The following is a 144,179-nucleotide window of genomic DNA, read 5'->3' on the forward strand; positions in this document are numbered from 1 at the left end:
TCTGTAAGGTAGGAAGCTGGGGACTTGTTGCTTGAAATAATGCCTTTTTGTAAGAATAAAACTTTCACCAAAAAATCCCGCTGCACTTAAAATGTCCCATGCTTTCATGTTCTAAACGTTTTGAAATACTTGTACTTTCTTGAAAACCATTCTTGATCATAAAGAAAAATGTTTCAAACACTGTTAAAGAAGTTTGATAAAGTCTGTGAGCATTTTTTGTAAGAAACAAAATGATAATCTGATTGCTTGAAAAATCAGTGAAATGGAAGCAAGCTAGTTCTCTTCAATAAAGGTCTTTCCTTATTTTGGCCATGTTTAATGTCCAAAAAATCATACTGTTGTGAATCGCCAGATAAAACAAACTTCCTGAGAGCAGCAAGGATAAAACAAATACAAATTAACATTGAAGTGAAATTCATTTTAGCTAAGACTACATTACCTCATACATTACATCATACATTACATCACTATTGTAACCAGTAACATCCATCTCCTCAACAAGCACAGTGCTTAGCTCTTATGCAAAAGTAATTAGGAAACCCCAGTACTTTGGCATAGAACTTTGAGTGCTCTGAACACTGTTTGATGTAAACGTTCTTACCTTCACAAGGACTTTGTCCCTACCGAATTTTGCTGCAATTAACTAAGACTAAAGAGACTGATTATTTTACGTTTACTTTCAGAGCTTGAGACATCCTTTGTTTAGATCATCTGAAAACAAACACCACCCTAATTCAAACAGGCTACTGCAGTTTAATAACCTTTAACTCAGTACAAATCCAAGTTTATTAGGGATGAATTTATACGCTTTGATATTTAACTTGGGAAACTGAATCATTTGTTTAAAACAGCAGTTTAAATAGGATTATTTTCTCAGCCTTCCTGAATTCCCATCTGAGAAAGGACAGGTTAAAGACCATAAATGCAGAGCTATCTTTACAAAGGGGACTGAAATACAAGTCAAATATGACTTGCATGGTTTGTCCTCTGTAAGTAAGCTATTCTTATGCCTTCTAGCAGACCAGTGGCACATTACCTTTCTGAGAGAATTACAGAGAAGACTACCAGTTCTTAAAACTATGCACAAGAAACTAATGTGAAATTACAGATGAAAATAAGAAAACATTCCATCTTTTCTTTATAGATTAGATTTTTTTATGGAATAGCATTTCTATAGTATCAGCAGAACCTTCAGTTTGGTAAGACTAGTGCTGATGAGGTATCCAGCACTCAGTCGTACTAAAGCAGACTGGGTGCTGCCCTGCCTGTGCTGCTGCCATGGGCCTTGGCACAGAGTGCACTACTTCTATCAAAATGTGACTACTTTCCATATACTGAACGTATTTTTCTGGCAAATAGCAATCACTAAACTGAAGCAGTTTAATCTCCTTTAAAGCTGTTGCAGAAAATAAAATTGGTCTGACAATTTTGTCAGCATTAAAGCTGCTTGGATAAACCAAGTGCAATCAAAGACTGATAGCATGTGCATAACACCTCACACTTAAAAATAGCCTTTTACACTTCATTAATCTCAATGTTTAAGCAGATGATGAAGGTTTATGAGTAAATGAGTACTAGCTTTCAAGCAGATATGTTCTAAATAATTTATAGTTAAAATACATGTCAATGCTGCTACACAGACATGAAAGTTGCAAAAATCATACAGCTGAAGTGAATATAGCTAGAGATTACAGGGAGATTGCAACAGCTATAGGGCAGGGATCATCTTCTGTCTGTACTCTGAAATACCTGCCAGGCTTTTAGGTGGTGTGAAAACAGAGTATAAAGTAACATTTTCATGAGGCGTGTGTAGCATAAAGGTCAAGCAATCACATTTTTCAAACTATGTCTCTTTGTTACAACATAAATGTTTCTATTCCACAAGAGTATTTAAAAACAGCTGTTATTTTAAAAAGCCAGTGTTGTATTCTCGTCAAATCAATAAAAAGCCAGGAAATCCCTGGAATTAGAAAACCTATATACAGCTGTCCTCCTTACCTCTTATCCGTGTGACATAGAAATGCAGATTGTGACTGCATTGTGCAGATCTTAGCAGTGAATGCAGCTTTACAAGGTGCTTAGATTGAGTCTATTTCTTCTTCTCACTTAAAGTTACATTATGCTAGACTTAAGGCATGCTTTATTTACATGCATTCAATCTCTAGTGGGAGTTTATATACTGTGCACTGGATAATTCTCTAAGTGAACAACAGGCCAGCATCAAGAAGAGTTTCATGCAGAATACAAATAGAAAGCATTAGACAACTACCTCCCAGGGACAGTGAGTTCCCTGGGTTTACGTTGGGGATGAGGATTGGTCGATCTGTTCACCCTCTGGGGCTGTCTGGAATTATAGATCAGGGACCTTATTGTCATACCCCAGCTGCTGCACAAAGCCACTAGAAGAAAGGAGATTTACGAGTATTTCAGCAGCACTGAACAAGGGATACAGAAGCTATACAACTGGGAGTACAGTGGCTCTAAATCTGTAGGCATTATGCAAAAAGAAAATGCAGAGTTCGGCATCAAGGGAGCTCTCCCAGAGCAATAGGACATCTTTGTAAATTCTCTAAAGAATAAATTTAACAGTTATTAAAGAACAACACCCTGTTATTGCAGTCACTGAACTTTACAACACAAGGAAAGATGCAAGGGATTTTCAGAAAGACATCTGTCATTTAACAGTGACAGTGACCTCAGCACAGACAAGGAATTCAAATCCCCAGTGATGGAAACAAATTAACCCCTTGTACACAGTGGGTTGAGAACTCCAGCATTAGGACTGCTGTGCACTCTAACAGTAACAGGCTGCACAAGGTTTTACCCTCAGCCAAGCAATAGAGGGAATGAGGGCTATTCTTGAAATTATAATTGCTGTACACAAAAGCCACTTATGACATTATTTAACATCATGTCACCAACAATCATTGAATCATACAATCATTTAGGTTGGAAAAGACCTCTCAGATCATTAAATCCAATCGTTAACCTAACACTGCCAAGTCCACTACTAAACCATGTCCCTAAGTGCCACATCTACACGTCTTTTAAATACCTCCAGGGATGGTGACTCAGCCACCTCCCTGGGCAGCCTGTTCCAAAGCTTGATTAAACACTTCAGTGACAAAATTTTCCTGAATATCCAATCTAAACTTTCCCTGACGCAATTTGAGGCCTTTTCCTCTTGCTTGTCCTACTGCTTGTGACCTGGGAGAAGAGACTGACCCCCCTCATTACAACCTCCATTCAGATAGTTGTTGACAGTGATAAGGTTCCCCCTCAAGCCTCCTTTACTCCAGACTAAACACCCCCAGCTCCCTCAGCAGCTCATAGGACTTGTGCTCCAGACCCCTCACCAGCTCTGTTGCCCATCTCTGGACATGCTCCAGCACCTCAATGTCCTCTTTGTAGTGAGGGGCCCAGAACTGGACACAGTATTCAAGGTGTGGCTTCACCAGTGCTAAGTACAGGGAGACAACTACTGCCCTGCTCCTGCTGGCCACAATATTGATGATACAGGCCAGGATGCCATTGGCCTTCTTGGCTACCTGGGCACAGCTGGCTCATGTTCAGCCACTGTCAACCAGCACCCCCAGGCTCCTTTTCCTGTGGGCATCTTCCACCCATGCTTCCCCAAGCCTACAGCACTGCATGAAGTCACTGTGACCCGAGGGCAGGACCTGGCACCTCATCTGGTTGAACGTCATACCACTGGCCTCAGCACACCAGCCTGTCAAGATTCCTCTGCAGAGCCTTCCTATCCTCCAGGAGAAACACCCCTGCTCAATTTAGGCAGAAAGTATGCAAAATAAGCGTGTACTCAATCCCCTCATCCAGATCACTGATAATGACATTAAACAGAACTGGTCCCAATATGCCCTGGGGAGCACCACTTGTGACCAGGTGCCAACTGGATTTAACTCCATTCACCACCACTTTCTGGGCCCAGCCATCCAGCCAGTTTAGTTTTTACCCAGCAAAGACTGAACCTGTCCAAGTCATGAAGAGCCAGTTTTTTCTCAAGGAAAATGTTGTGGGAGACAGTGTCAAAGGCCTTACTGAAGTTTAGACAGGTAACATCCAATCTTTCCCTCATTCACTAAACAGGTCACTTTGTCATAGGACACCAGGTTGGTCAAGCAGGACCCGTGTTTCCTAAACCCCTGCTGGCTGGTGCAGATGACCTGGCTGTCCTGCATGTGCTGTGTGATTGCACTCAAGATCTGCTCCATAACCTTCCCCAGCACTGAGGTCAAGCTGACAGGCCTGTGGTTTCTCACATCTTCCTTCTGCCTGTTCTTGTAGATGGCAAATGTGACACCTAACTTCCAACCATCTGGGACCTCCCTGCCAGCCAGGGCTGCTGGTAAGTGATGGAAAGTGGTGATAAGCACTTCTGCCACCTCTCTCAGTACCCTTTGGTAGATCCCACCTAGCCTCATAGACTTGCGTGTGTCTAAGCAGTGTAGAAAGTTGCTGATCCTTTACTCACCATTTACCCTTGGATTATGGGGGCTTCATCCTGCTGCCTGTCCCTGTCTTCCAGCTCAGGAGGCTGGCTAACCGGACAATAACTGGTCTTACTACTACACTGAGGTAAAGAAGGCATTAAGTACCTCAGCCTTTCCCTCATAATTTGTTACTGTTTCTTCCTGCATCCAACAGAAGATGGAGATTCTCCTTATCCCTCCTTTTGTTGCTAATGTATTTATCGAAGCATTTATATAGAAATACATAGAAATCTTCATACTTCAAAAAGTGCAAATTTCAGTTGCAGAAATAAACCCTTCACTGAAACACATTTATAATGCAGTATTTAGGGACTGGACACAAAAGTAGGAAGGCACCATCCTTCCTATATACCCATTTCACACAGCACTTGTGTTTTTACCAGGAGGGTGTTCAGTCAGTCAGATTCAGAACTGGGTTACCCTAGGGATCCTGCATAGTCTTTCTCTTACGAAATGCTACAACACTGGCCTGCAACCTGGCCTGACCCAAAATCCTACACATTGTATTATGGAAAGTCAGGGAGAAATACAAAATCTGACCAGAAATACAAAATCCACTCAGCAGACATCTGCAGGGTGAGAAGAGGGACAGGCCATAGACTTTACTTCATCCCAATGACTCTAGTATCCCCATGATACCTATGGAGAACAGGCCCAGATAAGAAGCTCTAAGGAGTAATATTGTAGGACATTCAGCACTGCTTGACCCCAACTCTGATGTTAAGGCAACTGTTAAATGTCCACTCCCACATATATAGTAGCTAATTAGCTTATCTTAGCTATGTTCTAAGAAATTCAAACAGGCTCCAATGTGTTTCAGTGTGAAAAGAGGAAGACTGATTTACAGGTACATTTGGAGGAACTTTCCTTGAGAAAAAACTGGCTCTTCATGACTTGGACAGGTTCAGTCTTTGCTGGGTAAAAACTGGCTGGATGGCTGGGCCCAGAAAGTGGTGGTGAATGGAGTTAAATCCAGTTGGCACCTGGTCACAAGTGGTGCTCCCCAGTATTGGAGTCCAGGGCATATTGGGACCAGTTCTGTTTAATGTCATTATCAGTGATCTGGATGAGGGGATGAAGGACATCTATCTTAGGACCTGTCTGAAGTGAGAAGATTGAAAAGGACTATACATTAAATAAGAAGTTCTTTTTTAAGTGGGGCATGTTAACACTTGTGGCTCTTTTCCCAAGTCCATACAGCTGTTCTGCTCTTCAAAATCTTCGACAAATATTCACTTATGTACACAGTAGGTTGTGTTTATTCACAATACACACATTGCTCCTGCCACCATGTTATCCATCCTTAGCTTTTTTGATGACCCACAAAAACTCCCAACATTGTTGACTTACCTTCACAGCTTTGCGTATATAAAGAACTCTACAAACACAGCAACAGTTTAGAACACATGTTCTAGAGTCCATAAGGAAGATGTCCAGGGTAAATAGGAATGAAGATGGTAAGTCTCCATAAAAAGAACAGGCACACTGGTTGCAAATACCCAAATGTTTCACCTGCAGGGGACCAGAAAGGCAAGCATGTTACTTACTCCTTGTTCTCCCATAACACTTGGTAATCTTCAAATCATGAAAAAAAAACTTCAAACCCACAAAAAAACCTCAACCACACTTCTGCATACAGAGAGGACTTTGTTTTAAATCAGAATCACTGGATAGTAAGGGGTTGTGGGGTCTTGTTAAGAAGTCTTCTCTTTTGTTTTTGCCTCAGATTTTGATACTCAACTTTACCCTCTGGGTATTTACTCCTTTTCCTGTCAGCATTAGCTTTGAAGTACCAAAGGATGAGATGAGGAAAGCTTAGATTTGGAGAGTAAGATCGGAAGCTCTTTTGTGCTAGATGTTGGACTTCAGTTTATACACCTTTTAATTTATACAGAAAGGCTTATTCGTCAGCTGTCTGTACTTTAAACCAGGCAAATGTTTGAATTGAGCTGCAGGACTTAATTTTAAAGGGAAGTACACTATTGTAAACCTAAAGACTTGACACAATTTTAGAAATTAACTTAAAAAATTGAACAGATGGTATGTTACTCATTTTTATACTTAACTCAGAAAAAACTTCACTGCTAACAAACTCAATGTAAAATTCTAATACTCTCACATGATTTGAGGGACTGCACTGCAGGCTTTTGACTCAAGAGGATGTGAGATTTACCAAGGCTAGGAGAGATCCAAGTCCCAGATGGCTAGGGGCATTCCTTACAATAAAGTTTCTCCCTACAATCTTAAAAGCTGAGTCGGTGAGGACTTCTGTTAGTAGAAGGATAACCAATTGAAGAAAAACTCTGGATCCTCCATTTCTGGGCTACTTAGAAAGAGTAGAAGACATTCTAAAAGCAGAAAAATACATTTAAAGAAAAGCTTCTTTTTTTTTGTAAAAGTCTGATAGACAACAACAAGAAAATGTAAAGCTACTATTCAGCAAGCTGAAAACTGATTTCACACATTCTTAACTTTAAGAAAACTGGAAAAGCCAAAGCAAGAGAATCTACAGGCTTGTTTCAAGATTTCAATCCTTCACATAGCATGAAAACAAGCAAAGTACTACACAAGTATGATACTAATCATCCTACAGTTATACTGTGTGGCAAAAAAAAAATCATATATAAAAAGCCCAGTGAATTTGGGCTGCAATACACCTAAGACTGTGCATATATGGCAGTTATTCCCTGTGTGTAAATTGGAAGGATTAGTACCAGTATTTCTTACTACTCTACTGGCTACCTGGCAATTTCAACCCTAAACAAAACAAAAACACAAACAAAACTCCACATAGTATTTGTCAACATTTCTCAGAGCAAAAAGATTTAAGTTCTAGCTCCAGAGATAGGTAGAATGTGAGAGAAGTTGTATGTATTCTTCAGCACAACTATAAACCAAGAACATCATTCAGTCCCATAAAAGATTAAAAACACACCAGGATGTTTCCAGCAGAAATAAAAATAGCATTAGTATCATTGAGCAAGTCAAAACCTTGTGACTCTTGTGCAATGTCAATCATCACCTGAAACATTCCATGCCATTTTGACTACTCAAAAAGGAGGCACTAAACCTCTATTGATTCCACTCAAAACACTAAAAAGTTATACAGTTCATGCACTGAAAGAAGATTAGAGAGAGATCTTGCCTATCATGTAGAACAGCCTTTATTCACAAAAGATGTTTTTAAACACCCTGGAATACTTTTCACCTGATGTCACTTTACCATCCTCAAAGTTTTTTCAAACTTCTCAATATTAGTTTCAGAACAGGACTTATCTGCCTAAACTCCAACTGCTTTTCCTTAATCAACTGACTCTCCAACACCATTAGTAACCAGTTATCATCTGGACTGTGGAACATCAACTACATTTCAAGTCCAGGCTTTCACTGATCTTTCATTTAAAGTGGTCTGTCTTTAAGGATGAGGGATAATTTTTTTGTCTTTTTATAAACTGTATCAATCACCACAGTCAACATTTCAAGAAGGTTCTTAGAAATAGGGAAAGACATACGCTACTGCAATCAAGTACTTGTGAACAGTAGGCAGCACACTGCTGGTGAATGTAAAGCAAATGTAAAGGTCTCTGAGCAGGGATGTGTAAATCAGGAGGCATCTTTCTCCAGAACTGCCTAAAGCCGTGGTCTTCGTTTCTGAGATTCTGAAACAAACCAATGCAATCTCCACTCAGTTTGGAATGAGTCTGTGTGTGTGCGTCACCAGGGATGGGCAGCCATCAGAACCTCTGCAGTTATTTCCATACTTCACTGATCTAGGAAAATTAATTTGATGAAACATTAGCTACAAAGGGGACCCAAAGACTCACTCCATTTGAAGTTCCTCCTAAGCCTATGGAATAGAGTAATTTTGTCCATTCTAATCAACAGTTGTCACCCCACTCCCTCAAATCCATCATCCAACTTTAAGGTATCACTTAACACACTTTACAGTTGAGAACTGTTAGTATAAAGTAGCAAATTATGTATTTTAGGTATCAGTCAAGTAATGAATGCTTCAAATTCAAAGATCCTGAAGTCATCTTGGATGAAATCAGTGCAGCAATGGAAATAAAGTATTGAGATCCTAAGTGGAAGGGCTTATATCTTAGCTGAGTAGAAGCAACTTAATTCTCTCCAAAAAAGGAGGCATAGACAAAGAGAAAAAAAACTCACCACTTGCAGAAATTTGGGTAGCATCTCAATTTTCTTAACTACTGCAAGCAAAGTCTCATGCTAAAACTCTCGCCAGTTTCTAGAACACTGATACAGTTACTGTTAAATTGTCTGGGAAGAGATTACAAGATGCATCTTTCTTTTGTAAGGCAAGAGACCTACAAGTAGAAAACAAATAGATGAATGACCAGCTTGTAAGGCACAAGGGGAGATTACACCTTAAAAGCAATGCAAGTATGAATCTTGATCCTAGCCTTAACATGGCGGAGTATTTAGAGATCTAGTTAAGCTTCCATAGCTAGGAGAGACGCTGCTCAAACAGCTGCAGGCTTAACACATTTTTCAACCAACCCATGCTAACTTCTGGATCCAAGCTGATACTTACAGGTACAATAATCTAGTTTACATCATGCTGATTTTTTAAATGTAGAATAAAATTGTAAAGCCATAAAGAAGAGGTCAAGACACCAAACTCAAGTTTCCCCTCTTTCCTCGCCATGTTGTCATATTTTCTACTCTCCTACACAAAAGGCTACACAAAAGGCAACAGCTAAATGACTGCAATACCCAGCACTCTTCAGAGTTGACTGCTATTAGGATTTCAGGTGGCCTAATATCTAAATCAAGTATTCCGCCATAATACTTGCACACTCTTCACAATTCAAAAACAGATCACTGAAAAAGCAAATTGGCTTGCAGGTGAGGTTACAAATATTTATATATATAAGTATTATAAGTATTTACCACCTCTACACAGTGATGACTTAACACAAGGGCTCTCCAAAAGAAATGTGCAGCATTACATTTATGGTGAGATTTTGAAAAAAAAAAATTCCCCGTAAGCACCACAGGAGATTGTAGTTACTTGTGTCAAGTTACCTTATTTAGGGAAAAATGGTGTGAGTTACTTTGCTGCACTTAGAAATAGTCAAATCAGACATTTTCATTTCTCATTAGTCAAAAACTACATTAGCAGGAACTGTAGAAAAAACACGGGTGTACTCATATGTAATTTCTAAGACAGACAAGAGTACACCACATGTAAAAATACAGAAAGCATGCTTCCCCCAGGCACACTCTGAGGCTTAAGTACTTACCTGTCCTGGTAGGTGGAGTCTGAGCACATCAAAACCCAGCAATAAATAACATGGGTCACTTAAGATGCAACTAAAAATTTCAATGGTAGTATCAATCAAGATTTAATTTGAAATCAGTTTAGTAGTCAGCATGGGGAAATTTCTGAAATACTTAAACTACAGACACTTTAAACAGTAATATTTCTTAAGTATTTTATTGCTACAAACTGGTACATCTTTATCACAAAAAGCTACAAGGCATATTATAAACACATACTCTATTATACAGAGTGCAATGCAGTCCCCCAAATAGCCACACTCAACAGTACAATTTTTGAAGTTACTCATTCTGTACTATGAGGTAAATATTTATAAGCTTACATAATAAAGCTTTTAAAGTATTTACTCCATAGATGTGCCTTCCTTTTCAATTGATTAGACCAAAAGTTATTATATCCAACTTTCAATACACACACCAAAAAAATAGGATGCTTAAAAAAATATACAACACAATGTTTGATCAGCTTTAACAGTCAGTTTTCTATAAAAAGCCCAACTAAAATAGTCTTAATTTCATTTTAAACAAAATCAGAAACACAGAGGAATTATATAAACAAGTTCTCCATGGAATGGAATGCATGCATATGGTGGGGAATCTTCAGCTCCATTTGAGACTATTAAAAAGTCCCAGCCACTTTAGAGCAGAAATAAAAAGCTGGTTTGCCCCCACTAATGTGTTTTTATTTTCTTGCACTTAGTTATCTTCAGTGTGGTCTAAAGTGAAGTCAGTTTGTTCTTCAGTTTCTTCCTCTTCTTCTTCCTCCTCTTCCTCACCCTCAGCCGGCTCATCAGCTTTGTCTTCTTCTTCTGTTTGCTGCTCCTGAGCCTGATCATTAATTTCAAAAGGATTTTCACCCTGAAGTAGAAGATTGAAAACAAACACTTTGATATTTATTTCAAATATAAAATAATACTCATCGTTTCAGTGAATGAAAGGAGCAGCCACTAAGAAATGCTACATTATTTTATACAGCTTTTTAATAGTGTGGGTTTTTTGCAAGAAAATCAAAACAAGTTGGATTTAAAACTAGCAACACCACATCTTTATGGACATGGGAAACTGGGACCCCCAATAAACTCTTTCAATGAAAGTGGAAATGGCACTGAGAAAAATCCAAGTATGCTAAACACAGATTTCACTACAACATTCAGAAATTAAAATGACATGGTTAATTTTCAACATGTTTTAATTGAGAACTTCAGCTGCTTCCTTTTTCTCCCCAATTAAAACCAAATTGAAACAGAAGAGTTTTGTTCTGCTTTTCCTTACTTACAGTCTTTATTCACTCTGAATAATTCTATGAAAAAAGGTAAACTCTTCAAAAAATGAAAAAGAAATCTAGAATTTATTACATTGACTAGCCTGAAATTCATTCCATTGTTGACCTAGAAAAATTAACAGTTTTCTTAGTACTTTAAACACATTGGCCTTCTGGGTTTATATTTTCTCCATTTCATACAATAGTTCACCATGGCATTACCTCAGCCTTCCCCTGTTCATATAATTAAGAACTCTGAACAATCAATGAATAATAACAACGTGAACTATTAGTAGTTTCTTGGCTAAAGCTCGTTTCGTGTTCATACATCTGATAAAGCAAGTCTGATGTGAACATGACACCAACCACCAACTGCACCAGGACTAGGACTTTAAGAGTATTATTTAAAAGAAGATACAGAAGAAAAATTGAATGCTAGGCCCCTTATCCTTTTTTGCCCTTTTTTTCCACTTCAGTTACATTTCTCAAGTAGAATCTTCCAGGTGGCTACTGAAAAATTAGAGGACTATAAAAATATTCAGTAAATGCCATGAAACAAAAATTTGGATTCAGTATTATGCTAAAAATTGAGAGAAATCCTAAATTCAGATTCAAATTCAGATTAAACCCAAAGAAAGCGGAATTGAGACCATGTTATAACAAAGATTCCCTACTCTCCTGAAAGACTGCACACCCCAAATGCATGAGTGCTCTGCTCCATCACATGCTGTATATGAAAACTGAACTACTTCAGTCTGCAGTTCATTATACATTTGGATAAGTATGAAAGGAATTTGCATAACCAGAAGCCACATACATCTCATTGAGCAGGTCCCAGTGAATGTGCATTAATTTCAGCCCACCACAGAAAACTCCAGTGCTAGTCATTCTGAAAACATCAGTGGTCTCCTTGTGAAGGCAATTTTGCAAGTTTTACTTTGCTCAGTTTTCGAACTGATCAATGGCAAATTTCCATGCTCCCTTCTACCAGTCTCCCGCTAGGGGGCTGTATTGGACAATGCATACCAGGCATAAGGAACATGGAAAAGGTGGCCAGAAATACAGGCAGGTATTCCAGGCTCTGGCACCTGGCCATTTGCAACCTTTACTTGACAGATACAGAACAGTTGTCGGAAACTGATTCACACACCCATCCATACATAATTTTTCAGGACATGACTAATTTGACATTTTAAATCACTATTAACTTGGGCACTGGCTCATACCTTACCATATTTCCAAAAGACAGTATTGCTTTGTCTGAAAAACTGATTTATGATTTTGCCTGTCTATTGTTAGGGCACAGGCAAAATCATAAGTCAATTAAAAGTAATCCAGAAACAGCTAACAACAGTATTACAGAGTCACTTAGCAAAGTAAGTGGCCCAGCAGAAAAATACCCTCCATTTTGCTAAAATGGATTCACCTGTTTCTGGGGCCATGTATCTACAACATAGGTTACCATGCCTTTTAAATTCTCTGATCTCATCAACTACTGTTGTAAACTTTTGTTTCTGTCATGAACCCTAAAAATACTATGGAATAAAAAGTAGTTGAGGAGTGTGCACACTGTACTTCAGTACAAACCCACATGCTGGAGCTTTTGCTTCTAAATGTAAAGATGGAGTAATTTGTTAAGTGTTTTGTGCCCTGCAGTTAACATTACATACAGAGTTAAAGACACCGCTGATGTTTGCCTGAAGTTTGTTTTGGGATTTTTTTTTTATAACAGCATCCAATTAAAAACTGCCTAGATATAAGTTGTAAATGAAAACCAAAAGCTGGTGAATCTGAAGGCAGTAATTTTTCCTGCAAATTAATTTATCTGAGACAATGATTTATGACTGGCAGAATACATTAAAAGTATATTCAATCTCTGAGCTATCTAAAAGACAGAGCACTGAGGTTAAACTCTATCAACACGGAGAAATGGAAAACATTAATTATTTTCTTTCCATGTGCATCTTACCTTCACATACAGCTCATATCGTGCCTTGACTATAGGATTATTCAAGATGCTGGTAGCAGTAAGAACACTCTCCCTTTTTATTTGTTCTCTGTAGGCCTAGGAAACAAATTTGACAGTGAATAATTATCACGTTCATGTAACAACTGTCACGCAAATTTGAATTCACGGTCAGTTTCTGTAAACAAAATAATGAACATATTACAGCATGAACTGCTTGTTCTTAGTACTTAAGTCCAAACCACGTAAGTTCAATTAGGTTTGGTAGTGTTTATAGCATGTTGCTTTAGCATGATCAAAAGATGTATCTTGCTTATATAATGAACTACAACCAGTTATCTGTTCTCACCTACAGACAACATTCAGGCCTTTCCATCACAGCCTAACATATTGTCGAAGATGATCCTGCTCAGTTTCAGGGTCCCTTCCAACCCAAAATATTCTATGACATTCTACAGTCACACAGGCTCATACATAAACAAAACATAACTTCGGCAATCTTGCTTACTCTCATGCTCATACTCCTCTTTCAACCCTTCTACCAGCCTTAGAGAGTATTATTAAAAATTGTAACAGGGACAAATACAACATGACTGCTAATTCTAAACTGCTCTCAGTTGTCTTCAAATTAAAAAGATAATCACCAAGATAGGAGACACTATGTTGTAACTATAAATGCTAGAAATGCATGTGTTTTGTTTTTCAATCTGAATAACAAAATTTTTCCAATACTTAAACTCCGTAAAATGAATCTCATAAAATAAACATGTCATTTCTAGTAACTTTCTCATGATTTTCTACTGGCAGCTATTAAGCATACCAGCATTTCATTAGCTGGGGTGCTTAAGTGCTGGCTACTTCCTGAGGTGTTAAACTTAAAAAGTGTAGTAAGGACATTACAGCTTTCTAGTGAACAAAACACATCAACAAGAACTTAGAAATTACTTGCACCAAGAACTGTAACACTTTTCACCTACTATTACATTATGCTTGCCTTTTTTAAAAAATAATATGTCATCTCTTACTTGTTTTCCTTTTGTGTGATCAGGAGATTTTAAGTGTTGCTGAACAGAACTGTGCAATGCAGGAACATAGACACTGCAAGCACTGCAGTGAACAGTCTCAACTTTCATCATATGGTCATCAGCTGTAACCCCTGCCAAGGAAGATACAACAAATCATTAACACAAAATGTGGTATTTCAGGCAACTGGAAAAGCAGCTTGTTTGTTTTATACCCAAAAATTAAGGGCTCTCAGTTGTTGAACATGTCAAACTGAACCACTGAGGAATATTTGCCTAAATTCAGGCATCAAAATTAGGCTCTCTGAGGGCAATACTGGAAGAGGAAGTTTTTCAATACTCCACCTCTCCACAGACTACACATGAGATCCAGGCAATGCACAAAAATGGCATCTATTTTCGATCAACAATAGCCAATATCCTTAAACATAGACATTTTGATACAGCAAACAAAGCTTCACCAAAGTAATTGCACTTACTTTACGCCTTATAAAAGCTAATTTATTTCCTTGCCCTCCCTCACCATCAGGAAGAAGCACATGAATCCAACTCCTCTTGCAATTTTAAATATTAGCTTGATAACAGAACATTCTCAGCACAAAGGAAAACAGGCCTTCCAGTACTTATGGAAAATAGAAAAGAATTTGTGAGACTGTTAAGATGTTGCCTATATCCATTTTTAAGTAGCTTTTAGCATATAAGTTCAAATTAAGTAATACTGAAATAGTTATTGCCTAAAACAAAGGGACTCAAAGATGTCTCCTCTGGCTGTAGCCCATTCTGAAGTCCCTCAAGCAAAGAATGGGAGGATATGGCAGAGCAATGCAGAGACACATGAAATGCTCTAGAAAACTGCCTGTAGGGCAGCCAAGGGGAAAAAAATTCAGGCCGAGATGCATCTTGGCTAACCAAAAAATGCTCAAACTCCTCCTTTTGTCACTCTTCCTCCAAACCACAGAAACTCTCCTATTTACATTCTTCCAAATCCTTGCCATCATATTTGACCACTATCACCTTACTGCTTTATTACACTCTTTCAATCTACTGCATCCACCTGTTGTCACTCCTCATGCCTTATCCTGAACGAGACTGTGGCAAAGCCCACATAATTGTTTGTCAAGTACCTAGCACGTTATCTCCCCTTGTGACAAGGCTACCTGGATAGAAAACAAACAAGGTTTGCTATCTCCTGCTGTGCTTACATTCCACATTTTACCAGAAATGAAGCAAGGAATCCCAACCAGGTACAGAAAACATGTGAAAACTAACTGTTTCAATCCATTTTATCAAATTCAAAGAAGAATGAAAGGAGAAAAAGACCAGGAGAGCTCCACATTACTCACCTTCCATTATATCTTTCTCAGCAGCTTGGGAATTTTCCGTTTGGTTACTTGTCTGCTGCTTACGCATCGCTGTCTTCTTGAATTTATTCACCATACACTCCTACAGAGGGAAAAAAATTGTAAATACCTGTGATGTACAACTGTTTATATTCCAATATTAACCCATATTTTAAAAATTCAACATAGTTTGCAACAAACAGTAAATAATTGCTATTACTTCTTAAAACACTACTTTCAGCTATTAAAGCAACAGTACTTTACAGACTTAGAATTTGCTTCAACTTTTGGTATTATGTGCTGCACCAAAATTCATCTACAAAAGAATTAACAGTAAGTTAAGCATATTTTGAAAATAAATCATAAATTGTAACTACATTCTCATGTAAAAGTATTATACAGATCAGAACCAGCTGTCTTACATGAAGAAATTCCATCACTACTTTGTCAAATTTGGTTTGCTTCTGGATGTGATCCAATGTCTCCTGGTGAGCTGCACTCTCCAGATGTGACTCAATTTCTTTTTCTTCAAATGTTCGAAACTTGCAAAATGAGCAAGTAAATGCCATTCTATCAAGAGAAATACATTAAATATTACTATTAAAACTCCTCAAAACTATGACACTTGACAAACCAAATCAGAAAGAGAAGAGGAAAAGCATTCTTTAAAGAAGCCTAAGTGAAAAAGAAGTTTTAAAAATCTCAAGTTTTTTCCATTATAAAGGATAAGTGCTACAAGAATCAAACATAAATCAGGCCAGTGTCAGAATAATGAATTATCTATGCAGGAGACAAACTGCTGAAATCAGAAGCCAGGCATTTAAAAGCCACATTATTCTGTGAGTCAATCTATTGCAGCTCTCTACTTCCTGTCACCTTTTGTAGTACTTCTTGTGGGCACAGAAACATAGCCTGGCCAGGCCACAAATTCCTAACCATAAGTAATCAGAAGAATTCATTTAAAGCTCATTTTCCATACAAAAACTATATAATCTTTATAAGGAAATATAACCTCCTCAGTACAATGAAGAAAAGTCACCAATGCCACGATCATATACTGCACTGACACGGAACAGTTTTGTACAGCGCAGCCACTGGGCAAGACTAAGAAAGTTACAAACCTATGTACTTACTTTTGCTACAAAACAGTTGACCACATATATATATATATACACACACACACAAATAAAACCAGAATAAAATCATTTTCTAACAGCTTTTTAAGTCAACACGAACATATAGTTCAAAAGCAGTACCATTCTAAGCTGCTTCTCAAGTGTGCACTGATGCATTTGTGGGGGATAAGGGGTGAGTAAATTGTGCATTTTCTGATACAACAGTGGTCTGATGAAACATCCAGCCTTCTAAGCCACCGAATTTGGGTGCCAGGTTTTGGCTTGAGTTTTTTTCTTTATTTGGGTTAGCTTTTTGCTTTTGCTGGGAAGTGGGGGAAATTGAGGGGTGCGGAAGGAGGTGGGTTTTTTCCCTCATTTCTTTGTTGCATTTTATTTTCCTAAAATCAGTTCAAAGGAAAAAAGATGTGTTCTTAGAGAGGCATTAAGGGCAAGAAAAACACTGTACACAACATAGAAGTTACAGCACAAACCTGTATCCATCGCCATATTTTTCACTGTTTTTCTCCCTTCTACGCCTTTGCTTCTCTCTTCTGGCCTCAATGCGCCGCTTTTCTTCTTCCTCACTTTTAACTTCTCCTTTGCCATCTTAACATACAATTGAAGGATTAAAAACCAAATCCAAAACAACCAACCAACAGCAGAAGTACCTGTCTTCCCTGTCTCCTCCACAAACACTTCAAAATGCAGAGAAAGACCCTGTACCAACACGGTTCAATGGCTTCCTTAAACATGCTGAAAGTTTTGCTTTGTTTTCTTCCTCTGAAGACAACCAATTTAAACACTTGCTTTCAACTTAGTAGCTAAGGGTTTACACTCTAGTTTACAGTCATAAAAGAAATTCACAGTTAAAACAAATCCTTCACTGTTGTGCCTAGTAATTAAAGGCCTCTTCAAATAAGTGACCAGAAAAGAGTAACTGGAAATGCATGGGGAAAAACACATTGTTTATACGTTTTTAGAGCACCACTGCTACAATTCCCTCACATAAAAAGAAACTATCTAGAGGCCATCTCTTCTGCTGAGAAGGCAGTTTCCAAAACCAAAAGCAAAAGTTCTCATAAAGGAGACAAGACAGTGTTGCTTTAAGGTATGGTACCCAAACTGAACTTCAACAACTTTATTATTTTTTCCCACTAGACTTCACCTGATTTCACAGAAAAATATTCCAAAGATTTTCAGCCAAAAAGATAAGCCAGTTAATGGGGGCGGGGGCGAGAGAGACAAGGACAGACAGGTTCACCCCACAACAAAAAACTCAACCAAACCTCCAGAGAAGAACTTGATTAAATTACCACCTGGCATGTAAGTAAAAGTGTGAATGAATAAATGAAAAGAATGTAGTTCTACAACATTTAAGACTTCCAAGGACACTGCGTTTTTGCGTAAGTGCACTTATGTTTGTCTTTCCTATGTCTGCTTTAATAGTCCATGGACAAAGAGAACAATTAGAATATTCAGTGGGTAGTTTTAGACCAGAAAAAAAGAGGATCACTTTGTTTTCTTCTACAGTTCAACCTTAGAAGAGAGGTCAGCCTCCAGGAAATCTATGTCCATCCAAACAGCAACAGAAAGGAACATACAACAGCATCATGCACAAACACCAAGACTGCAAAACACTCTGTGGCTCGAGAAGTGTCACTGAGTACTGAAAACTTCTCCATGACCAACAGTTCCTGATTATCCCAAGGTTTATCATTTTGTAGCAAAGAGTTTCAAAATTTACTGTGATCCAGAGAGGAGAAAAACTCCTGTCCGTAAGACTACTTTTTTAAAAAATCAAGTTGAAAACAAAAAACCACCTACCTACCCACAGAGGCAATTCCCATACTGATCTCAGCATTTAAATTTCATTTAGTGCATTACCACCAACCCTGGAAATATGCAAAGGAGCACTTGCTTTACTGCTGTAAAAATCATCTGGTATGGTAATTCTGTGGAGTGAAATGGCCTCTTTTTGACTCTCAAGCTCACAAACCGAAGTGCCTGTCCTGTTAGAATCTGGGGAATGAAGACCTGAACCTATATATAAACTAAAAGCTCCCTCTTTCTTCAGTGCACTTATACAAACTTTTTAAAAAAAAAGAAACCCACACAATTTAAAAATAAGCTCAAAATATTTACTATTACTTCAAGAAAAGAAACACCGATTTGGCTGCAAATTTCAAGCCCTCCTTGCCATCAAATGAGTCTAAGCAATATGTAATAGGGCAGCACACAAGGAAAGGGGGACTAAAAATAAATTCAGCCTTATCACTGGATTTCTTTGTCTATGCGTCTGGAATCACTACAGTTAATGTGCACTTTAAATGATTTTATGCAAACTAATAATAAATCTGTTTCATTAAGACTGTACATGAAATAAACCCCGCATTCCTGACAACAGCTCACCAAGATAACTGAATCCACTTTTATAAAAGTGACTCACCTAGGGTTTAAGGGTGAGGTTGATCAGCTAGTGGGATAAATAATAGGATATGGGTGAGGAACCAGTGGGATGAACAACATTCAAGCAATGGAATGGAAGCAAGTATAGAAGACCACAAATTTTTTTCACAAAAAAAAAAAAAAAGGCAAACAACAACATATTGAAATGATCAGAGAGCAGAGACACTGTAAGCATGAAAAAACAAACCAAGTAATGGATGGATGTTACAAACAACCATTTTTCCACAGCTTAAATTTTTTAACTTAAAAAAAAAAACCAAAAACAAAGCCATGCTACCAGATAACTACTAGAGGTCATACATACAAGATTACTAAATCTATTCTCTCAGTCTCACAAACAGAATACCTACAATACCTTACCTGACAAAGCAAACTGACTTACCTCCAAAAGTCTGATATCCAAGATCATAAGCATCTCTTGTAAAGTCTTCATATATAACAACTGCACCACTTGTATCAACTTCAATTTCCTAATAAAGTCAAATCCATAAATTAAAAAAAAAGCCATTCTAAATCCAGAAAGGCAGCGTAATTTACATTATTTCCAATAATCTGTTACTTGCTATTTTTTAAATATGACAATGAAAGAAATGAATTGAGTATCTTGCTGAACTCAGTGTACAAACACTTCTAGCTCTCCATTTCTCTCTAATGCCTTGAAACCTTAGTGAATTATTTTCACAATCAAAATTGTTTTCTATATAAATATTTTGACTTCCAATCCAGACTTTTACTTAGTTGAGAAGGTGTTAATACCGTCACTCAAAAAGAAGGGAAGTGCCATTCCAGTCTTGCAACATTAAACCAGGATATATATACACACATGCTTAGCTTACTAGCAACATTCTTACATAGTTGCAACTGAGCTGTCTGAGGGCAGGGACTAATCTTCCTACCCTATCAGAGAACACCTTTTAACACTGATTCTTTTTTTATTTACCCTCTCTCCTTGATGTGTTTATGTGTTATCCATTCCTCCTCACTGCTGTTCAGTACCTTTGTACCCACCCAAGCAGGTCATAGGTGCATGAGTTCAAGCTGTCTACCTGTGGCAACATGAGAAGTGTTCATATGAGAGCTCTCTTGTGCATTACAAGAACACGTAGGGTCCACAAATACACTTCAAAATTCATTTTCCAGGCTATCTGCACTAGCTACATCTTTCACTGAACATCAACTGCCACCAAAATAAGACAGTATTAGATAAAATAAAAAAAACCTGAAACCATGTTTAGAAAAACTTACATAGTTTAATGCTCAATTTTATAACTCTAGCTTAAGAATTATTTGTCTTAACGTATACTATGCAAACTTCTCAAAGAATCAAAACATTTTCCAGTTCTGGGAATCTTTACCTCTATGGTAGAATCCTGGTAAGATGTCTTCATGTCTATTAACATAAAATGAGAAACAATACAAAAGTGCTGTCACTGATAATTCATTTTAAGACAATAAGATATTTAGAAAAAAAATCAGCTTCTTATGCAGGAAAGATTGTCTACATTTACAATTTATCATAGTTTAGTAATACTATTAAATGTAAAATCAGTTAGCCTTATAAATATAAACAAAACACTTTTAGAAGCAATCATCTATACCTAACTCCAAAACAAGAATTTCAAGGTTGAAAGGACAATATAATTTTGAGATATATTTTCATTCATACGATATATACCAACTGCATCAAAATTTCTGTTAGTTGTCACCCACTTTTTAGTTTTCAACTACATGATACTGCTTAGGTCTCTCAGTTTAAGTTTCAGAAACTGTGTTAAACTACTCAACATTTTCTTCTCCCTAATCTCAGAGCCACAGGACAGGCTGCATTCTCATAGGCACCATCTATTCCACTTCCTAAAGTAACATCAGTATTATGTAGTACATTGGTCTTTGGATTGTGGAAATCAGTGAGGGGGATCAGATAATAAATTAGAAGCCTTCTGTCTGACCGTAGTTTAGAAAGGAGAATGTACAAAAGTACTGAAAGAACTTGGATGTGCATTTTACAGACCCTTTTCATCACAACAAAGCCGGTGAGATCACCAATAAAGCTCCCTATACAAACAGCAGAGGAGTGTGTTCTATACACCCAGTTCCCAGGATCTGTACAGTACTCCTGATGATACAGTTAAGGGAACACTTATGTAATACACAGTAATGTAACCAGAACAACAAAATCAAAACCAGAATTTACGTGTCAAAGTTTCTGCCACGTCTGTGCATTTACCTTGCAAGCTATGAGCGACAGCAACTTTAAACAATTATCAGGTGTGATTTGAAACCAAATGACATAAAACACTGATCTAAATTACTAGGAAATGACAAGCATAAAAAACTAAAATCTGACTGCTGTACACACTGTTCATAATATATATCACTCAAATTTACATTCCCTCAAAGCAAGTAATTTATTCAAACCTCACTACTGACTTTTTTTCTCCAACTTTGACTGCAATAGAAAAATTTAGTATTAGAGTTGTAGAATATCTTTATGGAAGTTAAAGAAACCAAGCATCACTACTACAATTTGCAGTTTGTATTTATAGTTTATCCATCACATTTACAGTTCTTCTTGTCATTACAGCATTTCATTTACAAGTGGGAGCAATCTCTTTCTGCCTCTCATGAATTATTCTGTAACAGTTTTTGCCATTTTTGCAGTTTCCCTCCTTTTCCCTCTCCTCTTCACCCACGCCTTGTATTTAACTGCATTGCAGCTGGTGCACTACTTTTTATATCCAAAGAACTTGGACAGCAGGGCCCAGGCTCATGCAAGAGCACATTTTAGTATTTGTCAGGCATTGTCTCTTCAGACAACCTGAGCTCTGACATTATTTTTAGTGGTGAAAATTTTCCTCCACAGAACTATCATCATAAAGTCTTAGTGAGATAGCCTTCAATGATACATATCTGAACACATCAAAATATTCAATAACATTTAGCAAATTACCTTTGCAGTAGAAAAGTTAGACATGTAAATTCATAAAATCCACTGAGGACTACTTCTAAGGTAGAAAATGAAGAATTACAAGACAGCATACAGAGCCCTCTTCCTGAATATTAAAACTAAGTAATTTCTATTTAATAAAAAAATCAGTAATTTTAACTTAAAAATTCTGACACTTGCTACTTACTAGGTGATTTTTTCTGGCTCAGCTTCAAAATAGGCTTTGTCATTTTGGGTTTCTTGATAAATGTCCCACCAGGTTTGTTATATGGCTGTGGTATCATTTTTCTTTTTATTCCTCTTGCAGCAACTGCTGCAGGACTGGGTTTATTATGATAGTCAACGACAATCCCAGGTCTGTGCATTCCGCCAAAGTCTCCCATATGCTGAAAATTTGCAAAATCAAGAGGAAGGTATTAGTATATGAAATCAATATAAATAAAACAACTACTTGGTACAATATGGCTGTGAACTTAACTAAAATCTGTGTTCTAGAGCAAAATGCAGGAGAAACTTAAGCTCCTGGTCTGACGTTCTGTTGTGCAATGGCTTTGTGGGTGTTTGTCCAGTAGAAGGAATATTTATGTATAAACTGTGTTTCTGCTTATTCAGAACCATTGTCCAGGCAACGAACATATCTCAGCCTAACATCTCAGCCTAACATCTTGGCTCCTCTCTTCAGATTCTCTAGATAATGAATTCCACCTCCATCTGGGAAAAAAACCAGAGCTTAGCAACTCAGTTTTTAACACAAAAAAAAAAAAAAATTAAAAAAACCACACACACACAAAAAAAAAAAAAAAAAAAAAAGCCACCACCAGATAAAAAAAGCTTCCTTGCTTTGCATCTTATGCAAAATGATATAGTAATGATTTGAAAATTGAGTAAAGAAGGTTGCCCAGTGTGGAACAGTGATTAACTGGAGGAAGCCCCCTCTTTCTTTTACTTATCTTTCCACTGAATTCAATAAAATCAGAATTTTTAAGTTGGGCTTGGAGAGAGTGATACAAAAACAATGCAGCGATAGGAATGAAAATTCCATTGAAAGACTAAACCTTTCCATTATTTCTAGAATTATGTAGTCATTTGTGGACACTTGTATATGAAAGCTACCTCTCTGAGGACACAGAATAAATGAGTAATCTGAGGAGGGGAATTTAGGTAGCTGGAATATTTTCGAAAGCGCTAACATACTTCTTAATATTAACTTAATTACTTGATTAATAAAGGGCAGAAGAGAGCCCACAGACTGGATGAGTGACTTGGATAAGCAGAAATATATGTATTTCCATGAGAAGATAATTAATATTACACTGTCAAAATTAAAAGAACATAAAAATTTCAAAATACTTAGGAAAAGTATGACTTTTTTTAAAGCACATTTTAAATGACAGACAGAATGTACCAAAACAGGCACTTTCCATAATCAGAAGTCCATGCACAAGATCTCCATGTTAATTTATTTAGTTGAGAAAGCTATAGACTGCCTAGCATGTACATTTACATCAGACACATACAAATTTGACATGAAGTACACACTTTATAATTTCAAGTTTGTTTTTTTTTTAAAAGGCAATCTACCTATTAAAGGTGCAATGCATTTTACATATAGTAAGTAGTCTAGTCTTTACATTCTCCTTTACTACATAAAAGACTAAAAGGATAAATTTCTAAAGCAAAGTAAAAAAGAACTCGGTTGTAACTGCACAAAGCTTTCAGATCTAAATGAGTTCTGAAAGGATGGCATAAAGGCTTAAGAATGTAACATTTTCAGCTTCACAAGCAGAGAAATGAAGATTAGAATCTTTTTCTCGTACCATGCTACATGCTAGCTAACAGCCATGTGCAAATCTTAGCTAAAAGTTGAATATGGCAACTACAATACTCGAGAATGCTGCAAAGTAGACTTTCTGGAACAAAACCACCACGCAAGTTAAGCACATAAAAGACCCAGTAAAAAATAATCTTCCTCTACACTTCAAGCTACAACAAGCTGTATAGTTTAAAGAATCACTTCCCAAAGAAATACAGCATGTTCAGGAATTTTAAAAGGTAAGTTACACCTAGAGGCACAGGCAGAAAGGTGTTCACTGAATATTTCGTGCTTAAAAACATCAAACTGGGATTATAAAACCAAGACAAAGGGACACCATCAACTTAAAGTTAGTACTTCTGTCAGGTTTGGGGTTTTTTACTCTCTTCTGCTGTATTTTTTCCCCTAGCTCACTTAACATGAAGCATTACTTCCTCAAACTGGAATCCACTATTTTGCATACAGTTAATCATGCTGTTTCTTGGACATATACTTTTTAAACCCTATACTGGAAAGGAATCCACTGAAAAGCACTTAGAACTTAAGCCTTCAAAACTAATACAAGTAAGAGGACTATGTGGAAATTAATTTCAATTCTGTGAAAGGACCCGATTTCAAGTTGATGATGCCCCTTTAACTATGCTTTAATTCTGAGAAAGAATCACTGTAACTGCTAATCACTCACCTTTCCCATTTCCTCCCCATCACCCTTCCAGTAAACAAGTCAGAATAAGAATTAAGTTTAGAAGAAGAGTTAATGTTTGATAAAACATGTATTCAACATACTAAAGAATTAGCTGAACTTTTCCCTTTACAGGAACCAAAAACTGCTCTAGCATTCACAACCTGGGTTTTATTTTTTGCTTATACATTGCACCTTTAACCTACTCAAAACTTCAAAAGACTTTGAATTCAACTTTTACAATATTCAAAAATTTCCCCACCAGCAGCAGAGATGCTAGTGTTTACAAGGAAAAATGAAAGTCCTTTTAATCCCTTTTAGACCAAACCTACTACTTTTATCTTCACCTTTAAAACAAAAGGAGAGATTTAACAAACCTTATCAACTAGTCTATTACTCATTACTTTCAGCAGAAAGAGGGACCGGGTTCTACTTGAAGACAGCTTCAAGGGGATAAACAACATTGTCAACCATGATAGTTTGCTTGGACAAAACCCCCACACTGTACTGAACAGTGCATTCATTTTAAAGCAGTGGTCTTGAAAGGGTTTAAAAGAGTGTCTAGTGAAAAGAATCTGAAAAGATTCTGTACTTACTCCTCGGCCTCGGCCTCTGCCTGTTGATGGTCCTCCAAAAGCATCATAGTTTCTGCTTCCAAATCCACTTTCAGGATAAGCAGGCGTTCCTCTCCCCCGAGAGCCTACAGGTGCAGGCTTCATATGGGGTGAAGAAAAACTGCTGTAGGAAGAGTAACTCTCTCTTCCTCTGTCCTCCATAAACCCAGGCCTCAATTTTGAACGGGAGTAAGGTGCTTCCCAGCTAGACCCGCCCTGGTTTCTACCTCCGAAAGAGTCAAGGCTATTCCGGTAGGAGTTGTCAAATCGACCACCATAACTACCTCCGAAGCGGCTTTGTTCGGGTTCATTATAACCATAGCCAGATCTGTACAGATCTCGCCCACCCAGAGAAGACCCGGAGTCGTAAGACTCATAAGGTCCAAACCTGGAAAAGTTGCACAGTGAGGAGAAAAAAAAGTAAGCTTACTAATGTTACACATTTCAAAAGACAAGTTATCAGTTGACATTTATCAACTAAAATCAATTTATTACTATACTGGTCTGTACAGTTGTGTTATTGGTTAATCTTGATTAGGGCTGGGCAATTCATACTATGACCAGATAGAAAGCTATCTGAGCCATTTTTGCTACAAACAATTCTAAAGTTCAGTATACCTGAACTTTGTTTACTTAAAATTTTCAGCAACATTTATTTACTAAAATATTATTAGAGCCCAGCCCTAGTCTCACAAAAATAATCACCTGCAGACATTCAAAGCCTAGTCAAACTCCCCTTTCTTCAAAATCATACCCTCACAGTCTAACAGATAAACAGCAGTTAAGAGGCGGCTTAGTCCTGAATTGAGAAAAAAAAATGGTTTGGTTTTTCGTGGTACAGTTGTGAGTTTTAAGTACCTCACAGTTCTCATTTTAAAGGAAAAATACAAATGCTCTTCGTTCATATTTGTACTTTCTGGAAAATTTGTTCCCTGTAAAATTCAGTCTCACAATCAAAAGAGTTAATGGTCTTCAGTGTATCCAGCTTTCACTTGCAGACCATTAGGTCTAGCAACTCAAGATTTTGAAAGTCTCCCCAATGCATGCACAGTGGGCACAAAAACAGTTCTTGGAATTTCAGAGTAAAGTAACAAGGAGCTAAAACCTTTAGCTATTTATCAAGAACTTGCTTTGGCTGGGGTGGGGGCAGCGTCAGGCTAGAAATCAACATTTGTAACTACTTGGAAGGGAAACACATTAATATCCCTGCAGGGATATAACAGAGTGATTGAGAAGCTGGGAAAGACAATCCCTTAACTGATACAATATAACCTAGAAGAGACTCAACTTACTAACTTATCTACAGTAAACTGAATGCCTTAATTTTAAAATATGTTCATCTCAGAAGACTCAAAGATACACAGAAAATGACACTAGAAAAGCCCATGCATAATATTAAGGTTACATAGCAAGAGACATTTTGGTGTTCAAGTAGTCATTCAACCTCCATCATATGCAGATTACTATATGGTAGGTACAGCTCATTCCTGAATCTCTGCTCAGACTTTTAAATCAGTATTAATGTTCATTATTAAACAAGTTATACTTAACTAAAATGCTTAATAGAACCGAGCAGCAAGACACAACACTTCTCCAGCCTCCCTGTTTAGTGCTGTCCTCCCCCAGTGGCACCACAGTGACTACAGACAGGAACCATACAGTAATCTGGCTACAGCCAGACAAAAATTCAAGGGCGCACACAAGAAAACCATCAGGTTATCTAAGTTTTCTTCACATTTTATCTCCTCCAAGATAGAATCACTACTCTGAAAAGCATGCTTCTTTGAATACAATATTAAGACCTAAATCAAATCAGCTGCTCCCTGTTGTTTTTACCTGAAAGAGCAAAGTAACAGTATCCTAGCATTAAATACGCAACTTTAAGACCACTGCATCAGAATTTTTAGTTTTAGACTAATCCATCTTACAAAGTAGCCCAGAACATGCACACAGTTTCAAGTGTAATCAGTACCTTCCAATGAAATAATCTGGACATGACTTTCAGATTCAATACCAAGATCACTTGAGCACTGCACATTCAAACCAAAGAACACATACCCTAAATGTTCCTTGAAAACGGAATGTTGATAGATTCAGTCTAAGACACTAAACCAATTAGGTCTAGTCTGCTATGTCAGAAATGGTATGTCAGGCCAATCAGCTACAAATTGCTAGACAATACTAAAAACAAAACTTTTGCTATTTTCATTCAGACGCACTGTTTCACTGTCGAACTTTTCCACAAAAATGCTGATTTTATTACAAGAATCTAGCACTTACAGTTTAGTATTTGCCAGTATTCATCAAACATGAAGACTCAGAACAAAAGTGTTCATACAAAATCATAACAACATGCCTCAGGAACACTTAAGTTAGAAGAATGATTTAAACTTAAATTGGATTTGATCAATTCTTGGGACAACTGAAGGATTATTTTACCTGTTACCACCACCACCACCTCCTCCGCCTCCACCTCCATGACTCTCCATCCCATAGGATTGGTTAAGGTAAGAGTCCATGGATCGTGGGCCACCATAGCCTCCATGCCCATAATCACGGTCCATGTCTAAAAAAAGAGCAGAAAAATGTTTATAAAGAAAGCAAGTGAGAAGTCTTATTAAGTAATCTAGTTTAAATTCTTAAATAAAAGGTTTACTCTTTGCCACGGTGCTTACAAACAAAATATAAAACTGACAGCTGCAAACCAATTCTGACACTGTGCTTAGATAAGCCATGTGTCTTTGTCATCATCTGAGCACCTCCTGACTGGAAGTTCACGTTCATAACTTTTTCCAGTAGTAGGTAACTCAAGATTATTGTTCCATCAGCTGGAATCAATGTAAGTTATATTAAGAGAATTAAACGAAGACACCTGATGCAGGATATGTCAGAACTTTGTACAGAATTAAGACCACTTCCAATCCTTTAATAATACTATGAGCTCACAGGCATCTGCTCTCTCTATCCAATGCCCCAAGAAACCTTCACTCACATTGAGACCCCGTGTCAAGGTTACAAGCTGTCATTCGTCAGTGCAGGCTCTGTACCTAGGCTACATCAAACAAAAGAATTTTCTGCCATCTAGCACAAACTAAAATCCACCCAAATCAGCACTGAGCTGCAGCTCACTAACTGCACTAAGATGCTGGTATTTCACTGAACTGATGTCACTTGGTGACATCTCAGTATCTTGTAATGAAGTCTGGCAAAAGAACCAACTTCCTCCTCAGCACTGGAGGGTCTTAGTAAAAATTCTGGGTAAATAATCACTCAAATTCATAGCACTAAAACAATGCTGCAGATCTGCATAACGAGTATGATCCACTGTCTTCCTGTAACGCACAAAATCTGCACTTCACTGGCATTCTGGAGACCAACTGCTCCCAGCACCAACCAATACTAAGTTTTGGGTAATACCAAGAAAACCTGGCAAGTCAAAACTCACAGAAAAGGTAACAGAGAAGGAACACACAATGAACATAGGAAGGATAAAAATAAAACCAAGTACTTGTTTACTCTGACAAGAGAGAGTATTTTATACATTTCAGTATCTCCACATGTTCACCACTGACTTTTCCAGGACAATTAGCTCTCCTGAAGCCATAAGAAACTGTCCTATTTAAAGAAATACAGTAACTCTCTGTGCATATAATTTCATGAAAATCACTGCAGTGCTGAAAACACATATATAAATCATATCCCATTTGTACCTGGTTCTTGTTAACACCAAGTCACTGTAATTTACTTTCTTCTATCTGTCAACATCAAGAATTCTGCAAATGATATTAAGCTGACTATATCACTTTTATACAGATATTCTCAGCATGCCTGAACAGGGACTCCAACAAATAAAGCCCTACTGCTGATTTTATTTGTACTCTGATGATCACAGGCACTTTCTAAAAAATTAAAGATGATACTTCTGGGAAAAATAAAAACCTTCAAACATAGAAGTCACACTGCACCTTTTCATATTCTGAACATACAATAAAGATTCAAAAATGAAAGCACAAAAAACCTTTTCAAAATACTGATCATGCAGCACCACCCATCATCAATTTAAATTGCAAAGAGTTACTGCAAAAAAGAAATGGCTGAGGCTTCCAATAAAAGCATCTAATGTTCCTCTCTAGTGTTCTGAATGATCTGCCACCTAATCCAGTACAATACCCTCAAGACTGTATACATAAAGATGCAGATGAGCAAAAAGAGAAGACAGTCAAGAAAATAACTCAGTTTCACAGAAATTAAGACTGAACATGGGATCATCTAATCTCAGATCCAGGTTGTTACGTTTTTTAATACAGTATACACAATCAAAAGACAATGACATTCTGAAAACTGACATACCTGACCTGAAAGCACACAATAATTTACCTTAGTTTCACCTGCTCCTATTATCTACAGGCCCTACAATGGCACAAAATCAGTGAGGTTAAGAGTCGAGAACCGAATTAAATCATCCAGCAAGGAAGAACACAACATACTGTCAAGATCCCTGCCACTGAAACACAATTCTACTACAGCATAGGAAGTAGAGACCAGTGTTATCCATATCCTGGAAGTTCAGTATTGGAAAAACACAAAAACATTCACGTGCAAAGAACTCTTCCAAAAAATGGTTTGAAGCGTCATTTTGAAATAAAGTTTTATTCTAAAACTTTTAGCATGAAAGCAAACGCGAAAATACAATTTACAATCACAGGATAACTTTGGACATCCATACTTGCTCAACACTCCTTATTCAGTTCATGTTATGTAACATCAACAGTCTTGCTGTAGAGCTATGCCAGTCCCTAAGTCCTCAAATCCCGGTCTTTAGGACATTAGCACCATCTCCTCCCTAACAGTGAACAACTTACTCATCCCTTTCCAGACTCACTGCCCTGCATCTACCTACATTATAACATACTAACATTTAAAAATGGGGATACAAAAGGTACAAAGACATGAGAGGGATGACCACTTGAATGATTTACTGCAAGAAACTGGAAGTTGCAAATGAAGTTTACACAGAACAAGCTAAGGAAGGATCCAATTCACTTTTCACAAAACAGACATATGAGTCCTGGAACTGAGTCACAAGCAATAAGTTACTTAAAATTTACACGGATTTAAGACAGAAATTGGATAAATCAGCAGACAAGAAATTCAAAGTATGTCAAACATAGACTGTGTCTCTGGCTGGGAAAGTCATCAAGCTGCAGACCAGTAAAGCCATATAAATATACCAAAGGAGTACTTATACTACTTGTTCCATGCCTCCAAACAGACAGTGACATACAGGATACTGGTGAGGTGGGACAAACACCTTTGACCTGATCTACTGAAGGTGACCTTATGATCTCCTTACAGCTATATAATTAACTGTTCCACACAGCTGAGCAGTTAACCTATCATTCCAATCACTGCCCTCCTGGTTCAGTCATCAGCTGCAAACTTTACCAAAGATTCCTACATTTTATACTTCATGTCCAGAGCTCAACAAAGATACTGCATTCAAATTAACAAGCACAGTATTTCTTCAGGTATTAAACTTTTCTTTACTCTGAAAGTATGTTCTCCAGATAGGCTTTATCCTAAAAAAGGGGAAACATACATGACAACAGTCAATATTCATTTAGATAAACAAAAATAAGAAGGATTTCATAATCACTGTCACCACCAGTAGAGATATACAGAAGTTGCCTGTCTGTGCAGACTAAATGTGAAATTGTTTCATGTGCTAAGAGAACGTGTTTAAGCACTAGAGAAAAAAACACCAGGAACTGTATTCCAGTGTCCCAAACCAAAAAGTCAAGAGACTTGTAGCTCATTTAAGTTTAAATAATAACTGCTTATTAGAAAAAACTTCGAAGAAATACTGTATCTGTGTATCTATGAAAACTACAGAATTAAAAAGAAATTAAAAAACAGTGGTCCATATTTGCTCTTAAAGCTTAAAAATGAAAGAGTGTATCTCTCAGATGATAGCATTATCAAAGCTTCCAAAACAAAGAATTTATTAAGGGAATAATCAGGTTTTGGCATCTGCAGCTTCTTGCATAAATACCCTGTGAATGAACGAGCCATTGAACTAAAGTATAGAAATAGAAGAACTTTCAAAGAACTAGCTGGTTTTTAATTTCTAGATCATACTTGTTTACTGGTATAGTAAAGACGGGAGAAGAGCTACGTCAAAGTTAGAAAAAAAACCATTACCACTAAAATAAAAAAGAATGGGATAATGGGATACTAAAATAAAAGTTTAATTTACAAATTAAAATGTTAATGTGTATCTATTTTTTCAGATGAATTAAAAAAAAAAAGACACCATATTTGGTGGAAAGAACATTTAAATCAGCTGCAAAATAGATCTCAATAGTCCGAAAAAAAAAATCAAATTTTCCGAAGGAAAAGAACTACAAAGTTAAAGAAGTAATAGATAAGACTCAGAATCTCTTGGTACAAATTACTCCATTTAAAAGAAAAAGCTTTAGACCAGAGAACATTGAAATCATATTCAGAGTACAAAGACAAGAAATCATTTTAAACAGTGTGCTCCATGTGAAGCATATGAAAAGGCTAAGAAAATGAGAAATGAGAAAGATCTTGCAGTAATAAATGACAAAAAAGCTAAATTTTGATTACAAAAAGCTTAAGGATCCATTGTGCAATAGGAAGCAGTATTTTTCCAGGCACATTACTTTTTCATAATACCATGTCTGGTCGCTAGGATCACAACCTTGTCCGTAGGCCATTTCCTCTTCCAGATTAAAAGGACAACAGTTGCAGTAACTAAAATATTAACATGAATATTTAATAACATTTCTGCTAATAATACTAACATAATTTATTCTGAAGGCCAACTCTGACTCAAACTGAACCATCAGGAAGAGACAATGGTGTAATTACAGGAGTCATCAGACATAAAACTGAAAGTGTTTCCCACCGGCTAAAAGTTTCCAACAGGAAGAACCTTGCCAAGAGCTCAAATGAAAACTAGGCAAAGATGAGAAGTCCCAACATCCACCCTCTACTGCTCATCTTCTGAACCCCCAGAAAACCACCTTCAGCCTCCTCTACAGAACCTGGGTAAAACAATTTTTATGCATGCCTTGCTCATGTATATACAATCTACAAACAGTTATGGTAAAAGTTTCAAGCTGCATACATCATATTTAAACTTTTTTAATAATTACAAATAATAGAAAGCTTAATTAACACAATGAAAAGTATTATTACAGAAGCACATGAAAGGAACACTTTACTTGTACAATACACATTTGATTAGTTACTTCCCCTAGGATGAGCCTGGCTTCACTTAAATACTAGTGTCATCAGATCTCAGAAAAACAGTTACAGTGAATACTCCAATAAAATACTTAAGCTACTACTTAAGAATAACCTTTCATTCTAAAAATCAAATGGACATTCAATTAGGAATCAATACAAAAGATGAAAAAACAAAGCAATATCTTTATTTATTTTACTATGAGGAAAGATAAATGCAAAATAATATAATTGGCAAAAAAAAAGCTAAGACTCAAGAAATGTGGTACAAAAATTATTATATTGCAATCAAAGATACATCTGTCATCCAATGTGTTATTTCCATATAACAGCCAGCAAGACTATTAAGAGATCCAACAGCAAGCACTTATTTGACAGGATCTGTAAATGAGGCTTGGATACAGTTTCAGGAAAGCTTTTACATTAAGATCCTTTTAATACTTGCTTGCATGCTGGCAAGAGATGTCAAAACATTTCTTGAGTCTTTTCTAAACTCATAACCTCAATCATCTTACCAAAATACATGCATTCCTTTTTGTTTTATCTACATGGTACTTTTGACAGCGTAAAAACAAGAGGTAGCTTTTGGTGTTGACTTTGTATGTTCTGTATACTCCTTCCCAAACTGTTAGTTAAAGTAAACTTTAGGGGGGGGAAGTAAATAAAACCCAAGCAGTAACAGGTTCTGGTTTTTATAAAAAAGGAAAATATCCTTTCTTTTCAACAGAAGTAGTAAGAATCAAATACACTACTCTGCAAGAATATACTGGTTTATGTAAAAAAGCATCATCTTAAGAAAAGTCTGTATTTCTACCCCACCCCCATTCCCACTCCTTTATCTCACAGTTTTTCATTTGGAACGTGCAGGAGTTCATGTTGACATGCCCAAGATGAAAATCAAGTCTCACTCCCAGACAGTTACAACTCCTCCAGAAAACAACATGTGCACTCAAACCATGTTACGCACTTTTTAACAACCCGTTTGCTTTTTTGTTTTTGTCAACACTGATTGTTCAGCCCCAACTCTTTTTACAGGTTAGACGTATTTATAGCTCATACCTGAGACTGACCCACTGGGCATGTTCACACCACAATGCATGGGGGTATCTGGGAATCTCCAATCTCTGTCTTCAGCTGGAGAGGATGGGTCAGTGAGAATGACTTAGTGCTTAGCAAGAGCTGGAGGGGAGAGACAGGGAGCCGCAACAAGAGGCGGCTCTCTCTCCTGTCGGATCTCCAGGCTCCTGACACGACCCCCTCACAGAGCTCGCCCCGAGCTCCCCCCGGCTCTGCCCGCACCCCCCGCCCGCCGCCGCCCCCTCGCCCCCCGCTCACCCCGCGCCCCCAGGGCGCCTCGCCCCGCGGAGCGCCGCCCCCGCCCGCGCCCCCCGCCCGCCCGCGCCGCCCCCCGGGAGGGCCCTCCTCCCGCGCAGCCCTCCCGCCGCCGGCCGCCGCCGCAGCTCCCCCAGCCCGGCAGTGGCGGCGGGGAGGAGGACGAGGACGTGGGTGAGGGGGACTCCGTCCTGCGCGTAACAAAGCGGCCGCTGCCATTTTGAGACACGGCCGGGCCCCACGGCGGCAGCGGTGGCGGCGGCCGGGCCCTGCCCTTGCAGCGGGGGCGCGCCCTCACCTTCCCCGTAGTCCATGGCGGCGGCGGGCGCTGCTGGCGGGAGAGTGGCGGTGGCTCCGGCGGCTCCCAATGGCGCCTTCCACCACAACGAGGCGAGGCGGGACCCGCGCGCTGCACGCACTGCCACGGCGCGCGGCGATTGGCTCGGCCCTGGCGTCACGTGACCGAGCCGGCCTGCAGGGAGCGCGGGCTCGGGCCCGCCGCGCCAAGCGCCGCGCACGGGGCCTGGGTCGGCTGGGTCACGAGGGAGGCTGCGCGGCGGCCATTTTGAGCCCTGGCAGCCGCCATTTTGTGTTCTGGCGTCGGGCCCTGTCATGCTTGAAGCCGCTTGCAGGACGAGGAGTGGCGAGACATCCACACCTTAACCCTCCCACACGCTCCCGGCGGGTCCTCATGAAGTGGCTCAGAATACGGTCCCCTGAAGTCAGGCAGTGTCTGGCGGGACTGAGCCCTCACTGGCATCCCTTGCAGCTGCACAGCCCTGGCCATGAGGTGCTCTGTCCCTGGGTCCTAGCAGTTCCCAGTGTGGGCTGCTGTTGTGTTACACAAACCAAATGGCTTTGCAAAATAAACCGTTTGTTTTAAGAAATGCCCCCTGTGATGCCCCCTTTGATGAACCTAACAACACCACTTTAACTAAGGAAGAAATTTACTGCATGGGTTATGAGAGACTGGAATAGGTTGCCCAAAGAAGCTGTGGATGCCCCATCCCTGGCACTGTTCAAGGCCAGGCTGGATAAGGCCTTGAGCAACCTAGTCTAGTGGGAGGCTCTCCTGCCCCTGTTGGGGGGGTAGGGTTGGGACTAGATGATCTTTAAGATCCCTTCCAAACCCTTAACATTCTATGATTCAGCGATTCTGTGATGCATCACTCCCCAGACAAAGTATTTTGTGTTTGTAACAGGCTGCACTGAAACACTCAAAATGGCTGATGTTAAACACAGACTTCATTTGAGGTTAGTTGTAAGGTAACACTGTGCTCCTCTATGCAGCCAAAAGATTTGAAGAAACAGACTCTGCCCAGACATACGATCGTGCAAAAAATCCTCAGTGACCTGTGTGAAGATCACATGAGGAGTATGTAATTCCTTAGAGTTTATTAATGTTTTATACAATCCTGAAAGAAACAAAAAGAGAGGGGGAGAAAAAAAGAAAAAATAAGAAGGAAAAAAAATATGGTTATGAGCAGATCTGGTACAGAGAACCTGGGAAAACGTCTCTGAGGACAGGCTGTGGGTGAACTTTCAGGCTGTATGAGTGGGCAAAGCCACTTTCGCCTGGGGTTTGATTATGCCGGGGAAATCAGGGCTTCCTTCAGTCTTGGATGGCTGTAACAGTTTCTCGCCATCCGCAAACCAGTAAAACCTCCATTGCAGGCAAGGGTGTATTGAGTCACCGAGGTGCAGAGTCCAAGATGAGGTTAATCTCGAGCCTGAGCCGGGCAGGGCACAGTTCCGCTCGCCGGGCTCTGGAGGGCAGCAGAGGCGAGTGCATGCGGCCCGCGCCGGGAAAGCGCTGGTGGGCGGCACCGGGAACACGTGCTTGGTTATCCCCGCCAAGGGGAACCCTTCCTTCGGCTTTACCTCCGACTTCTTACCCAAAGATACCATATGCTTGGGCAGAGTGATGATTCCACGGTCCAAATACCCCTCAAACAGACCTGTCTGTGCCCCCATCCCTCTACACATGCAGACCAGACAAAGTTTCTTGCACTGAACTTGAGATTCATACAGAGACATTTTCCTGAATGTCCGGGGCTGTACATCTCATGTTTGCAACATAGCAGCCTCTTTTCTGCAGGCTTTTGTGCAATAATGGTCGAGCAGTGCACAGCCTGATCTGCAGACTCATGCCTGTGAACAGGCACAAGGACCAGCATCCAGCTGCCCTAAAGCTCTGAAGGGAAGAAACCATGCAGAATAGATAGATTTGTCATCAGTGCAGCTAATCGTTATTCAAAATAAACACAAAAATTCAGGAAACCTGATTCATCTCAATCAATTGCCCCTAAGTCTATCAAAAGTGAATGTTTTAGGTGTTTCCCTGGCACAAAACCTATCGAGAGACTCAACAACTGAAACTCTGAGCTTGCCTATGCAACTGTATGGAAAATCACGCTATGAAAAGCCAGTGTCCATAAAGGAGACAGAGGAGTCCTGCAACTTTATTCGAATAACGGGAGAGAGTCCACCAAGGCACAAGCCCACGGAGTGTTTTCTCTCTCAAGCTTTCGGAAGGTGCAGCCTCCTTTTATCCTAAACTCCCCGCCGCATGTTGCCCTCTTCCTTTCCCCATTGGCTGAGGTAGTAGGAAGGTACAGCCTTCCCGAACCGCCTACCCCATATCCCCCCCTTGAACCTGTTGTTTTACACCGAAGTTCAGAAACTGCGGTTTGTGCAGATCCACTTGTCTGTTTCAGGACTCAAGCCGTCTGGGCTCTGTAGCAAACCTGCCGCTTGAAGTCAATAGAGACATTAAGACCCATTTCAAAGACGTTAACACCCATACCTTCACCCATAGAATTGTTTGTAAAAACATTAGCACACATCTTCCCTATCACAACCTAAGGGGACTGTTGCATAAAGGAGAGCAGGATTTATACTGAAGTGTTTGAGAGGGAAACTCTGAACAGGAGACTATTAAAATGATAAGCATTACTATGAGGCGTTTAGGCAAAAGCCCAAAGACAAGGAAGGGACAACCAATAGTAGACCGGGGAAGAGCTAAAAAGATTGAGGTGTGTTGGAAAGGTGGAATAAAAAGGACTATTTGCAGGGAAGCAGGCTGCTGATCAGAATGTTTGTGTGACTGAGCCCCATGGCTAATTGCCACTGTCTGTCCTATCTTCTTCTCAAATTCTGTTTCTATTTATTTTTCATATGATGGGTTGTGTTCTCTGCTCTGTGTCCATGCATATGATCTGATAATGAACGCCAAGCCATTCGGCTTGGTGAGTCACGTGAGCAGTCTGGGAGACAAGTACTGGGAGACCCTAAAAGGTTTTTTCCTATGCGCACATCCTTAGAAGCAGGATCAGGCTATGCAGGCTGCCGGCATTCATGTTGTGGGTCTCTGCAAAGACCCAGACTGAGAATGGGCAGAAGCAGGTCCAAGGCATCTAACACTCCTCTTTCACAGGAAAATTATGCCAAAATACTTATCTTTTGTGAATCTTTCCGCTATTCTCCTAAAGCACATCTGTTCTGTGACTAATCCATCAGGAAATTTACTCATTAGAGTACACTGAACTACCAAGAGTCACAGGGTTAAGCCTCTATAGTCTGTCGTGTTAAAAATCTGGATTCAAAAGGTCGGAAGCAGTCCTGAAGAGATGAGTGATCGTTGAAATCAGCAGTTTCATATGCACTTCAGGAAGCTCTGAATTGGGCCCATGTCAAGGTTTACTTAATATTTGTATGCAAACTCCCCAGTGTTCCTGGGGAGTTGCATACAAATCCTGCTGTCCTGTGTGTCCTTTCATGGTCTGAAGAAGTTATTGACAACAGAGGTGGTTGTTATGGGGACAGCTATCTGTCAAAGCAATGAGGGTATGTGACAAAGAGAACATCTGATTATGAAAAATTTGATTTTGTACAGAAGAGGAAGTGTAGCCCTGAAAACACACTGGTTGATTTGGGCTTACTGTCCCAGAACCAGAAGGTCAAGGAACAGAAACTGGATCTGGGGGCAGATCAAGACTACAGCAGGTATAACATACAATTTTTTTGGATTCAATACAAGCAGGTCAGCAAAAGCGTATTATTTTAGACTTAATTGTGATCAATGGGCCACTGTTGGTTTCAGACTTTTTAAAACAAAGGCTCCTTCTTTCCTCCCTGCAGGACTCCAAAAAGGAAAAAAATCTAAGCTAAGCAAAGTAAAACAAAATGGAGACATAAGAAGAGAAAGGGAACAGACCAGCATTGTACTTCATTTGTTCTCAATGATCAAAACATGAATGTTTCAGTTCAGTGTAGAATCTCCCTGTGCAATCACATTCTGCTCTTGAATTCATGTTCTGCTGCTTCCTTGGGTTTATTTTCTCAGGGTTTGTTTTTTTTTTTTGTAGATTCTTCAGAGCAGTACAGGGATAAGAGAACAATAAGTGATTTTTTTCTAAGAACAAACAGCAGCATGGTTACTGTGAAATACAGTTCTGCAGTTCAGTACTATAACTACCCACACCCTCTCCTCCTCTTTCCAAACGTTGTGTTTTCCTCTACCCTTTATTTTAAAACATTGTCTAAAACCTGAAGAAATTCTGTAAAATAACTATCAATTGCTGTTAACAGTGGTTAGCAACCAGGTACCAACAATTGTGGAGGCCTAACACTAACATTGTTTAATTGCAGTGGAGTTGATTTAAATCCCACTGAAAATAAGGGAGGGGGTTCTTCTGGCCTTTGATGAAAGCTCTCTGTCTCTTAACCCTGTTCAGAACAGGTGTGACTGACATAATGTTCAAACCTACAGGAGCATCTCTCCAACAGCACCTCTCTCTGGTGCCATTAAAACAGCGTTCACAGCAGGGCTATATCTATCTATCTATCTATCTATCTATCTATATTTAACATGCATCTCCACTGACACTTGACATTTTCAGGAAGTAGCCTTCTTTGCATTTTAGGATGATGGGGAGTAGGGTAGGAACATGAAAATTATATTGATTCTTTCTAGAACATGAAATCTAATCCCCTTTGTTTCTTCTTAGATATTAACATAGAAGCAGATCCTTCCATCCCAGCTTCACAGAAGAACCATGGTAACCATCCAGAGCCACACTGATTTCAGGGCTCTTATGTCTGTCATCACAGCATAAATTAGAGCCATAATACGAGATTTCCAAAGCTCAGATATGGCCTCTGTATGTGTATATTGAGAACACAAGCACAAAAGATGCTCTAAAATTCAGCAGAAGGGAGTAGAAACATCCTAATGCAGAAATTAATCATGTTATCCTTTCCTACAGGGGAAAAAAACACTTACAATATAGATTAAAAATCAACCAAACTTAACAAACTTCTTTAGTAGCTCCTTTACAGGAAAGACTAGAAGCCTTCAAATGTGCCATTGCACAGACCTGCTGGAGCTTGCATGCTGGATAGCCCTGCTGGAGCCTCATCAGCATCCCACAGGCAGCAGCGGGTGCTTGCCAGAGACAGTCATTGCTGTAACTCTTGGGCCACAGTAGAACACTGAAGTGAGGATAACAGAAGCCATTTCAGGTTTTGGTTTGGTTTTTGGCATGATTTCCAACAGCTGGTTACTTGGGAATAGAGAGAGGATATCAGCTTCATTATGACACAGCCCTAGAGGAGAAAGGATCTTTGCAGAACAACTTTCTAGTAATTGTGAAATTATCGGTGGAGTGCTTTACTTTTCTTGAATGCAAATACAAAAAAATAAGCAATTATGCTTATTGCTTTTTATATTTACAAATTGCTTTTACTTTACACTCCTTGGAGGCCAGCTCTAGTTATTATCTAATCACGCAGAAAAGTGCTGCAAGAGGTGTGTGGGACTCTGGTCGGGCTGTTTGCCCTACAGCCTCCACACTGGGCGAGTCAGAGCTGCTTAGGTTCCCTAAGCAGAGACAGAACTGGAGTTGCCATTGCTCTTTCCCTCTTTCCCTCTTTCCCTCTCTGTCAGCCCACTTATACCCTGGAGTGCTTCTTTCAGTTGCTTAATCCATGCCCATTTGCTCCCATGCTAGAGATGCATGTGCCATACACTTTCTCTTTCTTTAAAAAAAAAAAAAGCCTAACAAGACAACAAACTAACACAAACATACGTATTCATTTCCAGTATTTTTCAACCCTTCTGTATAGGTAATTCTGTATCAGAAAGAGCACAAACCCAGTTCCCTCATAAGAAACTTTGCATTTAAGTAGATTTTATACACCTGCCCTCTCTCTCGCTCACACGGAGTAGCTGAAATAGCAATGTGCCATTCAAAGCAAGGGTTTATTCACACAGTTTTGCAGTAAAGTTTAGCCAGTGCATATACATTTGAAACACTTTTTAGATAAAAACAGAACTGTGAGGTTCCAAGATAAAAAACATGAAGATAAGTAACACATGTAGCACACAGTAGTACTCAGACAACTTTTCTCAGAATATAAAGGCACCTGTCCCTTTAAAGTAAAAGCCACTATCAACTAGGATGCTGTTACTCTGACTGAAGACAAGAGTGCCAAACAAGAGGGAAATGAAAAAGCATGTCACCTTCTAGGGAAAAAATAAATAAGTGGGTGGTTTTTTTTTTTTTTCATACAGCTCAGGTGGCTGAGGACTTACGAAGTTCCACCTCAACCTGAGGAAGAACTTCTCTACATTGAGGGTGGCAGAGAACTGGAACAGGCTGCCCAGAGAGATTGTGGAGTCTCCCTTTCTGAAGACATTCCAAACCCACTTGGACACATTCCTATGTAACCTGCTCTAGGCAGGCAGCAGGGTTGGACTAGCTGATCTCCAGAGGTCCCTTCCAACCCTAACGATTGTGCGATTCTAAGGGCAGAGATCTCGGTCTCTAGTCCTCCTGGTGGCTGTGGTTTGTATAGACAAGTCCTTGGGCTTGCTACAGAAAGAAAAAGAGAAGTCTGAAGAGGAGCACCTCAGATGGGAAGGGACCTGCTCCAGGCAATCCCCCGTGAAGGGGGTTCTTCAGAAACAGAAAACTCACCCCCTGCCATAGGAGCAGAAGAAAACACACAACAGGCTGCCGTGTCCACTCTGACATCTGTCCTCCTCTCTCTGTATAATTAGTGGGACATGGTAACATACTTGCTACAGCTTTTGTAGGGAAATGGGTGGAAAAGGGCATGTATCCTTTTCTTTCATGCTGCAGTAGGCTTGGATGTGGGTTTCCTACAGGAACTGTTCTCAGAGGTACAAGACTGCCCATGCTCCTGTGCTTCCTTCCTCAAAATTGCTGTGAAGTCACACAGACTTTAAAAATACGTTAAAAAAGAGAGGGGGAAAACAAAAAAAGGTTGAGTGTGTATATATATATTTGCATTTGCAGACCACTTTCTCAGCCTTTGCTCTTGAGCTTTATTCTTGCACATTTCAGTGTGACTGAACAATATTTTTTCTCATTTTTAATTTATAGTTTTTATTGTTACTTAAAACTCAAGTTTTCATGCTCTCTTGAGTCAGACTGCAGAGATGTACAGCAAACACTGTTACAAGACTTGTGATAGAATCACCAGAATGTCAGCATATGATTTGACATAAAATTTCACATATTTTTTTTTTCTGTGTTTCCAAAGTAGTTCATGCCAGGAACAATTTCCACGTGGCCCAATACATCCTGCTATGAGAGTGCTCAGCATTTTTTTCCTTAAATTATGTTATGTTGGTGAGTATTACTGAAGGACCTAGAAGGATTTTTCCCATAGTGCAAGAAAGGAAAATTGCCCTGTGTTTTTGCTGGGTTTATGATACTGTGTGTACATCATGGAACACAGTCAGACTTTCATGTAAGAGTTTATTTCCAGGTTGCTGACATTTACTAGGGAATTGCAGTATAGTTTTATGAAAACAAGGTACATATGCAAAGCCCTTTAAAAGGTGTAAGAGAAGAAAACAGCTGCAGCTTCTTTCTCACACTGCATTCATGGTTACTTCCCATGCACTTCAAGGATGACAGAAGTTTCAGCAAACCCGTTACTGTTCAAGGCTCATAAAACTTACGTATGCTGCACATGCTTCTGAATCAGATTTTTGCATGTAGTGCAACATGAAAATTTAATGCTGAAAATAATGATTCTCTGTGCTTCCCATTTGTTTTGCTTTAAATTCATCTGCAATGAGGAGCCTCACATACAAACATTGCGGTTTCTCTGAAATGTCTGATGAATACACACTCTGTTAGCTCAATAATCGTGCTGGTAAACTCACTTTGGAGCCTTGGTCTGGAGACAGGACAGGTTTATTCACTGCAAAAGGTGGCTTCTGTGCCACTCTCCACAAGTCAGCAGCCAGTGCAGCAGCTCTCAGGGTGTCAGGGATATGAGTGCCTTGGCACTGATGGAGGTCTTGCATCCCCCAGCTCTTCCCTGGGAAAGAAACTTCTCTTTATGGTCTGAAAATGACTTGTGCCCTGGTAACTCTGCCTGCTCTGCTCTGCAGTGCAGCTCTGCCTGCCAGGAGACTGCTTCTTCTGAGGCCAAAGCAGCTCATCCAGAAAATGATAGAAAGCATCTGCTCATTAGCAGCTTTTCCTTCCTCCTCCTCTTGCACTGCACTTGTTACTCTGGGTCTCAAGTCCTGGCATGAATGTAGAGATGCTCCACACAGCCTGAGCATATTCATCAGTATGAGTATTGCAGTTATCTGTCAACATTTCCTCCACAATATTTGAAAGCACTTTGAAAACAGTAGTGGCTGCCTCTCAAAAATCCTTGTGAAACATGGATTTCACTCAGCTCTGTGCTCCAGGGTCATATATTTATTGGACACGTGGTTCCAGCGAGACTCATAATCTGTGGTCCCAATCCAGAAACACTTCAAGTGCAGATACCTCATCTAACCACAACTGTAGGTCTTAATGTGGATGCAGAACATGGTTTTCCTGCACAGGTGCACAACTTCCCCCTTTTTGAGGGCTTTTAAAAATCTCATTCTTTCATCCAGTTCATGTGCAGTCACACAAATAGCTGAATCAGCACTCCTGAAGGGAATTACTGAGAGAGGGAAGGAGTGAGTATTGTGGTGATGAGGGGATTCAAAGGCAGTTTTTCTCACCTGTTTTTGCTACCAAGGGACATGTACCCTCAACTTCTGCTAAGTTAATGGATTCCTGCCCTTCACTGCTGAGATCCCCCTGTGCAAATCCCAGAAGTATTTTAGATAGCTCTGGGAGGGAACTGTGAAGATTTGTATTTTAACCTTCTAAGTGGTGTATGTTAAGCATTCTGTGACAGAAAGGTCAAATCAGGATTAAACCAAAAAAGAAATACATACACTCCCCCCTCCTGTTAACAAATTCCCACCCAGCCATGGGCACTGGTGAACTGGTTTTGTTGTGGTCTCTGCACCAGGTGTAACCTGTGGCTGAGATACAACTCTCTTCCTTTTTGCTTCTCCCTTTGCAGTTATGACTCCAGCAACTATACGCAAACTAACAGAGAGCTACAGTGTGAGGGATATCTGCCTATGTATTTTTCTATGAGAGGCAATAATCAAATGTAAACATACACATCTAACATAATGTTAGGCCCAGAGACCCAGGACACCAGGATTAGCGCTCCACAAAGCAATGGGCTTGCCTTGCCTCCTGCAGCATGCCTGTACACAAAATACCAGGCTTTGGAAATGTATATACCGTGGGCAAAGCCTCACACTGGCCCCCAGCAGTCTGGCTGCCCAGCTCACACCCACAAGCAAAGGCTGGCTCAGACTCCATGTGGGTCAGAGTCCATGTGGGAGTTGGCTGCCCCAGGAGCTGATGGGGGCTAGACTGGCTGTAGCTTTATCCCCGTTTTATGTCCAAGGAATTTGTCCTGCATTGAGCTTGTTCAGTGGAATTTGTATGCAGAGCCAAAGACTGTTCCACAACCACCTCAGAAAAGTGTGATTCATCAGATGGCATTTGAAAGGGGCCATCCCAGTGTCTGTCCCCTGGAAAACCCCTGGCTGCACCAGCAAAATTATCTGGTGGCAGTGCTTGTAGAGGTGGAATCCTGTTGCGGTGGGCATTCCTAGCTGACACTAACAAACACTTCTAACTTACTCATCTAGAACAGGCTTTCCGTATTATAGAAAACAAATTGGTTTCTCTGTTATTTCTGGACGCTTATATAATTTTTTCCACTTTCTCCTTTCCTCTGGGCACCACCTTCCGTTTGCATAATTTCATTAAGATGTATAAACTCTCCAAGATATATACCAGGGGAAGGAGAGCAAAAGCAGCAATAACAGAAAAAAAACCCCAAAATATCGTTTTCCATCCAAGTTACACACAAAAAATTGCAAAATTTATTGGCACCAGAAGCATGAGAAATCAGAGCCACCTACTAGCCAGTGAAGGTGGGGTTCCTGTGTGCACAGTCAGGGCTGTGCCAGCAACAGAAGGAGAGGTATTTTTACAGACATTTGAAGTAGAGAGTCTCAAGACCCTTTGCTGACATCCATGCCACTGCTGGTCAAACCAGTCAAAGGCAGCATTACTTACTGAACTGTGCTGTGATCATACCCTGCCTTACCTTGCAAGTTTAGCTCTAGTGAAAAGGTCAGAGATCTCCATGAATTTTTTTAAAACACAGAAACCAAATAGGCCTGCTGTTAAATGTGGGACACCTAGGACATCAACTGTAGGATATGGGGTTTTGAATTAAAACTTTGTGTCTTCTTTGCCTGAGGATCTGAGTAAGAATAGGTAAAAAAAAAAAAAAAAAGTTGTTTATAAAGTCCTATAGCCCTGTCAGGTCTGTTTCCTTCAGCAAATTAAAGAAGTTTGTAAGCTGACCACAACAACTAATGTAGTTCCCATCTGCCCAGGATTCCTCCAGCCTAATGAGGGCTGTGCCAGAGTGACTGTCTCTCCACAAACTTTCACCAGTTCCCTCCTGAAAGAAGACATACAAGCTGTTTGTTTAAAGCTACTTCCTGGATGCTCTAAGTCACAAGAAAAGCAAAGCTGTATATCAGCAACCGTGGATATGGCATTGTCTATTTAGCTCTTGGATTAAATCGATACGCTCACCATTCATGGGCAATGAAAATGAATTGATGGTCTTGGATCTTTTCCCAACAGGCCACTGTCCGCTGCTCCGTGCCACCGGAATGAATATCACCATCTGGCTCTCCTCTTCAGCAAAGCACACAGAGCAGAGCAAAGGAGTGACCTGCCTTCTCAGCCCTCTGTGTAGTTCTGGATTCAGGTGCCAGGGCAGGGCTGACCAGCCAAGTGCTCACTGCTATTTCCCTGGCTGAGCCAGATCAGCAAAGACAGGGGGACAACATAAAGATTGGATATTTTTTCAGGCCCGAGCATGTTTCTTTGCCTGTAACTCATGCCTTTGTCTGTAACTCACGTCTTTGCAAATATTTATCCCCAAATGGCATCTAAAGATCCACATTCTATATGGTGTTTGTATTTTCTCTTGGTATGCCTGGAACAGTGAAAATCAATAAAATAAAGGCAGTTTCACTTGCAGGAGTTTGAAGCCATGGTGTTTGCCCAATAAACATCCCATACACAGTGCTTTACTGCTAAAGAGAACTGCACCAAAGTAAAAATACTGCAGGCACGAATCCTGATCCTAGAGCTTGTAAAAAGATACTTACAGAAGCTGAAGGATGGGGTTGTGCAACCCTTGCAGCACTGAGCACTTACCTGAGCACAACCAGCCCATTGAGAAGGCCTGGCACAGAAATGTTCCCCACAATTCTGTGGTTTCAATAAAACAGCAAATTAGTTAACGAAGGATGGCAGCATCTCCAAAACGGCCCTGAATTTTAGAGAGTAGGTTTTTTCCTGATAAAGTTAGCATAAATGTACAGTAATATCCTTGCAGGAAGAAAATGGTCCCCACATACTAATAGGGTGATGCACTAGAATGGTTCCTTCAGAAGTTTCGCAGTAGATTTTATTAGGGCGGAAGGATTTAGCCAGAACTTCTCCTGTTCCAAATTGGCAGCAAGAAAGAAGAAACAAAACAAAACCCAACCCACAGGGAAGAGAAAATAAAGACTGCAGATATTGTTGTCAAACTTTTAGCAGGTTGAAATCAGAGCTGCCATGCACAATGGCTCAAGTGTGAAGTTTTCAAAAGAGGCATCTGGAAAAAAACAAGTTTCAATTCATTTTGAATGGGAAGCCAAAGGACTTCAGAACAAACATTTTAGTAAAACAAAAAAGTCCTTTAAGAGGGGTTAGTGTAGGGACAGTTCGCCTCTACCCCAGTTAGTGATCGAGCTCTGAGAAGCAACCCCAATTTTTTAGAAGATTGTTTCACTGGAGCTTATTTAACCATATGCTTTGTATGACAGCTTCAGGAGGTGAGCTGTGTAGAGGCAGAGCAGCCCTGTGAACAGTCAGCACACTGAACCACAGGATTTCTTTGCTTTCTGTGATGTGTTAGGACTAGTTCCAAACTCCTCATAATCATTGCATTAATCTCACAAGCTGTGCCTCACTTCAACCCTGCAACATTAGAAACAGGAAATTTCCATCCCCCTGGCCTCTGACAGCCACTTAGCCACTGCCTTTGTACAAAACCTCATAGAAGGAAACAAGAGCTGCATCTCCAAATGTGGTGACTGCTCTGGGAGACAGTAAGAGTCTCTGTCTGCTCAGTCTGAAAAAACCTTTGCATTTTTAAGTCAGCTCCAAAGAGCTCCAAAATGCTTGGCTCATTCTGCCCCAAAATCAGCACACTCCTGAGCAACCCCCAGCATGCAGGTGAGGTGGAGGAGCCCCATCTGGGTCCTCTTGTGGACAGTGCTCTGGAGAGACACAAAATCAGCAAAAGCCAGGCACCAGCCATCCATCCCTTCCTCTCCATGTATCAGACCAGAGGTACATGCCCATCTTTAGTACAAAGGGAGGACGGGGGTATCTGGCAGTCCCTCCTCCCCCTCTGTGAGCAGGAGTAGGACTCAAGTATCCTCTGCCAGCAGTGCCTGAAGTCCCATCCTTGTCTCCTGCACAGGAGCCCACGCTGGAGCCAGTCCCAGAAGGCCATACAAGCTCAGATCACTCGGGAACTCACAACAAATGATGGAGCATCCTGCAAGCAGCAGGGAGGAGAGGGGTCCTGCCAGGGAGGAGCCCCCAAATAGGGAGCACATACCATCATTTGGGTCTGTTTGTGTAACACAGTCAAAGAAGTATCTATCAAAGGCTGTGGCTTACACCAAGGAGTAAAACCTCTCTCTCCCCTCTGAGCAGATGGTGCCTGTGTGCCCAGACAACACCACTGGCTGGTCTGGAAAAAGCAAAGTATGTGCGTGCTGCGGAGGATGGACAAAAACGAGACAGAGAAGGACAGGGAATTTAGCTTTTCTGTCACAGAAAGTTATCCCAAGCAGCCTGTAATAAAGGTGTCATGATGCCAATTGAAGCCATGCCCGAGGCTGGCAGTTGTGTGGTGTGCTCTGCGGTGTGAGCACGTTGTAGTTGTGTTGCCTCCTGATGGAAGGAAGCAGTGTTTGCTCTCCACCAGCGTGTGTTGTGGGAGAACCTCCCTTCCTGACAGCAGCCAAAGGAGGTGCTGCAGATCATAGGAAAATCAGGGCAAAAGCCAGGGCCATGCCACAGCAGAGGCAGTTTCCATGTATTTGCTAATCTTCCCTGGAGTTCTCTCCCATGAACTTCCTTTGCGTCCTCTTGAGACTAAGAAAACTCATATCATCCCAAATATCATGTAACAAGGAGTTTCACAGCAGTAAACCTCCTAAACAGCACCACAGTAAAATAATTCTGTACTAAAATGAGTGTTTAGAGCTGTTTTTCTTCCCCAAAATGTGTCATTCACAGTTACTGACAGGAACAGAGATACCCCTGCAGGCAGTGGGGCTGCTGAGGGCCAATGATCTTGGGACTCAGGGCATTTTTAACCTAAGTCCTTGTAAACTGCCCAGCCCCACTACACATCCCAACATGGGGAATCCATCCTGGGCACCCCACCTGCTCCACTCTCATACACTGAGGAGCAGCAGCTCACACTGAGGCCTGTTAGCTGTTAAGTACTGGAAATGCTGTGGCCAGCAGGGTAACAAGTGGAGAACCAGCATCTACACACCTTTTCCCACATCACATAGGACTGACCTAGTTTTATAATATCCAGTGCCTAGTCCAGTTTGCATCTGTCCATACATCCTTTAATCTTCTTTGAATTCAAGTCTTGCACAGAGCTAATCACACCACCAACATTTTGCTAATAATAGCAGCAGCCCTTCAGGCTGTCAGGAGCACTGATTGCCACCTAACAAAACCACAGCAATGCTACGTCTCTGAGGTCTCCTCCACTACCAGCCCTTTCTCAGTCTGGTGAGGAGAGAGCAGCAGAATGTAAAGCTAAACCGCTCATTTTTGGACCCTCTGAGCCCCAAGCAGGCTGTTCAGTGTTTCACAACCCATGCTGTCTGCTGCAAGCTCCTCTGGGGCACGCAGCAATTAGAAGCCCTGTAAAGAATGTCAAAAGTGTTTAATTAAACAAATACATTCAGAGTTAAAGATGTTGCTAAGGATGATCAGTGCCAAGAACAAACATAAACAAAGCTCCACAGGCACAAGGACCTGTAGATAGGGCAGTAACCCTGCCTGCCTTTCTCTGAAATTACCTTTCACAGCGGGTGTAATTCTTCTGTCGGGCAACTCCTTCAGAGACACCCTGGCTGGGAGCATACCTGCTGTTCTGGGATAGACATGGCCAAGATTCACCTGACTTCCTGGCAGGGAGGAGAAAGGCAGGTTTCCAACCATGGTGTAGCTGCTGTCTACATGATTATTTTACAGTCTTTTAATTACTTCAGAAAAATGATTTAATTAAGGCCTCTTCTGCAGAGTTCTAGTTCAAAACTGCAGCCCATCAGCTTTACTGGTCTTAAACTGAAAGAAGAGGAGGTCCCTGAGAGAGGACATGCTAAAGCTCCTTTGTGCAATGCCTGTGTGGACTCCTGGAGCTGACCTCTGTCTTGCAGACATGACACTGAATCACTGGGGTTTCAGATCAGCAGCACCTGGGGCAAACATCCATGCTCTGGGTGCAGGCTGGAATTTGTGGTAAGAGGAACATGCACTCAGCCATAAATAGCTCTGAAGGTTTGAGGAACATTCCCAAGTACTATTATTGATCCACACGAGTGCCGACTCACAGGGCCAGCACCACCGCACACACACTCAATTTTAAAGCCAATTTACTTAACTAGATTTTAGTACAAAGGCAGCTAGAAACCTGTCTCATTCTCCTGGGTCAGATCATGCTGGCATTTTCTCAGGTCTCAAATACACAAACTGATACTGACAGTGAGCAATTTACAACCCAGCTGGCCTTTGCCTTTTGTTAAGCACATTTCACAATTTCAATAGCTTAAAACCTGAGTCCCTGAAAGGCACCTGGTTTCCAGCTCTGTTGTGCATTACACCCCTACAGACCTGGGTACATACTCAAGAGTCTCCATTTGCCAGCATTTTACATCCATAGGACATTCTTGCAGCTACAGTGTGGGAAGAACTCCACAACTAAACTCTCATGATAGGTAAGAGCCTGGAGGGCTTGGACACCAACCACTGCCTTCAGATGTATCCCCTGGACCTCAGAGAAGCCAAACAGCAAACAAGGGCAGCAGAGTCACCTGCCCCTGTGCAACATCCTGCCACTGCCCTGACCCACCATCAGACCAAAGGCACCTTGCAAAATGGCCTCTGAATTCCCTTTCTGTGGAGGGCTCCAGGAAGTCACGACACTGTTGCTCCTGGGGAGTCTCCCTATGGCTGTGTGTCCTCAGGGTCAGGGCTCTACACTGGGAGGCCTCAGCCCACGTCCCACATCCAACATCCCATTACAGACATCACTACTTTTATCAAACTTGGTAAACTGAGAGGATTGAGAGGAGAAAAACATGAGTTACAAACCACACCCAAACAAGAAAGAAAGGCTGAAGGAAGAGGTTTAACCCAGGGCAGAGAAAAAGAGGCAAGGTGGAGGAGAAGCACTCACTGCAGAAGAGCCTATGACAATCATCAGGTGTTCTCTGCATCCTCTTTGAACAGGGTTAGAAACACACAACTCAATTTCCAACAAAGATATGGGAGGCTCTTCAGACACAGAACTGCAGGAGCCATGGGGATGCCTATGGAAATCACAGCTTCAGGATGTTATGGCAACCCTTTCCTTAGAGGGCTGCGGCAAGAACGTGGTTCCTGCCAGCTGTGTGAGCTGAAGTGGACAGGACCCCTCCTGCCCCAGCACTTCCATGCAGCAGCCCTGGACAGGGAGGCTGGAGCTGGGAGGGAGCTTCAAGCCCCACTATGCTGGCAGAGCTCCACCCCCCCCAGGAATTGCCTGCCAGCCAGAGGGACAACCCCTTCACAGGGGGAAGCTGCAGCTCCCAGATTAGACTCTGGCCCTTGATAGTGCCAGGGTTTCCCTACAGGGCGCTGCCAAGCACGAGGCAGGGCAGGCCTGCAGCTCCTGGTAGGGCCCTGCTGGGATGAGTGCCAAGATAAGCTTATCACAGATACTTGCACGGGAGCAGGAGGGGAAGGACATCATGTAAGCAGCCAGCTGCACAGGTAACCTAAGGCCCTGTTCTGAGACGCAGAGCAGACAGATGTCAAGAAAGAAAATAGAAAAAAAAAAGAAAAAGGCAAAGTCATACAGTGCCCTGAGAATTTGAACTTGGCTATAGTTCAAAGTTCAGAGCACCTGTAACTTGCATTCCAGATTTTACACTATCTTTCTAAAGCTTCTGAAATTTCCAGCTGCAAGTGGGGGCTCTACCTCCTCTCAGGACCATTTAGTCCCTTTTTTTCACACTCATTCTGCATTTCCTCCTACAATCATGATCCTCATCTTTCAGAAACATTCCATGTTCCATTCAACAGTATCACCTTTATTTGGTGTTTAAGGGCACACTCTTTCTTGTATGGCATTTCCTCAGGAGGAGTGAAGTAAATCTGGCTTCCCCAGAAGAGGACACCCTCTATGGCGTACTGGCAACAACCACCACACCCAGACCTTCTCCCACCTCAGCTCTGCCAGAGCAGCTCCAGCAACACCCTCTGGGGTAAGCCAGCCTGCCCCAGGCCAGCAACACTGGCTCCAGAGTTGCTGCAGCATGTTAGGGAAAAGGGTCTTAAAATCCATTTTTACAAACCACGTGAAGCAGCAAAAATACCCAGAACTGGTTAGCAGAACAGCAACATGTTCATGCATTTATTCCTAATGGTCTACACAACCCAGTCCTAACTTGAAATTTTATTGTTTATGGGCACAGCATGTTCATTTTATGGGAACAGACCTGCTCTGTGCTGGACAACTTCCTGCAAGCAACTGTGGTGTTAATTTAGAAGATGGCTTTCTTCCCAAACAGTCATCATTAAACCAATAACCCTGTGTTACCTCCAGCATCAAGGGGCAATGTGCTGTTGGAGGCAAGACAGAACAAAGGTCCCAGCAATAGTAATTGCAGAAGGGCTTAGGGGGCTGTTCTCTTCAGAGAAGGGAGAGAGATGCAGCCTGGCCAAACTCCAGGGTGTGCGGTTTTAAAGATCCTCACTTGAGTTGTATTGTGTTGATGTGCAGCATTACAGAGCTGCCACTTCTGTACCCATGCCTGGCTGAGTTACAGGAACTATTTTCAGCATCTCAGCCAGAAACTACATCTCTCATGACTTTTATCGTGGAATGAGTGCATATTAGTAATCAGCTTGGAAAATCTGTTTCTGAGCTTAATCCTACAGCTCCATCTTTGCTACAGAAACAACTGTACTCAGTGACACAGTGTACCCTCCCTTCAGCAGCATGGGGAATGATTTGCTGTCCTGGGAAACTGGTCACAGCATAAACCCACAGGGTTTTGCAACCTCAGTGTTTGATGCCTTTGGTTTAAGTGCTGAACTGTATAAGCACAAGTGGACAGCCTGAGCTGGGAACTCTTCTGCAGTGCTGAAATGCCAACCATTTGGGTAATGCTGTAAGCTAATCATAGTTTGTGCAGTAATTTTATCAATTCACAGAGGGAGGCAAGGGATTAATGCCAGGGTCAAAATCACTACAGAATTTCTCTCAGTTCTTTCAATTTTGGTAATCTTAAGGATCAACTTGCATGTTCCTACAGCAAACTTGCTCAAGAAACTTTTTATTTAAATGCCTTCATAAAATGTCTTTCTGAAGAAACAAAACACCCAGGCTTTGTAAGGGCATAGGTGTCAGACTCCAGCCTAAAACAAGGCAGACCAGTCATGGATGCATTGCACGGTGGTTGGCCCTGCTGTCACTGGAGAACGCAACTGTTTGTGCTGTATCTGTAACTGAACTGAGGCAAGCTGTTCCTCAGGGCCTTTTTTACAGGAATCCAAAAATTCAGTCCTCCCAAGCTGCTCAGGATGCAACATATCCACATAGCAGTCTGTTTGTCTGTACTTCTGCAAGCAAATAGGTCGATGTATTTCTAATCATTTGGTTTGGCTTAAACGGAGCATCAGCAGCTGTCTTGCTGTGTTTCTTCAGTGTGGAGATGACTAAGTAAACAGCTTGCCTAGAGACGCTGAACTTCCATCACTGTCTAACCCATTCTAATATTAACAAACATCTGGCAGGAATGAGTTTAGGGAACCTTATTTCTGCATGAGGCAGGGTGACAGGCTTAAAGACGGGTTGAGGTATCTTCTAGTCCTGCCCAGACTGATGATGATTTGCTGTCTAAATCAAATTGTGCTGGGATCACACATTAGAAACGCATTGACAGGGCTCTGCCATGCAGCTAATGATGAGACTGCCTCCGCCTCTTTAATCTTTCTACATGATATAATTTCTGCATGATTTGCGTTTTTCACAATCATTCAGGCATTCTACCTCCCTTAAAGAATCCACAGCTTATAGATAGGAAATATAACTGTTTTCAATATCCTTTACCCCAGGTGACGAGAAGGCTGTACCAAACCTTAAAGTAGGTCTCAAGTCACAGGTTTAGCCTCCTTCCTTGCTTTGGACTGAAAAGCAGTGCCATGCTCCACAGTGGCTGTGAGGCCGGTTGTTGCATAGACAGCGATCCCATCACACTGGGTGACACTGCCCAGATAAACTCCCCTCAGCCCACTGTCACTGTGCCCTATGGCTCTGCTACCAGTACTGAGATCCCTCAGCAAATCCAAGACTTTTGTTCTGATGTTTAGGATCACAACCCAAAGACTCAACAGAAGCCCCATTTTTCTTGTTCTCAACAAGCTGCAGAAGTTACACTTGGGACTGTCAGGTTTCATGCTCAACTCCCTGTCTTGAGAACTGAGAAGTCTGAAAGCCAAGATCTTCTGCAAGAAATGAGAACGACAGTCAACACTACAGCTGTAGAAGCACCTGCTTTGTTTAATGTGACTTTAAGTAAAGGCATCAAAATCTAACCTACTGCCTTCATGTAACCATACACCATAAATTTCTCTGCATAGCCATGGAAACATGATCTACAGAACAGCTATTTCTGTAAGATTTTTATTAAAAATGCAGTCCACAAAGCAGAACCCCCATACTCAGACATGGTGTACAGTGCCTGGGCATCCTGCTTTGCTACCGGAGAGGGCAGCTCAGGACTGCAAAGCCACTTACATAGCAGCAGAGAGCCTTTCTCAAGTGCCAGCACCCTCCCTTATACTAAGAGGCTTGATACCTGCCCAGGAATGCCATAGTTCTGTATGTGTCATTGGAAGCAGTTTCCAAAAGGTCAATTTATTGGAAAACTAAAGGATCTTTACCAAAATGAGTTACAGTGGCAGCAGCAAACAGAATGGGCAATTTCCTCCTTCCTCTCATTTTAACAAACGCAGGTTTTTCTTCCAGGGCCATACAAGTGTTCTGCAGAATTTGATTAGCCAAATAAAAACAGTGGTAGGTCATTTAGATTGTGTACATGAAAAAAAAAAAGAAAAATTATTCTGAAGTACTGTATTCTAGTGTTCTAGATAGAAACCATACCTACAGAATTTACTGGGAGCAGCAACTCATACCTCTTCCTTCTTAAGAGTACAGGCACCACAGAACAAGTTCAGCATAAGGTACTTGAAATCAGAGTTTTTACTATGCAAACACACTTTTCACCCATTAAAAAAATAGATTAGAGGAAGATATAAACATCTTATTTATTAAATCAAATAGAAATGCAAAATATATTTCACATGCCTTACATGGAAAAGAGATGAACTTCCAAGACTTTAAAGCAAAACTGTGTCAGTTGACACGCAGGAAATAGGAACATTATAAACAGTCACAAAGAGGAGGAAGGACTTGGGGGAGGTGACATGGGGATGCTGGGCAGTTCCTCCCCACACTGAGAAAGATCTCCTAAAAACAAGAATGGAGTTTATGCTAAGCAAGCATTAGGAGCCAGAAATTAACTTTAACATACATTTATTTTGGAGAAAATTGTCTGAAGAAGTACAGTTGGCTACTAACTAGTCAAAAAAGTGGTCTAAGTTATGTGTACCATACTCATTAAGTGGACATGGGTTTATTTTTTGAGTATACCATAGTTGGGTGAAATAGACATGGATTTATTTTTTGAACATCAGTAGGGCCAGCAGGAGAATCAGAAACACCAAAAGCACCTTTTAAAAACTAGATCAATACACAGCCACATTCTGTGCGACTCTGCTATTAAAAAGGGGGGGAAAAGATGAAAAATAGAACTGTTTTTCTAAATATTTTAATCATTTTCTGATCCTCCAACTCTTCCTCCCTCCTACACAAAATTTCTTGGAAACTGAAATGACACTCAACAGCAAATACAAAGCATACACCAAAAGTATATTCCACAGTTTTTTCTAAAGAGTCAATAGTCCAGCAATTTTAAAGTGATCTATGTGCAAAAAATAAACAAATGAAAGAGTTAAAAAAAAAAAATTCTGCTGCAGCCTTAACTTCTACTTAAAAAAAACAATCTGAGGATTAGCACTAAGTTTCCCAGTGGAGGACAGATCAGTAACTCCAAGTACTCTGCCTAACCTGTGACTTCGTATTGTGAAACTGTCAACAGCCCAAGCTTACTACCAGCTGGCAAGTGGAAAACAGACTGTATCCCCATGAGAAGTAGGAAAACCACTACTCATAAACTGGTCTTCTGATATACATAAATATATGGTGCAGGTATGTACTCAGAGACCGCTGCCTACAGCTAAGAACAGTCCTCCCAGCATGACTAACAGTAAATTATTAACAATAAAATGTGCAAGACTTCTAAGAGCAGTATTTGAAAAGTTCCTGCCTGCTCAGTGCCTCTAGGCCTAAACTATCTGCTTGTTAATAGTGGTGTAAGTCAGGGCAGCTCTGGTGAAGTTACAGTAGAAATCACTGTGCATGAGGATTTCTGTGTGAGAAGAACAGTCCCTTGAACTACAGACTAGTTCAGTCCTGACCACACTACAATAGGGAATTGTGTTTAAACCATGAGTAATCATGCAATCATCTCCCAGCATAGTACTTCTTTTCTGCACACATGGAATGTAAATGACTGAGATTTACAACTGATGATTTTGCAGATTTAATGGATTATATTTCTCTAATGGTTCTGGCAATGCAAATTCAGTTAAAAAAAACACCACCAAGAAGACCAACAACAACAAAAAAATCCCAAGCTCACTGCTGTCTGCTTTTTTCTTTACTGGATGACTTATCTGACACAGGGTTTTCTAACAGTGAGTAAGTGTTCAGAGACATCAGATTAGTTGGGCTGGGGTACGGTAAAGTCCAGGTGCGGAAGACACCACAACAGATGATAAAGCTTAATCACAGTTGAGTGAAAAAGCAGATTGTATGTCTGTTATTAGTCTAGTAAATGGAGATGATGCCCCACAGCCTAAGCAAGGGCTGTGAAACAAAACAATCACCAACTCAAAAAATGCCTTGAGTATTCCAGATAAAAACTCAGAAGAGCAAAACATGAGCAGTAAAGTCACTTGTTTAATGGCTTTCAAAGTCATGTTCCTAAAGAGTCCAAACATCAAAACTATCTCCAACTTGAAAGCCACATGGCAGCATTCTCCCAGTGCTACCACTGCTGCATGGAGCAGAGGAGCATTATGGAGGCTGAGGGGGAGACCAGCTGCAGGAAGGTGACGGGCCTTCGCCAGTGTGAAGGACTAGCACACTGGACCACAGAAGGAATCTCACCCAGAAACATGAGGCCTTGAGGAGAAGAATGAAGGCAAACACAACCTGGCCTGGAGAGTGTACTTGAAGTACTGGAGAGGGTCCAGAGAAGGTCAGTGGAGCTGGTGAAGGGTCTGGAACGTAAGTCATGTGAGGACTGGCTGAGGGAGCTGGGGGTGTTAAGCCTGGAGAAAATGAGGCTCAGGAGGGACCCTTATTGCTCCCTACAACTACTTGAAAGGATGGTGCAGTGAGGTGGGGGTCAGTCTTTTCTCCCAGGTAACAAGCAATAGCACAAGAAGACACAAGCTGTGCTAGGAAAGGTTTAGATTATTAGGAAAAATTTTTTCACTGAAAGGGTGGTCAAATATTGGAATAGGCTGCCCAGGGAAGTGGTGGAACCACCATTGCCAGAGGCATTCAAAAAAAGCGCAGACATGGTGATTAGGGACATGGTGGACCTGGCAGTGTTAGGTTAATGATTGGACTTGATGATCTTACAGGTCTTTGCCACCCTAAACAATTCCATGATTCTATGAAACCACATACCTTAATGCAGGAAAATGGTGGTTCTGGTGCAGTTCAAATCACACCCAAACTGGTTTCATTTGCCAAGGATAGCTAAACACTAACAACACAATTCAACATGTGTTCCATGTGCTGTTAGGCCCATATCACATACAACATTTAGCCTTGGTTTGCCTCCCCATAATGCACTAAAGTAAAACCAGACCTTAAGGAATAACTTGCATAGTAAGAAAAGGTCATCAATTTAATCATTTACTTTAAGCAGACAAGCAAATTTGTAAACATTCAAAAGCGGCAGCATCCAAGTTACAAACAATTTAAGGAAAAAATAATTGAGATTATTAAGGTTTTTATCCTCTCAAAAATTTTGGAAATGAACTTTTAAAACACTGCAAACATTGAACACTCAGTTGCACTTCTTCTAATGCTGCTAGTAATTCTGCCTTCCAAGGAATTCTGCTTTTTAAAACCATGATCTCACAATTGCCGTATTTTTATCTAGCATTTGCTGTTTGGAAGCCAGCTACCAGAGCATTTCAGTCTAAATCCCATTAGCAAAGGGAATGCTTGTGTCTTGATTCAACACCTCTTTAACTTCTGAGGGTAAAGTGTCAAAGAGGTGATCTTCCACTATGAGCCCACTTTTCCTGAGAAGCTGACACTGCCCCAGCATAGCTGGCAGACGGTCCAAGCAGTTTCCCTTCAGTTCCAGGTAAGTCAGCTGCAACAGCTGACTTACTTTATCTGGGATTGAGGTAATGCAGTTTTGTCCCAGACTCAAAGTCCTCAATTTAACACATTTAAACAACTGTTTTGGCAAAACGTCGACTTTGTTTCCTGTGATGTGAAAATGCTGAAGATTTTGAAGCAAACCAATTTCCACTGGAATCACCGCAATTGAGTTGTAGCTTACATCTAAACACCTAAGTTTCTGTAAACTGAACACTGCGGCAGGTAAGGTTTCAAGTTTGTTATTGGAGAGATAAAGAGACTCCAAATTTTTTATGTGGGTAATGGATGAAGGAATGCTGACTATTTTATTGTGCCACAGCTTTAAACAAGTCAATCTTTTTAAATGCTGGAAACTGATGATTTCTTCAATTGTGCGTATACTATTTGACTTTAAATCCAGTTCCTGTAAGTTAGAGAGACTGAAGATGGCATGGGGAATTCTCTCCAGTTCACAGTTCTGCAGTTCCAACTCCGCAACATTAGTCATTTTCTTAAGGCTATTGAGTACCACAAGCTTAGTGCCATCATTATGAATGACTAGTTTTGTTAGATGTGGTGCTACATCTGTGATATTGGGGGGAATTTTGGTCAAATTGCTCTTCACGTGGAGAATTTTAAGGTGTCTCAACTCTCTAAGAGATTCAAGCCCTATCATTTTATTATTTTCAGAGTTCAAGTTGCCTATCAAATACAATTCACGGAGGGTTTTGAGCAAATACACCCACGCAGGAATTTCTGCAACATCTGTGAATTTCACATGAAGGCATCTCAAGTGGTCTCGGAGGAAGCTAAAGGCAGTCTGCTCGACCTTCGCAGGGCAGTGGTACAGATGAAGCTCCTGAAGATTCGTCATCTGGGAAATTTTGGCTGTAATTTTCGCTTCAGGAATGAGCTCCAGTTTCAACACATCCAGATCTGTCAAATCAAACACTGCATCAGGAACCCCTGACAGCATGAAGAGATGCAACTCTTGCTTGTCCTGGGCATTGCGGGAGACGTGCTGCCGAAGCTTCTCGTAAGTCCACTCATGGTTTAAACTAATTCCGCGCAGTTTGTTCTCGCTTACCTCAGACAAAAAGACACCAAATCGCTTAGAATACAGCTGGTCATACTGATCTACCATGTGCAAGAGAAACGCAAAATCATTTTTGACATCGGGGATATCGCTGAAGCTACTCTCTTCTCGGACCTTTTCAAAAGAGTACTCTTTTAAAGGTATTCGGAACAGCCAGAACAGCGTGTAGAGACAGATAAAACCATAGACACAAATGAGGGAAATGTAGCTGATAAGCAGCTTCTTCAACATATAAGCCATATTGTGTGTACATTCAAACTGTGTGTAGCCAATCAGGTGTTCCACTTTTGGGTTGCAGATGTGTTCAAAACTGATGGTGTTGACAAAGTTTGCAGTATAGCAGAGAATAAATATGAACTTGACAGTCTTGATGACAGTCTGGCCAACATAGAGCTTATAAATCAGATCACTGTCTTCCACGTGAGCCCGGAACTTACGGACTTTCTCAAACAGTGCTTTGGCTTGTTCTCCATCTTTCTTATCTAAAATCGTGACACTGGGAATCTCAATCATCGGCTTGTCAGCTGAAAATTTGAAGCCAGATTTGGTTATCATGGGAGTGCTAGCACTTGGGCTTCCTTCATCACTGCTAGTAGAAACATACTTGGGCAGGGACTGGGCACCAGTTAACCTCTGTTTGTTCTCCTCAGAGTCCTCACATGCCGTTTCAGACAATGCTTTTGTAGTCCAAGGAGACTCAAAGCACTTCCCCAATATAGACACAAAATGCTCAATTTTTGAGCAAGTCTTGGGATACTTGAACCAAAAATTACTACTGACTATTAAAATGATAGTATGGATGAGAACAAGATAGGGAAAATACTTGGAGTACCAAGGAAGAGCCAAATGATAGCACATCTGGTTAATAAATACGTACTGCTGAAAATCCAAATTTGTTTTACGGCCCGAGGAATCTTTCTGCTCCTTCTTCAGCTCCTGGCCTGATTCAGTGGGTTGATACTGAGAAGAGGTAGCTCTGCTCAGAAGAATGCCAGGTGTTACAGTAGGGGCACTTCCCAAGGAAACAGTTCTCGCTGATGATTCTTCTTGACCAGTGGTTGTTTCAACAGTGGTAAAGTCGGCCTTCCCTGATGTATCAGGCTGCACTTTTGAATTTACAGTAGACTGCAGAACTGGCAAGCAGACCACCTGGTCTTTTGTCAGCTGCATGGTTCCAGCAAAAATGGCAACCATTAACATAACAACAGCGAGATAATCCATAAATACATCCCACCATGGTTTCAAGATACGGTAAGTTGGCTGGATGTCACTGAGTGATGCAACTTCTGCAAGGGTGAACATTCCTACAAGAGAACAAAGACAAAATCAGTATTGTTGACTGGGGACATTAATTTTACCATTTAAAAACAATCCCAGCATGACATACAGATCCTCGGAAGGTTTCACTTTTCCTTATTTTTCGTTGCCTGTCACACATTGTCCATCGTTCTGCTCAACAGATTTCTCACAGGATATGACCAAAACAATGCATTACTTTAGCAAATCTCACTTCAAGCTAGATCATGTTTATCTATCTTTGCCACTTCACAGCACCAAAGCCTGCTCTGTGCAAGTGAAATATCTGAAAGGTAAAATGCTGTAGCTGATATGTATTAATAAAAAGAAGAACAACAATAGACTACACAGCACAAAATCCAGTTCTGTAAAAATGATTGCTTGAGTCTCAGCATATAAAATCCAGTACTAACAGTATTTTGTGGTACCTTGCATTTAAAAAAAATAGCATTTTTCTAAATGCTTTGCACTCTGCTCATGACTTGGACAGCACATTTTAGGTCTTGTTATGTTGTCAGCAAGGCCTCTCATTTCTTTCCATCTAGCACAACACAGTATCATCCACGTGTCTTACCAGATTGATTGGCTCCCTTCCCTTTTAAGTACCACTGCACAAGTGAAAGCCTTGCAGTTACTATGTGAACATTTGGCACATATTTTTTAACATACTTAGCTGTTTGAAAGTAAAAAACAGTTGGATGGGGCCTTAAGTAACCTGATCTAGTGAGTGGTATCCCTGCCCATGGCAGGAGTGTTGGAACTAGATGGTATTTTTAGGTCCCTTCCAACCCAAAATGTTTATTCTATGACTGGACCAAATATTGGTACTGTATACATATTTTTCCCCAACTGATTCAAGCCAGCTAACCAAGAACAAATCCCACAACTCTTTCTTAATATAATGGGGAAAACATTTTTTTCAGATTATCATCACAGCCTAGTGATCACAGGAAGCTGGTTAGTGCAGGTAGCACAGGAGCTGACTGCACAGCTTTCATTTTATCTTAAACATACGCATGGTGAGACAAAGCAGCAAACTGACCACATGAGAATCCAAAACCTCTCTACAGCTTTAAATAACTCGCTTTGCTTTTTGTTTTGACAAAATATGGAGGACTCAACTTACCAGCTTTAAAAAAAATAAGCTTCCTGCGCAAGCAGGATGTGGTAAAATCATCATATTAACTGCTGAATGTGTGACCCAAATTTGCCATTTCTAAAGAAAAATATCTAGCTCGTGTGCACACATGCAGCAGGGAAGGAGATAGTAGGCACTTTATCCCACAGAGTCTGTCTCCCTTTGCTTGGGAGATAAACAGCTTAGCAGAGCACAAGGAGATCAGAGCAAGCAGTAACAAGATGCATTCGATTTATTATTTTTAACTTGTAGCATAACAGATCGGACAGACCTGTACCTTACACACCCTAAAGCACAGTGTCACAGGCAACATAAATACAATGTGATGATTCAATTAGTTCTAGATAAAAGGCATTTTCTACACACAGAACTCAAATACCAGCAATTGCCTATATGGTCAAAGTCATGCACCCCTCCTTCCCCACACCAGTGCAAGCAGCTCCCACATCTCAGTCTGTGGGAAAGGCCAGCACTTGTCTTTACTACCACAGAGCTCATGATCAAAGTCTCTCCTCCAACACAGGGAGATATCCAGTCCCTGGCCTCCCACTCACTCCTCCCAGAAGCTTTTACCAGTCTTGCATACCAAGCCCGAGATGTGGCAGAGGCAGCCAGAGAGGAGAGGACTTTATCTCACTGCAGCACTCATCTCAGTGCTCTTGGCACAGTTGCCAAAACTTAGAAGTTACGGCTCAGTTTCTCAGGGAACCAGCAGAAGGAGCTTCCAGTTCTCGTTTTATTTTCCAGTGGGAAAATGAATGTCAAATACTCCTCCCTCATCAGAAGTTTTTGATGTCTCAGTCCTCCCAGCAGTACAAGGACCTCCTTCCAGCAGCAGGGTTCCTGAGCCTGTCCCCACCCACCTCCCAAGGGCTACAGCTGCTGTAGAAAGTGCTGAAGGACACCAAGCAGTAACACACCCCAGCTATCAAAGCCTCGAAGTGCCTTACGTGGAAGTTAGCTACAAACTCCTACCTTTAATGTCTCCCAGTGCTTTACCTACACCGAGTCACAGCGTGACTGCTTGCCCTAGAATTGCTACCTTGGACATTTAAATAACAACAGTGTGCAAATGAACAGCATTAGCCATTTGTGCTAAAGTGAACAGATTGATATAAAATGACCCTCCTAACTCCTCGGGCTCAACTGTGTCACCTGCCCAGAACAGGAAAACCACAGAGCAGCAGTAGAGGTGATTTTTCCCCCTGAATGGATTTTTTTCTTCCCAGGAAACTCTTTGGAAGGGATACTCTCGATCTCCACACTGTTTTCACTGTGGTCTCACCTACCTTGGCTGCCACAAGAACTTCTTGCCCACCAGGTGAGTTCAGCAGGAGAGCACAAAGCCAAAGGTGGAGCAAGGCCAAGTCCTGCAGGCACCCGGCAGCCGTGCCCCAGCTCGTGCAGCCATGCACGGTGCAGGGAGAGCAGGGCAAGTGGGGTGGGAAGGAGGAACGAGATCACTGCTGGAACAAACACAGGTAGCTGCTACTGCTTGTTCCTCTGGGGCTAGCCTTTTCCTCAACTTTGCACTAGCTAATTACGTGGGAAGTTACTTCACTGCAGTTTGGGGCATGGCCTCCAGAATGCCTTTCACAGAAAGAAGGTGATTTTTTTTGCTTCTGCCATGAGAACATGTGGATTAAGCACTGAAACCCAAGTACTGCAGACGTAACTGCTCTAAACAACTGAAATAATGGAAAAGAAATGACAGAGCACAAAGTGGCTCCAGCTAAAGACTTAGAAAAAACAGCAAAAGCTAAAGATCGCCTCTACCAGACCTCCGTCTCGCACACACAACATCATTTCCAAAAAGGTTAGGAGACACAACAGAACCTGAGTAATCCTCTTTGTGGAGCTGTAGACAGCATGGTGTAACAGGAGCTTTACACCAAGAAGTAGCACATTCAGTGCTCTGAACACATCTTTTCTTTCACGTTACTGATACTCAGAGAAGAGCTGTTGTTCTGGCAGAGATTAGCAGTTACAAAACACAAAACACTCCTCTGTGGCATTACTAACACTGTCTCATAAAAGACAGTCAGACCTTTTTCCAGCTAGCAAAAATCAATTCCGAGAGCTGAAAACAGGTTTGCCTCCTTACATGTCCAAAATTTTTAACGTTCTGAGTCTTAAAAACCAAAATGAAAAACTATGAACCTACACACAGTATAAGACACATTCTGACACCCTGCAAATAAATTTGATCTTTTCTCTCTTAAATCCATCACAACATGTATTGGTGTTTGATTTTACTAAACTAATAACCACAGAAGTTAGCTTTTATTATATTTCTGCACACACTTAGAAATCAAACTATTAAGAGGCACTCAGAACAACAGGGCTGTACAGTACTGTAATGGGTTTGGATATCTTTATTCCGCAGCTGAATTTAAACTATTCAAAGCTTTTAAAACCTACTGTTTGAAATATTCCTTGGAGTAGGTGGATAGTATTTTCATCACTAATTTTCAACTCCTTTTAAGAGTGCCAAATTGGGCTTTGGGTTTCATTATAAGCTACAGTGATAACACAGAAGTAAGGAAAAAAAGAAAGAAAGAAAGAAAGAAAAAAAAAAAAGACCCAAATGCCAGTCTGTGTCTGGCAGGCAGAGCCTGCACCAGCCTGCCATAGGTGGTCTCCCCTCAAGACCAGTCAGGGCATGCTCTACTCACAACCCCAATGCAGAAAACATCTGTGAGCAGATAGCTGAAACTGAAGAACAAAGTCCTGTGCAGCTGAAATGTTAAAATACCTGATTTCTCATGGTGAAAACACACACTTCTTTCAGCTCTTTTCAGGGTTTACAAGGCACCAAACGGACCTTGAGGCTCAGCAGAACATGGGGTTTTGACACACCCAAAATCCAAAGAGACCCACACTAGGAAAGTGAGGTTCTTGAAGAGAAATGTTTTTTAATTCCCAGTAAGGAATTTTAGGACAGACTCCTTTTTCAAATAGCACATTTCTGTTTAGTTTTAGTAATATATTTTAATCCAGGCCTATTGCAGTATGATCCTTAGGGCTGCACAGTTACATTAAGACTTCTATTTTAACAAATAACCTTTTTTCCTCTCAAACCCTGTCTCCAGCTCTGTAACATGGATGACATTCCAGGATAACATTAACTTCTTTCACTTCCACCTATCACTTCCAGCTATCTACTGGGTGTATTCTTTCTCCTGAAACAAAACCAAAATCTTTAGCCTAAATAAATGCAACTGTTCTAAGCACAGCTGTTTCTTGCTACCTTCTAAGATTTTAGGTGGAAAACCTTGAAGTTCTGAAAGTACTGCAGTAGCATGATTTGGAGCTCTAGAATTAAACTTACTTTGTTTATTTTGCAGTTATACAAGTTACAGTGAAAATGGAATATAAAGAGAAAAAAATTAACAATGACAATACAATTGCTATAGGCCCACATTAAATCAGCAAGGGTAGCAACTAATTTAATAAATCATTCTTTTTAACAATTACAATAATTTCATTAGTCTTAAAGAAAAGGTGTAATAGAAAGAGGTCGGAATGTGATTCGCCTGGTGAATTTCTGACCCATTTCAGACTATAAATGCTGAAATACAAAATGGACATATTTGGGATATTTCCTAAGAAACTGTTCTAGCTGAAATACAGAAGTTAGCGGAAAAGGAAGCAGCAGACTGGTATGTCACTAATGTTTATTTACATCCTACTTCTTCCTGTACTTATAGATAAAAGCTGTCTGTCCTGTAGCTTACTGGCCCTCCTATCTTAAAAGCATATTTAAAGTTAAAGCAAATTCAAAGTCAGAACAAACAAATATACCAAGAATTGTAGCACATGATATACTCCTTTACTCCCAGGTTCCCAAGACTCCAAACAAGTCCACTTTGTTTCAGGAAACAAAAAAATTCCTCAATTTGCATTGTCGCTGCATCTGGTAAAGAATTCCCTAAAAAACCTCAATATTTCTAGCTGAAAAGAAAAAGTGCAACCATGAACAATATTGTTTTCTCCCTTCCCACAGGAAATTAAGGAGAAGAAAAGTTTTCCCAAGGCTTTGCTAGCTTGTTTTTGATCAAGTGACCATAAGTTTAAATTTATTTCCACTGTATATTTTGCTGTCACTTTCCACCAACCATTTCTACTTCTGCAATATCTTACTAAAGCAGACTACTAGATCTTAATGTGATAAGAATGCATTATGAGATTCCTGTTAGCCAGGACCCTGCCAGTATCAATTGTTCCATGGAAAATCTGCAAAGGTCAAGAAGATGGCATTATCCTTTTCTTTTTCGTCCTTTTCTTCTCCACAGAAGCAAGTATAAGGAGGCCCAGAACCCTTGTGAAATAATGCACAAAGACATACAGGAAAGTCTCTGAATCATGACGAGTTTAGGCATTCTGAGCATACAGACACATCCCATACCTGCACTGGTTATTCAGTTTCTGAGACGAGAAGCTTAAAACAAAGTGAAGGTTTAATCACCACTAGGCTTTGGGATCAAGTAAAAGAGGGAAATGGCCCTGCTAAAGTAAGTGGGAATATTCCAACTATCCCTAGCCTGGTTTGCAGCTCCTAGTATGTTGGCTAAGAGGACTTAGCTCTCTGCTGCTTTATTTCACAAGGGATTATTGTGCTTTACTCTACCTGAGCCCACTCAAGCTACAAAACCAGCTGTAGGTACAACTACAACTACAGCCCCTCCTCTCAACCATCCTGCAAATTGACCCCTAAAATTCAGCCAAACATGGATTTGAGCACTGTCTTGTACTACCTGAAAAGTCCAGGAAATATTTCACAGGAAAATACAACATGGGCATTTTTATAGTGTTTCTCTACTATAGGAAATGTTTTGCTGCTACTTTAGTGATGGAAGGCATTGCAGAACATTAACACCAGGATGGGGCTTATGTTATCAGATAAAAGCACTGATCAGGAAGTATCTCTAGAAAATCAGAAAAAGATTTAACATAAAAAGTTGCATAGAAAAAGATTTCCATTATTTCTTTCCACCCAATTAGAATGACAAGAATTCCCACTTACTGTTTCTTCCCTAAACATCTGACAGCAATCAAATCTACCCATTTTAAATCAATCTGCAAGATCTAGTTTGGTTTATTTTTGTTTGCTACTCTGTAATGGATCATGACTGGATAAGGAAAAGCAACGAACATAAAGCTGAAAGGTTATTTCCTAGAGAGAAAAACATTTCAACCAAGGAACAAGAGATCCACAATAGCTTTTCATGAACTCACATTAGATAAATATATATAGAAACATATGATGCTCTTATTTGATAACACACTTAAATGATCAAGGAGGAATAATTAGCACGACTCATACACTGATTATTTGAAAACCAAAACCAAACAAAACCCCCCAAATCTAACCCATCTCCCCAGTTCCCACATCCCACTGTCCAAACTGCACAGCTATAATTTTGGACTTTCCTTTAAAGGGGATATATAATCTCCCCCTCTCTTTCTATATATATATATCTATATATTTATATACATAATATATATAATCTCCGATATAGTCCGCAAATACATTCTCCAACTAAGGAAGCATCACCTTTGTGAACAACATGAACTTCACTGACAGTAACTTGCAAAAAAAATTATCAAAATCTAATTTCTCTTAGACTGCATAAAGAAATATTAGGCTTCAGTAAGCTGGAGACAAAAATAAGATTCTTTACATAATCAATATCAAATTAGTACCATTTACAAAAATGAAATCTATAAAAACCCACTTTTTTCTTTTTTAAAATCTTAAAAAATGCTGCCCTTCAAAGCTGGGCTTTTTCAGGTTGTGTAACACTCTAACCTACTTTTGGATGATGCTATTTAAGTGTTTACACTGAATCTTCCTTGTTTACCAGTTCTTTGAAGGTCTAGTGCCATACACCACTCCTACACAGATGGTTTTGAAATCAATGTGATATTTAGAAAGCAGTATTAGCAGCCATTATTTCCCTAACAATAAACTGTCAAATCTTACCTCATTCTTGCCTTACTGTAAATGACCGGAGAGGTCTGTTTAAAGATGACTTTCAAAACAGGAGCCCATTGTTACATTTCTGAGTAGCTCCCCAAAGTACCCAAAGATTATTAACACAATTAGAGCTCCCAAAAAAACCCCCAAGTTATTAACACAATTAACTCTGTATTTGCTGCATGCAAATTCTGTGTCTACAGAGCACAGAAAATGAACAACTTCCCACTTTGCCTACTGCAGTACTCCTGAGCATGCTCTTATAAAAGAGCTGCTTTGGCCAAAAGTGCAAGCTTCAGTTTTTATTGACATTTAACCCCAGGCTTCAGAGTGCAGAGCAGGTGCCCACTATACTTCAGAAAGCTCGGGGAGACCCTAAAAGCTGGATGTTCAGCAACACTGCTCCATCCTTACTTCTCACAGGTTAGCAGGGTCAGAGACCATGAAGGGCAGGAGAGAAGAGATGGGAGAAGCAAACAAGACTGGAGAGAGTGGTCCTTGAGCATCCCTCTTCATTGGTCTATATATCTGGTAAACAGCTCAGGATTAGATATGTTCCAGTTGAAGTCAGTTAACCACATGTGATTTTACAGTTACAAAACAAACCACCTAGCAAGGCAACATGCAAGAAACCAAAAGAGATGGTTAATGAGACATTTACCAGTAGGGTAAATACTGAACTTCAGATGCTTTTCATAGCTGTAAGCAACAGGCATTGAATGAATGCACAGGCATTTCATGGGCACAGCTGCCAGAACAGAAATCCTCCAGCAGAGTGGCAAGGACCTGGCACATAAAGGCAAAGAACACGCCTTGGATATACCCCGGCACATGCACTCCCGCCCTTACACTGCTGCTACAACCACTCTTATTTACACAATGCCAATTCATCCTTCTTTTATCTGAGGCAGCACATCCCCAGTGATCAAACTCGCACCACCAAGGCTGAGCAACCAAATTTCCAACAGCATTTTCTATTTCACCCAACTAGAGAGCAAAAATAGTGAGCAGACACTTTGTATCTCATTTCACAGAATTCCCAAAACAGCCAGACAGTAATCTTGAAAAGACAGCCTAACTTGTGCGTGCAGTGCTCCCAGTTTAACACCAAGCACTTTTACTCAAGTGCAGACTCAACTGAAAACTACTGAAGTTGATTTAACCTGTGCTGGCATGGATGTACAATGTACACTAAACTAACAGCTGCTTGCGCTCAAGTATAAATATTTAATCCTTTTGCCATTTCTAAATCTGTTGTTCCCCTGTCTTTTAGGCCGTGAGGTTTCTGCAGTGTTTTCATGACCACTATCAGAAGTAGAGGAACACACAGTAAACATCTGTCACTTCTACTAACCAGAGCACTTTGGGAATTTATCAAGTTGCAAAAGCAAGCTGCAACAAAATAAAAGCACATCTGGTAGCTCTTGTCCCTAGAGGCTGCTTTTTATCACTAAAAACAACCCAGCAATACAATTAAAAATAAATTAAAAGGATTGGAAGACGAAAAAAAGTAAAACAATAAAACAAACTTTTATTTCTTTTTTAGTTTAGAAATCTGAAAAATAGAACAGTTAAAAATGGTTTAGACCCAAGTTGTTTAAATTTGCTTTTACATAGATAAGTCCACATGGCTACAAAGTTTGTTACATGAAATTGCTTGATCTCAGATACAGATAGCACTCAGCAACTCATGCAATTCCTCTGAAAAATACTCCTTTCTCATGCACAGCCACACACACTACCAGAGTCTGTCTCTCCTTCCGAATTCACTTGGAACTGTGGCAACTTCAAAGTGGTAAGAAATTTAACCTGGCATACATCGGAGCTGATAGTTTGGTGGTTTTAAGCCACAGAATGTAAAGATACAAATAATTTACAGAACATATTAGTAGCTCTAACTACACACCCTAAATGTACCGAAATAAGAAGGAGTGCCTACCAAAGAGAAAGGAATGTGTTGCTGGAGATTTTAATAGCACCTCTTCAGGGCAAAATGACCTCTCCACCTTAACTCATGGTACTGAAGTCTTGTTTTACTTAATTTCTAAACTGCATTCCCATCCATATGGAAGCAGGTTTACCAAGTAACTACAGTAAACTATTTTCAATGAATACTTTCTCCTTCCTTTTATTTTTAATGGACATGTAAGCAACCTTGCACGGGAACATTAACAGCAACCTCATGGAGATCTACAGCCAAGAACAGACAAAACTTTCACTAAAGAACAGGCTCCATTATTCCCTATCTGAGCAGGTTCATCTCTTCAGCCTACAAACACCGTGACTCTCACTGGGTTACATGCTGAACAGAAGTTTCATAAAGATTTGCACACATATAAGCTACTGTATTTTCAAATATCTGCAGTGACACTTTCATTATACCCATTATTTAAAAGCAATCTAGGAAAGGCCACACTTAAATTAAAAACTTAAAACAACGAACACAAATTAAGCATGTGCATACCCACAAAAAAGTGCCCAGTGACACAGGCAGCTACATGTAAACACAAGCCTCCTACTCACAATCAGATTTCCTCTATTTCTGCCAAGATCTTTTCTGTGGCAAGAGCAGTAGGAAGGTGCATTAAGTGCAGCTGAGAATCAGGATATGAAAAAACACGCTTGAAGTCCACCTTTCCTTTTACCCACTCTGCTGCTTTGATAAAAAAATTAAAATGCTAGTTTACAGCTCAGTAAATAGGCTGTACCCTCAATTTTAAAATACACAGTCTCTCCGACTCCTTATGGGACAACAGTCTAACTTTGTTCCTATTTAAATGTCACACAGCTTCTTTTATCCCCAGGGAGAAGGGGATACTTCCTCACTCAAGCCAAGGTCCAGCTGTAAAGCCATGTCACAGAAACTACTCAACATAACAGCCAAGCAGCCCCTGACACCCCCCAGCATCCTGTCTCCCCCAACCCAGGGCAGAGACTACAAAACTGATAGCCTGCTGCCAACACTACCTGCTCTTTATCAAGCAGAGAGATCTTCTACACCTCAGACATCCTGCCAGATGGGTAACAACTATGACTTCTCACATAAAACTCTGATCAGCAGATGAAGGATGGGTTATTAATGGTTACCACATTCCTGCCAAGCTTTTAATAGCTGAACCTCCAGTGGTTTCATGCCCGGAAAAATGCCTGCAGCTGAAGCATTTATCCTCAAACGGATTTATTTAAGTTTACTATAATTCTTTTTCCTCTTCTAAACTTAAGCTGCTTTCTGTAAGAGATAAGCTATTTGCTTAGTCCATCTAGTCCCATAATTGTTTGGTTCAGGGTGTGTACTACAGTACTTAAGCATAAAAAGAAATTGTGCTGCAACATGTATTTTGGGGGCTCTTTTGAAATTTTGCTGATGAGTTCAGATCACCTCCTTCCTTTTTACGCTTTATTTTCTCAAAACCCCATGCAAAACACTGCCTTAAGAACAGAAAGAATGTTCTAAGACTTGCTGTCCTCCCAGAGATTGCAGCACTCCTGCTCTAACAAGCAAGCTTTCAGCTCTGCAAAAAGGTTCAGTAAGGTTCCATTGTGCTGCTTGATGCCATTCACCAGCACCAGCAGATCCATACAACCTCCAGTTCAAATATTTACTATTGCTAAATTTATATGATTATTTGACTCAAATGCTCCAGCTGGAATTGTAACCTCTGCACTGAGGGCCCTCCAGCAGGGAGTGGGCAGACAACCCTTGCCCCTGAAGGCTCACAATCTAAAAGTGATTATTTGTTAGGCAATGATAAGCATGTTTGTGGCTGTAACATTCAAAGCCAAAAACCAAACTCCCTCAGGCTTCCAGAAAAAGATAAAAAAGTGGGATAACAGCATGATTAAAGTATAATCAAATTTAATGTTTTAATGCACTGCCATCTTTGAGAAGGCTTAACATTATGTCCAAATAAATCCCTTTACAATTACAGCATTCCTATATACTTAGCCATACTCCTTCCCACTGGTTTGAGTATGATGCTATCTCAAAAATAAGGTACTAAAAGTAACAACTCTTGCAACCTGCCTTTCCAGTGAAATGGACAATGAAGCTTTCCTTTCCAGTCAAATCTGTTTTAAAACAGATAATGAAGCTGAGTTTATACTTCAACTCGAGCAAAATAAAAATACAGAAAGGAGACACTTTATTCAATCCCATCTACAGATACCACTCCTGCTCCAGCACTTACGACTTTTTCATAATTACTACAGGCTTACACACACACTTGCACTAAAATTTTTGGCAGCCACCTTCACAGACATGCATCCATGTATCATGTCACTGTCTGTCTTTTACAGCCAACACCTGCCTGGATGGCCAAATCAGAAAATCAGTGCAGAAGCAGCTTTTTTATTCTGCAGGCAGCTTCCCCTTATCCTAGGTACTTGCCATTTGAACTTGTTTTAGCAAGTTTCACATCACTTAAGGGTAGCACAATAGCTGCTCCAAAAATAAAAGCTGAGTGCCCTCTGACTGGAGGAAAACAAAACAGGTTTTGTTGTTGCCATTGTAAGTAATTTTCACATCCTTCAGCAGACCCCAGTCAGGTCCCCAGGAGATCCCAGGAGATTCTGTGCAAGCATGGATAACCAGCAAGGCAAGTTCAGGACACAGCACTGCATCATACTGACCTGGCAGAAGAAGGGTCCTTACCTTCTAAATCACCTTCCAGTCCTTCCACCAACATGCCAAGATTTCAAAAAAAAAAGGGGAAATGTAAAGTCTGAGCTTGCGCAAGTACATCAGTGATTTCAGCATTCTGGCTCTCACTGTGACTTCCATCTAGCATAATGCAAGGCTTTCAGAAAGAGGTGCAATCCAGCCCCCCTTGCTGCCCTGGTGTCCTGAGCAGAGCAAGGACTTGTCCTAAGGCAAATTCTTAACATCACATCCAGCAGTATTTCTACAGGCATGTGTGATGCACTAGGCATCACCTACTCAAAGCAGGATGGAGCAACTGATGTTTTTATCTTGTAACATGTCTTGGGGTGACTTTATGATGTGTATCCCATATCGCTGCCCTATGCCCAGAAATTAATTTTTGTGCCTTTCTATGCCTTTAAACTGAGCCTGAGAGAGGGAAGGAAAAACTGAGCAAAATTTTTTCAAAGCAGTTTGCAGCTTGTTCAAGGTCACACAGAGACTTTTTTTCAGCTGCAGCAGGAGAGCGAGAGGGAAGGGAAGCACCCGGCTTGCTTTTCTTTCCAGCCAGCTTCCAGTAGGTTTTGTCCCTCAGCTCCTTTTCCTCTGGAGAGTTGAACTTTTGTTTTCCTGGGACTTCGTTTTTTCCCTTTTCTCTCTGCTGGACGGTTTCAACATCAGAATACATTGGGAGGACCTTCCACTGAGGCCTTGGCCCTGGAGGTGGGCCCACCACCCCATCCCAGCTCCAAGGAGGGGGACAGAGAGATCTACAGAAGGACTCTGAAATTTTCCCAGGTTCCTCTCAGCAGAGCGAGAGGTTTTATTATTTAGCATCATTATTCCTTTTCCTGTGTGTTTATTAAATAAATTGTTTTTATCTCTTTCACTTTCCTTCGAGGAAAATTTATTTTTACCCGAACTTTGTGGGGGAGGGGTGGTTGTGACCTGCCTTCTCTCAGAGGATATATTTCTAAATTTAGTCAAACTGGAACGTAACACCACCAGAAAACACCAGTTCTGGAGCAGTGGTGGTGGTGAGAGACTGAACAACTACAGTGTTCCCCCGCCCAGGCAGGCAGAGACCTCCAGGCACTCACAGTGATCAGGTAGCATGGCCCCATGAGCCTGCAAACACCCCTCTCAGAACAGGGTAGCCTGGAGGCATCCTGCAACTACCAGGGACAGCAGGCATTATTTGAGCTCTTGGTTTGCATTTCAAGTTGTTGACTCAACACAAAATAAAACACAAAATGGCCACAATTTCCCACACAGTGACCTGTATCACGTCATAGCTGAATGCAAGTCATCTTCGATACAGACCTATTTTTAAGTCTGTCTGGCATTATTTTCACAAGGATCTACTCAAGAACATTAGGACAACTAGCCATCCACTTTATTTACATTTTCCTGTTATCTCATTGCACACTTGGACGACTGCCTGTGTGTGTGGGTGTACAGCAATAATATACATATGACTACATACCCATCAGTCAAGACTTTAGGATTTGTCATGGCCAGACCAAAACACAAACGAAACCACCCATTTAATTTAAGATAAAGTTTTGTAACAGCCTGTCTTTGACCAGGAGTTCTGCCTGCCAAATCATGCCTGAAGTACATTTTTTTTAAACATGAAAAATTTTATCAAGGCCTAGAACTCTATGATAGTTTTTGTTCCCTTTTAGACTAAACAGAAATTCTAATCTCAGTTTCAAGTTCCTCAAAGGCTAAAAGAAAAACTCTTTCTCTTAGATATAAAACAACCAAGCACCTTTGGATTAATGAGAATTTAAGTAAATTATTCACTGGTTTCAATTTCCCAAGAACAGATTTGCTCTGGGAAGCCAAAGTGAAGTACTGTTCTCTACCCCCTTCACAAAGCTTGGGACATCCACACACAGCACCAACTGACCTAGCAGGTAAGGCCCAAAAGTGTGACTTTAAGAAGGCAGGTGATGATGCTATGACTGTGAGCTCTAAATTCTTGCATATGGGCATAGCCATGTCCATGTTCACTGTGAAGAAGCCCTGGATCACAATACCAAAGCTGGATCCTTGCTCACCACACATAAGCAGGCACTGTTGTTGCAGCCTAGTCCTGAAATACGGCTGATAGCTTATTATGCTGCTTGCTCTGTTCTGAGAGGCAGAGCTCCCGTTGGGTTAAAACATTCTGTATGAGACAGACCACGACGACAATCCTGCTCCTGGCTCAGCAGGGGCACACTGTCTCTGCCTCATCATGCCATGCGTCAGATGCCACTCACTACCGTTCACAATACTTGAATTGTATGTTCCAGGCACCTTGCGTTTCCATCTCTTGTGTCCTGATCAGTTTCTTCAAATTGAAATAAACAAGAAAAAAAAAAGTGATTTTTGGACAAAGACTCTGCTAGCACTTGATATTTATATTGCATAAAAGGTTCAATTCCCTAATCTATATCAAAGCCTTACTGCATTATACAGTGCGTCATCCTGTTTCAAAAGGCTTATGGCCCAAAAATTCAGTTGAATTGCATCAGATTTCCTACTATATAATACAACAGAGAGTTTGAGGAAGGCAGAGTTTCAAGACTGACCAGTTATGAAAAGGAAGAAACTTTAAGTTTCTACCATGGGCTAGAAATTGGAATAAATCTTTTATTTTCTACATTAACAACACTTTGACTTCAGCAGTAATCACAAAGTAAAGTCATCCTAAAAAAAGTTTTCAAGTATTGGCAGTGTGTTGGAATTATTCTCTACTATGCAACTCTACTATGAAAAGTGATTTAACAAATGCATCATTGAAAGACACAAGGCAGCAGGAAATTTTGGTATTTCAATGCAGTTTACAATTCACAAATAAAACCATTTCTCTCCAGTCTCTGAAACTCTTCCTTTGGAAGTGGAGCTAAGTTTTCCACATAGTTAATCTGGGTATAGTGCTTCTTAAGTGTTCTGCATAGACTTACTTGCTGAAGCTGGCCATATTCACTGATATTTGCTTTGTCAAATTACGAGAAGCAAGTTGTAAATAAAGCTTTGTTTCCGCCCCTAAAGGAGGAAGAAACAATTGACTGTATGAAATGAGTAATCATGAAGTGGTTTAAAACAGAAACAAAATCCCCATCAAAAATTAAAACAGTCATGGAGGTAAAGGCCAACAGGATTAGACTGCAAGACCTCAAATTATTTATATAAGAGCAATAATGCTATTATGACTCATTTATTACAGAATCTTCATTGCCCTCAGTTAACAAAAAAAATAATGTGACAATGGCATGCTTGAAATTAAGTTACATAAAATGATTTCTTGCCTCTGAGTTGCTGTTTGTGAATAGCTGCAATTTGAACAGAGATCTCAATAAATCTCCCTCACTGTAACACAGACTCAAAATTGAAGTTTTTTAGCAATAAGCAAAAGCATAATCATATTAACATAAAATATTCAACTTTTCCCAGTGAGACTTGCACTTAAGCTTTTTAATTACAAGGTCTACACCTCTATGATCCAAGGCAAGGATCAGCAAGGAACAATCAACCACATCGTATCACCACAGCCAGCTACTATAGTTTTCTCCAGTCCTCCTCTGTGACATCTGTCACTGTCAAAGCCACAATAGACTACAGGGTCTGACCCTCCAACTCCTAGAGAAGATCTCCTTGCCAACTGTAACACCATCTCACCAACCACTTCAGGGTAAACTATATCTTCTCAGTAATTTTAAGTCACTGAAAAGCCACAGGACATAAAATTATAAATTACCATAACCATGCCAAAACCCAACCATGGCCAAAACACAGCCGCAAAGTGTAGCTATTTCTCTGTAGATGAAAGCCAAGGGATTCTTAGTGTTTTATTTCCTCTAATGCACAAAACCTAAATGCCAGCAGCATGTTCCCTGGTAGAAGCCCAAAGACCACTTAAAAGTCTCCATTTTCAAGATGTCTTAAACTACATAACTTATTTCATTACTTTCCCCTCCTCAAAGTACAAAAGCAGCTTCAGTTTCCTCTATGATCCCCTCTGACTCTTGGAACTCCTGTGGGCAGACAAGAACAGCAAGAGTTATAAATACAGCTCGTATTTGGCATTAACTGAACATCTTTAATTTATGGTTACAATTACATTACAAAATGCACATATACACAAATGTGTCTTACAGATCAAGCCATCTTTCCACAGTCAGCAAATGATGCAATTTATTCAGTCATCACAGTCCAGATCAGACCAGTGACACTGTAAGACATCACACAAACAATACAATAGCATGTACTGAAGAACTACTGAAAACTCATTTAACAAATAAAAGCCATCTCGTAAAAAAATCCCATGAGAGTCTTTTGCTGCAGTATATCATCTGTGTTTCAGACTCAGCATTAAAAAATATTTAGCTTTTTCTACAACAAAGAATTTAACTTGTGTTGGAATGACTGCATGCAGGGAAAAATATGGCAGTCATACAAAAGCCACAAAATATCACAATTTACTGTGCCTCTTGATGCAGCTCTTAAGAGCCAATTCATAGCGTCTATGACTTCAATATCGTATTTTCTTCTGTTTACACCCCAGTGTCCTTATTTGCTTCTTTGCCAGATTAGCGATATATTAAGCTAGAAAGGCGGCCTGTGGAGGTAGGGCTGATGTGTTCCTTTTATGCTTGCAAAGAACTTCAAAGGAAGTCTGCTCACTGGTCCCCATCTTTGGGCCACAATGGCCTGACAACAAAATAATCATTCCCACCTACAAGGACAGCGATGCTAAAATGCTTCATCTTTCCTAGCTGCTCAAGTTTTAAAACTTTTACTGCATCGCCCTTTTTCTCATATTCTTGTTCTAAGACTTCTCTCTCTTTATAATCCTGCAGATTGCTTTCCACCAAGACTCGGGCGCTGAACAGACGTGGGTTGCAAGACCCATCCCGAGCTGACTGGTTTTCTTTGAGCATGTCCATGTGCTTCCTCATGGACACACTGACAAACATAGAGGAGCTCTCTGCTCTTCACATAACATCTCAGGAGCACACTGAGGTATACACTGCTAACAATGCTGAGCAGCTATCCCAGGGCTTGGAGACCATGAAAGGGAAGCAGCAGTGAAACAACCCTCACGGTCATTATCCCTGTACCTGCATCTCCCCATCAACATTTTCTGTCCACTTGTATTTACCAAATGCAATTGTGACACCAAATAAAGTTGTGGGTGTGCCTGTTTCACCTACATGTAACCTTGAGAAGGAAAAAAAGGGAAAAAAGTAATGAAACTTATAACATTTGTAACTCTCTATTTAACAACAGAGAAGCTTTCTCCAAAACAACTGTCAAGAGGTAACTACAAAGGAAACTGAAGACTTTTGCCTGAGAAAAAAACCACAGCTAAACCTTCTTTCTGTAACTTAAATCTCCTTGCTCTGTTCTATTTCTCTCTCCTCTTGATGGTATCAATCCTCAACAATGCTTCATTTTCCCTGCAGATCAATTAATTTAATACAACAGAGGAATACTGTACAATTATCATCACTGAAAAGCTGAGTGCTCAAAGCCAGCCTGCTAACTCTGATCCATGTATATTCTATATGTAGATCAGCATGTATGCCCTGCAATCAGAGGCACAATGACACATTTTAGCACACAGGGTGCGTTCTCCCTTTATCGCCATCTCCCCTTCATACACACACCCTCAGTGTTCCTTCAGCCCGAATTACGCTCCTTCTAATATTAAATTTAGAAACAGAACTCTGAATCACCAGTTCCTGTTGTGAAAGTAGCTAGAAACAGATACAGCAAAAGAAGTTTTCTAGTAAACAGCTATAGAATAATCAGTCCACCGCATTAGACCCCACTGTTACCAACTGTTTTATAAGCCTAGGAGAAGAGATTATATACATTTATATAAACAAAATAATTTCATTTCCTGCACGTCTAATCCTTCCTAGAATCACATAAATTCTTACCTGTTATGGTATCATGCAGCAGTGAGTTTCAGAAATTAACTGTCCACTATAAAAAAGAAAAAAAAAACCACACCCAAAACCCCTTCAAAAATATTACTCAAACTCATTGCTTGTGAGCCTGCTGCAGCACTTACTCCATTCCATTCTACCTTTTCTCAACCTTTCTTTAGATGCACCTTCAAGAGGAGGAACAGAAAGATCTAAGCTGCTGCTTTGCAAGACAAGAGCAGCACAAAGATTTCAAAACTGATTATATGCAAAAAAGGTCAGTTCCAGAGAGAGAAGAGTTCAGACAGCATTACATACAAGTTAGTCCGCCCTGCAGAGAATGATTACTTCCTAGCATACGCAGCGTGGAAACGCACTCATGTCTGCCAGTTTGAGTCCATGAGGAACCACATGCATGGTTAGGAAACTCTTGGTCACCAATTGTGGATTCCAGTTTCTTCAGTTGCTCTTGAAATATTTAACAAAGGAGCTATGTATCTCAGGCCAAGAGGCACCACCCACGTATATGCCTCATGTAGCATACATACACACACACACATCCACGCTATATATAGATACAATTTCTAGCAGAGACGCAAGCTGATGCTCAACTACACAGCACACATGAAGAACATTTTGGTTTGCAGGTTTGTATAGTCCCATCTATGACTTACTGAAGTCAGTGGGACACCACATAATCACTACACTCAGTAATTCCTGTATTTAGCAGGAAGGACACTTTCAGAAAATCTTTCAGGCCCTGGGAACATTTTGGGTGGAATCCACCCCTTTCCTCTGTTATTTATTTGTTCTAGCACTTATGCTCTCTTGCCATTACAAATGCACTTATTTCCAATTGCCTGACTGCAGCTCCCAGACATCAGTTCTGTGTCATGCCTGTTTCTGTTTGTGTTTTAGCCTCCAGTATGCTCTCCCTCAGAAGGTGCTTCCCACCAATTATCAAGTTCCTCCATTCATCTATTAAGAAACAACAAACCCAGCAACAGAATGAGCCTTTCAGGCTCTCCTTGTAGAACATCAGTCAGCCTTCAAATATCTCCTCTGACTTATGTGAACTCACTCCATTTTCAACAGGCTGTTCGTGACCTCAGAATTCTACACGATTCACCTTCCTTTGCCCATTGCCCCTCCTGCACCCAAAGTTATAGCCCTTTGCTGCCCTGTAAGACAGCAGTCATGTTCAGTCGTCGACTCACTGTAACCTCAAGCAGTCTTCTCCCCAAGCTCCTATTCTGTCACTACATTGAAGTACAACACCTGCAGGCCCCATGATATTGCAGACTATATTAAAATGCACTTTTGATTGATACAGTTCACCAGGCTATGCAAATTCCTGTGTACAAGCTGCCTTGTCCTTGTTTACGACACTGCCTAGTGTGATATGGCCTGCCAATTTTATCAGTACAGACCCTATCCTTGTCTCCAGCTACTTGATGAAAAGGTTCAATGGAATCTGGCCTCACCTCAATCCTTAAAACAAGACTTCTAGAAGCATTCCCATTTGATAATGATTCACCACAAGTGACTAACTTTTAAACATCAGTTAGTCAGTTCTTAATTCGTTTACTTTTGCAATATCCCAGAGCCATAACATGTCAGGACACAAGTCCCCAAGGGGCACAGCAGTCCTCACTGACTACCTCTGCTGCTGCTGAGAAAGGGAACAAGAGACAGGACTTGGAAGGAGCTAGGGAGCAGCAGAGGACCACATGGGTTGAACTGTCTCCCTCCCCCTTACATGAGATGACTTCGAAGACACAGCTTTACCAATCTCATAGAGTCCTGGTTGCTTTAACTTTTCCAGTATTTTGGTGACTCTTAATGTCAAGCTAGCTGGAAGATGATTAAGTCAATCTCCCACTCTTTCCCTGTCTATTCTGGCACAGTTGGTTTTAAGACACTCAAAACCAACAGTTACTAAAAACTGTCTGCAGGCCTAAAGACTTTTCACCAAGGTCTTTAAAACAATCAAGCCACAGTGCTGCTGATTTACACATGTGCATCCCTAGAAGGAATTTTAATTTATTAAATCAGACTTACTTCTCTGTTGGAATTGCATTGATGGTATCACATTCTATACCTTCCCAAATATGGAAGAGTATTAACAAATCCTTCTACTTTTTTGCATGAGCTACTTTATTATCTCTGTCTAGTAACTGGAATTATTTCTAACACAGCTCAGCTGTAGAAAATATTCAGTTAATTCTCTTACTTCCTAACTTCTAACTTGCATTCCCATGTATCCATTTCCCCCTTAATTACCGTTTTTTCTTTGAAATTTCTAGATGTGTCCTGAAACCAGAGGGCTATTAGTAGAGATGTCTTCTTTCTTTAAACCAGAATTTCAGCTTGTGGACTATTTAGTATCTTCTTACAGAGACCTGTTTTCCATTCACCTTTTTTTTTCCTACAGTAACATCAAGTTCTCTGTGATGACAAATACGCTCTTTTGAAGCATTAAGTATAATTTCTTTGGGGCTGTTCTCTGTTTGTCTACCCTTTACATTAATGGGTCACACTCAGTGGTCCCATGGCAACCACCAACTTTTAGCTGTGTGATACCAAAGTCCACAGTAGCTTTCTCAGCTGAAGACCTGAAACAAGAATTGACCTGCAGTGGCCTAAATTTCCATGGCACTGAACATGTTTCCATGATGCCAATAGGATGTTCAGCACTCTGGAAGCAACCAAAACAAAACTAAACAGAGTGTACAAAGGGAAACAAACCTGTACATTTGCTGATCAGCCATTTCAGACACCTCTAAAAAGCCCTTCAAAATCTACTTCTTGAGTGTAAAGATGAGGTATTTACCAAGTAAGCAACTTGGTAAGTCAACCAGACTGGACAATATCCATATTTTGACTCCTCTCCATCAGCCTGACCCTCACTCCAGGTAACAGCTTCTGCACAGCCCAGCCATCTGCTGCTTGTTTGATGAACAAGACAAAATGAACCGACCTCAGTCTGATCCCAGTGGGACACTGCCACAGAAACTGCACTGCTCCTCAGTCAAGAAAGGCAGTGCAAAGCACATGCACTCAGAGTGTAGACAAAATATCCCACATCTGCTCAAGGTGAGAGGCATCTGTGCTCTACTTGGATTTGCCCATCCAGTCAATTAAACTTTAGTACAGAATCAGTCCTTAGCCTCTAGGACCAAGCCTTTCACAGGGCAATAAAACAAAGTATTCAGCAAGAAAACTACAACATTTGACATTTTAACTGCCTCAGCAGTAAGAAAAACATTCAGAACCTGCCATTTTCACAACTTTATTTAAATAATATTCTAAGTATTCATACACAGTGATCTGTTATGTGTTCTAGAAGCATGGCAGTAGCAGTCTACAGATAGAATTCTGCAGTTCAACATACACGATGGAACTTCCACCTAATCGCACATGGCTGCTGAAACACATACTTGCATGAATTCAGTTAAATTAGAAATTCCCTACGATGTTTCACAAGCCTAAATTCAGTAACTGAAAAGGAAATAACCTGTGTTCTTCCTGTACATCAGCCACAGCAACTTATTTTGCAGAACTGAAAATGACTAAGGAAGAATACCTACAGTGGTTCAAACATTCCTCTTTTTATTAAAATAGGAAGAAAAGGAGAAAAAAAAGACTGTAGCAGTGCATTAAAATGCAAAATGGAGAGCTCTGCCCATAACTTTTCCAACAAATTCTCCCTGAATTAGGCAGCAAATGTTCAAAACTGCCAATCTGCACAAACAGTTTAGTCTAAAGTGCACAATCCCTGTGCCAGATTCCTCTGTCCCTTTCTCTCAGGCTTGAAGCAAACATAACTATGCAGGTTGCCAAAAGCCTCAGATAACAGAACATTCAGCCTCTTCCTACTACCCAGATTTTGCAAATGTTCCCTGCTTCATACACACACCTGAAAAAACTTTGTATGGGATGGGAAGAATTTCAGTTTGGGGTGGAAGTCCAAGATTTGCTTGGAGGGCTTGTACTCCTCTAACTTCCTTCACCCTCCTCCCATCAGCTTAGAAAAATCTTAGAAGACATCAGCAGCTTTACCCACTTAAGTGCACTCCATTCACCATAAAAGATTCAATATGTGAACTAGAAGTTTCTACTGAAATTTTCAGTCATTACACGGTTAGTGACAGCTTTAAAGGATGCCATTAGCAGCATTCCAAAGGTCTATTGCAAGGACTAAAGTCAGTTCACATCCTCTCATAATTTCTGCTTAAGGTTAGCAGAGTCAGAAGCTTGAATAATGAATTCAGATGAAAGTACAGGGTGACTTTAAATACAAGTGCTATTCCTGACTAGTAATACATCTGCATCCATATAAAGCTTCCCAAATCCTTAAGAACAGCCTTCCTATATAATATAATCCACTTTGAGGCTTTGTCTGCATAAGGCACTTAGGATTAATTCTTAAAACAAAAACCATGCAAATTAAAAAACTGATTGATTGAACTGCTTGATGAAAAGAACAAAAAAATGTTCTTTTTCAGAATCAGAGTGACTCTCAATTATTCTGCCTCAAAGATGTAGGATAGTTGAAGCAATTCACTTTAAATTCACACCTTCAGCTGACTTGAATAATTTCTTAATGGCATGTGAAGACAAGACTTAACTCCAGAATGACACACAGAATTTACTCAGGAGTAACTGTCCAAAATATCTCCCTTGGGAGACAGGCCCAGACAACACAACACATCAGGACACTGGTTGAACACCAAACCATTCTAAGAAGAATGCAAGAAGCCACACAATCAGAAAAGCTTGAATTCTGGTAAATTGAATTTCTGGCTGTGTATTTGCCAGGTTTTAGAGAAGCATTTCCAGCAGGCGCCTAGCCTTAGCTTGAAAAGGCTCTTATTCTGACAATTATCCATGATTCTTCTCCATTCCTTCCCTTCCCTTTCTCCACAAACTGCATTCCCCAGCTGCTCTCCCAAACCCCAGCCTGTTGTCCTGACAGCTGACACATGGGGCACAATATAAGACAGAATGTGACAGCCCCTTCTTGACAGATTTTAAGCATCACCTGCCTACCATGCAAAGCAGCTTGGAACAGAAACTGCAGGTGCAGAACCAGCAGAGAAGTGCTTTGACTTTGGATGCTCCCTCCCCCACAGCTAGGCTCTCATTGTTTTTTCCTGGGGATAAATCTTCACATCAGAGCCACAGCCTCCTGCAGATATAGATCAGCATTGCGCATCCCACCATTCTCTGTCACTGACAAAAAATAGCTCTGGAGGGAGAGGAGGAGGTTTTCAGCTATTTTCTTCTCCAGTTCTCTCTCTCCTCCCTTGCAATGAGGGAGGAGCCATTTTCTCATGTTCATGGCTTGATGTCAGAAGTAACTGTTTTCTTACTCTATGGAGCAGTAAATCCCCAGATGTGCCTGTAAAAGAAATTTAATAGTAGCCACAATGTTCCAGCAGCATCCTCAGCAACACGACTACCAGGCTTTTCATGGAAGAGCTGAAAGAAGCTGGCTGGCATATTACTTGTTTCCTTACCAGAGGCAGCCCAGAGAAGTGGCTGGAGCCAAAAGGAGAGGTCTGCATAGATGCCTCTCCTAGGCACCACTGATACTCTTACAGGGTTCAAAAGAGCCACAGGAGAGGGACATTTTCCTAGACAGGATCAAAAATAGATGGAGGAAAAGCATGTAATATACGATTCTTTAATTTTCTCATAAACAGTAACTTTATTCTTCTTGAAACATTGATTGACATTTGATCCTGTTATGAACAATTCTGAGGCCTCCCCCACAGAGCATCTAAGCTGCATCACATTAAAGCTGTTCCTTTCTCCTTGCCTCTAGCATATTCCTAACATGTAAACAACTCTGCTGTGCACACAAGCAAAGGCAGAGCTAGCTAGTGAAAGCTGCAGCACTAAGGGCACCATAGGATCTCATCCAACCCTAATAACCCATTAATTTCACAGGGCACTGTATTTATTAACTAGAAGCCAACTGCTATTAATGCAAATGTACATGTGAAAAATTATCCCATTGGAAAAGCTGAAGGAACATTACAGACTGATTTTTCACAGACTGTCATGTTTCACAAGCTTTGTTACCCCTGTAACCCAAACATACAAGAAACACCAGTCTGAATGGTGGAAGAATTGTGACAGACTAGGAGAAAGGCAAGAGTCGGGAAATCCAGCAGCCTTACTGTCTGAGGATTTCAGCTGATGTGACACCACATGATAAGTAATGTTCTTGTGGCCAAGCCTCAAAACCCATAGGGACTATTTCCAGTTCAGCTTAATAAAAAGAAAAAAACCCCAATCTTACTTCTCACCTATTCAACAGTGAGGTAATTAACAAGCAATACCTTACAAAAGTTACCAAAGTTAATGCAAAAGGATTGCCCAGCCACATATTTTGTGTATGTTAACTCCCACTTCACAGGCTCTGGACCAAGACACTCAGGGGAGCTGCCCTGGTGAGTCTGGTTCCTTAGGGCAAGTTCCAATAGCCAGATTCACCCGCTCTGCCGTGGAATCCTCTTACAGCACCATTACTCAACTCACAAATCTCTCTCCGCAGGCAAATCTGATAAGGTCTGGAGGAAACACCAATCCATCTCTGACCCCTGTCTCATTCATCCAGGGGTTCTGCAGTGGTCCCAGGAAAAGCTAATGTAACTGCAACTACTTCTCTTTAGGGACTTCTCCGCCTTAGGAGGTTTCCAATGTCAGGAAGCCAGAGTGAAGTGGTGCTCAAGCTGTGAACTGAAAACAGCTGCACTGCCAGGCTGCAACATCAGGACTTAGAGCAGGCCAGGGTGCCTTGGGTGACCATTCCATCTGCAGTTTTTTGCCCCTTCAGTTAAAACAAAACCTGGTGATTTCTTGCTGTCCTTCTGATTTCTGCTGTCCACACCTACTTTGTAAACTGGAGCAAATCAGTCATGTCCCAACACCCACTAGCTTCCTTTGGCTTCTTTCTCACATTCAAAAATGTCAAACTATGAATTCCAGTCCCTGCTTCTTCCTTCCACAATGCAAAGTATCACCCTAGTCACACACATCCTTCTCCCCTCCCACTTCTTGTCAAATCCCACTGCCCATACTGACACCAGAGCAAGTTTTATCTACTTCAAGCTGTGAAATCATCCACTTCTTCCCAGCACCCCTCAAAAGCAAACTGCTTTCCTGTCCTACTCTCTCTACAAGCCAGCAGGTGAACACCCACTCAATCCTGCATATGACGTTTACCAAAGGAGGTTTTACTGGAGTAAAACAAGCATTCAGGAAGGTCTAGTTTTATAAATAAAATTGCATATTCTTCCCTGCAGCTAAAATCTCATCTCCACATTTCCCACTTTCAGTGCTTTTAACACAAATTAAAGAGGCGGGGGGAGGAAGAACTTTCTCCTTCCATAGTCTGTTCCCAGGCAAATGGCAGTTTTACTACAAAGGTCAAACAACCTCTTTTTAAAAAACTTACTAAAGCCTAACTCTAATGCTACCCTTGCAAAGGCTAAATCCCCACTCATAGTAACTCTGCAGTATGCAATAAATGCTGTTATACAGCATTTATAAAGCAGTACAACTAAATCTTAACTTTTGACTACAGCAAAATAATGGTCACAGCTAAAGGAAGCCAAAGTATTTCATTATCTGCAGGCTGGAAATTTTAGACAAATCTTCAAAGACTGAGGCTTTGCAAAGTGCAAGGGTCAGCTGCTGTACCCTACATACCTGACAACATGCAATGTCACGAACACCAACACCGGAAGGTCATAGCTACACCATAGTGCCAAATACCTGGCAGCCTTTCTCTTTTTACAGAAGCCTGATTAGAAGACTACAGCCAAGCCATAGTTCAGAATTTAATGATTAAGAGAACCACTGTACTGAAAATGTGAAGCATTTCAAGTTTAAATTATGAATGATAGCAATAGCTCAAGTTAAGATTATTACACATTTTCATTCACCTTTCACTCTTATAAATAAATAAAAATGAAAGGTTGGGCAGTGGCTTTTTGTACACTGTCAGCAAACAAATGCCTAAATGGATGTTCACCATGCACTAAACATTCACGATTCAGTACCAAAATTGCCCAGGATTGCACATAGCGTGCTTTTAATTTACCAAAAAGACAAAACACAGCTTATTACCTCTTCTAACATCAGAGTCACAAGACCTATCTTGTATCAAAGGTCTGCCCCAGACAGGAACACTCAAGAGGGTATCAATTAACCTCTTAAAGGATTCCAAAAGGTTGCTGAAGCTTCCATGTCTTTCATGGATTGGTTTTGATTGACCTCGCATCTTTGACCTACTACAATTGAACCCCCCTTAAAGCAGACATTATTTATGTTAATTTAACTGAATTCAGAGGGCTCATTTTGAGTCATCCCTTCAGGGTCACACTGCAGTCAGCAGCATTCTTCACTTTTACCACTATCCCAGCATAAAGGCAGAAAGCACCCTGGGCCCAGGGTTTCCCATTAGACACCCAGCTCAAATGCAAACCTGTAGAAATACAAATCCTTCACTGACAAATGTCTATTGAAGAAAAGTAAACAACCTGTATGTGAGAATTCCTGAAAATCAGGAATGCCATTAGCCATGCAGCACCTGGTATACCAGTGCACTTCAAAAAGGTCATGAGGTAAGCATAACCCTAACACACCAAATGAGAACATTTGGCTCCTTCAAAGTGCTGTAACCTCATCAAAACACTTGAATCAAATCTGACATTTATATCTCTTTAAATAATGTGTGAGCAAAAGCAAAGACAAAGCAACATTTGCAGTTCAGGGAAAGACATCAAAACAAACACGTTCCTAGTACTCAAATGTTAAACTACATGTGGGAATCTGATGATCTTTTGAATGCCTGAAAGCTAGGACACAGAGGAAAGGGCATCTTGTTTTTAAATTAATTATTAATCAATCTTTTCAGCCATCAAACCCCTGCAATGACTCATCCACTTGCTTTACCAAAGTCTAAACTGTTATGGGAAGACTGCAATTCCACTGGAACATTATCCTCCTGAGTGCAATACTTAACCCTATATACGAGAAAGGATTTTAGTAGATTCATTTCTCTTCCACAAGATCATCAAGTCCTCATTACACCTGGAAAGAAAAATTGCAAAAAAAAAGAAAAAAAAAAAAGGTAGAACAGTATTTAGAATTTTACATTGAGAGAAACAAGAGATTAAGTCTATCTCAGTTATTCACTGCAAAGCCAGTATTCTTCCAGTGACAGTATACACTGTAAATAATAAAAGAATTCACATCATCAGAAGTTCTCAATTATCATGTCATTGAATGATACAATTCTTCGACACTCATTCAGTGTCTGTAAAGGAATTTAGAGAACTGTGGATTGATAGAAGCTACTTTTTAAGTTTATGAAATTATGAACTTGATCCTATACCCCACATCCATGAAAATCTCTTTTCTAAGTTTGACAGCTCTACTAAATAAACCAAGCTGCAAGACTTGAGCTCAGTTGGTGATACCTATGTACAGAGCTTGCTCTTTTCCTCTGCTAAAATTATATCAGAACATTACAACACATTTGCATATCTCCCACACATGTAACTTTTTGCCAGCAGTAACAAGATGACATCAAGGCTTAGAAAACGTACCAGAGACAGAACGAGAGAGTGGAGTTTCCTGCAGGAACACCCAGGCTGAAGTCCAGCAGCTGCCAGGGAAGGTGCTGCCTTTCTACCAGCCCGATGCCTTCCCATCAGGCTCCCACTTAACAGTGGCAGATGTGAAGCTCCACCCAGGAAACCAAAAGCTTCCTACTGTTTCTCCCCTCTCCACGGCCTCCAGGCTACTACCAGGAAAACCGGTATCGCTCCACCCTTTTTCCATACGAATGATTTACATCTTTTCCCTTTACTATGCTCAGCCTTGGAGCTACCACAGAATACAAGGAATAGGAAAAAAAAGTCTCTGCTGAGTTATCTCCCCTAGTCTCTCCCGTATGGTTTTTCTGGAAATATTTCTAGTAGCAGCCCAGAGTCCTGCTGTTGATTTTAATCAGGCAGAAGTAATACGAAATTCACATGACTCCTGTCAGTTTTCCAGCCACACAAGTTTTGCAAAAACATCAATTAAAACAATCTGATCTTCCAACTTTTACCTAGGAAAGCTATAAAAAAAATTACAGAGGTAGCAAAACTTTGGAAAAAGTTTAATTTATGCATTGGTGCACAGATCTTTTCAGAAAAGCTTTTCATTAAAAAATAAAAATTATGACAGCACTGAAGATTTTTGGCACTTTACTTCCTCCAAAGATGCCAGTGTGGAAAAAAAAAAAAAAAATCTAATTGAGCCAAGTAAAAGCAAGTAATAAAAAGTCACAGGAAAATATCTGACCTGCCATGAATAAAGTGTTACTAAAGTGTGAAAGTGAGTTTAAGTGATTTTGGAAGTCAGTAATGGAACCCAGTGTTATTCAAGGTATGCTACACACTAGAAATTCTGACTTGAATGCTCGAGTTATAGGGAGCCATGGCCTTCCTTCTGTATCTTTACAGCGGCCCATTTTCACCAGTCCCACCCTACCATGACATCCCAATAGCAAAGCTCAGTTAAAATGCAAATAGAACAAGACAATTAATCTGAAACTCAAGAAAGTCACATATTGTGCAGGAAAATTTGAAAACAAGCCCGTACAAGTGCGACAGTGTAACAATAACTAACAGACCAAATACAAGTCCCCCCAAATCATTAATACTTGTTTTTTAATGACCATGGTAGCTGCAGGGAAAGTGCCTTTGTAACATAATGTAAGGCCCAACTAAAAAAAAGTGAAATAATCAAAAATTATTTTTGTTAGTATCAAATTAGGCCAAGTATACACCACATACTTGGGGTTAAGATTACTCCAGGAAGCAGGCTTTTTAACACCAGCACACTTAAGATCTAAATTACCATGGACTGTGGAATGGAAAAATGCAGAACCGCATAAAAGGAAGGCAAACCCTGCTTACAAAATAGCAGTGAGTCAGCTCCTGAGGACTGGTCTATGACTGCTATGAAAACAAGATGCACATTCCTTATGTGCACTCCAATTGTACAGAATGAAAACAAGCCCATCCCCTAAACAGGCTGTTAATAGGGCAGATGACATTGCAGAAAAGGTGTCAAGAAACATCAGTAACATCCTTTAACCCATACAAACCTCAGAAAACATTTTCAGCCAGTGCTGATCCACAGAGCCTTTTAACCATGCACTCATCTATTCATGTTTGAGGCATTTAATAAGCAAGAAACATTCGTATCCCTGGCCTCGATCAACCAGTAACAGCCTATCTTGGGGACACCTCTAACTCTAAAAAGTCCTTGAGATATTCTTTAGAGAGTCTCTTTCTAAAACGCCATGACCCTTTAGCCTGTCTAGTTCCATCATCTGTAATCAGACTACCTAGAAAACCAAGAATAAACTCCAAGGCCTTTTGTGACATGCTGTGAAACTATTAATATTAACAAGCCATTCAATATCATAAGGAACACTAAGTAACATAACTACTCCAAACATTTATTTAGAGAACACAACTACATTTGCCCTCATCCAAAAATCAAAGGTAAATGGTGGGTTTTCATAAGCGTCTCCCTCTTAGCAAGTGCCCTTGGCTACAGGCAGCTCTCTCCTTGACCACATTATAGCTCATTTTGTTGGTGCTGTTTAGGGATATCTGGGGGTTTTCTGGTCTTCTGCTCATTTTGCTGTTTTCTAGATGTTATGGGTGAATGGAGCTTTTCTTGGTATATTGATTATTTCTGAGAAAAAAAATACATTCAAAGAATTAATCCAGCACACATGCAGGGGAAAAAAGTCTATCAGGTCTATCAATATTATTTTGTTGACAGCTATTAAAACAAGGTGCTGACCACTGAATATCATGCCAGCACACACTGAATGGAAGCACCCTGTCCAACCTCTCTGAAAAAAACAGAAACCTTGAAACCAGCTCATTTCAGGGAAAGGATTAAAGGTGGTTTTTCCAGGTGTCCTTGCACATTGGATCCCTCTGCCAGACACTGCAGTTTATCTTTGCTAAACACTTACACTGCAGAAGTACCTAGAGACCTCAAGTAGGTCAGGACCTCAGCATGCAAAGTACAAAATTGATGCATAATACTTGACAGCCCCTGCCTCATCATATTTTTCCATTTCAAGTGTTTGCCTTCCCACTAGCGCAGCTATTTGAACAACCTACACAAGGAAAAGAAACTCAATGACACTGCAAAAAACCCACCCAAGTTCCAACACCAACGTATGAAAGTGCTATCCAACATACAAAGAAAACAGAAGCAGCCCTGCCCCTCATTAGGATATTATACATAAAGATCTAGGTGAAAGTCAAATCAGAGCAGGTTTGGGGCTTTTTAGGTTGGCATACCTCCAACTATTCTAACAAAGACAGAAGAGGCTGTTGAAATAAGCTTTGGTAAATGTTTATGGATGAGAGCTCCAATTCTCATTTTCCCATCTCCTACAACCTAGACATACTCTTTCAGTGAAGGGAAGAATTTCTCAGTTGCTGCCTTCAGATTGAACCCTGGTTGAGACAGAGCAGGGGTGCAAAGGCAAATTAAAAGAAAATTTAAATGAACTGCAGGGAGTAGAACGTGAGTGCTAAGCCTCATGTTTGCATCCCCTGAATTAGTTCCCTTAAAGGCGAAAAAATATGCAATAAATCTGAAATTAAGCTTAACAAAATGATAGAGTTCTTGGCAACCTGATTATTTTAACAAGTTGACAGCCAGTTATTCCAAATTGTCTCAGTTTAAATACACATACCAGGACAGCACTATCCAGAGGAGAGGGCCAATACACTCCTGCAAGATCAGCAGTGCTTTACATTCCATGTTCTCCCTTCTGATATCTCCCTGCTCCATCATCACCCACCTCTGTCTTCACAAATACTCACCCAGATCCTGCAGAGGTTACCTGCAGCTCCCCATCCAGTTTCCTGAACTTAAAAGGAAAAGCTGGTATTGCTGTGGACTTGACTGCAAGTTACCACCAACCAGTGACTGCCCAAGGATTAGGGAGCACACGGACTAAGGAAAACACAGCCATTGCTTATCAGCCAAAAGGTGGTGACTTGACAGGTGATTGTCTGGTTCTACCACAGCCCACTGCTTCTTGCATCTAAAGAAAAACCCATGCAGCACCACAGTCCTCCCCATCCCACCCATGGCAGAGGAATGTCTGCTGCTTCCAGCCTTTGGCAGCACTACCAGCATCTCAGCCTGGTGTCATGGGACGCAGCAAGTCACCAAAACACACGACCTGCTAAAGCATGGTCAAAGCATGTGGGACTGCCAAACCAGACAGCCAGATGCCAGAGTGCAGCTCTGGTGCAAGCAACAATCTGGTAGGATTTTTGGGGGGAAATAATAGGGTAGCATTTGAGCTCTGCCTCTAAAGCCCCAAACTACAATGCTTCCTTCATAGTAAAGATTGGAAAAAACAAACCAAACCCAAACCTGGGCAGTGCTCCCCTTTATCACAGAACTTCAAAATAGCACATGATGGGGCCGGGGGAAGGGGCTGTATGGGGGGCTTTACTTTCTTAAAAAATTTATTTTCATAGAACTGTTTTTTCCCCAATGTTTCAAGTATCAGTAATACTAACAATCATTACATTCCTTAAATAATTATTTGAACTGCCCATGAAAATTGTTTTGAAGTCTGCCTGGAAAAACATTTTACCTCAAAAGTTAGCAGATTCAGTTTATGAGCAGAAAAAAAAAAATTGCTTTTTTTGCCCAGCTCCTGCAGAATATAAGAGTTAATGGAATGGAAAAGAGATTGATGCTTTATTGATCAAAACAATTCTAATTACACATAGAAGACTTTTCCATGTTTCCAGTAATACACTGAGCAAAAGCTACTTCATGAAATGCCGTCAGATAAGCAGAAAGTGGGAGCCCATTGCTCAGTAACAAAGGCCAGAATTTTATATATCCAATTACTGGAGGCACTGGAATGTTATAATTGTAAGCACATTCTAGCACTTGAAATAATAAATAAAACTAGAGAAACGTATTATTTATGTAAATTTAAAATTTTTCTAAAAGAGGCCCATAAAAAGCTGTGGACAGAGTAACACAATATAACAGCTAAACCACAGCAGCACTAAAATAATTGAGCAACAAAGAGCTGTTTGTTCATTTTTCCCTTGCAAATCTCCCTCTTCCCCCCATCTTTACTATCTGAGGTGCAAGGCAATAATGTCACCAACATCTTATGGTATGTCCTTTTCACCATCATGTGCAAATACAGCATTCTGAGACGTGTTAGGCCCATCTACACAAGGAAAACCTGGTGCTGGAAAGACCAGCTTTTCTCCAGTCCAATCTCTCCTGTGGTTTCTCAGTTGCTGGAAGTGTTTCACCTCTCCTGAAACCAAACTGGGTATGGACAAGGAAAGGCAGACCTTACTCTTTGATGCTGCACCTCACTACACTGATTTAGTGCTCCACTGTTTGCTCAGCCTCTGAGAGAACAAGCACTCTGTGATGGTGCTACCTTCTTCAAAACAGCATCAGCTACCAGAGACAACAGACAAAGCTTGAGTGAGCAACACATTGAGAATCACTTCCCATCTATCCAAAAGGCACCTCCAGAGATTCCAGTCATGAAGTGAGAGCAGGTAGGTATTTCAAAACAACATCGTAATATGTTGAAACACACAGCTAAGAACACTGCAGCCTACTGAATTTGATACATGTCCAGTAGGAAACAGGTCTATGCACACAAAACCATGCAACAAGACATTACTCCAGGGAAGGTTTGAAGACAGCAGTGCTGCATTTTGACCCTGCTCAGATTTTTCTCTGCTATAGCAAGTTGGCAACAAACCCCGCCAGTGCTATCTCCTTCCTCCCCCGTGCTGTGTCGGTGCCACCGCCCGCGGGCGGGCTGGGTTCAGGCTCCAGAAGGACAAGCTGGCTAGAAGCAGCTCAGCTCACTGACCCGTGGCTGTGGGGACTGGCTTTTGCTATCAGTAGTGGACAAGTCTCCTGTCTAGGCAAAGAAATAGGAGAGCAAAAACAGTGAAAAACCCACCAAAGTAGGGCTATTTTCCAGCTATTTTCCAGTTATTTTTTAGTTTCTGTCTCTACCGATAACATTGAAAATTCTGCTGGGAGGACAGGAAAAAAGAAAAGATAAACCAACACAAAAATTGTAACAATGGAGCTAGATACACAGAAGGTCTTTTCATTGCAAAGAAGTACTCAAAATGACATCTCTATCTACACTAAAGAAAACATTGCTTCTGCCTTGAGGTAGCCTTGGCAATAACATTGTTGCAAGCAAAAGCCAGTTAATCATTTTGGAGGGAATTTCAGAGAATTTAATTCATTTGTCAGTTAATAAGCTTCTAATTACTGCTTCTGGTATTGAAACACACAAGGGAAACAGCCCTTGCTCTCCAATCCCCTCACCATACCTGCTCCTGGCAGTGGGGCAACAGGACCAGCAGTCATCCTGGCTTCCAGTTGAAGGTCGGCATTGCTGCTTATTATGTGTGTATAGTAAACAAATAGCTTATACAGATAAGTTGTTCTTAAAACAAACCAAAAGCACATCAAGTGAAATGCGATCTAAAATAAGCCAGCAATGTTTCAGAATATCGCTATTTCCCCTGGCACTTCAGGATGCTGCAGCTGCAGATATTCCTCTAAAACAATTCAAGACTTAAAAGTTTATGCTCCCACAAAAAGAGGTTTCCAGACAGAAATGTATTATAAATATACACACACACTCCATCACAGTAACCAGACCAGAACATTTGCACAGAAAAGGCCCTAGCCACACTTCAACATTTTGTTCATTTAACTGTATCAGCCAGTATTTTTTTCCTTGCTTCCCAACTGTGCCAGCAAAAACCTTACTGCAAAAGCCCTTCTAGTGATTGCAAAATTCTTCTGCCTGCATAAACCATTCCTTTCACAGGACATGGTGTATGCAGTATTAGCAAAAAAAATTCCTTCCACATGAGTAGAGAGAGAAACCTGAGAAAAAAGTGGTGAGACCAGGTAACAAAAGTGTGCAAGTGGGAAGGGTGAAAGCAAAGGAGAGCATTGCATCAGTCCAGCTTATGTGTACAGAAAAAGGCAGGAAGCAGTAACTGCCCTCACACCACTTTGTGCCAGCAGAAACTAAACTGCAAGTTCACAACACTACTACAAGAAGTAACACCAGGAAAACACTGCATGCAGGTCAGACTGACCAACTTGACTTTGACAGACCTGGCATTTTGTCTTTTATCTGGATTTTTGTGTCATGTTTTGTGTAATGTATAATCTTGAGAAACAAATATTACCTAGAAACTTAAGCATAAGCCATTCCATTTATGTCAAGTGGATACTAATCCTATTCCCCACAAGAGTTCAAGTGTCAGTTGTGTTAACTGTTTCACTACTGATAAGATACTTAGCACAACTTCTTTGCTAAAACCTATCTCAGAACTCCAAGCCATCTGTAAAAGCCTCTTATGAGCAAGACCATCCACGTATTCCCCATCCAGGAGTAAACAACTTTTCCACTCCTCCTAATGAGCATCCTTGTAATACAGACTCATCCTGGCTATGTAAAAAATACTCAATACTAAGAATAGAGAAGTGTGGGTTAGAAAATAAAAAATTTAGGACAGATTCAACACACTTTTAAGGACTTGCCTGTCTGTGTTTCCACGCAAATATAAATCTTCTCTGTACTTCCCCTGCTTTTTTTTTTTTTTTTAACCCCCAGATCTGCTGCAGGTTATCCAGCCTGCCACATCACATCAACACAGAAACCAGCAAGGCCTGGCTGCAGAATTTAGGTCAGCTTGTCTGTGGAGTACATAAGGTCTTCCACACAGCCATGAATTTCCTAGTAATGCTTCAGTAATCCCTCTTCATCCTGCTATGCAGCTATTTCACTAGGAACTGCTAGCTTTCCTCTAACTCCCCAACAAAGACTCTCCACAGGAGGGATGTTTGCAGGCGAATGAGCCACTATCTCTTCCTTGGGAAGCAGGAAGCTGGTTGTTGAATCAAATAATGCTGATTCTTATTTCACAAGACAAAAAAAAAACCAAAACGAAACCGAACACACAAAAAAACCCAAAAAGCAAACAAACAAAAAAAACCACACCAGGAAAGATATAATCAGAGCTAGAAATTACCTCTACAAGATTAGGAATAATTTTCTTAATAGATTTTAAACAAACCCTCACTGCTTCCACCTAGGTCAATAAATAAAAAGATAACAAAAATGTAACTAATAAATTCAGATAGTTGAAGCAACAGATACTGGTATTTCTGGAGAGAAAGCATCCCTTGAGGTGAAAAAACATTGTGCCTCTTCAAAAAATGCTCCCTCTAAAAGTGAATTGCATGCCATTGCCATCCCAAACGTTGTACAAGCCCACAAAAGTAGCAGCCCTGTTCTTAAGGGATCTCTAAAGGTACTTTGCATTAAAATATGTGAAGTCTTTTCAAAACATGGTCCTCAGAGCAGGAGTTCCACATAAACTAGAAGGTACAGTTATGTAAGACAAAAACCCCAAACTGAATACAATAAATCAAAACCTTGAACTTCTGTCTTCATACAAGATGAACCTAACTAAATCTTCTCAAGTATGACAATCTGAAAGATATGAATGCAAGAATAAATACCAGTTTCCAGGAATGGTTATGGACATCTTGGCAAATAAAAACACAGCTAGCAAGCTAACAGTTGGTTTTGTCTTAAAACCCATCAGTCTGCTACCTCTCTGTGCTCTATGGTTCCCACAGAACATAGTGCTCATCGAAAGCTAGCACTTAAGTCTCCCCATTAGAACAAAGAATAAAGCTGAGGAAAAACCTTCCCTCAAGACATCAAACTGCTCTTCAACATTCAAACATTTGTTAAGAGTACTCCTAGCCCATTCTTTACAACTTACATGGAGCCTGAAAATGGTTGTGCAAACATGTACTGAGCTGTACTGCACATTAGATGTGCAAATCAAATACCCCAGGAAACGTTGCATTTGTTTATGTTCACCTCAGATCGGTTACAGAACTCAGATATATAACATGCACCCATGCCAGGCCCACAGATGTGGCTGTCCTTACTGGACCTCCATTGCATCACACATGTTAACAAGACCTTCTAAAGAATGTAACTTCTAGAACTAATGGTCATCCATAACTTAACTCTGCATCAGACAACTTTTCCCATGACTGGCTCGGTACCTGATCAGGCTGTGCTTCTCCACCTTCCTCCTCTGGCTTCAGCTGGGCTGAGCGCTGGCTCCTGAAGGCTCCAGCAGCAGGAATACCAAGCCAGATTCTGATGATCACTTTCTCATTTTGACAAGCGCCACAGACTCCTCCTATATAAAAACAAACTGCTGTGAATGAAACTGGCCAGATAAAGCAGTCATGGTAGCGGGGGTCAGAGGAATGCCACTCTACAACACAGAAGACAAAGGTTACTCATCCTTTTGCTGACAGTGCTTCATCTCTGGGGAAGACTGAGCAGATCCTTGTTTTAATGACTTTGGAACTACTTTAAATGACTTGTCCTATTCTTGAAGGGCGCAGATCCCAAATGAGCAATTTGTCATTTCCCACATTCTTGAACATATTGGCTCATCCTAACTTAACCAAGAGCACTGCTATTTCTACATCATCACCTCCCTACACCACCACAAAAGCCAGACCAGACCCTAGTGACATGGCAGCTGCACAGTGCATGTGCTCCACACAGACACTTTGATGACACTTCAACTGCTGCATTACGGCCACATGCCAGGCAAGCAGACCACCTTGAGTCAAATGAACTACTTGCAAAATCCCAGGAAAACACCTCTATCCTCTCGGATAAACAAAATAGAGAAGTGGGATTGTCCCTCTCCTTCGTCAGCCCAAAACTTCCACCAGCCAAGACCCAGAATGGCTGCCTTCACCTCCAGAGACGCAGAGGCTCCAGGGCTGTGCAGAGCACACAGATGGAAAGCAACAACTCAGCAAAAAGACTCCAGCAGGTAATTCATGAATATTTATTTTAGTTTGCTGCTTATTAAGTATGCCTTGTTATAAATCAAGTATTTTACAGTAATTGCCTCCAATCAACAAACACAGGGAAAGCTGCTATGTAAACCAATGCTGTTCCATATCCAAAATGAGTCCCTTAGCAACAGGCAGGATTCTACAGGACTCTGGGTGCACAGCTGGCTGGCTGCCACTGCCTCCCTGCCCTTCTCTGCCCCTGGGGCTGCACCCCAAGCAGCACCACTGTGTGCCCAAGGCGTTCCTAGCACTGCCAACCACAGCACACTGTGCCAGGGTGCCAACACCAGGGCAGCGGGCACTCACTGCAAGGACAGCAAACCCCAGGTACATGGTACAGGTACAGGAGCAGCCCTCCAGAGCAGAAAATGCTCCACATCAAGGGACAACCAGCTGCATCCCCTGCTTCAGACCCCAGCCCATTGCCTCTATCCCAGCAGTGGCCACAGCAGAGATGCTCTGCCACAAGGGTCTGCACCCAGCACCAAGGGCAGTGCAGATCACCCACTTCAGCTGCTCCCAAACCACTGCAAAAAAAACCACAATCCAAGCCCCCGCCATGTCTCCCCCTAATTTTTTTCGAAGCCTTTTTCAGGGTTGGCACCCACTGGCACTCAGAAGCACACAAGAACAGCCCTGTGTCAGGCTTTCCACTGAGATCATTTTAAAGGTCAGCAGGAACCTGCTATTCCAGGTTTCTTCATAGCGGCAGAGACTCAGGATAAGGAGATGTGGAAAACTGTGTCAAATCCTCAAATAAAATATGCCTCCTAGACTTTTCTTCTTCAAAGGGCTCAGGGTGGTCAAGTGGTCTCAGGAGAAGTAAGTCTCTTTAAGCAGCACTAGATTTTTCAGAGACTCTTGTTTTTAAATACATGGAGGCAAAAACCTGCAACTAGATACTTTCCAAGGTCTATTGCACGCAGGTTCAGAACAGACCTTTGGATCATACTTGAGGTCTAACAGAAAATGTTCTCATAGCCACGGGGCCATTCACCTTGGCTGCTTCTGTAACCTTTTTTTTTTAAGAGTTCAGAGAGACACGTAAGAAGGGCCTAAACAGAGCTCATGCCCTCCAATCCCTCCTCAGCAGCCACTCCAAAGGCAACAAACCATTTCTGAAAACAGCAGGCAAAGGCAGTTCCCACCTTCAAAGTAGAAGCACTGTGTTTTTTGAGAATGTATCAGCATTTAAGGAAAGGGGCCAGGAGAGCTGAACAGCACCACCACCACACTTGGTAAGGCATGAAGAACAGGAGAGCTTGTCTTCAAGTGCTGAATCACAATCTGAAAGACTGCTGAGGTCCATCACCACCACCCTCCCCTTCCCACAACAGGCTGAGCACATGGATTGGATCATACCTGGAGGAGATGTAAAGGGAAACAAATAACAAAACACTTAAAAAATTTTCATTTAAAACAAACAAAAGAAAACAAAAACCAAACCAAAAATCAATCTAAAAGCAGAAAAAGCAATCACAGCAGTGCATAAGTAGATGTTTGGGCAGTGGCAAGACCAGTGAAGGGTTCTTCCCTGCAGTTCTTACCACAAAAACTCTCATGCATTTTGTTCCAAACCCCATTTGACAAACTCTCACTTTATGCTACTTCCTTCACCTCCCTCTCCCACTTTTGAAGTGACAACCTCAATTTATTAAAACAAAGCAGCATCTTTCTTACAGAAACGTCTGCTTTGATACAAGAATACACACCCACTGATGTAGTCAGTATGTGGGACTGTGGCTATGAAGGAGATTAAATAAGGAGCACAGGCACCACCTCTCTTTTAACCTAGTCACCTCTGGCACTCACTCACTTCAGTACTTTTCTTTCAGGGCCCTACAGCATAGGGAAAGACACCAAATTTACACTGGGGTGTTGGCATCAACCAGTGCCAATTTAATCTGAATCACAGCCAGGCACTTGGCACTTCAGGCATAACACGTGCAACCTCCAAATGCCACGTCCTATATACAGTAGCCTACATATGGCTGCCTCCATTTGTACAGTCACTTGATCAAACATCTTTTCCATTAAGGAGAACAATACTTCTGATGCTTTTAACAGGGAAATAATCATTGTTGACAGAGTGAAAGAAAACCCAACAATGCACTCAGAACAAATCATAATGAACTCTGTAAAGAAAGGAAAAGGAAGGAAGTCAAAGTATTTTGGGGAAGAAATGGGAAGAAGTAGAGATTTTGGAAAAAAACCCACCAACAACCTCAGCTAATTAAATAAGTGAAGAAGTTCCCATCATTAGGGGTTTAATTTCAGCAGAACTGAATAATTCTCAGTTCTACATATATCTCCAAGTACCCAGACAACAGCAGACATTTGACAATCTCTTCAGTTAAAATGCCATCTTCCTCCCTTACTGCTGCATAAGAAAAACAACAAACCACCAGACAGGAAAGGTGTCATGCCATCAAGGGAGAAGAAAAACCCCAGCACAGATACCTACTGTAGAAATACTGTCAAAAGTAGCATGTAATCTAACTGGATAAATACCTGATGTTGCTGCTATCTCTGAGTCAAGTTTTGCAATCAGCTGAAGCTGATTTGTGGCTACCCTGCTACTTAACATTCCTGCTCTCTCCATGGTGTGTGCCTGGGAGAGGCATCCTGCCCAAAGTACAGGGTGGGCTGGGAGGCAGGACTTCCCCTTTCAACAGCAGTGCAAGCTCAAATTTGCTCCAGCTGGTCTTGAAACCACACTGCCCTCGGAAAGCACCTTAGGCATTGCTCCTGCTACATGGGAGCCTACAGGATCCCACTGCTGCTCCCTGCAGAGTTCATTGTCCATTCCAGGGCCTTGCTGCAGATTTTCACATAACACCCAACACCCCCCTTAATTGGCAAGCTCACTGTAATTCCTCCCTTCTCTTGGTGGCCACCTCCTCTTCCCCCATCCATGAGCCAGAGGCTGTGTGCAAACTTCTCCCCACTTCCTCTCCTCTGCTGCAGAAAGCAGGAATATAACCAAGACATCAACAAATCAAACCTTGCTGGTCAAGCAGGCAAAACTTCTCACTGCTACAGCTAACTCATTGTTCGACCCACAGGCAGTAAGAGAGGGGGCTGCTGCTGGTAGCTCTGGTATTACACTCTCTAGCAGATAAGCAAGCCAGATCTAAGATTTTACAAGTTCAGACAGCAAACAGGTAAATAATCAGACACTGAAGAAGTCTTAACATGGATGAGGTGACAGAAAGCAGCAGCTGTCAGAGTGTGGAGGGCCATCATCCTCTTCATATATAAAAGAAACAGCAGAGAAGGGGCACTCTGCTCCTCATACTGACCAGCTGCACACTGGTTGTTTCCAGGCTGCTCCAGGCCACTGTGCACATGGACAGACTACAGCCTTAAAATACAAACGAGGCACGTGCAAAACCATTAGTCAAAACCAGGCTTGTACCAATTCAACCTGTAAGGTTCAGGTACCCATTACACTTCCTGCAGTGAATTTTTTCAAATAATTTGCTTTCAAAGCTGACTCCAAACAGGAAAAACTTGGCCATTCCACTGTGAGCTTGAAAGTCTTGTTTCTGGAATGAGGCAGACTCAAACAAACAGAATTCATACACTTTCCATTTGTAGAACAGAATATATAACCTCATGCTTTATGATTTTATACTTACTCACACTTCTCTCCACAGCTTTGTTATCTTCTTTTCTTTGCCTCACTTTTACTATTTTCTTTTGTATTTTTGCATGTTTCTCATGTTTTTATTTTCAGGAGTTACTGTCTTTGCTCTCCTGTAACTCTGGCCTCAGTGGTTTCTTTCTTTAAAATTTGTTTGGGCTAAACTGATCAGTGCTTATAAAGACATTCTTAAATTCACTTTTCAATCTAGGTACATCCCTAATTAACTTTCACTAAAAATAAACATAGCATAAATACAAGTTTCAAACACTAGAAATAGAATCTTGTCCAAACCTGTGCATTTTTCATTTCCTGATTTATTATTAGCACGATTTTGTTTCAGTCTACTCCTTTTTTCAAGAACACTTTTCTTCTATTATTCTTCTGTTAAGACACTTTCCTACCCACTTTTCATTGGGACACCAGCACTGGTTAAACTCACAATTTCTGCAGCACCAACAAGCATTTATGTATCTGCATTTCTTCAGTTCCTTGTTTCCAGAACCAACAGATCTGCTGTCAGGATAGAAAAGGAGAGGAGCAAATCTATCAAGCCAGTTTTCCCTTTCTCTCTGCTAACAGTACCAATAAGGGAAAACTGTGAAGAAATCTAGTATGGGTTATAAACCAGCAAACATTACTTTAAAAAACTCAAGCACATGAAAAGTTTCATTTCCCTTTTGTCAGTTCCTCTGCTAAGCTAGGTAGGTTAGGCTTTGTTTCTTAATTTAATTAGTCAGAAAGTACATAAGTTTCTGGATGGCAGCCACTGAGAGGAACCCTGTATGTGGACTTCTCAGTTTGTATTTTTAAACACCAGTCAGATTAACTGTGAAGGCTGGTTCCTCCGTGCATCTTTGATGAAGGCAATTGCTAATGCATGCGGAAAGTGTGTGTAACCACAGTGGTGCTTGGAAACAAAGCAAGCCAGTGCACTACCTCTAACACTGCTCACTCAAGTTTAATGCAGAGACTGCCACTGCTATCCTGCCTTTCCATGATCTGTACACAAACCACCATTTACAAATATGCAATGCAGACTTTTTTTTGCCATTATTCACTGATATTTGCATCGGCTTAGGGGACAAATTTATACCAAACAATCCAAACGACATCAACTTAACACTGTGTTCCTCCATCCAGGACTGCAAAGGCAACAAAATGTCTATTACATAACACTTCTGTATAAAATATTAATTTTCACAGAGGAAGCTCTTGAACCGAAAGGTTATTTTCAATGATTAACAAATCAGTGTTGTATAAGCTTAGTTATTTAATCAGTGTATGAGACAGACAACAAACCATACCTTTCATTGGCACAACATGAAAAAAAAATGAACTTTCTATGTGCACACATCAAAATACATCTGTTCCTAGCACACAAAGATTCAGCAAGCCTGCACACTGAGGTAATTGCAGGCGTCAGCATTTTTTATACAAGTTCTCATACCAGCTGAAAGCATGTAAGCTTCCTTTCCTTCCAACAGATGAAGAACAGGTAGATATTCAGACATCATATTCATATACTCATCCCATGCACTTGTTTTCTCCTTAGTGCAATAATCCCAGGTTGGACAATCACTGCAGTGAAAGTAAAGTTCTTCAAAATTTTTTCCACACAAAAAAATCCTCATTTTTAACAGGCATGCTGGTATCTGTGCCACTGGCCAGACTTGAAAACACTAGAGGTGTGGCAACCCTGGCTTCTGTAGGACCCAAGAGCAATAATGAATACCTTTTATAAAGAAACTTATCTCAATGCTGACTCATAAAGAATAAAGTTCAAGAGAGGAAAAAAAGACAAACCTATCTATACCTTGGCTGTGACTTTGTAGCCATGAGGTTGCATGAGGACAGGGAGGAGCCTAACTCACTGCTTCATCAGAAGGACTACGAAGGGCCTTCATGTTGGGTTTTTTTTTCCTTTCTCTGTGTATCTTTACATACTGAATGCAGGGAGGAGGTTCATCCTGAGCATCACTGGTCTCCAGCAGATGGTCTCATCATATTTACCAGCTCCATGCGAGTGTCACAGGTGAGACATCTAAAACAGCAACAGACACTTCGGTCTGCCTCATCCATGGTCCATCCCATGCAGGGGAAATCCCATGCAGGGGAAATCAACAGGAATTATGATTCAGACAGAAAAATCCTGAGCAAATTAACAGAGAGATTTTGAAACTCCAGTTTGAGAATTGTGCAATTTTTTTTTTTTTTTCAAATTTATATGAACAGCAAACAGTTTGGAGAGGTATTTGACAGGAAAAGGTAACAACAGCATTTAACTATTTGTAGCGCCCACCCCTTAGCTCTGAGAAATGTTCCACTGCAATTTTCTGGTCTTCAAAGGAGAGATGCCTAACTGACAAAAAGACCACATACAGAGGGTTCTTTTTTTTTTAACACTAACAAGGAGCAAGGCAGATCTCAAGAACCAGACTATTCCTTCTTCTACTGATCACACAATACAAAATGCAAGACCACGATGAATAAACACAAATGCTAGCCTCACCCACTGCTGGATGTCACATGCTTTCAGCCTGCGTATTTCTTTCTGCTGCTTAATCAGAGTTACCTTCAACAAAAAAGGGCCTCGGAAAAGAAAAAATATCTGAGCAACAACTATCCTTCCTCCTCCCCTAAGGGTGGCTGTATTTTACACCACGATTGCTTCTCAAGTCTTGAATGTCGCAACTACTTCAGTCTCGGAACAAATCACTTCTGAGGAAAGAACTCAAGTGGAAAGAAGGAAAATTAGTTTTGAGGCTACATGAACAATGTGGTTTTGTATCCTGATTTATACTTGAAAAGGAAGAAGAAGGAAAACGAAGGTTTTTCTTTTAAAACAGTTCTAACACACAAGTCCTTGGCGCAGCCATATTTTCTTCCCATACTACTGCTTGCCTCCAAGTGTTGGGCAAAAGTGGCATTTTGCTGGCTTGATTTCAAGAAAACAAGTTTTCTCCTTCCAAGGATATCTCCCTGAACATTCTGGCAGCTGCTACGTGAATGTCTTTTCACTTCTCTTCCTCTCCATTTCCTGAAGGGGGACAAGAACCTGTTCTTGCTACGGCTGAAGAGAATATAGAAATAAATGAAAAGAGCTTCAATTCTTTTAATTAAATAAATTCGTGGTGAGAGAAAGATTGAAGCACTGTCAGTTAAAATTAATGATGTGGAAATTAGTACTACTGACAGTATTAGGTGCCAACTTGACTTGTGACGCACTTTTTCTTTTTAACGTGCCAAACCTAAGACGATGCTCAAGAAGTTAAACACTAGAAATCCTGGCTTTGTTCTTTCCTAAATTTGTTTGTAATCTCTGAGGAGAGAAATTGTCTGGCAAGCAATTGGTACCTATTCTTTGTTATATGCTTAAAAGAAAATTGCACTCAATTTGCTCAGACCAAAAGATCTTGAGCCAAACCCATCCCCAATGCAAGCAAGTCACACTTTTAAAAAACATAGCTCAAAGTGCTCTCAAGGTGAGAGGCACAGGATAGCCTTGAAACAGTGATTACAATTGCTTTCACAAACTATAATGCTAGTAGCTGCTAGAAAACTGCATTTCACAAACATATTTCTTCGTATTTCAGCCCTGTGTAGACCCACAGCACCTCATCATCACAGCCAAGAATAAACACTTCCAAGATCAAGCACCACTAGCGTGACCCCAGAGAGCCTCATGCATGCATGTGGACTCATGGAACTATACATACATGGAAAATCAGTCATGGACACAAGTCTTTGCATGGTGAAGTCCACCGACTTTTCATTGTTTGTTAAAAAAAACATGCTTAAAATGTCAGTTATGAAAAAGCACAGACAAGTCTTTATCTAAATGTAAGGTTTCTGGGGAAAAATGTTTCCACTTTTCTTAACAGAGCAATAGCTTTTTCTTTTTATGTTGGTTAGGATATAATCATCCCACCACCAAGAGACAATAAATAAATAAAAGCAGGAAAGAAAAAAAAAACCAAAACACCACAAAAGGAGAACTGTGCAGCCCTATTTCAATACTAGCAAGAAATGGAAAAATTTAAATAGCAAATAGAAACTGAAATAACATGTTTTGTTCTTTCCACTTAATGTTACTGTGCTATTATATGTAATATCTGAGCATAACAAATATTGCTAATTGTGTTTTATGATATTTAGGGATCTACAGCAACTTCATGAATTAATTTGAAGATAAACATTGCTTTTTTGAAAGGAAATGAAGACCTTCTGAGTTCATTATTTTGTGAAATACTAACTCTGGAACTCCTTTTTTTTTTTTTTTTGGCACCCAGTTGAGAAACTTGTTTACTGAGTTCCCTCATGTTCCCCCATTTGTGACTCAAGCTACTTCTCAGCAAAACAGCTGTCAGCAGCCCGACACAGACTAGGTGCTTTAAGCCTCAGGACACTAATTCAGTGATCACAGTGTCCATGTACCTGTATCAAAACTCCCCTCTGGCTCTTCGGTGTGCGGGAGAAAGCAAAGGGAGACCCTGGGCTGCGGTGCTGAGTCAGCACTCTGCCTGCACGGCATCCCCGGCCAACCCTCAAGTATGCTGCAGAAGCAGGACCTGAGACAGCCGCTGGTGCCATCAGAGAACACACAGCAGGTAACAAACTCAGCCAGAAGCACAGGGCCTGATTCAAATTCCACTTACTCCCACTGGCTTTAACAGACTTTGAATGGGACCTCAATACACAGAAGGAATGGGAAGACCTAGAGAATTTAAAAGAATCAACTTCAATGCAGGAAACTTCAGTACAGTCCCTTCTTATAAAACTGCACCAAGCCACAACATATGTAGCTGCAAGTGCCTTTGACCACAGGGGTGGACATACCCTTTTCTCCACTGCCTTTTATTCTCTTATCCTCCTGTCACCGGCAGGACCTACTGCAATCCCAGCACAAACACCATTAGCTTTTTTCCTCCCTGTCCAGGCACGCAGTCAAGAAAACTGTCCATAAACAGGAGGCAGAGCTGTGGTATCTCTGTACCACCACCTATGTACTGCTACACAAGAGGAGGCAACAGGCACAAAGGGCTAAGAAAGAACTGGAATACAAGAACTGTATTTCAGGTGTACAGCTATGTGTTAGTACAATGTTCACTAGTTAATCTTTCCAGGGCAAGCACCCAAGTGCTTTCACTCCCTCTGCATTGTTATTATAGGGGTTGGTTCCTATTAATAATTACCTTCCACTGACTGCAGCACACGGACTTTCTCCGTTGCTGGTACTGCTGCTTAGAAATGCTTTTCCAGATCTCAACACACCAGACAGATTACCATCCCCTCAAGGATGTCAGGACTGGTAGAGATATCTGTTGCTCATACCTGGATCTTACAAAACAAATGACAGCTTAATGCTGCTCCCTTCCCCACACAACCTCACATAGCCATTGTAAACTTTCAGTCTTTTGTGCTGAAGTAATCACAAATAACAGCATCTATTTAATATTCCCTGCTATTATGTGCAAGAAAACAGACACAGCAAACAGACAAGTGGTTTTGACACTAAGCAATATACAGGCAAAGCACCAAATGAGTTTACTATAAAGGCAATGCCTGCCTAGAGACACAGGAAAAAATTGTGTAAAGAAGATACAGCCACAGAAGCATATTCCTAGGTCAGGACCTCATAAATCAGTTTCAACTAACAATAAAAGGTTTATAAGGCATTTGTAAAGCACAAAGAACGAATAGGATCCTGGCCCCAAGTAAGGCTTGGTAAATTAATTTAAGATGGCAATCAAGAGCAAATAACACAACACTAACCCTACCCTAAGTTTGAAGAAAAGGAGTTTCCTTTGCCTCCAGGAAGAAGTGAGGGGAAAAAACAAAACAAAACACCACCACCAAAACCAACAAACAAAACAGAAATAAAAGAAATAAAAACAACACAGAGAAAGGGACTTAGCTACCCCATCTGGCATGAGAGTGCTTTTTTGATAGCTCAGAGCTATGGGTTTAAAATCTCAGCCCTGTTCATGCAAATTTCTCACATCCTAAAACCCTCTCTTCCAAACAAGGGGGCATAGCCATTCCCCCACTTCAGTTTTAGAGGCAGAAAATATTACCCTTTCCTTTCATGGTGACAGACATAGTGCTGAAAAAAACCAAAATACTTCCCTATAGTGTTTGGGGTTTTTTTAAAGCTGTAATTGGCCAATGCTTACGAGTGGCAGGTACCCCAAAGTGCTCCCTGCACCAGCAGCTGAGTCAAGTAAAACATCACTTTCAGCACCACCATTACAGGAAGTACTGCTAAGACTTAGCCACCAAACAACACCACCACCACTACCGTCCTCCATTTTCAAGTCTGAGTAACCTACCTCATGGCTTTTACACACTGGGAGCGTCCACAGGAGAAAGTGTCATGGGCTGCAGGCGTGCTGTAAACGCAGAGCCTGAATCCCCCCCAGTGACCGCAGACCAGCTCCCCTAAAGGATGCTGAGCAAGTCACAAGCCTTCTGCGTCTGAATTCGTGTTTGTTTAAGAGCAGTGGCAGCACTTGTGACGGGGGGAAATGGAGGTTACAAGACAAGAGCTGCTGTGCCAAGCTCAGGGATCCTAAAGGAGCAGGAATCGGTATTGCCACGTACTGGGGAGCAGGGGGAAGGGAGGAGACGCGCCTCGAAAAAACAGATTATTATCTGACAAGGGCTAGTTCTGCCCTGAAGATGTGCTTTATTGACTGGCTGGGCCCCCTTTAATCTGCGTGTGCTGCAACACGAAGCACAGCTAACCCCACACAAAAGCCACACAGCTGGCGGCCCCCACAGGGGCCGGATCCAACCCCACTAGCCTCGAAAGGGGCTCGCAGTTCCAGCCGCATTCCCCAGCACCACGCTGTACTCCCAGACCCGCCGCGGGGCCGGCCCCGCTCTGGCCGCTGGCCCCCCGCCCATGCGGGCACGTCCTGCGTGGATGCGCATCCCGCGGGAGAACACCGCGACGAGCGCAGACGCCCCCAGGTCCCGCCGGCAGCTGCGTCCCCGAGGCACACCGGCGCTGGCGGCAGCACCAGCGAACCGGCCCAGGCCGGTCTGCACGGAGAAAAAGATAAAGAGAAGCGCGACGGAAAGCGCGGGGAGGGAGCGGCAGAAGTGCCGGTGAAGATGCCGCCCCCTCCCCGCGGCCCCTCCGCCGCCTGCCCGACCGCCTCCCGCCGGCCCCGCGCTCGCCTCACCTCAGGGACGGCTCTGCGGGCTGCGGACCCCGAGAGCCGCCCGGCCGAGCCGAGCCGTGCGTGCGGCGGGGGCGCAGAGCTTCTCCGCGGCGGTCAGTCCCGCGGCGCTGCCATGCGGGCGGGCAGAGGCGGGGCGGGCTCGGCTCCTAGCAGCGCCCTGCAGCGCGCACCCGCATGGCTCGGCGTGCGGACAGCACCGGCTGCCGGCGGCGGCGGGGCCGGCGGGGCGGCGGCCAATAGCTCCCGCGGCGCCGCGCATGTGAGGGCCGGGCTGGGCCGGCTCCGCCCGCTCGCCCCCCGCGCAGCCGCCGCGCTCAGGTGCCCGCGGGCCGGAGCCGCCGGGGCTGCGCGGTAGCGCTGGGACGGGGCCGAGCGGCGCGGCGGGAGCGAAGCGCCGGGCGGTAAAGCCCGTGGGGCGTTCTCGGTGCGCAGGTAAAAGGAACGTAGTGCGAGAGCCAAGTAAAACAGCGACAAGTTCAAATTGCGTGGCTTAATTATTAAAGCACCATATTGGGGAAGGAGGAAAGTTACATTATTTGTCTATCTTGAGCCCTTGAGGGAACCAAGAAGTCGAAAGCAGCTTTAGCTTGGGCAACACCGCTGGGATCGCAGGGACGGATTCCTCCACGGCGGCTCTAGAGGCTGAACGCAGCACACTGAGGAAGAAGGCGAACTGACCCTGATCCTCACTCCGAAATCCATTAGAATTTTTTTTTCTCCTTTAACTGAAAAGCCACCGATATCCTTAAATATTTCTTGAACACTGAGCCGACAAGTGACTAGACCTGCGGGTTTTTTTAACTAGAACTAGATGTAATCTCTTACCTTTGAAAGTATATTGGTCTTAATCAAGAATGGAATTAAAAAAAAAGAAGAGAGAGATATACGAGCTCATCTTTCCTGTATTTGATTTCCTCCCCATGTCTTCAAGAACTGGAGGAGATGGGAAGTGATCTTTTGGTGCTTGTTCAGAATAGCTTTATGGCCCTTTAAAGATTGAGAATTTCCCCTTTATATTTTTAAATGCATTTTTAATCAGACCTTCTGGTCTAAATGACTGTACAATGTATCTCAGGTTACAAATGAAAGCACTTCTTAGCAACAAGTCACTTCTGAAACCAGAAAAAATCAGGCCAGCTTGTCCTGCTCTCAGCTGTTCAGCACTATTTTCATACCAGAGTTTTCATTTGGTGGGGAATTTTAGCAGAGCTCAGATTTAGTCTAATGAGCTGTCAATTATTTTAAGCTTTGATTTTTAATACCTTCATTTGGCCTTTTAGTTATTTTCTTCCCTGAGATCATCACTTGTGTTATTTTTGGCCAGCATTTTAGACCTCACTGTTTCCTTAATAAGGTGATTTTGTTATCTCTTTACTTACTTCTGCTCTGACCCACTGGCCAAGGCACATAGGGAGTGTAATACTGGGGCTCCACGGTGAGGGAGAGTTAATAGAGATAAAAGCAGCCCAATCTGGTAAACATAAAGGTAAGTGAAAACAGATAATAACAAGAGCTGCTGTCTGGGAAATCCTGACCCGAAGGCAGCTGGCAGAGAAATTCAGGCAGAAGAAAAAAGGATATTTTCAAATGCCAGAGCTGGTCAGAGCTGGCTGAATCCACATTCACTTAGCAATCAAGATACTTTGCCAAGCTGAGGCACACCAGCAAAACAAACAAATGGCTCTGGGGACCTGAGAGAGAAGACACCTGGAACTGGGCAGATCCAGATCCAATTAAGATTCCCTTCTTGACAGGGCAAACACAAGTGTGAAGGACTTACCTCCTACAGAACATATGCTGGGTTGCTTGTTTGGTTTTTGTTTTGTTCTTTTTCTTCACTTGTTTTGATATGTGTTTAAAGGTAACGCAAATGGGTTTTAATTTAAACCTCTCTACACCTTCTCTTTCAAGCTTCTCTAGTAGAGACCTCTCCCACTGTTTCAGGTTTGGTCTTCCCCAGGCTCAAGTCTGAGTGTTTTGGGCAGCTCTTTCTAGATTGGTGTTTCTGGCTCTGACCACCTAGGATATGCTGAGGCAGGACAGAAAAGAGAGGAGGGGAATTATAAGTGTAAAAGAGCTCAGTTTGGGGCAAATACAAATCCCAGTTGTTCTGTTATCCTACTATAACCTATAGGCAGAAGCACAAGTCAACCAATTCCAAGTTACTCCATGTGATAAAAGAGATGCCAGAAAACAGAGGCTGTGGGGGAAAAATGGTTTTTTTCCACTTGCAGAGTTTTGACATTGGCCCTTTACAATTAAATAAACTAATATTGTTATTTTGATTTGTGGCTCAGAGAACTGAATTAGTGATTACATTAACAAGCAATAGCAATGCAGCCATATGCCTCACAGGATAAACCAATCCTGTTTGGTTTTACAACTGCATTTTAGTTTCAATTTTTCAAATTCCATAACCTGGCGTAGCCAAATATGTAATATTTTTCAACCTTATTGTTATCCTTATTCTCATATCATTAAAAATTTTTAGAAAATATCAGCCCTCCAATACAGTCATGGTTTTGGCCAGGTTGAAAGATGACCATTTATTCTGAGATGATTTCCAGTACTTTCCCTCTTTCACTCAAACAGCCATATTGTGCATCTCATATATGCCTGTGTGACATTGTCCAGCAGGTGTCCAAGTTCAGTCCAAGGGAGCCAGGTGCAAAAGGAACACCAGCAGAAGGTGAACATAAGAAAGAGATGGTGTCAAAAATAGAGTGCGCCAGTGGTTCGTCAGAAAACAGTGAGAAGATTCCATACTGGGAAATACTTCCGTCCCTTGAGCGGGCTGACAAATTTTTCTCCTAAGCAAATTTAAGATGAAGGGGAATTTTGATATTGTGGATTGGACAAGATAACCTTTAGAGGTGCCTTCCAACCCAAACTATGCTATGATTCTATGATTAAGAAGCAGATGAGGTAGTTACTTGGGAAGAAGTGTGGATGGCTACATAAAAGAGAGAGACAGGCAGGGAATTGGCTTTCCCTTGTCCAGAAACAGGGCCATTTGGCTTCATGAAATGGGCAAAGCATGAAGGGGAAAACTCCAGTTTAAATACAGAGAAGGGTGCATATGAGTCACTTCTCTTGGCTACTAGCCACTGGTTTTCAAGAGTGTTTTTAAGTGCTGAACAGTTCAGCCTGTGGTGTTCACCCAGGACACATGGGCAGGAAGATGGGGCTGGGGATGCAGTCAGGCTTGTCAGCCCCGATCTGCCATTGCCACCCCCCATGCCCCTTAGTGCCACCCCTGTGCCGTGTGCCCACCGGAGCAGCGGTGAGGCTGACTTTCCAGGCAAAACTGGGCTATGTGTTGGCAGCTGGTTTATTGTCCTGCAGGCAGATGTTGGCAAGGGCCTGCTCTGCATATGCCCACAGCTGGCTGTGGAGAGCCAGCCATGGGCTGTGGGACTCAGAGGCTCTGCACTTGCAGAGAGGAGAGGGAAGCCTGTCACCCGAGGGCTGTGATCCTGCACTACCAGACTGCTGCAGTTCAGTCTGCAGCCCCATCACCAGGACAAATTGTCCAAGCTTTCAGAAAACCTAACCAAATTATCAGACAATCCTCCTTTAGATACATTTCTACTGACAATCCCAAAGATATTGAAGAAAAAAAGCATGTTTTTCCAATATAAAAAGCATTGCAAAACTCTGTCCCTACTAGGTTCATTTGTAATTCCATCTATTTTTTAAAAAATTCCTGCTTTTTAAAAAATTCCTTTGCCACTATATAACTCTATTATAAACAATTATCCAGACACATACTACCACTTTTTCTGAAGACACTTCACTATTATGCTTGTCTTCAAACACCTGGCACAGCAGCCTCTGTATTAAAAGCACAGTGACTCCTGGAGGCCTTGCAAGCCAGCCTATTCTGGCTGGGATTCTCCCAACTTCTGAACTTCTTGGCTGGAGAAAAGTCACTCCTTACCTTGTCTTTGTGCTGAAAAAAGGAGGGAATGACTGTTCTAGATAACCAGTAGTTTCTAATTACATCCAGAACTCCACGATGTGCTCGCCAGTTCTTTTATTTCATTTGTGATAATATGTCAGTCACCCAATGTGCAGTTCCATTTCTAAAAATTTGGGGGATGAAGCCTCATTCTTAGCAAGTACCTTTGTATTTTGAAACAAGAGCAGCAGCCATGATGGTGTGCATTGTAAGCAGCGTGTGTTATCACACTGCAGCTCAGCAAAGTTTTTCAAGTAATGGCAGGAACAACACATGCTGGCGTCTTTTGATTACACAGAAGACCTAGTTTTCATGAGTACTCAAATATCATCCAGTGGATATACAAACAGATGGCCAATCTGGTTCACTCTCTACTTATCAATAAAGGACTAAAGTCAAAATACACAGCATCATATGAGATGGTAGGAAGGCCATAAACTGAACTGCAGGCAAACCTGCCCTTCACCTGGCAGCTTTCCTGGGCAGGGCTTTATTTTAGCAGAAACAAGAATAAGGTTGTGCATTACTTGGCCAGCTGAAGGTAGAGCCTTGTGTCAGTCAAATGAAATGGCTGGTAATGTGGATCTGTATACTCAGAGCCCAGCTCAGCAGAGCACCAGGTAGGAATCACTGCTGAGATGTTGAGTACCTTCAGATCTTTAAAGCCGGCGGGCTGGGAGCAGGGGTTAGTCTTTGCTAGTCCACTTAATCTTTTTAGCTCTTCCTATTTTCTTAATTTTGCGCTTTACTGCTTCTATGATCTCTGCCTCTTCTGCTCACCACCATTTCCACAAGCATGAAATGCTAAGCATGGAGACTGACTCAGAAATAAAAATTAAAAACCTGTCATAATCAGAATTAGCAGGATAAGACCAAAAGAAGTTTTCAGCTGTCACACTTTGTCCAGCCCTGCTCTCTGAAACAATCTCCCTGCTTTTCCTGGGACATTTCAGTCTGTCATTTCTTCCTTCAAATCATGCCTGAGAGCCCCTCTTTCCCATTCAGATCTTGATTGGCTTTCTCAGTGAAATGGCTGTGGCTCCATGTGCAGATGGAGTGATACAAAACATAAGTGCCCTACCTGGATCTAGGACAATGGTGGCCTTTAAAGAAATGGCAAGCCAGTTATTTTCAGAGTGCTGAGCTATACCTGTGGTAGCACTTAACCTTTACTTCCCCAATCACACAGGTACAATAGTTAGAGCTTGCTGATTTTGTTACTTCTTTAGAAGAAGTTTCCTTAAAATAGCCTAGCCACAAGGGCATAATGAGGTGCACAGCTGGGCAAAGCTTTCTGAGCAGCGGGAGGAAAAAGAAAGAACATATGTGGGACCAAAATGCTCTGAGCCTGCAAATGACTGATCTCCAGTCATTCACATGGCTGAAGATTAAGGACTCACCCAACTAGATCAGAAAAAAAAACCCCAGACAAACAACCCCCCCCGAAAAAAAAAAAATCCCAAAACAAACCCAAAACTGAACCCCCCCCCCCCAAAAAAAAACAACAAAAAACCCCAACCACCAAAAAACCACCAAAATTTGAGGAATATCAGGCAAAAACAGCAGGGGAAAAAAGGGATAAAGGAATAATATATCATTTATTTCTTACATGCTGCATTTTCTTTTCTGCCTTCCTATTTTACCACAGAGCAAAGAAACCACCAGTCATTCTGTAGAAGGAGAGTATGGAACTCGTATTTTAAAATGGAGCTCCTTAATCAGGGGCCCAGAGGTACTTGGAGCTCATTTTCCACATCAAGAACTGCAAAAGGGCTGCTCTTTTTTTGTGCCTGGGAGCCTGGGAACCCAGACTTGCCAACACAGCACTAAAAGAAGTTGATTTTGCTTGAAATGGGCTATATTAATCTTTTTACTTTAAATGCAGCACATTCTGCTAGTTATGTGTACATATTATAGGTCAAACAAAATCAATTCTCCATTCTAGCAATTCTACCCAAGGGAAAACATAGCAAAAACATGATATAAATTCACCTCTGAAATCCTCTTCCCAATACTTTTTCAAATACAATGACAGTAAACTGAAGTATTCTAGTCACTAAAAATTCTACAATTAAATATCCACTGTCAGTCTAGCATCACACTATCCACTCTAACATTACACACCTTAAAGATTCCAAATATTCCTGTGATTCCTATGCACAGCCACCATGGCATGCTAATTTTAAAACCTGCTTCATCTCCTATTCCAAGCACTGATACAAAGCAGGAGTGTTGCACACACATGCAATGACAGAGAAGAAGGTTACTGTAATGTCCAAATAATTTGTTTTCTCTGCATTTAACTTGAATATAAATTAACTGGAGAAAGCACTGCTAATATTTTTATATATTAAAGGGCATACAGAGCAGCAAATTCACTGCCAATGCTGTATAGCCACCACAAAACATACACCTCCCCCAGCCCCAAACACCTTCAACTTATTACCATTTGGAAATAGGTAGAGGGAGAAGGAAGGTCTGATCACGCCTTAACCCAAAATAACGTTTCGCTTTGTCAGGTTAATTATACGTTCTGACATCAGAAACTGAAATTAGCAGGCGATTTTCCCTTGGGTTGCCCAGAGACTGTAGAATGAATCATGCCTGCTCTTGTGCTGCACCCGGGACCACAGAGAACAAGGGATGGAAAGACCAACATACTTATTTCCTTGCTCAGATCTCTGTGGCTCGAGAGCCATAGCCACGACCCGGCTTTGTAGGGACTGTGATGTGGCTGGCTGGTATTGCTGTCATCCCAAGTGTGGCAGAAAATGGCCATCAACTTCCAGTGGGTGCATTTCCACTGCCACAAAGGCATATTCACTGCTTTCCTTTGATCCTGGTGTGAACCCATGGCACTAGAGTTTCCCAAAATGTCACTGAGACTTTCTGAAATTAATTTGACATGAGAACAGTGTTCAACACGGGGCATTCTCCTCGGAAAAAAATTGCAGCCAGACCTTTTAGCACTGAAATACACAGAGAACACTCTCCAAGTAACTAAGATACCCCCCTCCTCCTCACAGCTATTTAGCACAGGATACCCTGAAGTTAGCCTAAGTCTTAAATCTTAGAGCACCCAGACACATCTTTTGCTTGTCTCGTTCTTGTCTTTTTATACCTAAAGTTCTCCTGGCATTTTGTTTCCATGGTGGCTGCTTTTCAATTACTCCCGTTCTCAGGCCCCTCTTCCCCTCATCCCTTTATGCTTTTAAAAGCTCCCTACCTGGTGCGGCAGAGCAGCCTGCAGTTACCTCTGTCGAACCCCTGCCCGCCTCCCTCCTTCCTGGGGCTGCTCCTGCCGGGCTTCGCCTGCTCATTTTCCTCTCCCGGAGCTCCCTCTGCTGTTGGATGCAGCTGCGAGCGCGCGGAAAGCCCGAGCGCTGCTGCGGGGCAGGATGGATCTCCGGCGGGGGCAGGATGGATCTCCGGCGGGGGCAGGATGGATCTCCGGCGGGGCAGGATGGATCTCCGGCGGGGGCAGGATGGATCTCCGGCGGGGGCAGGATGGATCTCCGGCGGGGGCAGGCAGCTCCCGGGATGAGAGCAGAACGGATAGCATGGCCTGTCAGGGTCAGCCTCCTCCTGCCAGCTACCTCCTCGTAAAGGCAAAAGGAGCAGCATCCTTGCTGGACACTCTGCAGAGATGTTCCTTCTGTCCAAGTGTCAGAGCATTACGAAAATTGGCCTTTGTGTTTTGTCTCCAGCTGTTTAGCGTAAGACATGAGCACAATGGTGTGGAGTAGCTGCAGACCCAAACTGCTGATTAATTACAAGAGATACTACAGGAAAGGAAGGGGAAACTGCCAAAAATTAGTGAGTGAAAAATAAGGCCTCAGCTTGTGACAAACATGTGCTTTTTCTGCCTACTGTAGGCAGACAGGCCTCACACTGACAGCCCTGTTGGAGGGCACCTACACACTGCAGGTACCTGGAGGTATGTGCCAGCTGCAGCAGGCCATGCTGAGCCAAGACATGGGAGATTTAAGCCCCCAGCCCCATGGCACATAGGCATGAGGGACAGGAAGGGGAATGCTCACTGTCCCATTGCTCTCTGCAGAGCTGTCTGCTCGCCATGTGGCACACAGACACCTCACTGCTGGCAAGATGCTCAACAGCTCTTGCTCTGCTGGGCTTTGGGATGCCTAGGACTGGAGAAAGAGAGCACAAGACATGCATTTAGCAGCAGTGAGGGGGCCGGGCCTCAAAACCTGCCAGTAATTTGTGCTGGTTTCTGCAGGGGCAGAGCCCTGCTGCCCTGGTGCCCAGGGATGGTGCATGGCTCCACTCCCACCCTGAGGAGTGTGACACAGAAATGCACAGAGCTGTCCCCTGCTAACGCTGCCACGTTGGCACACTTGTTGCATTTTCCTTTGTGTGTTGCCATAGGAACTGTAGCACCAGCATCTGCTCCTGCTGCTCCCTGCCACGCTGCCTCTGCACCCCACTGGGCTCAGCACACCTCTGCTACTCTGCCAGCCCCAGCATGCCTCCCCCTCACTCACGAACTCCCTGCCTCATCCCCTTTTTTTGGGTGACAATCAGATTACTGCTGTAGCAGTTAATTATTGCATTAGTTATAATTTGCCTATTCATTTGTCTCTCCCCTTCCCTCCCACCTTGGAATAATTCCATCTCTCCATCCTTTCCACCTTCACACTATCTCTGCTGACTCCCATCCCCATTTCTCTTGCACTCCTCAGCCACACACAGCTTTGCTATACTGCTGTACCCTTTCCTTCCTTTTTACCTCCCTACTACTCACATCTTCTGTGCTCTCTCCTAGCACCTCTTCCTCCATCCTCTCTCCCAGTCCTCCTACAGTTTCCTTCACTTTAGACCCCCTGCCCACCACCTCAGGCTACTGCTTCACACAAGTCTTCTCTTTCTTCTACCCTGTGCACAGTACTACCAGCTTCTCCCAGGTCTGAGCCAGGCTTGTTCCTCTCCTGTACTCTCCCTGGCTCTTATACAGTCAACAGCATTTCCCATTCGCTGCTCCTGTTTATCAAAATACCCCAGAAACTGTATCTTCTACCACCTTCTGTAGCCTTACTCAATCCTTCACTGCTCCAGATCCTCACTTTCCTCCAGGCTCCTTTATCAAGCTCTCCAAGGCAAGCACCTTATAATTTCCCCTTGTCCCTAAACCCCACCCTTACACACTTTTTCTTCTTCCTCGTCCTCTGAATGGGAGAATCCAGCCAGCACCACAGACAACTCTACCCTCAGCCTAAAAACCCTGATCTATACCTTTATGCCAGTGCTTGCACCATTAAGTGCCTCTCACTCCTCCATCTCTATCCCCATCCCTCTGGCTGTGTTGCTGCTTCTGACACCATTAATTGCAAATTCCCTTTGAAGCTGTATTCCTTCCTGTCTTATGGAATTGCTTTTCTTCTCTGATGCCTTCTTTCTTTCCACACAGACCCTTGGACCAGGACCCCAGTGTCCGCCTTCTATTCCCACCCCAGGCACATTATTCATCCTTCCTTGCTACCATCTGTTCCCTGCCCTCTCCACATGGGAGTCTCCAGCAACCCTGTCTACTCCTTTCTCCCATGTGAAGGACACAAATGTCTCCTGGGGGACCTTCTGGAGACCACCTCATCTGCCTGCAGGGCTTCAGCTAACACCTACAGCTCTAGTGGTGCCCACTCCTGATGGGTGTCTCTCCCCCTTGCATCTCAGCCAACCCTTATCCTTTCCCAGTTAAACTGAGTGCTGCTAATACCACCTTCTCTGATTCCTTTACTTTTCCTTGCAAGTCCCTTGTATTTGCACACTCTGTTTTCCTACAAAGAACATCACTTTTTCTTGCTCTGTTTCTCTTGCTTTCACTTCTCCAGCCTCATTTCACCACCACAAAACCACCAGTGATCACAAAATCGTAATATTTAAACTGTTGCTGCAGGACATCCAGGAGGTGTGCATATGAGAAAGCACATAAGGATGCTCTAAAGGCAAGGAATTTTCCACTTGTATTATATTTTCATACATACTTCAGACCATCTGTGGAAAGCTGTTAAATGACTAGTTGGAAACATAAAATTGTGCTATTTTACTTAAAACATTAATTTAGCAGACTCAGATCTAAAAGCTCAGCAAAACGTGAACAGTTTTCTTGCGCTTCCCAATTTTGCTCATCTTTTAACAACAAGAAGGTCTCATAGTTTAATGTGACCCAGAGTCTTCCCCACCCTCGATGACTCTTGAACCCACATTTGGCTGCTGGCTTGGCATGTGTTACATATTTCTGTAGTCTCAGGTCCACATGTGCTTGTGGACAATGCAGCCTGGAGTAATTTGCATATGTGTTCTCAAGTCAGGAAAAGCGAGGTGACAGTTCATTATTTTGTAATGACACCTCTGGAACCCGAGATCAGTACATTACCAAGTCTTTTTTAGGCCTGTTTGCAGTGTTCTTTTAGGTGCTTTTTGCACACTGTGTTGTCCTGTTATCTATATATTTGGACTCCAAATTTCCAGCTCTGTACACCCCCTGTCCATTTGAACAGCATCCTGGATACACTTGAAGTTAGCTTTGTGACCATCTCTTTCCTGCTTCCCAGTATTTGAGAAAGCTTCTCATCTCTATCTAGTTTCTAAATACCATTTTGTGGCAATTCCGGCCTGGAGGAGACTGGCAGCTCTATGTTCCTGGTTTTCCCTATATGAAATTTCTATACTTTAGTTCCAAACCTCTGGGAAAAAAGAGACTGACTGTGATGTTAGCCCTCAACTACCTTTTTTTTTTTTCCCCTGCATAGAACAGCTTGTCTTACCTGTGCTTACTGCAGAATTTCTTCTTCACATCTGAATATCAGTTGCTGAACGTGTCTTTAAACACTTCTTGCACCTCCTGTTTGTGCCTTTTGCTATCAATAAGTTCTTTTGTCTTTCCACTTCAAAACCAGCCATTCATATCTTTCCTGTATGAGTTCCACTGCAAAACAAGTTCAGGTTAGTGTAACAGAGGGTGAGGGATGAGTACCCAGACTTTCAAATTACACAACCCTATGCTTGATGGTGCTGTGGGATGAGCTCTGCTGGTACTCACATACTTTGTCCTCCTGATCTGCAGTTGCTTCCATTGCAAACCACTTTGCTTGGACGGCTAATCAGTAAATCTGAATATTTATAAAATAACAATTAAATGTTACTAAATCCACAGAAAACAGCCTAACTTTTCCAATTTAAGCCCACTTACTATGCCACTTTTTCTAGGTTTCCTGCAGTGACAGTGGTCCATCACAATACCTCCAGAGACACAACCTTCACATACATCAAGTTCCTACACATTAATTGTGGTGGGAATATCTGGCTCAGCAGGCAATGTTTTTCACTCAGAGCTTGTTTGCAGAACCAGAAATTAATCTCCAGGGGTTTAAGACAGTCCCACAGCCTCATGCCCAGCCCCAGGGAACCCACATTTTTTTCCCTTCTTTTATAACTATGTTTTGTTTCACACATAATCAGGACCTCTTGATAACAAGCAGCAGCTGCACAGAGCAGTGACAGCTTGTGAGTGAACTAGGACGTTTCTGGTGGAAGAGGGAAGAGCCAAAATGCACCTAAGGAAGAACTCCAGGAAGGATTGTACAGTCAGTGTCTTGTGTTTAAATTGTAGTCCACATCAAGACTACTCAGACTTTAAAGCTGTCTCATTTTGGAAGTTTGGAAATTGGGATTGGGAATAGAAAACAGGGAATGACTAGGGGAGATGCTGTGACTGGTACCCTCCTCCAGGGGGAGGAGTGTGCCGGAAAAGGCTGATGAATTGGGAGCTTATGTTAGGGAACAGATAAGCCCTTCGAAGCACAGGTTCTATTCCTGCAATTTCCCCATAAATTTTCCATCCTAAGTCCAATATTTCTATGTGTACTGGCCAGCTCTTTGTGGTAACATCAGACATCAGGCAAATGTTTTCTTCTATTGTCTTTGTATCTCCCAAAGGACCTTTGGTTTGAGTTTCTCTGCCAGCAAATAAGCAGCAAAAGCAGTTGACAGATCAAGACCAGTGATGATGGCAGAAATTAGCTGACTGTGTTGCTGTTTATTCTTTTCTGAACAAAGTACAACCAGTTTTCCCAGAGCTGCATTAACAGGAAGGAAGAGCTGATCTCTGCTTTAAGCATGTGTAGTGGTTTGGTCCAAAATACTCATTACTGTTTATCTGCTGTGAGATAAGAATTAGGAGAAATGCAAAGCAGGCACCAAACTTGAAAGAATATAAAGAAGTTTATTAACAGACCTAAAAGAAGGGAAAAAATATTATACCACCTTCAGAACTCTCCTCCTCCCCCCACCTTCCTCCCTTCTCCCACTGACAATGTGAAAAGACAACCCATAAGATGTTCAGTCTGTTTACCACTGCCATAATAACCTTGTTTAGTCCATTTAGAAAGAGAATTCTCTTCTTGCTCATGCTATGAAAACAGTATCACAACGAGGCAGCCGCCCACTTCCAAATATTGTTCAGTCCATTTAGGAAGAGGAGTCTCTCTGCCTGCATGTGAGTCCCTTCCCCCGACTTGCAGCTTGTTCAAGGTCACACACAGATAGCAATTGGTTTTCCCACGTTCAAGGGTCCACTCTTGAAGTTTTTTGGGGTACAATTTTAAGGTTGAGCCGTTCAGAAACAAAAACAGAGGCCCTTCTCCTTCCCTGGGAGCAAAGGGTCTTCCTCATCTTCATCTCTAGGACTATCTCTGGGAGCATCTCTAGGGACTGAGGTTTTCTCCTTTCCCGTTTGGAGCAAAAGTCCTCATCTGGTCCATCTCTCCCTGTCCAAACTTCTCATGAGCTGCGTCAGCATCTGCCTATCTCGGCGCAGGTGCTTTTGCTTACGAGCTGAACACTCCACCCCCCATATCTTCATGGAATTACAACGGGATACTCTGATTTATCATAGCTTCACAACAGAATTTCAGCTTTAAGCATCTCCTCTCTCTCTTCCCTAGAGTTTTCAGCTCTTCACAGCAATAAAAAGGGTTAATCTCACCTCGGCCTTGCAGCTTTGCAGCTGGAATGTTGAATCTTTCTTATCGAAATGGAGAGGGGGGAGAGCCGAGCTGCTCCGGCTGCCCACGGCAGGGCTGGGGGGGGGGGGGGGCGGTTCCATGGCTGGAACAGGTCCATCGGCTCCAGGATGGCCGTGGCCCGGCCCGGCCTGGCCCGAGCAGGGCCTGGCCGGGCCTGGTGGCCCCCACACGGGGCCTGCAGCCACCTGTCCCAGCACCAGAAACGAGAGAGAGCTTGGAGGGGAGTTTGCCTATTCTTAAATGTGGATAACAGAGGTGATCACAACTTTAAGTGGCTTAGACAATTGTCTATATTCAAACTGGCCAGCTGATAGGTTCTATCAGTTCCCAGAGGAAACTGTAAGCAGCCCTTAGCAAGGACATCCCTTCCGGGACTATGCTTGCTAACCTATGACAGCATGTCATGAAGATGGGGATGAAGTCCCAGCTTGATAAACTGGGGCTGGGTGTAGCTGAAGATCCCTTAAATTAAGACCCATTTCACTCCTTTTGTGTTACTTAGTCCTGTCTGGATTCCCTAAATCTAGGTGAGCAGAATGTGTCTCAGAAATAGTGGCTGGTTTGCTTGGTTTGCCAGGGGGAAGGACAAGGTGAGCTCCATACTGCTGATATGCAGGCTGTTGGAGACAAGCAAAGGAGGATGCCAAAAAGGATGCCCCTTTTGCTTGTCTGCACACAGGAGGTAGGCTGTGTTCTTACACCCTCCTTTTGGGCTTGGAAAGAACAGGAGGAGCAGAAGCAGAGAGGAGATGGTCTTTCCATTCAATTAGCAGAGCCACTAAGTACAGCAAAATTCCTAAATCATTGAGCTCACATTAGTGCTAGACTGTTATATTTTCCCTTCCCAGAGCTGGAAAAGAGGCAAGTCACTATACCCATTGACAAGCTTGTTGTGTTCTCTGTAGCAAATCCATGGCTGGATTAGAGTTTGCAGTTTGTCTCAAAGCTAATACAAAATCTACCTTTGACGTGCAGTAGGCATTACAGTGGAGTGGTATGTGCACCTCTGGGAAGCCAACCTGCCAGATCTCACCTGGTTTGGACACTGCAGCTGTGTCTTTGCTCAATGTGCTACAAAAATTTTTAGAACATGGTATCAGTAGAACATGGAAAAGCAAAAATTGATCAGACACACAGAGTTGCTGGATCTCCACTTTGCTCTTTCAAGATTTTTCCCCAGTACATTCACTCGAGTTTTGTGGTTGTTTTCTTACTGTTCCAATTCAAGTGTGTACAGGCTTGAAAAATGCTGATTCAGGTCTTTGAACCCCTGAATGCAACCGAAGGAGAGGACTGAACTCTCCCACCTGGACAGACAGGACTGTGCATTGACACCTGCAGACCAAAGCTTATGAATTAATTTTCTGTCTCTAGGAATTTGAAGGTAGATTGCAGCATTTTACTGCACCTCTGGTAAATCAGTGCCTGGCACAGCTTCACAAAGGACACGGGTTAGCAGCCAGAAGGGCTTGCAGATGTGACATAGAACCCTGAGAGACCTCTCTTCTGGAGGTGAAGTAGGATATCGTCAACAGCAAGACTTTCATGATCTCTGTGGAGGTAGAGCAAACCTTGAGCTGCTCTGAAAACATCCCATGACACTGTTGTTTATGAACTGCACTTGCAGAAGCTCTACCTTTAAGGAACACAACAATACTTTTATTACAAACCTGGAAAACCCCATGCTTTGAAAGAATAACTCTTTTTAGGTCAAGAAAGCTGAGAGTCTTTTACTTCACTTGGGGCAGCTGTATGCAAAAGAACCACAGAAAACTGCATGGGTACATGATCCAGACAGATCACATGGAGAGCACTTAAGGGAAATACAGGCCTCCCTTTCTTCCCATCATTGTGTTTGGAATATGTTTCCAATTGCACTAGTCACAAAGTAATCAAAGAAACTTGTCTACAGTGGCAAACTGAAGATTCCCTATTACACATTACAGGGTGCTACACAGTATTGAATCCTTAGTCATAACAGAAAAACCAACATCCACATGATTGTAGGCCACAATGCACTCAATTTCCATATGTCTTAACAGAAAAGAAAGCACAGATCTTCAAAGCAAATGAAATCTGTCTTTGGAAGATGCCCATTAACATGTTCCTTACCCCCTCTTACATCCTTACCCAGCATCCCACCCTCCCTTGCATGAAATGGGGAAGAAGGGAGGCCACCCCCTGCAGCACCCAAGAGGCAAAGAGCTCATCACACAGAGACCCTTGGTCCTTCCCAGACTCCCAGCAAGCTCCAGTTCCTGCACCCCATCCTTCATCATCCATCACCTGTGTTAGTAGGCTGTTCCCTAGGTTTGAGGGCAAACAAACGCTTTGCTCATATGGTTTTGAGTGTGCAACATTTAGCATTCCCAGTCTTGGTCTACTTTGAATGTCTGCTGGTTTTAACAGTTCTGCAAAGGAAGACAAAAGCAAAATTATTAAACAGTGCAGTCATAGCCTCATAGTAACACAACAACTGGGGCTGGCCTCTGCCACAGGGAGCAGTCTGGCCTAAGTGGGCTCAGGACCTGCTGTGGGAGCCCTGCTTATGAATAACTTATCTGGAAGAACAAAGGGAACCAGTAACAGACTTTCGGTCATGCTCCAAAATCCATCAGAGATGACTGCAGCCTGTTTACTGGTGTCTTCCAGTACTTGTTATAAAATGAGTGCTATATCTAGCACTGAGAAACACTCTTTTTTTCACAAGGTCACTCTTGCAACATGAGTAGAATAAGTAAAAAACTGCAAAGGAGAAATGTTTCCTTTCTATTACTGCAAAGATACTTTGAAGATGGTCAGGCTTGGGAAGTAAACTCTCCTCAAGCTACAGCTGTTCTCGGACCTGAATGAGGGCTCCAAGGAGACCACCCCAGTGAGTGCTGCACAGCCGTCTGCTGAGCCTCTGGGAAGGTGTCTCTGCAGAAATTTGTCCTTTTGGTTAACGGGCCAAGGTGCTCAGGCAGGCAGAACTCCCGCTGGAAGGGTTCGCAATCCCGTCGGGTGGGATGGGTAGAGCGCGCTAAACGGTGCCGTATCCTGGGCAAACGGCGCTCAGACCCCGGCGCTGCCCGGCCCCGACAGCAGGTGCCACTGCGGGCCCGCGCCTCAGCCCCGCACACCCCGGGCCCCGCACACCCCGGGCCCCGCACCTCAGCTCCGCACACCCCGGGCCCCGCACACCCCGGGTCCGCACCTCAGCCCCGCACACCTCGGGCCCGCACACCCCGGGCCCCGCACACCCCGGGCCCCGCACACCCCGCGCCGGACTGCGGGGAATGACCCGTGCGGGCGCCGGGAGGCCGCGCCAGCAGCTTTGGCGCGGGGCTGCAGCCCGCGGTCGGGCCCGGGAGCGGCCCGTCGGCAGGAGGCACCCGGGTGCCGTGCGAGGGCAGCGATACGGGGACAGGGCAGGGCTGCCTCTCGGCCCCCCCCGGCAGCCCCCGGCCATCCCGCCCCGCTCACAGCCCGCGGGCACGGCCGTGCTGCGCCAGGGCCGCCCCCAGGGCGGGGGACGCAGAGCCCACACAGGGCCCGGCCGGGCCGTGCACACCCCGGGCACCGCCTTGGTCCCTGCTGTCCTCGCAGGTCGGAATGCAGCTCCTTTCTTCGCGGGCACGCAAGGCTTTACACCTTTAAAGATCACCTTGGCACTGCACTCCGGGACCGTCATTGCTACTCAAAAGGATTCATGATGACGCTCTGGAAAAAGCCAATATTCTCCTGTTTCCATGACCAGTAAGAGAGGCAGCCACGGGAGAAAGTGTGCCATGTTGTTAAAGCTGGGTCTGGTTACACCCACACCGTGAATGAACTTCGGAATGGTGGCAGGCTTTTAACTTCTGTTTCCTTTCTGACTGACATTTTTGGTCAGGAAAGCATTACACACTGGAATATTTAAAGAGACTAGCAGAAAGAGAAGGAAAAGCAAAAGCACAGGGGGGGAAAAACCCCACCAAAACAAAACCAAACCCAACAAAAAACAAAGAACAAAATTAGAGACTAAAGAAGTTGCAAGGACTTCTCAGCTCATAGAAGTCCTTCCCTCGTGGGAGGTCCTCTACTGGACCTACCCTGTTTAGACCCTTGGCCTCACTCACCTGATGGGGCTGGATAATCAGTGGAATCAAAGAAGTGACACTATGCTGTGCCCCTACCTGCCAAGGCTAATGAAAATTGCTTGTGCCAGGCATCTGAACCCACGAACACATTAAATTCCTTCTCTCACAAACATACTTTTCTAGTTGATCATTTTCCTTCCAGCTCTTTCCTTTCAAGGAGAGGAAGAAAATGCTCTCTCAGTGTCCTAGTGAGCTTTGCAGTTCTCAGATCCAGCACCATCAGCCCTCTCTGCTTGCTTCACTGTTACAGTAGCTGGGGCTTTAACATGAACTCTCAGCAGTCACAACTCTAGCAAAATGCTTCAAATTTTGGAGATTATTTTCAACTTCTTGGTATGTCTCTGAGGCCAGGATGGAAGCCAAAGAGGAAGACAGGAAGGGCCCACAGGAAATGGAGGAGGTACTGTCAGTAGGGTAGATAAGCAGTTGCCCACCCAGCACCCCAAGGTACCTAGACTGGACAGAGCTTCCAGACACAGCATGGAGCCTCACGAGACCAGTCCATGCAGAAGCAGCAGCCAGAGTGCAGAGGGGCATGTACTAGAGACCTTCAGTCTTAGAGATGGGAATAGAGAACAAGAGAGGGTAAATTCAGAGGTCCACCAGGAAGGAAAAGAAAAAAGCATGAGCTAGTGCTGTGATTCTCTGGATTCTCTGTTTTCTCTCTTTAGAACCTCTTTGTACTTGCAAAGTGACAGATGTAATCTGGGTTCTACTCCGTTCTATCAAAGGCAGATTTGCTGTGACTGAACAGAGCAGCATTACCCCCTCTAGTGCTGTGTGAGGGATCTCAGACAGCACTTACCTGCTTAGCCAGAGCATTTCATGATGAAGTGATGCCTACCTATGTCTTTTTACTGATAGCAAGTACTGTCTTGCCAACAGGACTCTCTGCTGCTGGCCAGGTCTCTGTGAGCGCATTATTCTGCCTGTGCTGTCACCAACCTCAGCTATGTCTGTCTTTCTCCTGATGACAGCTGGTGGATTGCTCAGTACTTCTGACATCTTCCTTGGGGGTCACACAAGGCTCCAGCTTCACTATCTCCTAATGCTTTCTGTCAAGGGAACAGCAAGAGCAGCCTCCTCTGGACACACATAACCAAAAACCCTCTTCACCCTTCCCCAGCACTGCTGCCTGCTTCTCTGGCACCCAGCCTGGGGAAATGAGCTCTCCACCGCCAGTTCCCATCAGCTTGTCAGCTGTGCATAGGCTGGTGTGAAAGGGACCATGCTGAGCAAGGATGGGCCAGGAAGGTGCCCATCACACACAGGTGGTGCTGGGCAGGCTGCAATTTGCAAGCACACTCTGCCCTCAGCAGGATGGGTAACAGGAATTACCTCCCTGCCAGAAATGAGGGTGGTGGAAAGAAGGCAGCTTGCAGGTTAAGCGGCAGAGGGACTGGTGGCAGCATGGCTACATGAAAGGGCTTTGTTCTGAACATCACAAGAGATCTGGCCTCAGGGTTCTGCTTTAAACCAGCTGACTCTGATGTGTATTGAATCCAGATAATAATAACCAAGTTTAACTTGCTCTTTATACCCATAAACACAAACTAGACAGAAATCTCTCTAGTCACTCTAGTGCAAGGGCATCCACAAGAGGGTTTGCATCAGTAGAGTTCTGCTGGTGTGCTGCAGCCTGTGCCTTCCAGACATTCAGATGCCTTAAGGCCTTTCTGGGCATCATGAACACACACTCTCCAGAGGAGCAAGGTTTTTCCTTTGTAGAACTCTATTCAAATCTCCACACATTGTTGCTAGAAATCCATATATCTCCCTATATTAATGGTTTCATTTCAAACTACTTCCTTTCTAGCAGCAAAGAAAAATCAATAAAAGATGCCCATATGATATGATTACATGTAAAAATGACATATAATTACTGAATGACCCAGTTCCCACTTACTGAGGCTGCACACAGCTGTCCATAGAGTTAGGGCACAGCTGATCTTAAGGTCCCCTACAATCCAAATCATTCTATGATTTCCAGAGCAATGTAAGTGTCTCCACCTGCCTTGGCCACATGTTGAGGTTTGCCTTCTGGGTCTGTTTCTGTGTATTGTCCAGCTGAGAAACTTTCTGCTTGTTCAACTGAATTATTTTCCCAGTGCTTTGGAAAGCCTCAGCTGTTGCCCATCTTGACCTCAAAGTTGCTTTCTCAGACAGTGGCCATCCTTTTTCTCCTTCCAGAAAGCTCTGGTGTTGTATGAAGGATTCCAATTTCTCCTCAGCCTCTAATTTGAGTTTCTACTCAGGGGTTTTGTTGTTGTTGTTGTTTTGGGTTTGTTTTTTTTCTGGCTGCTCAATTAGACTCCAAGCCTTCCTGCAATTCAGTGATCTGAGAATCCAGGTCACTGTTTCCATCAGAACTGCTTCCTCCTTCTTCACTGAGCTGCTCACAGCTCTTCCTTCTTGGGCAGACCCCTGTGCTCCTCAGGCTGTGTCTGCAGATGCAGTACCTCCCTCCTGCTCTGGGCACCCTGTCTCCAGCTCCTGTCATGGTTTTCCTCCCTGAATTAACGACAACAGACTTGACCTGAGGTTCAGTCATACAACTCTTGCTGGAAATTTTTCTTTGCTGCCTGCAGTTCATAAGACTGTATTTTCCATGGCCCTCTAGGTAATTGGGATCCTGGGCTGTCTGGGAGGTGGGAGCCATGTAGGCTCCCTGAAGCAGCAGAGCAGGACCCAGCAAGCAGGACCTGTCCCATCATCCCAGCCAGGGAGCAGGGCAGGCCAGAAAGCACCAGGGACAGCCCTAGTCCCGGTCATCAGGCACCTTCTTGGGAATGGGACTGGGCCAGGACATCAGCCCACAGCTGGGCACTGTGACTGTTAAGTGGAGGCTTTGTAGACCAGTGGGACCACCCCCCATCCTGCATCCTCCACCATGAGAGGAAGTCTTCGGCAACCTCAACACCCTTCCTGCATCCCTGAAGTAACACCTGCCACTGCAGGTGCCACATCCAGGCTTGTCCCCTGCTGGTCCCAGCTTGCTGGCCTGGGGCAAGGACTGACTGCCCAGGATGGGCAGAGCCTGCTGCTGCCAAGAGCCCCGTGCCTGTTGCCAGCCTGGCTGTACTCTGCCAGTATCATGACATCTTCAGCCCTGCTTGCCCTCCTGCCTTTGGCTCCATAGCTGCTTGCAAGGCCTGTATCTTTCATTCCATACATCTCCCTAGTTCCACAGCTGTGACAGCCCATCCCGGCACATCCTTTCTCCAGCTACAAGAGTATCCTGGGTACATGACGTGGAGGAAGCACTGGAAGGGCTGCCTACTGCCAAACCCACATCTTATGGGTGATTTGTCAGTCCCTAATACACTGTTCCTCAGGGTCATGCCCTCCACACCATGACAGCTTTGAGTATTCCCAGTAGTCCTCACACTGGCAGTGCCCAGGGAGGGCTGTGCAAGCTCCTGCTGCTGTCACCACAAGAGCAGTGTCCCACTGCAGCATCTCTGCTGCACCGGGGCAGCTCCAGGTGAACCTTCGCATTTTTAATCTCCCCACTTTTCCAGGGGAAGGAAGAACCTCACCTCTTGCAATTCATCTATTGACTGTTGTGTGATAAAAGCCAATTCCTAGAGAAGTCTGTTCCTCATGCCTCTCCACTGTGAATTTCCTATTAATAATTACTCAGTCTTTCAATCAGGTTGGGGGGGGTTTTGGTTTTTTTTTTTACCTACAAGATGTTTCAGTGTGTTTCTTGCTTCTCTCTGGTTTTAACATGATAACACACACAGACTGCACTGTGAACAAGTGGAACTGCATGTTCAAACTTCTGTGGAAACCACTGACAGGCTCTATATTTTATGATTTGAAGGTATTCATAATTCAACAGGAAGCTTTCAAGGTGCATACATATGTACACACATTCTCCTTTTTCTTTAATATTTAGCCTGCTTTCAGAGAAAGTAGCTGCTCATCACATACCTGAACCATTATCATTTTTAAAGAACTGGAAACCTGAAATTATTTGCATGTGTTTTTTTTCTACTTGCCTATTTTTCAAGTTACATTCCAAGGAGTCTGTTTCAAATTCCTTTTTCTAGTCTTTAAAGACTCACAGACATCTCTTCTGCTCCTGCTGTGCTATCTGTATCCCCATATCGATGACTGGAATCCAAGTATCCCTCTCTCTGGCTAGTCCAAAGTCACTGTAAGATGGGCCTGACCTCTGTTCTGTAATCACATTCAAAGCATTTGACCCATTTTTATAGCTGTAGGTAACTGCACAGTGCTGGCAGTGCTGGCAACCCCTTTGCTGTACCATGAGCAAACCCAGTACAAGGGGTGACTGGAAAGGTGAGGATGGTGGTAGACATCTAAAAACCTCTGTAGCTTTCTGTATTCTGGTTCCCAGTGCAAGACAGAGCAACTGGTGTGTTCTGGGTCTGCCTGGGACACTTGGGTCAATTAAACAGCCTGTGGCTGAGCCCCAGCTACCTCTGTGCTTACCATTGCCCCCTGGCACTTGTCCCAAACCTGCAGGGAGAGGAGGGAATAGCAGGGCTGTCCTGGACCATGCTGACACCACGGGAATGCCCTGTGGGCTGTGGGGATGGTGGCTCTACACCCCAGCTCTGGAAGCCAGCTGGTTTCCAGGAGCTGCAATCCTCATGCCACCATGGCTTCCATGTCAGGACTCCTGTTTCAGTACATCAGTCAGGAAGACTTGCTCAGGAAAGAACTTTCCCCATCCTTAGCCCCCACTGCCTCACCTCCTGGCAATACTATCACATAGGATTGGAGTTCATCATGCTGGACTTCACCGGCTGAGCTGGGCAAGCACCCCAGGAAAAGGGACTAGAAAAAAACCCAGAAGAGATATCATTTTGTGGACAAGGACACACAGTTATCTCCATGGTGCCTGCAGAACATTGGCCCATCTTTTTTTTATTTCCTAAGAAAGAAAAACACAACACACCAAGAAAAAACTTTGCTGTTGCTATTATAATCAGCAAGATAAAAAGAACAATTCATAGTGGCCTTACAGCACAGGGCTACTGTAAGAATTGCTGATCTAGGGCTAATTTCAGCCAAGTTATTTAAGGAGTGGCTTTACCTCATCCTGATAGCACTTTGTATGGTGGTTCTGGGCAGTGGAACCACATCGCTATAGCCTGTGGGTACCTGTTTTTTCCATTCTGTCCAAATGCAAACTCTGGTTGAAGAGAGCAGCATTTCTCACAGCTGAAAACATTCTTCTCATTATGGGCAGAGCTGCAGCACAGAACCTGTGACCTTAAACTGGCTTTCTATGTGCTGGCTGTTGTCACTTGGACTGTGCCTACTATCCCTCTGTGGCATTTTCTCAGTCCATCTTCTGTCTTGAGGGCAGGCTGGGAGTCCCAGCTGGTAGAACCAGCTACCAGCAAGCGGCAGGAAGTCTGTGTGAGCACAGTTCTCTTAGGACACTGCCCTAAACATTGAGGTGAGAGAAGTTCAGTCTTATAAAAATAAATGTGGCTCCCCAGTGCTAGGGAATATTTATGTCACTTGACTCAAAAACAAAACAAAAAACCCCCCCACCAAAAACAAAAAAGAAGAAAGGCAGTGGGACCCCTCAGCTGCAACACAGCATGTGCAGTGTCCCCAGCCCCACAGTGCCCCAGGGCTGGGGTGGACTTTTAGAAACTGGGGCCATCATAGATCTTCTTGGGGAGGTGTCTCTGTTTCAATCCTGACATCAGCCACTGAAATGTGTAATTAGGCAGAATGCTTTTTTGAAGCTGTCTCTATATCTGTAGTAAGGCTGCTGAAAATGTGTAATTACTCAGACCCAACCATCCCACAGGTGCCAAGCAAAGGACAGCCATGGCAAACTCCTCACAGCCATGTTCCTGCCCCACAGGACAGGCACTTGGGGAATGCAGGCACCCAGAATGCAGCCTCAGATGCTCCCAGGGATGTGGGACACTGCTGGCCCCATGCCCTGAGTGCTGGTGGCAGCTCCCACGGCACCGCAAGCAAATGCGATGTACTCTGCCACTGCACTGCTGAGGATTTTACCTGCTGTGTTGTCCTGCCTGTGCCTGATCTGCAAGTGCCTTACTGTGTTCTGAGTACATCTACAGCCTTCAGAGGAGCAAGAAAAATTCCACTTCACAGATATTTTACTTCTGACTCCTTTCCATTTTCTTGGATCCTCTCTCTGTTTTCAGACTCACATGTGCTGAAGTAATTTGCAGTCATGTCTAGGTTTTACATTGCCGCTAAGTCCATTAGCTCATAGATTTCTTCTCCCATGGAGTTCCTGCAGCTGCTGATGTCTTGCCAGTTAATTTCTCATGTATTTCCTTCAGATATGAATTGAATTAGTGAGCATACATAATGAGGCACAGTAGGAATAAAAAAAGAAGATAAAAGCTGACACAGACCAGATGCCTCTTCCAGCAGCTGCCACACCAATAGAGAGTGTGGGTAAATGTCAGGTAAATGAGAAAAACGAGGATATAGACAAATAACTTGCACGGATTTGATCATCAGCTACTTACATAGAGATTTTGAAAATTCCCTGCCCTCAGGGCATCGGTGTTTCTCTGAATTTCCCAAGTATTGTGCAATTCAAGGGACACATTGAGAAGGAGCTAATTTACATTAGAAAGATGTTGAATACTGTGGGAACCAATGGTTGAAAGAGTTCAGCAGAAAAGACCATCCTAAGGGAGCACAGCACATGAACAACAACAGAAAAAAATAACCAAAAACCCAGACACACAGTCAGTCTCCTTTCACCTCCTCAGTAGGATACCCTGCCCATCCTTGAGACTGCTCATTCCCAGTTACATGCACCTTTATTTTAGTCAGTGCCCACCAGCACTGCAGCACTCACACACAGAGCACTCACTGCCCAGGACACATCAACTCTCCCCATCAGCAGCACCACAAGCTTATTACTACATCCTCCATTTTCTGCTCTAGCTTCCTAAAGAAAGCCAAAGCCCTGACATTGAAGGTAGCCAGCAGCCCAGACTCAGGAGCTGCAGGGAGTACTGCAAGGAAGGAGCCTGTGAGTTGGAGGTGGGATCCACAGGTGGGGGAGGAGAGTGCCCAGCAGCAGGAATATAGAACATATGACTCTAGAACAGGATGGGGACCCAGAGCCTATCCTGAGAGCACATATACATCCTCCACAAAAGCACTCACCAGGCATGAAGGGTCCTACTTGCATGGGCTGTGTATGCCACGCAGGGCAGAGAGCTGTACCCAGCTCCGGGGAAGCACAGCACTGATCCTAGCCCAATGTCCTACACCTGCCAGTTTGGCTTTCTGATTTAACCCGCACCAACACAGCTGGTCCTACAGCCCCCTCCAGTAAGCAACACCATGACCCTCAGCACCTTTAGTGCAAAGTCACTTACTCTTTATAGCCTTATTGTAAAGTATATGGGAAGGAAAATATGTGCACAACTCACAAGCATGATAGAAACACAGCTCTTTAAATTCTTCTCACCCTCTTTCTTGCTTCTAGGGCTTAAGGTCCTGCATACATTTAAAATATACACAAATAAATAAATGAATGTATTTTTCTCCCAGGTGTCACTTTCCCTGAGCTGAGAACTGCAGCAAGCACTCGGGTGGGCACAGCTGCCTTTAGTGTTGCCCTTGTGCTGCCTGGAGGGGAATCCGGGGCTGCCAAAGCCAGGCAAGTGATGGCAGCCACCCCACTGCCCAACTGCTGCCTCCAAACCAAACCCCTGTCCTGCACTGCTGGGCCACCAGCCTTTCTGCACCTCTCAGATACCCCCAACTGCATTTTTATTTTATTAGGGAAGGACTTGGAGAATAAATGTAAAGAGGAACATACCACCCACACCTTCTCTGCATCCTCCTCTTCCCAGCCTTGTTCAAAAGCCCTGTGAAATGATTTTTAGGCTTCTGTGAGTGTAGATATTCATCAAAAATGTCACCTTCACCAAGCAGTTTCAGCTTGTTTCAGGGCTTCCTCATAGAAATTCCCACAGTGAATGGCTCCACTGGCAGCAGCTTAATTGACTGCAGTGGAAGAGGATTTACACTTTTAAAGACCTCTCCCTTTCTTTATTTCTTTGAATCTTTGTCAAAGTAATGTGAAGTTATCTTAGAAGAACTGGGGGTATTGGCTTTTAATACCAAGAAATAAGTAATGAAATATTTGTTCACAGAGTTTTAGCTTGTGTGTTTATTTTTCAACTCTCCAAATTTCCAGTCTCCCTTGACGGTCTCCCAGGGTGAGCAGAGCCTACAGTTAAAGGCTTGTTGAAGAAGTGAAAACACAAAATTTTTAACATAAGTGGTTTTATCACTTCTGTTTGCCAGATATTTTATTAAGTGTTAGGAAAATAAGCAAATTAAACCTCCCACTGGTTTTATTATAAATAGATCAGGCACTTGAAGCCCTCCAGTTGTTTGCAATTTGTTTCACAAAAAGTAATCTGCCTTTCAATTCTGATGTTCTTCTGCATAGTAATGGAGGAGGTAGGTACAACCTTTTAGTCCTGATTTGTACTTTGGTCTTTAGATCCACCTTCTTCCTTCTACATGAGTCACTTGCGGCAGCTGAGAGAGATTTCTCCCTCTCTGTGCATGAAGGAGGAGTTGCATGATATGTCTTCAGCAGCTTTTGGAGGAGAAGCCACCCCCCTGGGCAACCCCTCCTCCAGCAGCCACCTATGTCCTTGGTCCCCCTACGTATCATTTCATCCCTGTGCTATTCCTGGCCTCATCTGAGCTGAGATTCCTATAAACACTATGTCCTGCAGGCTTTTCAGGAGGCTTTTCTTTCCAGCTCAATGGCAGAGGAAAGATGATGTTTTCAATCCCCTTTGACTGCAGGCTCTCTCATAGTCCCCCAGGGAGGTAAACAGTAGAGGCTGTTTATTAACAGAGGATCCAAGTGCAAAAAAGCTGCAGAAAGCAAACTGGAGTGAGGCATTCACTGCATGAGCCATGATAATCCTGCCAAAAAAACTGGTTTTGTAGAAAATAGAAGCCAAAAGCAGCAAAAAGAACTGTGTAGGTAAGCAGTTAGAAACAGTCAGAGAAATACAGTATTTCCTTATTTTACATGTTGGTTGCTCATTTTTATGTTATCAGCCTGGGAATACAGCACTCCCATTAGGGTAAGTGGTATCAGGCTGCTTTTATGGCATAGTTTTTTGGGTACTCTGATTTGGTGAGAATTTGAGCTACTGCTTATGTACCCTGCTTGTATAAGAATTTCCTGGCTAGCTAAGGTAATTCCTTTGCTTTTAAAAACCCTCCTTTTCCCCACTCCCTCGGGGAAGAACCTTGACCTCTCAAGGAGGCAGCAAGGTCAGCATGCCCCAGGAGGGTCCCAGCGGGCTCCCACTCCGCACCCCTCCGGCTTTGCCTGTGAACGTGCCCAAGCCCAGAGGTGGGTGGCAGGAGACATTGGGCACTGAAGGAGTCAGAAATAAAGTTAGGCAGAGGAAGTTCAAAAATAGACAAGCTTTTCCTGTAAGTCTGAGTTATTTATTTAATTTGTTGTTGTTGGTTTGGGTTTAGGAACTTCCCTCCCTCCCCAAGTGATAGGGAAACAGGGAAAAGGAAAACTTTGGGAAACAGGCAAGGGAACAAAAAATCTTTCAGAGCAAATGCAAGGGGAAAAGAGAAGGATTTAAGAGGACCAATATCAAGGATAAAACCTTCCCCTAGATACCCATCAGATTTAATTCTGAAGAAAGAACAGAAACCAAGACAGCCGGAAAACTTCCTTCCTCTTCTACCCAGGCTTTCAGCACTGCCATTTGCAGCTGGGTCCCTGTAGCCCTTCCTGGTGCACACCCCAGGGCTGGGGTTGCTGTGACACCCTAAGTGGTAGGACCTGGGCTCCCTGCTCCCAGAAAACCACATAGCCCTGTTGCCTTGGAACCGATTCAGTGCTGTGCTCTGCTTTCCCTGACCCCACCAGCTGCTGCCATCCTACCCCTTAGGATCCAGCCACAGCCCCTCAGCTCCATGGAGCAGTGAAGAGCCGGACACAGGCAGGATTTCAACAGCAGAGGCTGAGGGGAGAGGAAGCAAGTACAAAGGAAAGCAAATCAAACTGGTGTAATGCTGACAAAGGGTGCATCTACACTGCCAAGAGCTCCTGCAGTATGGTGTCACCTCCTGGCTTTACTTACTTTAGTGATCAGGAGCTTCACTCAGCTGTAAACCCCCAGGAGAGACACAGAATAATTACTGTTTGCTGTATGTGTAACTGTCACCAGGATCAAATCAGCATCTATTTCACCTGGAAAGTGGAAAACCCCCTTACCAACACTGCTGTCTGCATACACCCCTGCATTACTCACATGGAACTGTCAGAATGATTTTCAGGGAAGTCTGATGAGATGCACAACAATAACAGGTTATTTTATCAGTGGATTTCACCTGAGGATCTCAGAGTATTTTATATCACCTCTTGTCAGCTTGACAAACTCCTTTAAATGCTCTCCCCATGCCAAAGGTGGGGATGGAGATGCCAGAGAGACACAGAGTGGCTGTTTTAGGGCAGCAAGTGAGATGCTGGGTGCCAGGCTCTAACTTCCATACATAGCTTGAGCCCTGGCAGGAACATTCTGGGGTAACCCTCCTGGCATGCGTGCCCCTGCTTGGGGCCAGACACAGCCCCTCTCCTGGAGCAATAGCTGGCATCATGATCAGTGTGTGCTTAGCAAGTTAATTAGCAAAGGAAAGAGAGAAACTTCCCCAAGCCTGTCCCCAGCAGCAACTCTAGTGAATTCCACTTTTTTCACCACAAAAAGGGGCATAATCCAGAGAGGGAACATCACCTGTCCCCTGTTGCACAAGCCAACACTGTGAGGCCTGAGACCGCTCAGCTCCTGCTACCTCCACCAGCAGCACTGCTCAGTGAGCTACTCACCTCAGACCCTGCCCTTCACCCTTGTAAGATGTTGTTTGGTGTGTTCCCAGTTTCCCCATGACTCTGTAGTATCTGCTGCCTGTCAGTGACACTGTGGAAGAGGCTCACATTCTGAGGTCTCACCTCATTTTTCACAGCCATAAAAGGGAAATCAAAATGTTTAAATTTGAATGCTTTGAAGTTTTGCAGAATAAACAAACTTCTTCACGAAGATTGCAAGGGGAAAAAAATTCACAGAATCTCCGTAAGACATAATAAATCTGGCATCTATTGCACTATCTGTGCATCCATGGCAAATAATACATTAAAGATCTGAAAACAAAGTGTTTGGGGACACCATGTAACTAAAAAACAGGGAATCAGTTTTGATATCTTGGAAGGCAACCGAAGCATCCAAGGCACATGTAAAGATGGGATCAAAAGCTACTGAGAGAGCTGAAGGAATTGTAGAGGCATGACATTAATGGAATTCACTTTAAAGGCTCCTAAACTGGAAACATTTCTTATATAATGAGAGCTGTTTTCATGTGGGATGCCCTTGGAGGCCTGAAGTGACTGTAAATGTGTACTTACAGAGTGTTATGGGCCTTCCATGCTGTAGGGAAAAAGGGTGTGAAAAATGGAAATACATTTGGTGTGGAGGCAGCTTTGGGCCATTTGTTTGTACTCTGTCTGAATTCCTTGCTGGCCTTGTTTCTAAATCATCATTATCACAGATCCCCCAACAGCTGAGTGATTTCCAATGGAAAAATGTCAATGCAGGCAATGTGTAAGGAAAACACCCTCATACATTAGGCAGATCTCTCAGGCATGCCTTCTTCTAAACAAGTACTGGATGAACCTACAGCTCAAATGGATGGATTTAGATGCAGTTTCCAGCCACTTCTTAAACCTTTCTTGGATAGCTGGTTAAATGAGATTTAGATAAGGCTAAGGCTGAAATGTGTTGCTGTCAAGGGAAAACATCCCCACACACATTATAAATGATTGACTTGGGGAGACATTGCTCACTTTTGTTTGGATTGTGTCTCAGCACATACCAAAATCCTGGCAAAAATTTTTCAGCTGGCCTGTGCTGTTACACTTAGGGTTACACTCAGCTGCTGGGATCAAGCACTCCTGAACACCCAGGGATGGTGGTATCTGCTGTAAGTCATTTGGGTAGGGAACTTCTCACCTACTTTTAGCCGCTTGAGGTTGAGCATCACAGAGTTGTAACTGTTCACCTTCCAACTCCAGCCAAAGGATGCAGCAAGGAGCTGAAGAAGGAGGAAGCAGCCTGTGCCACATGAGGAATCTGAGGCAGAGTGACCTAATTGTACCACTGAACATCCTACCCCTGGAGCCTACTGATTAGTTCAACCACTGATTATTCCTTTTCCTCTAATCCCTGTTTAAAATATCCTGGGCCAAATACTAAGACAGATGGGACCTGTTCCTGTCAGGACTGAGCACACCTGCAGCATGGAGAGGAGAGCTGTCAGTGACACAGGGAGCACCTCAGTTGGCCTCACATGCCCTCTGCCACACGTCCTCATTCCTGGTGTTTTAGAGCTCATTGCCCTCTCTGGTGAGATGATGCATAGGGCCCCTGGTGCTCTGTGCTCCAGCCTTGGTGTCCAAGGAGAACAAGGGGAAGACCACTTTTGGGAAAGTCACCACTTCAGTCATCTACTGACCCACTAATTTTTTTTTTCTGGAAAAAATTCAATAAATATTTTGCAAGACCTGGGACACAGAGACAATAAAGTCTGGAATCTGCAAGTTTTGAGCACATGTGTTTTTCATATTTAGGTGTAACTTCCCCCAAAGAGTCTGACTTACCTCTTGCCCCCTTGTGAATGAGGACTCTTGAAGCCTACCTAATGGGAATTGGAGCGATGAAGCTGAGGGAAAAAAAGACATTTAAGTAAACAAAGGCTTTTTCATTTTTAATGAAAGCCCCAACTGTCCCACTGGCAAACCTGGTGCTGGTGGAGGGCAAGGGGAGCCTAGCTGGTGGTGTGGGTGCTGCAGTCACCCCATCCCACCCCGTTGTTTGGGGTCAGTGGGGTCAGAGGGTGGCTGTGGGCCTGCGGGGCTGACTCTCTGATGTGGGCTCTCAATGTGGGCTGGAAGGTGGCAGAACAGGAGGCTTGTGCCCATGGCAGCTGCTCCCTGCATTGCCATGGCAACACATCTGTTTCCTCCATTTCCCCATTCCTGCCAAGGGAAAGCCCCAGCCCTTCTGGCGTCAACACAAGCCCAAGAGAAATCCAAGTCCCAACAAAACACCCTTTCACCAGTCCCTCGCTGCCCAGGCCAGAGCCCTCTCTTCAATGACTGTAAAAGCCTTTACTCTGTCATGGACAGAACATTCTCTTACAAAGCGTTTGCCTTGCTGCTGCAGCCCTCTTTTTGAAAAAGCACTGTAACCCCATAGCCATCGGAGCATCAGGGCCAGCAGAACTCCAGCACCCCTCCCCACCCTGGCTATCACAGGATGCAGCAACCCCCTGCCTCATCATCTCACTTTTTTCCAGGCCTGCAAGATTTTATTTGCCCCCCTTAGAGGGTTGATAAGCACCGAATTATCTTTTCAGGTCCTTTTCACAGGTTTCCCACCAAAAAATCTTTTGCTTTGCGAGATTTATGCCAAAGCTCCACTTGCAGCAGGTACAAGCTCAAGCTCCTATTGATGCACAAGTTGGTCACTCACCAAGTCCGAGCCTCACTTCTCTGAAGAAAACAACTATAAGTAATTGGGTGCTCACAGGAGAGTGTAGGTTATGGTGCTAAGGAAAGAGTCCCAGAGCTCTGGAGGAGCTGTGAACAGCACAGGTACTGTGGAAGAGCTGGATCATTGACGCTCAAGGTGCCTGGATGCTGGTGCTGGCAGGGATGAGCCCCTTGTGCCGCTGGTTTCTGATAACGGATGCTATCAGCAGTTTGGAAGCAGGACCTTCCCACTTTCACAACCTCTGCAGAAATACTTGCTGGAAAAGGCAAAGCAGGTGCTCAGCAGTTCCTCTGGCAGTTCATCAGGGTATCCATGCCGAGCTCCTGGGAGGGGCCGCTTGGGCAGGAGGAACCAGCATTACCTGCTTGGCCAATCCAGCCCTGAACTGGCAGGACCACTTGGTTGCTCTTCCACTGTGCAAGTGCCAGGCCTTGCAAAGCCATTTCCATCAGCTCAGATAGTTTTCTTGTCTATTCTACTGATTCATGCCCCTGATAAGCTCTCCAGTTTGAAAAAACTGTCCAGGCCCTTGGCTTTGTAGAAGCTTTCAGCTCATTGAAGCCGTAGGGGTAAAATCCCCCCCAAAGGTTAGGCTGTGTTTCCGAGGAGCATTGTAGCCACCATCTAGGGACACAACTGTGATGGGATTCACTTACCATGTCTTACCCCACCCAGAGTCCACGTGTGGGTTGTGACGTGCTGCTGGCAACAGTGAGAAGGGTCAGTGTTTCCAAAATGACACAGGTGGCACACTGAGACCTTGCAGTGAGGATGTAGCAATAGATTTCTTATATTTAAAGAAAATAATGAATTCTATCCTTCTGAGGCTGTCAGTCCTCCTCAGCACATCTAGCACAGAGATGCTGCAGTCAAGTGGGCTAATAAACTGCCTTATGGGTAGCATCACCTTCAAAACACAGGCGAGAAGTGCTCTGCTACTTCCAGCTGACTTGCATCCAACCACAGTAAGGCTGCTCTTCTCACTCTGCACCCCTGCATTGCAGAGGATCACGTGCCTTGGGAGAGGGACAAATTGGTAAATGAGATCACAAGTCTCCCAAGCACTAATCCTGCCTGTATTTGCTCCTCCACTCCAGCTTCCCAAAGTTACTCTTTGCTGAGAGTATTGCTCTGTGGTTTTGTTTGCAACTTGTTCTGAACTTGTAAAAATCTCATCTAGCTCCTAGCTGTAGCCAACAACTTGATCCTCAGGGTAACCTTGTGACTGTACTCAAGTTTTGTGCTACTTAAACTGCTTTCTTCTCTCTGCTCACAGCAAGGAAACAGGATGCCAGAGCTTTGCTAAAATATTTTACTAAATAAATAGAACTGCAGGCAGTCTCCACAAGCCAGTCCAACAGTGCCACATGACCCCAGCTGGCAAGAGACAAGGGTTACACTTAAATTCAATTTTAATTCAGAAAAACATCAACACTTATTTACCACAGTTCATAAAATTCATGTGACAAAATTCCTCTGACAGACAGTTTAGTAGCCCTCTAACTCCAGCAATGTAAAAGCACAATAAATCAAGTCAGCCTATGCTCCAGAGTATCATACCAGGCTGGCAGCAACACATGCCCTAGTAAGCGACTCCTTGCTGAAATCTCTGTGTACTCTGGGGCTCTTGGGGCATCTGTAAGTCCTAAATTCCCTTGCCACCTCTGTCTGGTTCCTGGGGGACCTTACAGTTGTCTGAAGTAGCTCAGGTCTGCCTTTTGTATAATTGTGGCACTGTAAAGGGACATGGTCACACATGTCCCATTTGGCCCTTTGAGAGAGGTGTGGAAGGAAGCACCATCTTGTCACTACCATTCTCGATGTCCATGCCACTGCCACCTTGTCACAAGAAGGACATTGCTGGATGTGGTCCCCATACCCACTGCTTTAGGTGCATCTTCATAAGCTTGGCAGCAGGGGAGAGGATGGACTGATAAAATCATTCTTGACAGTAGAATGGTTCAAGCTTGCCTGCAATGTAGGTGTTTTACTCCACACCCCTGGGATCATACACCTTGCCAGTGCTGCCCATGGTGGTACCTGGGAATCTGGCCCTCACAAAAGCCACCAAAGCCCACTGCCCATGATTAATTCACTCCTTGAGGGTATTGTATTTTTGAAAACAACTTCTCTGCCAGCACAAGCTCCTTCAAACGTGTGCCTGGAGCCAAAGGACTGGAGCGAGGTCCTCATGCTGGTCTGGGCTTCCTTATGCGGAAGCTCTGGGGCCACTGCCATCCACTGCATGTCTGCCAACCTCATGTTCCCCCATGACACACCAGCCTTCTCAATCCTAGTGGGAACAGGGCAGGTCCAGTCCAGATTTGTCCCTCGCGTCCTCTGCGCCCAGTGTTACAGACAAGAGCATGATGATGGGCAGCCCATGTGATGGAAATCGGGAGCTGAGCCTGCTGCGCCAGGCACCTGTGGGTAGAGGTGGACCTGCAGAGAGCTGCTGTGCTGAGCTGCCCTCCCACTGGGACACTGCCTGCATGCCCCTGCCCTGCCACTAAGGCAGTAGGGAAAAGGCTGAAGGGCTCATCCTCATCCTCTTGTCAGACCCCTTTCTGCCTCCATGCTCCTGCAGTGTTCCCAGCCTTTGCCTGTGGGCCATTGCTCCCTGCTCCTCATGGAGAAGGAGGCAGCAGGGGGGAGACCTACACCCTTGGTATGAGGGGTACCTCTGAGGCAATCACAGAGGAAAAATAAGAAAACCAGAAACTGTTTTTTCATCTGACTCTTCAGGGCTTCATGTACACCCCAAAGGAGAAAAGAGGACAGACATGCAATTCTTTTACCAAAGCATATGATGCATTTCTCAAATGCAGTTTATGAAGACATACAAACAAACAGTCATGGCTACAGGGACTCTCCAGTAGCTATTTGGCATGAAGTGAAGGACACACTGGCCCTAGCACTGCTGCCTGCTGGCACAGAGAGGACCTAGCTGCTGGTGGGGTTGTGCCCTGGCAGTCTCCTGAGCACAGTACCTGCTCCAGTTAAATCCCACTCCCATGCATACATGTTCAGGAAACTGAAAGAAGAGGTTTTCAGGGCTCAGCTACCTCAGGTCATGAAGTTCTCCTACTACCAGCACTCTCAATAAGCAGTGTGACATCTGCTCCAGCAGCTGACACTGCCACAGGGATCCTTGTGGTGGTTACACCTGTGTCATGGTTCCCATCCCACTGGATGTGGCCCTGAGATGGTATCTCTGGTGGGCTGTGGGAAGGAGCAGCGCTGTGAGGAATGGACCAGCTTTCCCAGCCCTCCACATTTTCAAGAAGAACAGCATGGAGGTAAAAGCCTGCACTGTCTGCAAGGCTTCTTCAATTCTTCTGTGAGGCCCACCATGCCCCAGAGGCAGCATGTCCCCGTACCAGCTCCCTGCCAGGCCTTATCCAAAGGCAAAGCTGACTCAGGCTGCTGTGCTTACCACTCTCCTCCCTCCACTGGGACCACAAGCACCAGAGAGAAGTAATTCCTGTTCCATCTTGGCAGGACAGTGCTTCTTGGTATGAAACACCAAAACTGAAACACATTATTCCTTACAACTTAAAAGAAACAGATATGAGGAAAACATCCCACAACAAATGCAGGCAGCCCAACTGCCTTTGGAACACTCTCCAAATCTCTTCAGGAGATTTATAGGGGGGTATGTCAGATGCGAGGACTAACAGCACCATTTCCCTGGCAGTGCAGGCACATGACAGGGGGGAGGAAGGAACCCTCACACCCCTTGCTGCAGGCTGGCAGGGCTCCCAGAATCCCCCCAAGCCTTGGCAGAGCACAGGAACCAGAGCGGGGGAGCTGCTCCAGCAGGAATGGCTTTTTTCCTGGCCATTTTGCTGGCTGTTGGAGTCAGGGAATGGAAGGAGGTGCACAGGAAGCGAGACCATGCAGCTGTAAAGCCTGTCAAGTGTAACGATGTTTTTTTAAGCATATTTTCTTGATTACCCTCCCAAGGGACCAAACCCAAAAGATGGTTCTATTTGATTTTTAGGTAACCCAGAAACAAAGTGTTTCCCAAACAAATAATCACATTGCAGTCTGATAATGGTCATTATTACAAAAGAGCGTTTTATTTCTGGTTTTTTCTGGGTGTACTATATTGCAATGTAACACTATGCAGGTCTATTATCATATTAAGATTCTTGCTACAGAATTAAGTTTGTCCATTTGGTCAAATTTCAGAGTTTTTTCTTGGCATTCCTACAGGACTTGTCACCACTTAAGCACATGAATTACTGAAGTGCCAGAAAAGGGTTATAAGACTTGGAGCTCTTCAATCAGAATTTGCAAAAGTTGTTGGGCTGGCTGGATACACGAGGTCAGCACAAACATCCATTCTAATTTTGACCAAGGGGAAGATGCACATCTCCAGATTCTGATCACAAGTAGATTTGCTTGTCAGGGTCAATGTACTAGGAAGGTTGTCTTCTTACTTTTGATACAATCTTTGTCATCTCTAATTCCATTACCAAGTAAGATTTTTACTATTTTTGAGCAATAATGAAAAAATGCCTTGCTTAAATTCTGGAGCTGTCATACTTTTTAGGCACCTGATTAATATAAGTAGTTATACAAACTCTTTGTATATATACAAACCATGCTAAAGTATTGTCCACAAAATGTCCATCCATTCTAAGTCAAATACTATTGGTCACAGAAAAGTCTAGTATGAATTGCATGTGAATATACATATGAGCAGTACATGATTCACTGAGCAAATATGGCACTTTTACATATTTTCCTGGATGTCATAGAGAATTAGGAAACAATCTTCCCTCAGCTGACTCATTTCTAAGTTATTGTAATACGGGTTTGGAAAATACACCCCAGACTAGATAGTAAGAAGTTTAGAAAAGTCAACAGTGCAGCTACCTGAGTTTGTTTCATTAAGAAATTAACAGTAATGTGATATTTTATCATCCACTGTGAGCCTGAGGGTTGTCTGCTCACAAAAGCTGCCTAACCCTGCTCTACACAAAACAGCACAGTTCTCCAAGCACGTGGCTCGGCAAGACGATGAACTGACCTAGCACCTCCAAAGGGACTTGACCCACCTTCTCCTTGTACAGACCCTCACTGCAGAGTCCTGTCCCCTTGTTACTCCCATCCTAGCATCCATCCAATCCTTTAGAGAGCTGATCCAGCAGAAAATTAGTACCTTTTTTAGACTGGCATAGTTTTCCGCTGGCTTAAAAAGTTGATTTGTCCTGTGGAGGGATCAGACCAGCACCAGACCTGTAAAGGTACATGAGAAGCAGCTGGAACATGGTGGCAGGAATAGGGAGCATGGGAGGAAGAAGGAGCTGCCCCTTTTTGGTGACAGTGAGCTGTCAGACTGATGAAGCTGTCTCAGCTAACCAAACCCTTGGAGAAGATACAGTTATTAGTGTGAAAGTGCTTAGACCGGTATAGTTTATTCCTAGCAAAGTGAATAAAGATATGCCAGCACAAGGCACTTTATACTCATGTAACTGTGTCCACATGAGGGGTTGCACTGGTATAAATATAATCAGTAACAAACAAAACCTCCACATCCCCTAAGTGATGTATTTACAAATATGGCATAGAACAAGCCTCCAACCTTCAGTTATGAGGTGTGCACAATTTCCATTCAGAAACCAGACCACAAACTACACATGAAACAACATTAGACACAAAATAAATTAGGGATTTAAAATGCTACATCTAGGAATATAAAGACCTTTTAAAAAACTTTAACTGTAATCCCATATTTAAAATCTAAATAAGAGAACTATACAGCTCCACCAATTACTTGGACATTTCAAACAGTTTACATTCATCAGGGACAACAGCACTTTGGTTTATATAATTAGGTTAATATGAGCAATGAAATGTTTCTCTTCCTCACGTAACATCAAAGTGAAATACATTTAGAATATATATACTGCCAAGCTGTTCCAGTAAGTGCATTCCACACACGAGTAAGGGTAGCTTTTGCAACAGCGACATCAGTTATAGGTCTTCAATAGAACTGAATCAAACCTCTTCAAAAATTGATTTGATTCCTTCGTGCCTGACCCATTAATCACATGGATCTTCTCCAGAACACAGCCAAACACAAAAAATAAGTCTGAACTGGTACTGTGGCAAGCCCACACACCAGACTGCATAGCACGCCCCAGACTAATGAGGAAGTTCTCATTGTAGTTTGTCTCCCCACCTTTATAAGTCATACTCTTAAACCAGCTGTATGCTTTTGCATCAAGCTCAAGAACTCAGATTAACTGTAGCTCAAGACACACAATGGCAGTTAGAAAACATTTAAGAGCAACCAATCTGACAACTGTCAAATATTTTACATAAATTTAAACAATCAGCAACTCAACCTCTGCAATTTATGAACAGCATTGCCTCCTACAGAAATACTTATTCCTAGATATTCTTGTGAAACATTTATCCAGTGCCTGCATCTGACTCAAATATGTGTCAGCAAAATATTTTACTACTTTGATTATCTTAAATT

At 42.5% G+C, this 144,179-nt stretch overlaps 3 protein-coding genes across 8 annotated transcripts in view; all 3 read right to left on the reverse strand.

The window, feature by feature from the left end:
* Positions 1-9,956: 9,956 nt before the first annotated feature.
* Positions 9,957-34,064, reverse strand: ZNF326 (zinc finger protein 326). 2 transcript variants are annotated; one of them, XM_048312827.1, is made up of 13 exons: positions 33,944-34,064; positions 33,373-33,447; positions 27,481-27,607; positions 25,024-25,429; positions 22,120-22,318; positions 20,341-20,375; positions 19,368-19,455; positions 17,011-17,125; positions 15,827-15,974; positions 15,408-15,507; positions 14,068-14,198; positions 13,046-13,141; positions 9,957-10,673 (listed from the first exon to the last, which is right to left on the reverse strand). In XM_048312827.1, exons 1-13 carry the CDS (start codon positions 33,957-33,959, stop codon positions 10,512-10,514), a joined length of 1,698 nt encoding a protein of 565 aa, XP_048168784.1. In that variant the 5' UTR covers positions 33,960-34,064; the 3' UTR covers positions 9,957-10,511. The 2 variants fall into 2 exon arrangements, with proteins under 2 accessions (XP_048168784.1, XP_048168785.1); XM_048312828.1 differs by lacking the exon at positions 33,373-33,447 and having other exon boundaries at positions 33,944-34,063.
* A 19,667-nt stretch (positions 34,065-53,731) lies between these two features.
* Positions 53,732-107,139, reverse strand: LRRC8D (leucine rich repeat containing 8 VRAC subunit D). Of its 5 annotated transcripts, XM_048312703.1 has the most exons (4): positions 106,963-107,139; positions 97,275-97,488; positions 95,308-95,447; positions 53,732-59,394 (listed from the first exon to the last, which is right to left on the reverse strand). In XM_048312703.1, the coding sequence occupies exon 4, from the start codon at positions 59,390-59,392 to the stop codon at positions 56,825-56,827; it is 2,568 nt and encodes an 855-aa protein (XP_048168660.1). In that variant the 5' UTR covers positions 59,393-59,394; positions 95,308-95,447; positions 97,275-97,488; positions 106,963-107,139; the 3' UTR covers positions 53,732-56,824. The 5 variants fall into 5 exon arrangements, with proteins under 5 accessions (XP_048168660.1, XP_048168659.1, XP_048168661.1 ...); XM_048312702.1 differs by lacking the exon at positions 97,275-97,488; XM_048312704.1 differs by lacking the exons at positions 97,275-97,488; positions 106,963-107,139 and adding an exon at positions 106,105-106,296.
* Positions 107,140-141,740: 34,601 nt separating this feature from the next.
* LRRC8C (leucine rich repeat containing 8 VRAC subunit C) overlaps positions 141,741-144,179 on the reverse strand; it is a 22,438-nt gene continuing 19,999 nt past the window's right edge. The window contains exon 3 of the mRNA XM_048312917.1: positions 141,741-144,179. This exon is cut by the window's right edge and continues 3,637 nt beyond it. The gene's annotated coding sequence lies outside the window, so the exon portion shown is untranslated.

The sequence above is a fragment of the Corvus hawaiiensis genome, chromosome 9 (assembly GCF_020740725.1).
Source record: "Corvus hawaiiensis isolate bCorHaw1 chromosome 9, bCorHaw1.pri.cur, whole genome shotgun sequence".
In the NCBI taxonomy this organism is placed as follows: Eukaryota; Metazoa; Chordata; class Aves; order Passeriformes; family Corvidae; genus Corvus; species Corvus hawaiiensis.

Excerpts from the sequence above, each read along its gene's own strand:
- ZNF326 (XM_048312827.1), bottom strand. Across the intron at positions 15,975-17,010 it reads AAATATGGCGATGGATACAG|AATGGCATTTACTTGCTCAT; the intron begins GTTTGTGCTGTA and ends TTCTCTTGATAG. Across the intron at positions 13,142-14,067 it reads ATCACACAAAAGGAAAACAA|GCCTACAGAGAACAAATAAA; the intron begins GTAAGAGATGAC and ends TTTGTTTCCTAG.
- LRRC8D (XM_048312705.1), bottom strand. The coding sequence starts at position 59,392 with ATGTTCACCCTTGCAGAAGTTGCATCACTCAGTGACATCCAGCCAACT.